Source organism: Gavia stellata, chromosome 11, assembly GCF_030936135.1.
Source record: "Gavia stellata isolate bGavSte3 chromosome 11, bGavSte3.hap2, whole genome shotgun sequence".
Taxonomy (NCBI): domain Eukaryota; kingdom Metazoa; phylum Chordata; class Aves; order Gaviiformes; family Gaviidae; genus Gavia; species Gavia stellata.
In genome coordinates, this window is record NC_082604.1 from 1,979,278 (window position 1) to 2,110,000 (window position 130,723).

At 49.7% G+C, this 130,723-nt stretch overlaps 7 protein-coding genes across 8 annotated transcripts; 4 read left to right on the top strand and 3 right to left on the bottom strand.

The window, feature by feature from the left end:
- Window positions 1–7,978: 7,978 nt before the first annotated feature.
- Window positions 7,979–28,475, bottom strand: TRA2B (transformer 2 beta homolog). The gene is made up of 8 exons (XM_059822414.1): window positions 28,403–28,475; window positions 21,182–21,315; window positions 16,877–17,039; window positions 15,817–16,005; window positions 14,372–14,487; window positions 13,110–13,193; window positions 8,793–8,855; window positions 7,979–8,060 (listed from the first exon to the last, which is right to left on the bottom strand). The coding sequence occupies exons 1-8, from the start codon at window positions 28,436–28,438 to the stop codon at window positions 7,979–7,981; spliced, it is 867 nt and encodes a 288-aa protein (XP_059678397.1). The 5' UTR covers window positions 28,439–28,475.
- Window positions 28,476–37,574: 9,099 nt separating this feature from the next.
- Window positions 37,575–45,067, top strand: CFAP410 (cilia and flagella associated protein 410). Its single transcript, XM_059822768.1, has 7 exons — window positions 37,575–37,651; window positions 39,383–39,401; window positions 40,126–40,172; window positions 40,981–41,210; window positions 41,848–42,019; window positions 42,825–42,918; window positions 44,010–45,067. The coding sequence occupies exons 1-7, from the start codon at window positions 37,575–37,577 to the stop codon at window positions 44,133–44,135; spliced, it is 765 nt and encodes a 254-aa protein (XP_059678751.1). The 3' UTR covers window positions 44,136–45,067.
- Window positions 45,068–48,362: 3,295 nt separating this feature from the next.
- Window positions 48,363–54,604, bottom strand: PFKL (phosphofructokinase, liver type). The gene is made up of 22 exons (XM_059822937.1): window positions 54,520–54,604; window positions 53,889–53,962; window positions 53,716–53,793; window positions 53,430–53,619; window positions 53,061–53,226; window positions 52,935–52,979; window positions 52,741–52,849; window positions 52,324–52,419; window positions 52,151–52,243; window positions 51,659–51,784; window positions 51,492–51,556; window positions 51,227–51,290; window positions 51,000–51,146; window positions 50,815–50,885; window positions 50,621–50,708; window positions 50,323–50,475; window positions 50,017–50,181; window positions 49,757–49,818; window positions 49,280–49,391; window positions 49,100–49,199; window positions 48,863–48,968; window positions 48,363–48,761 (listed from the first exon to the last, which is right to left on the bottom strand). The coding sequence occupies exons 1-22, from the start codon at window positions 54,602–54,604 to the stop codon at window positions 48,614–48,616; spliced, it is 2,343 nt and encodes a 780-aa protein (XP_059678920.1). The 3' UTR covers window positions 48,363–48,613.
- Window positions 54,605–55,249: 645 nt separating this feature from the next.
- Window positions 55,250–57,268, top strand: PROCR (protein C receptor). The gene is made up of 4 exons (XM_059822905.1): window positions 55,250–55,427; window positions 55,543–55,779; window positions 56,726–56,992; window positions 57,082–57,268. Exons 1-4 carry the CDS (start codon window positions 55,250–55,252, stop codon window positions 57,192–57,194), a joined length of 795 nt encoding a protein of 264 aa, XP_059678888.1. The 3' UTR covers window positions 57,195–57,268.
- Window positions 57,269–64,738: 7,470 nt separating this feature from the next.
- On the bottom strand, window positions 64,739–78,234 carry DNAJB11 (DnaJ heat shock protein family (Hsp40) member B11). Its single transcript, XM_059822679.1, has 10 exons — window positions 78,167–78,234; window positions 77,854–78,010; window positions 74,169–74,266; window positions 72,955–73,087; window positions 71,863–72,005; window positions 71,237–71,319; window positions 70,571–70,628; window positions 69,883–69,994; window positions 69,313–69,472; window positions 64,739–65,158 (listed from the first exon to the last, which is right to left on the bottom strand). Exons 1-10 carry the CDS (start codon window positions 78,232–78,234, stop codon window positions 65,094–65,096), a joined length of 1,077 nt encoding a protein of 358 aa, XP_059678662.1. The 3' UTR covers window positions 64,739–65,093.
- A 545-nt stretch (window positions 78,235–78,779) lies between these two features.
- On the top strand, window positions 78,780–87,571 carry TBCCD1 (TBCC domain containing 1). Its single transcript, XM_059822775.1, has 7 exons — window positions 78,780–79,127; window positions 79,209–79,358; window positions 81,127–81,493; window positions 82,442–82,628; window positions 82,779–83,276; window positions 86,357–86,520; window positions 87,122–87,571. Exons 1-6 carry the CDS (start codon window positions 78,780–78,782, stop codon window positions 86,484–86,486), a joined length of 1,680 nt encoding a protein of 559 aa, XP_059678758.1. The 3' UTR covers window positions 86,487–86,520; window positions 87,122–87,571.
- Window positions 87,572–89,477: 1,906 nt separating this feature from the next.
- On the top strand, window positions 89,478–95,200 carry CRYGS (crystallin gamma S). 2 transcript variants are annotated; one of them, XM_059822805.1, is made up of 3 exons: window positions 89,478–89,498; window positions 92,644–92,886; window positions 94,928–95,200. In XM_059822805.1, the coding sequence occupies exons 1-3, from the start codon at window positions 89,478–89,480 to the stop codon at window positions 95,198–95,200; spliced, it is 537 nt and encodes a 178-aa protein (XP_059678788.1). The 2 variants fall into 2 exon arrangements, with proteins under 2 accessions (XP_059678788.1, XP_059678789.1); XM_059822806.1 differs by lacking the exon at window positions 89,478–89,498 and having other exon boundaries at window positions 92,635–92,890; window positions 94,938–95,200.
- Window positions 95,201–130,723: the final 35,523 nt, after the last annotated feature.

Below are 130,723 nucleotides of genomic sequence, written 5' to 3' on the forward strand. Positions count from 1 at the left end.
CACCCTTCCCCTGTCATGCGGAGGTGCTGGATGGAGTAGGAATAGCAGTGACGGGTGCTTGATGCCACGCGTGTAGCAAAAATAGATGTGGTTGGACTGCGATGATGCAAAGCGAGAAGAATCCTTTCTCCTCCAATTTCTTCGTCTTTGCTTTCAGCGCGGCTCCTGCCGAGCTGCCGTTTAGCAGCGGGGCTGGGGGCTCCTCCACCCCCAGCACCTTTTTGGGGTGCTTTTAGGCTATAATGTGTTGATAATGTCCTTTTTAAAAAAGCTTACCCTCATTCAGGTCATTAATTCATCCTCGGTGACGAGCTATCAACAGTAACGGGGCAGGGAGCTGCCGTTTCATCGCATGAGCTCATTGCCACTGGGAAGCGGCCGGAGAAACCCAAGCGCCCACAGGTTGCCATACTCATTTTAGACTCGTCGCTCAAGTCTTCTGCGGGAGCTGGAGGTAACGTAGGAAGTCTCCTGCAATTACCTGCGTGATCTCATCCCTCCTGCCCTCGATTTTTGGCTTTGCCGAAGGAGCTCAACAACCTTCTTCAGATGTTTTCCCAACCCGACGGAGCTGGTACAGAGCTTTGGTGGACCGTTTGTGGCCCGGATGAGATGGTCAAGGGAAGGATGTGCTTTGGGGAGGAAGACTTAAGAGCACCGATACAAAATAGCTGGCGAGGCAGCAAGAACACAGGGCAAGCTCAGGGTAAACGGTCTCAAAGGTGGTGCAGGACCCAGCAGGAAAGGCAGGTCTTCTTCTAAGGGCAGCCCCGCAGGTGGGACGTACAGCGAGATCGTCCCTCTCTGAAAAGAGATGCTGACATGGAACGAGTCTGGGAGGCGGCGGCGAGACTGAGAAGAAGAGGAAAAAAACCGTGAGAGCGAGGGAAGGTTGAAGGAGGGTTTGTTTTGTCTGGAGGAGGACAAGATAACGGGCTCAAGTGTGTGAAGGGCTGCTTTGAAAAGGCAGGAGAAATTAGGAAAAAAAACTGAGTCTTGGGTGGATCAGACTCGGGAAGAGAAGGAGGTGGTGCCATTCCTTGGCTGGAGGTTTTGGGAGGAGGTAGGACAAACATCTGGGACCACCACATCCACCGCGGTGCTGGGGGCTGACCCGAGGGATTCCTGAGTCTCCTCCAAGCTCAGGATAAATGGATTGACCCACAACTCCTTTATCCGGAGCCTTTGGTATGCCTGTCTCACAGCAGGCAGGTTGAGATCCATCAGGTTTCATCGCCCTTTTCTGATGGACTGGACTTACTGGGACCTGCAGTCAGGGCACTGGTTGGGCTCCTGTTAACGGATGCTTTTGGGGGGGCCTGGCTGGGGCTGCGCTGGGGCATCCCTGTTGGGATCCCTCCTCGGATCCCGCAGCTGGAGCATCCATCCCCAGAGGGTGTTGGGAACGGGACAGAGAAAGGGACAGCGTGGGGATGGCGGGTCCTGCCTCGAGCCAGCGGGAAGGGTACGGTGAAGCCATCAGTAGAGCGGCTCCAGAAGTTGCGGTGTGCTTGGCAGGGCTGGCAGCAAGCTGGACTTGGGGAAGATCCCGTGGGAGACATCCTCCATGAGCCATCCCTTGTTGTGGCCAGGGATCAGAGAAGCGCAGGCATCTCCCGCGGCTGGGGGTGATGCGAACACAGCGATGGAAAAAAACATCTGGCTGTGGTCCGGCCAGATCTCTTGGTCAAACCCAGGCGGGTGAAGAGCGTGGCTTTTCTGCCAGCAGACGAGAAAATCACACGCCTGCTTCTCGCAGCCGAATACGGCAGGGTTATAGCTGCCGGCGCACGCCCCAGGGGTGGATAAATGGGCTGTGCAATGGGAGGAAAATTGGCCGGACCACCCACGTGCCGTGCTCCCCAGGGGCTGCATTAATCCAGCAGCTAAAGCCCAGCTACGCGGCTCAGGAGGAACCTGCCTCGTCTCTCTGACCTGCCCATTTTCCCTGAATCCTTAAGGATGTTTTTTGTCGTGCGGGAGAAACCTCGGCAGAGCTTTGCCCCATCCCTGCCAGTCCCAGCTGGGTTTTGGCAGCGAGATGGGATGCAGCCGCTCGTCACTGTGCAGGGATGCACCTCTGGTTGGGGACGAGACTTAGCGGGAGAGGCAGTACTAAAAAATAAAAGCCCCAAATAAACCCTCTCCTATAAAACAACTACAAATTAAATCTGTTTCCTTTACAAAAGGACTTATTTTTTTCCTTCTGACGAAGTCACAGATGTGACCTCGTGTGCCACCACGTGCTGCAAGAGGGATCGGCGTGCGCTGGCAGAGCGGCTCCCGCCTGCCGTCCATCCCTGCGTGCTAGGGACGAGGCACCGCGAGACTGCAGTAAACCCCAAATTTAACTCTCATATAGCGCCGAGGAACTTTCTTGCAAGTCTCTTTTGGCTTTTAGAAACCTCCTAGCAAGAAAACCGAGCAGCTGCTGCGGAGATGCGGGAAAAGCATCGCAGAACTGGCTGCAGGCAGCAGTGCTGAGCACTGAGGCAGCCCACCTCGGTAGGGTGAGATTATCCATCACCAACAGCGTAGTTGAGAAAATAATTCAGAATTTGGTTGACGAACGCTTCGGTACTTTTCAAGCCACGGGGCAATCGTTTTGCTCATCGTTTGCTAGGACACGAGTGAAAATCTACTAACTACTAACAGAATTTTGGAAGCTTTTCAGGTCGTCGGCCCTTAAAACTTGGGAACGGTGAGACGCAGGGCAACTAGCGTGGCCGGGTAGTTGAATTAATAACTGGGTCTCCATTAATTACACCTCTACAGGGGCTGAGCGCGACTGAAAAATAACTCTTCACGTTTTTAATGATGGGAACGATGGGCAGGGACTGTCAGTAGTGATGTACCAACAGCTCCTTCCCAACAGGCTGAACGTTTTGCTGACTCTCCTAAGGGAATCTTGAAGGTACGGATGTCCAGGACCAAGGTGATCGAGCAAAGGGCAGGTGCCAGAGGTGGACACCCGGGAGAGCCCTGCGGAGCCATACCCATCATATTGAAGCAGGAAAAAGAAAGGATCAGCTTCTCTCGGCTCTGAAAGCAGCTCCGCTGGGGCGGGAGTACCTGCCTTTCGTGTGATTGAATCGCTGGAACTGAAATGTGAACGACGAAAGAAATTATTTGAACTCAAATTAAGGAGTTACTACAGAAAAAAGGATTTTTAGGAACTCATGAGGGTCAGCAGCGAGCTGCAAGCTGCTGCACTACTTGTGCAAGGGGTGCCAGGAGTGTCACAGCTCTGTGCTCTCCCTTTGGTCTCCATTCCCCATGCTCAGCTGGACCCAGATGCACTTAAGACCCAGTTTCAAGTTAATTTGTGCTTGTAAACCACCTTACGAGTTGCTTTTAATAATGTTTTTCTGAATATACTAAACCCACGACTACCCTTGACGGTATCAACCCTTACGTGCCGATGCTCAGCAGCTCCCTCGAGCTACGTCACCCCCCCACGGGGACCCTCCTCGTGCCCAGGGGACCGGGGAGATGCTGCAGGGCTGCGCAGGGACTGGAGCATCTCTCACAGCGGGAGAGGCACAGACTGACCTGGAGGAAACCCCACCTGCGCACGATGCAAACATCGCCCGGTTTCCTTCCCCCCCGCCACACGCTTTTAAAGGTTTTTTTTTTTAATGTGTCCTGCACTTGATGGGAAAGCGGGTCGGCAAAGGGCACAGCATGTCACATGCACCCCAGCAGATGCGGCGTTCGCAGCAGCGGCGGCAGAGGACGCGTCCCTGCTGCTGGTGGGATTTCTGCCCAAGTTCAGGGTACGCTTTTCCCCCCTCCCCTGACGATGAATCTCCGCGTTACACGCTGGCAGAGCATCAGGACATCCAGCAGTGATTCAGACGCGGTTTTGAAGCGCGTCACATACCACAGCAATCTGTCATTCCCGTGTAACAGGGCAACATGACACACGCCGGGGAGCATCTGACCAGGGGCTCTTTCTGGACTGACCGGGAGTGATTCAGCGGCAGGAAACACCCGGACTAAAGGCTCTCCCCACTGCAAGGCTACGGCAGCGCCGGGGCCGAGGCTTTCCCAAACCCCAGGAACAGCTTTAAAATGGATTTTAGGGTGCACCTCAGCACGCCGCCTCCCACCGACACGACATCCCCGTTTCCTTTCGTACCCTCTGCGGGGGAAAAGCTTGCTTTCATCTGGCCCAGGACACGGCTCCGCTGCGGATCCCAGCCTTACCAGAAGAACCAGGTATCACCGTGCGGGGAAGGAGTGGGAGGATGCTCTTCCGGCAGCCACAAGCCATCGGATGAATTCAGCTGCCGGGAACTGCACCACGAATTGCGAAATCCTCATTTTACTACAACATAAAGACGCTTAACCGAAGGACACATGTTCTCCACTCCGCGTTTGTCAACCCCTGCCGAGTGATTCAAAGGAAGCGTAAGACCGTGACTAAGAAAAGGCGCTCAAAAGAACGAAGACACTGCCCGCTCTGCGGAGGAGAAAGGTCAGCTCTGGCGGGTGGGACTCCCACCTTCCCGGGAACACTCCCGCACATGTCCGTATGGCGAACATACGCACATGTCCGTATGGCGTATGGCCCCACAGCAGGCAGGGACCTGGTGCAGGGTTTGGGGTGCTCTCGGCACTGGAGCAGCACTACACGCTCTGGGGAACGTGTAAATGGGAGCACCAGCTGGGCCCTGGACGGGGTGTTACTGCTGATACAGTTAAAAATAATCACTGCTGAAATCCTGTTGTCCATTCCGGACAATAAAAACAGCTATGGATTTAAAAGCATATTTGTAAAAACCTTCCTAGGATGCCTGGTGTGCTGCCGTCAGCCTCTCCAGGCAGGTAGGGCTTATTTCTTCAGTCTCTCGCTTCATGCGACTGCGCATCATTTGCCAAACTGCGTCGGAGAGCAAAAGGGGAAAGCATTTTCTTCCCCACATCTGTACACAGCTTAAGTTTTTGAGTCAGGAAATGAGTATACTGCTATTTCTACACAAAAAAGACTCTCACTATAAAGGAAGGTGGAAAGCTCCATGCATCTCCTCCAACGCAAGATCAGAAAATAATTAGATCATAGATCTAACTGCACAGATTTACCATGCGGTATGACAGAAACACTATGTAGTGTTTGCTCACGATCTTTTAAATCTGATAGAGAACTCAATAGCTGAAAACCAAAATAAGTGATTCAGTGCTGGTTTTAAAAGTGAGAAATGGACTTCAGAAGTACTTAACGAAGAGCCTCAAATGCAGTTTATCCTTCACAGGACAGCAAAGGACTGGTTGTTCCTGAAAAAAATGGGACATCACTCAGACACCGTGCAAGTGTTTGCCCTGGGATTACCTCTGAGTTTTTTGTTAGGCAACAGGACTATTACAGTAGTTCCCACTGAGTAAAAATTTGGGGACTAAACAGGCTTCCCACTGAAATCCCAACCCGCAATGGCTTTGGTAGCACTTCTCTTTACAGCCAAGTGCCATCGCAGCAGCTCACGTGGCTGTGTTTTGAACTAACAGAAGGAAGACCGCAGGGGCAGGCTCCTGATCCCTTCCTCCTCCGGTGCAAGCCCCTGGAAGTTGCTGTAGGAAAGCCTTCAGCTCAGTAGTGCCTCAGAGAACCAACCCAGGACAAGTGCGAGATGGTGCTCAGAAAGAAATCAGCGTTTTGTTACCACATAAACCCATGGGTTCCTCAACCTGTGGAACACCATGTGCCATCCTGCTCCTTCCTTCCAACTCCCTCCAAAAGAACATAGAGCACAATCAGAAATGATTCAAGTTAAGAGTAAAGTTACTGAAAACTTCCACATAAAGATGTAACTAGATCTGAAAACGACAGTAAGACAAGAGGTGATGGAGGCCGGTGTTAGAAATGGCACAGAAATGCACACAGAGCGGCTCTCTGTTCTGTTCCCATGCAGGAACGGGGGAAATCGTCAAATAAAGGTCAAGAGGCTGCAGGTCCACAGGGTCCTGTAACTGCTCTTAGTCCATGAAAAAAGTGTGGAAATTGCTACACAGGAAAAAAAAAACAGTAGAGGAGCTTGTGTTCAAAAGCCGAGAGAAGAGTGGCAGACGTAGCCTAGTGTCTCACTGCTCTTGTTTTCTGGGTCCTCCATGCTGGGTCACCAGGGGAGCTGTGAGAGGAGGCTGAGGGAAGTTCTAGTCCGACAAAAATACTTTCAAATCTTGCACAGAATTTTCCTGTGTGTGGATTCATGTAAGTCCATGAATCCAAGTAGGCAAAACAGTACTATAGGGGCAGGAAAGCATTGTTTGAGAGTTACATTGCATTTTAGCCGCACATGTACTCTTGAAAAGCAGGACGATCATCAGCGAAAAAATAAGACAAATCAAAGTAGTCTAAATGTTATTTCATTGCCCTCTTGAAGTGTATGGTTATCTGCACCCACTGAAGCCCTCTCCTTATTTAAAGGTCTACATGTTAACAGGAGATGATCTGCTAACAGCTCCGCCAGCACAAAGCTCAACAGCATTACCCAGAGTTGATCTCAAGTCTTGCTCCACGTGTGCGGTGCTGCTGAATGACGTTTCCTGCTCCTGCTGCCGTAGTTTGGACACGGACTTCTCCGAGCACTGGGTTTACACACCTGAAGGTATTACCTTTAGAGAACAGCTACCCAGCAACACAAAATTAGGGTGAATTTTACTTCTGGGCTTTAAACGTTATTCCAGAATACATAGCGTAAGTGTTGTAGTCCCTTTTCAACCCATAACTCATACTCGGCAAAAAGTAAGTAGGAAAAGAAAAAACAAACTTCTTTTTATTTTATTTTTCACTTTTTGAAAGCATTTTACACAGGTTTTGATCTTCAGAATACCTTGGAATCAGTAGAAAAAACTAACTGAACAGTTTGTCTTTACAATAGAAACCTTTCAGGAGTCAAAATTGAGACTAAAAAAATACATGCAAAACATACTCCTTTCAAAACACAACTTGAAACAAAGCACCGAACTACACAAATATGCAGAATGAAACAGCATTGAACATCACAGAAGTAGTCTTCATAAAAGGTGTAAAAGTCACCTATTCACTAGGCACTGTTCACTTGTTTAAACAGAAGAGACAATAAAAATATTGTCCACAAACTTGCAATTTCAACTCAAAGGCTGTAGCTAGAAATTCCTCTACGTGTCATGCTTTAATAGCGACCTGAAAGAAAAAACAAGAGGCAGATGCTATTAGATCTCCAAGGATTGACAGATTTTTAAGAGTTCTGCCTAAATTCACTGCCACCCCTCAAATTCACAATGAGTTCGAGAGCCTTATGATCTGTCCCAGACCAGTCAGCACAGTTCCTTTGGGTAGAAACCCCCCGATCCCCATCCTCTGCCTGGGGCACGACGAGAATTCACACAGTAACTGTTTGGTGGCGGCTTCCCTGCCTATCGGTAAAAGCAGTTTTCATTTGGACGCAAAGGGTAAACATGAGAACACGACCTATTCATTCACTCTCTATCCACTACAGAGGGAGTATGCTAGGAATGCTATTGTGTTTTATTACATTTCTGCCATCAAAACGCAGCTTTATCTTCCATGCAAATAAGCAATTCAGAAAAAAAGCACCTCGGATGAAGTTAACCTCCTCTTCAACAAGTTATGTTGGGAAATTTAGTTTCAGTGTTAGAACGTGCAAGGCATGGGAGTTCGGCCTTGCTGTCCTAGAGGTAACCAAACCATCAGCGTACTACAAACTCCTGTTTTAACAGGGTTCCGGAGAAAGAAATGGTACCTCAGACATTTTAACAAGTGGTATTTCCCAGTTTGTTTTTTGTTTTTTTTTTTTTTTTTGCAAACTAAATATTTGCTCTGTCCTCAAGGTTGCCAGTTGCTCAATGAAACATTGAAGGGAACTGTGGTTCCAAGAAAATAACCACACTGAACTCGAATAATCTTTACGGATGCAAAACCTCAAAAGAAGTTGTTCAGGCAAAGCGGGAATTTGCTTTTGATATGGGAACTCTAAGACTACTTACGAGGTGAATAGGATCGAGATCTGGATCGAGATCTGTAGCCCCCTCGGCTGTAGTACGGGGATGGTGATCTCCTCCTGTGAAAGAGGGCAACAGAAACAATCCCTTCGTCAGAGCCTGTGGCAGCAGAGTTATGCGGATACCTCTAACCCAACCTGGTATCAAGAGCGTACTTGGGAAAGCTAGCGAGTGTATAAATAGCTGATCAACATTTCTACTGGATAACAAAGCAAAGATCTGAATTTTCTTAATACTCTTCTCATTACTGGGGCAGAGCAGTATTACTTTGGACTCATAAAAGAAACAGAAGCTCTCTGGCATTCACAATTTGACTACCTGCTCAAGGCAAGAGCATCCCAACAAGCAGTGTAAGCCAAATCACACCTTAACTTTGAATCAGAGTTATTTGTTCCGAGATGAAGAGTTGATTTGAGTAGCAGTCACTGCTACAACCACCCCACCTCCAAACCAGGCACTCCCAAGTTTTGCGCTTCCTTGTCTAGTTCCACTCATCTCCTAATCAAAAAAAATCCCCAAACATTCAGGACATTAACTTCTTGGCATAAATCACAAGTTTTTCCTGTGCAAAGCTGCACTAACCTGTCCCTGTGCTAACCTCGCCCCTGTACACACCGATGAGGGAACCTTTGAAATTAATTGCTCTACTCACTGAAGAGCTGCCAGTGCTCAGCATCCGCCCCGTTTCTTTTAATGTGTTTAAAAATATCCTAGACTTATTCATAGAATACTCAAAAAATACTATGTATATTTCCACTGTTGCCCAGATGCTGAAAGCTTTCCTCTCATACCTGTAAAACTGATCCCTGTCTTGAACAGCTCTCCATCCTCCTCCTCCGCCGCCACCACCCCCTCTGTGAATACAAAAGCAGAATGACTTTTGAAAATTTAAAAAATAGACAAAAAGTTCATTGTACAAGCAAAAAGCAACATCAAGCACAAGCAAATGATGCGAAGACAAGAACACGTTGGTTCCTACACTGGATAATGCTAAATTACCTCATTGAATTAATTTTCATGTATTCTTGGAATGAGTTGGCTAAACTCTGTGTCAAGGAGCAGTTAGAGGACTCATGTTCCAGCTAACCAATATTGTATTTTACGATGTCATACTCTCCAACGAGCAGCAAATTTAAGATTGGTACATAGCCTTTGCTTCTAAAGACCATTTCTGTTCTCTCATGCTTACCCACTCGAGGCAAGCAATTTTATTTATTTCTTTTGAAGTAGCAAAATCAATTCACTGTCCTGAGGGAAAAGTTGATTCCAAGGTTGGAGGCAGGGTAAAAACCCCACACCCTTACATTTTAACACTTCACAATCGTGTTTAAACACAGGCATTGAAGAACTGAGGTACAACTTCTACTGCCTAGAACTGAAACAATACATGGTAGTCTTTAACAACGTTAAGTGGTTGGGCTGGTACCTCCACAGGTTTAGATACAGTACAGCATTAACAGGAGGTGACTAAATCAAGTCTGGATTATGGAACAGTCACTGCCACCGAGTCTCATGGCAGCTCAAAAAGGCCGTAAATCATATGAAGGACAAAGAACCCCCAAACCACCACACCTTCAATCAGCAGGTCTCCCTTTTTTTTTTATTTTTTTTTTTTTAAAAGTCTTCTCCATTTGGTAGATAGCCAGTGTGCAAGTCGGGGGTTTTTTTAAGCTTATTCTTCAGTTTACAGATACTTTCCCAGCCAAGATGAAGCATCCCAAAACAATGAGGAAAAATTAAAGTTTTAACATGACAATTCCATCTGAAATCGTATTTCCCTTAAGGCTTCACTGCACAGAGGGCAAGGAAGGAAAAAAAGGCAAAGTAATTGTCACCAATTGATTTTCTAGGGTGGAGTACTAGTATGCAATGCTCTACTGCATCTCTAAGAATTCTAACCTTCCCTTCCTCAAGGAAGCGCTCAGGACATACACAACACTATTCTTCTCTCTCCTTCAAATGACCAATATCAGCAGGATGAGAAAGTACGTATCTAACCTAGGCAGACCACGCTATTTTTGAAGTAGCCACACACAAACCATTGTGGCTTTCACTCTTTCAGTATCTTCTGTGAAAAGACATTGTAAGGGCTCTGCAGTGAGCTTTAAAACATTAGCGTGGGGGGGTTGTGTGTTTGTTCCCCTCCCCCCTCCCTTTTTTTTAAGATAGGAAATGGAAATCACCATTGCTGGAATTGTCAATATTCTGAGTACTTCCACCCCAAAGCCCTAGTTCACAACAGACACAGGATGGGAGAGCATGTAGGAAGGTCAGAACATCGTCCAGCACATGACTGCCTCCAAGAGCTGGACCAAAGCATGGCCATGAATTCTGATATGCTACACACAGCCTAGCACACTAACTGAAGTAGTCCAGTCTTCTCACATTACTTCTTTCTAGTCTGCTCTTCCTCCTCTAATGCATGTACTCTTCGTTATGTTCAGTCACTATCACAGTTTGCAGCTATTCTCACTAGCATGCACCCAGAACTGACGTAATTACAACTTCTGATAACATTTTACAAATGTCTGAGAACAACTGTTCACTATCAGGAATGAAAAAGGTAACACTTTAAGCACTAAAGACTTAGGGTCATGCCATAACAGATTTCAAGGACAAGTAAACCCCGACTGACCCTTTATGAATGAAGAGGAACTTTGTACTATGAAGTACAAGAAGAAAGACTGATAGTGTAAAACTCTTTAACAAACACTGCACAGCTACACATCTTTTGCTGGTCCTTACACAACTTTGCCATTTTAATAGGTTTACATCAGAACCCCATACAAAAAAAAACCCGGAAAGTGGGAGAAGCAAGCTAGAAGCACCACTTAACAGACTGCTTAGCAGGTTATGTTGTAAGTCTTTTCTGTTCCCCAATGCTTTGGTGACCCACTTCAGTTAATTTACCTCCTAGATTTCAGTTCATGAAATGAGACTAGGCTACGTTAACTATACCAAGCAAGTTTTTGTACCTTGTGCTCTGAAACAAACTGGAAGTTTGGTCAAAGAGCTGCTTTTGGGTCACATCTACCTCCTATGAAAGCCTATATAGAAGTGCTGCCGAGATGAAACCCAACACGTCTTGGTTCTTGTATACCCAGTATCGACTTCAGATTTTAGCTGCTACGGTTCTCCAAAATGTTCAAACCACTGATGTTTCACGAAAATGAGTTGTTAGAGGCAGAGAAGTACCCTAACGACTGTTTCCCAGAAATGTGAGCAGAACACAGAGCCTCCTGTGTTCACTGTGATGATGAAGAGCACCTTGAGCCCCTCCCTATCCCCAGCAGCACTAAAGCACCATAGAAGCAAGGCACCTGATTTAAGTGACAACAACAAGGCAGGGAGGGAAGAAACAGACTGGAAGGAATGCCAACGGCATGGGAAGGAAAAACAGTGGCTGAAAGCAGTAGGAGGGGAAGGAGGAGATAGCTGCCCTCAGTCACTGACAATGACCACACAGCTATCAATAGAAGTATAAAGATAGTAATTTCTTCTACACGTAGAAAGCCACAGAAGAGTACACCGAAAGCTAAGATCACAGAATTTATTATTTCCTTTGTATTTGAGCTATAACGTGATAATGCAGTTTGAATTCACGTATTTCCATGAATACATGGGTGCCATCAGGAAACAATCATAAATCCACCCATTGCTGAGGCATTTAAGCTGGGCAAATCACTTAGAATCACAGAATCATAGAATTGGTTAGGTTGGAGAAGACCTTTAAGATTATCAAGTCCAACCGTAAACCTAACACTGCCCAGTCCACCACTAAACCATGTCCCTAAGTGCCTCATCCACACGTCTTTTAAAAACCTCCAGGGATGGTGACTCAACCACCTCCCTGGGCAGCCTCTTCCAATGTCCGACAACCCTTTCGGTGAAGAAGTTTTTCCTAATATCCAGTCTAAACTTCCCCTGACACAACTTGCAGCCATTTCCTCTTGTCCTATCACTTGTCACTTGGGAGAAGAGACCAGCATCCGCCCCTCTACAGCCTCCTTTCAGGTAGTTGCAGAAAGCAGTAATGTCTTCCCTGAGTCTCCTCTTCTCCAGGCTAAACAACCCCAGCTGTCTCAACTGCTCCTCATCAGACTTGTGCTCCAGACCCCTCACCAGCTTTGTCGCCCTTCTCTGGACACGCTACAGATCTTAGGAAGTACTACTATAGAATTCTGCCACTACAAGAATGTTTGGTAGTTGCAGACCAAAAAAATGAACTCTTATCTTTGTGTCCAATGTAGTGTCCCAGAAGTTGTGAGGATTTCACAGGGGACAAGTCTTGTTGACAGTCTTAATGGAAAATGCAGAAGACAATCTTGCTCTATCACCAAAATCAATTACATACTGACCATGTTTTCAACAGATTTTGTATCAACTTTACTAGCCCTCTGACAATGTATATTGCCACCTGAATATTCACCTCTTTCAGCTAACTACCATGCTGTCCAAGACAGAAGTCCAGCCTGAAGACAGACAGAAATAGGAGGTGTGAGTCCTTCAAGTAAAACACATACATCAAACCCAAGAGAGTATGTTAAAGAAAGTTTTTTTATGAAAACGTCCAATACAGAACAGGTAATGTTCCAATCCCCGATTCCTTATTTTTGGCAACATTTGAGGTGCCATAATTATTAGTAGGCATACTGGTGGCCACTGAAATTTCCCACTTTTTGCCTACTACACTACATTCAAAAATGTAAGCTGGCACTATAATGCCAACTCTAATGTTAGATCTGCGCCTGTATTTCCACCATTTCAGTGTAACAGATGAACCAACAAAAGATTCTTTTAAAATGAGAGTATAGAGAACATACTTTGTTTTTCAAAACTTAATGCGGATTAAAAAAACATAATGGACTAACTCATGTTAGACATCATGAAGTTAAACATCATGAAGTATTTCTCAGTCTGACCAGTCTGATTTGTACTGAGCAGTCATTTCGGTAAATGATTTCATAGTAAGAATCCAGAATAACAGTAAATGCAAAAATATTTTGGCATACATATGTAGGCTGAACTGCTTAACACTTATATAGGTAGAAATGTAGATGAGAAAGGACAGTCTAAAAAGCAGTCGAGTATTACAAATATTGCCTCACCTGTATGATCTGCTGTAATAGTCGCGGTCATCATACCCTCTATCATACCCTCTGTCATAGTAATCTCGTCGTCGTGAGCTGCCACTACAAGTAGTGAGAGAAATACATTTAATAAAATGTAAAACATTAATATTGTTTCCAGTGCTTTTCGGTAGGAATACAGTCAGTTAAGCATACACCATTTTAACTGGGTTATATTATTACCTTGTGTCCTCACAGCTGAAATGATTGTGAGCACTCCTACTTTCCCATCAGTGCAGATGGGAACAGAACTACTTAAATAATTGCTTTTTAAAATGCTTGAACTTTAAGACAGCTACTTTCCTCCTTGGTCTGAAACCTCTTAACCTTTTGATATCACAGGCACATGAGAAATTCCATTCTGTGACAACTCTTCATTCACTTTTAACTCTCAGAAAGCTCCTTTTGGAAGAACTTTCCCATTAAAAAAAATAACCTGCAGTCTCAACACAACATCAACTACATAACCACCAGTACCATAAGCTGAAAGTCTTGGGCAAAAAAGTGGGAAATTACTTGGGAAAACAATTTACATTCCTGGCAACTTTAAGTCAAAAGTGTGCTCTGTGCATAGGGCCACACAGCTGCTCAGTTAGTATTTGTTAATTCAAGCTTGGAAACTTGAGCTTGCAAAAGACATTAATATTTGAAGGTACACAGGACAACAACTTAAAATAATTTAGAAATTGTCAAAAAAATCTTACCGTAGACTTATTTAAATGTTTAGATAGCTCATGTCTGGGCTACATAACTAAGGAACACAGGTTTCTGCTCACTATAATGCAGGCTGAGCCTAGACCCCTCGCTGACAAGTGCTATATAAATTAACCCCTCCTATCTGAAGAGCTGGAAAGATATGCATTACTACTGATGGCTGTCCACATGTAATTTTTTTAAATTGTGAAGAGCCTCCTTTATCAGTTGAGATTTTTCGTTTTCGGAAGCTTTGCCAGTTAACCACATCAGTGTTAGCACAGCTCTTGTTAAGAAGACTTTTTCTTTAAAACCCTAATTAGGCATCAACAGTGATTTTTGTATTTTAGTTTCTAGTATTGAAACATCCACATACTGTACAGCACACAAGTCAGAAGCAAGGGAACAGCTTTCAGAACACTGCATTAATGCAAAAGCCTGATAAGCTAGGAAAAACACACAGAATCAGGTCTCTTAAGAGGGGATACAGAACACTTTTTAATCCCATCCCATACTGGTTTGGAAAAAAACCCACACAGGTAACTTACTAAGTGGGTCTTCCCATATAGATTCCAGGGGTAGGTGTGTGAGGTCTTTTTGTTATGGAGAAGTCCACCCGGATTCTTCTTCCATCCAGCTCCATTCCATTGGCACGTTCTTTTGCCTGGGCAGGGTGATCAAATACAATTAGCTCTAAGTATGAAGTTTATTACCAACGCAAGTTTCTAACCACTGCTTCAAGTATTAGGAGAAGTCCTAAAATTACTCAGTTAGGATGCACATCCAAGGCTCACTTAGGCCTTGTACTTAACACTGAACCTAAACTCTAAGACATTCTAGGTCAGCCGGATATAAGCTTCAGTAACCACTTAAAAATGTGACTTACGTTGCATAAAAAGCCTGAAAGGAAGATAATTCAACAATTGTTTCAGTACTTGTTTCTAACATGATTAAGAGGAACCTTTGAACATGCTTACGTAGGGAGACGTAACTACTCCAACACACAACATGAAGCAAAGCATTTAGAAGTTAACAGAAGAGCACTGTTACATTAAGGGTTTTTTCCCTCCAATACATCCTCAAAACCTACCATAACCTTGAATATAGTAATATCTGAGCTCTAAGTAAATCTGAAGTAAAAAACCAAAACCATTGTTTTTTTCTGCCAAGTAGCAGGACCTACATCCAAAGCTCAAACCTAACATGGAAGTCTTCCTGCCAAATTTGAAAAGACGACATTAGAGACTTTAAGTAGTGGAATTCATGGAGAATATAAGCCTAGTTACAGCTCATAAGCACACTGCTCTCCAAGGGCTGGCCCGAGTGTTGAATTCTATACCTGGCAAGTACAGAATTCCCTGTTCATTCTGTAGCACTTGTAAGCACAAATCCCGTAATTTGTTACACAGTATTGACACTGCTTCAATTTACTGAATCCCTCAGGGTTTCCCATGGACATCTGCAGGGTCAGGAAGCCAGTGTACATCTGCCAGGCCTTTTATTTTCAGAAAGGATTCCCCCTCGCACCACCTTTCAGACTGAAGCACTAGAAGTCAGCAGAACGCATGTTAGCGCTCCAACAGAGAACTCTGAAATGGCTGTCTGTTCCACTCTGCACATGCCTGTTATTAAATATAAGATCACATGTGGAATTAGGAAGGAACTCTCATCTCATAACTAAAACAGAGAGCCTGTGTTTCTATTTCCTTTTCCTTATTGGCATAGTTTGCACTATGGCTAGCCTGAAGTTTGCTTTTGTGAATCACACAGCAGCTCAGGGACCAGTATCCATGCCTCTCCACTCCCTCCTCTGGTACACAGTAGGTATCTTTTGAACTAAGACTCTGACATTTATTATGAGGTGCCAAGTATTTTTTAGGCCCTCGGTTTCCCCAGCCTATATCCTGATACACATATATATACACACCCAGAATATACATCCCAGCAACTGAGAACACAGCAAACATGCCATACATTCTGTATCCCAACCTACTTCCTTAGCATCCTCAACGTTTTCGAAGTACACAAATGCAAATCCTCTTGAACGCCGAGACTGCTGATCATACACAATGGAAACATCAGCAATTGGACCATACTTGGAGAAAACTTCTCTCAGATCTCTTTCTGTGGTGTACAGACTCAATCCAAACACACCAAGGCAACAATTTGGGTCAGGGTTTGCCTAAAGGAAGGGACAGATAGATAGGTATTAGAATAAAATTGCTTGTGAAATACCTTGTACTGCAAATACAAGTTGTGACTGTCAGAGCTTCAAGACAAAACAACAAAGATACTGCTGAGATTCAGGTTGGGTTAACTTGCTAATAGACACTATTACAATCAAACCTACAGATACACAAGCCTCCTTTCACAAAAATACTTTGCATTTCTCAGGCTACTGTATAAACTACAGTTACAGCACATAACAGGTACCATATTTAAAAAGTTTACCCTCCAAAACCAACCTGATGACTGTGGAAAGATATATACACGCACAGGGGCCTGGATGACATCTTCATTTGTGTTAGTTACCACTTTTTCCCCTCTACTTCAGCACAAACCACACTGTACTCAGCCACCTGAGCCTGTAAAGCAGCTAAAAAGCAAGCTGGTTTGCATGCTCATTTAATAAAGACACCATCAAAACAGCTTTTAATGAAATGCTTTAGTTTTCCAGGCTTTCTAATTAAAAAACCACACCAATGTTTCTCCCTTCTAATCCTACCCCCATCCTTCACTGCATACATTGCTGTATTTATTACAGCACATGTACCGACAACAGCCTGCACTGGTAGCACTTCCAAAGGCATCTGTTAAAAAAAACAAAACAGACAAACAAGACACCCCCCCCGCCCCCACCGAAAATCCTAAGCAAACTTATGGAGATTCATGGCTTACCAAAAGCCAAATGACAATTAACCTCAACAATATCTTTTAAATAGACCTGAGTGGGAAGCAGAATGTTCATCTGGAAAACCCCAATGAATTAATTCAGTGATTTCAGGATGTATTCAGAACTACGGACGAGTCATCTACTTCTGTAACAGACATACCCTGTTTCCAATATGACGTCTGCGAGTAGACATGGGTGAATGGCTGTGACTGTGTCGTCGCCGATAATCCCGACTGTAAGACCTACTTCTGGATCTCCTATGAGAGCGGGAACGAGAGCGTGATCTTGTGTAGTGTCTACGGGAACTCCTCCTTGATCTAGATCTGAGGAAGAAAAAAAAAAGAAGGTGGTACAGTGTTGGATTTGTTTGCGTTTTTTAACCCTTAAAAAATATGTCAAGATATTCACAAACAAAAAGCCCAAATAACCATTTTCTAAAAACCTGCAGTACCACACGACTCAGCTATAATGAATTTAGTCACTACTCTCAAGGACTGCGCGCTAAACCCTTACAATTAGATTACTATAGATGCTCTCAGAGCATTTCCACTGCAGAAGAGGAACCTCAACTTCCATTTTGGTCAGCTTTTAATTCCCCAATAGCTTTTAACTTTCTCTAATAAGGCTATCTTGGTTCGACACAGTATAGGCTTAGAATATTCACAGCATTTACAGTACTATTTAAGTAAAAATAGCTGGGGTGGCTCTCTTTTAAAGACTTAACAGAAAAAGGGAAGAGGAGTAAATAGCAAATATGACTTCACACAAAGCATGCATGATTGCAGAGGTGCACACTTCTGCTTATTCTAGCACTCTGAATAACACTGCTTTCAGTGACACTGAAAAGCAAATACAATTTTTACACAGTGCATAATTACAAGCACAGAAGTCTGGCAAACGCCCCTGAAACAGAGCTTAACACTGAGTGAAGAAATTACGCAGTATTAGGCTTATTTACCTTCTGGTATTTCAACAGTTGTTTAACATTAGCTGTTCATGAATGTTTACATGTTCACAATTCAAGTGTATTTAGGCAAAGGTGCAACTGCTCACTAATTTCAGCCCAGGCCTCCTCAGAACAGTTCCAGAAAATTTTTCTGACAGCACTAAGTCCATAGAGATGAGGTCCTGGAACACTTCAGTTCCTTCTACTAAGCCCTCAGCCCTCCCAACACAGACAATCTTAGCTGAAAAGCTGGGCAAGCACTTAAACCGGAATATTACGCCTGAGCTTGGCCTGCTGATGGCAGTCACCGAATAATCTGCATTCCACACAACTACAAAGAAAATCGCTGCAAGGCTAAGAAGTGCAATCAACAGCTTAATATTCAAAGGCTTTTAGCCATAAATTGTTACTCTTCAGACTCTTGTTTGTGTCTTAATTGTCCTTCCTCTAGTTTGTGGAAGCCAAGGCAGCAAGTACTGACTGAGGGACCGTAAGCTACCATTCATTGCACAGCCATGTTTCACAGTACCACCGCCATTATGCTAGCATGAATGAAGCTCTTAACCTGAACCCATTTTCACTCCTGAGCATTTAACAGCTTCTTCCACAGTCAGGATTTCTCACTAAGTGTCACAGACAGGCAAACTGCATGCTATACATTCTGTACATTACAGGCCTCCTTAAAAAATACCTTCAACCTCGTCAGAAGTGAGCCAGCTAAGTTCTGTCTTCCTCAACTTGAAATATATACACACATGCCCAGGAGAAATGACTTCAGCATGTCCCATTACAACATTTCTAACTAGGTATTTAGAAAGAATAAATTACTTTTGGCAACAGAAAGTAAAGAAAAAAAGAGGGCACTTCTCTGAGGTGGGGAAGACAGTAAAGAAAACCAGAAATAATAACAATAAGAAAAAAAAAGAAGTTCAACACATGCATACAGCCACATTTCAACTGCTGACACAGAAAAAAATAATGAAGGCAAACACAGAACTGTGTTAACAGTTATTCCAGGTAACAGAATGCACCCATCACACTGAACAAGAGCTGGACACTTCTAAACCAGGCAATCCATTATGTGAGAGAACAAGGCTTATTTTAAATAGGCACGGCTAATATTGCTGCCTTAGATGTCATACTGCCATTATTCTCCTTTGCTGCAAAGCCACCACAGCTGAAAATCCTATTCCTTTGTTAAGAATTGTTTAGACTTCACTGAGTCAGCCAAAGATAACAAGCTTGCTATGCTGCTGATGAAAACTTCAACAAAAGCAGATTTTTAAATCAAGTATATCCACACCCCAAATGATAAATACGCCAGGACACAGATTTGTTCCCAAATCAAAGTTTAATTTATAAAGTTGGTAACTCAAAAATACATTTGCAACAGAAACTACCAAGAAATATGAAAGTTCTCACAAGATTATTTCTCTGGTGAGAGCCAGAGTTAGATGACCTGCTCGTGATCACATCCAAACGTGTGACGGCACTGAAAAGAGATATAAGGATGTTGGTTCTAAATATGTGCCTTGACACAATTCTGCTGAAATCTGCTAATGAACACACTCTAACTCTGCAACACAATTCCAGTATTTCCAGCCATAGGCATTTTCAAGACAGCTGTTAAATGCTCAGGAAGCTGTGGTAGTCATAAGCGTCTAGTTTTTGTTCATCAAAAAGTAAAAAGTCAGTTGCCAGAGTATTATTCAGAGGGTGATTTCTTGTAAAAGTAAATGATATACCAGGTCTCTTGTAAAGTCTAGATCTTGTATTTGCTTCTTCCAGTATTTTATACAATTTGTGATTGCATTCCTACACAGTATTATGGTTATTCTGCAAGTGAGAAACATGGTGCTTGCTTTAAAGAGTACGGAATCCCTTGGGGTTATGGATTAAGGTGCTGAAGGACATGCTGGGCTGGGTCCTGACTTGCTTGTTATTTTAAAATTAAAAAGTTCCCCAAAGGTGTTCTGCAGTCTCCATCCTCTGAGGTTTTCAAAACCCAACTGGATAAAGCCCTGAGAAGATGGTCTGAGCCCAGAGCTGACTCTGCCTTGAGCAAGGTTTTGGACTGGACCCGTCCTGAGCTGTCCTATGAATCTCTCACTATTAGCAATTCCAGAGGTCACTCCAATTTTATACTCTATAAAGCAGTATTACTCTACCAAGTATTTATTCCTTTAATTTGACGTACTTGTTCTTGCACTACAGGGATTCCCAAGTGCATGATTTGACACTTGTGGCTGTGCCTGAAGTACACAAACAAGGCCATTCCTCTGCTGTCAAAATTTCCCAAGTATCTTCCTTCTCACAAAAACCTTTCCAACTGATCACTTTGATCTCACAAGGAGACCTGAACACAGCATCTGATAGTGTTTTCCATCATGGGTGATTGCTAATAGCACAATGTCTTCCAGAGTTGTCATCTTTCCTCCAGCCTGACACCCAAGCTTTGGCAAGCCTAATTCATTGCTTATATACATAAAAAGTATATTGTGAACAGCTCAACTGGAAAACCCACTGCTGAAACCCAGGTATTTTAACCTGAATGCTTACACTTGAGTAAAGGAACTATCAACACATTAATTTCCGTGGTCAGCACTCAAGTATCTAGGCTCTTAAGAAAATAACGTAATTCACCCATTCACAGGTTTTGTTGTCTCTCCATTAATTCTTTATTAAATATGTATCTCTTACATAACACACCTGGTAAAGCCAATGTAAAGTGGCTAGCAGTGATGTTTATAGTCCTATTTTTAGACTAGCAGCATATTTGATGTCTCAATTATGCCTGTTAACAGCTTCAAGAGGAATCCTGTCACTGCGTACAGCTTGTTTAGCAGATGAGTATAAGGATAGGTAATACAGCGCAAAAGGCATTTTCATAGTGTACATTTGCATTGCCACGTAACAAATACAGTAAGCAAGCTACTTGCTCCACAACTTCTTTTGGGAGCTTGGAAAGCCGTCTAATCTTTAAAGCTTTCCAGCCTGTTAATTTTCAAGTTAAATTAATATATATTTAAGTCAGTTGTCTGTTGAAATTCACATTTATCTCTACTGCTTCTTTTTCATGGACTATACCGTTAACTACTCCAGAAACATCATTGCTTCCAGTGAGAAAACGTAATACATTAATGTGACCTAAAATGGAAAATCTGCTGATGCACATATTTCTTTTATTTCACAGAAAAACTAAGATCTAGATTTCCTGACGCTTCATGCTCAGAAACTAGCTGTTAGAATTTCTAAGACTTAAAAGGCAGGCCACCTCCAAACTGTACCAGCAGAGACACAAGCCTAGGTAGCTGACTCCCTCTTAGAGAAAAGCTGCAAAAAGATCTAACTTGATAGTTTAGCTTTTCAAATCCTGAAACCACACATGCCCCTTTGTATTCAACATCCACAGATCACTTATCTCTGGAAACTGAACCGGGCTAAATTGGACTTCAGTTCACCTCTGACACAATCATCTGACTTGCGAAGAGGAGGAAGAGGTAAAAGAAGTAAACTCACCTGGATTCAGACCTGGATCTAGATTTTGACCTGGAACGCCTGGAATCCTCCTTAGATCGAGATCTTGCAGGGGTGTGTCTCCCCGACTTGCCAGACCCATGAGCACTTCCGCTTCTGGAAGCAGAACGGGATTCCTGCACGCAGATATTGAAAGCCTAATTTGTACACAATTTCTCGTTTACCTAAGGTCTGTAAACAAGCTCCAGTGAAATAAATGGCAAAAATTCGTATCTATGTGTCCGGGCAGTTGGCATTAGAACTGCCTAGATTTTTAAGAAGGTTTTTTTTTTTTTTCCCTGGTAGACACTTCTTTACCCTGCATATACTTTTGCTATTAAACAGATAATGCATGCATGTTTAGCAAAATATACAGGGACACATAAACAGACTAGTAATTACTTAGCGTAGTGCTTTCAGATTCCAGATTACTTCTTATCTTAACTTCATTTTTATTCCTTTTCTTCATTCTTCCGTTTCAAATTCTGACTTCTTTCATCTTCCCCACTTCACACAAATTGCTCAATATTCTACAAGTGGGACTTCTGGTCTGATAATTAGCATGCATTCACTTTCTTTTTTTTCAAATTTCAGCTTCACTTATTCCTGAGCTTCAAATAATTCTCATTTATAAAACTTGTCAAATGGCGACTTCCGCATTTTCCTTCTTCAACATTAACCTTAATAGAAAAAGAACAGGATGAAGAATATTTAAAAACTCCAGGATAAAATCTAGTGCCAAAACTGAAACTAGAAAAAAAATGTTTTGTGGACTTTTACTATATGCAGTTATATGCAGTTCAAGAATTGAATCTACCAAATGCCCTACTATTTTATAAACAGTCAATTCAGTTTAACTTAGTACTAAGAAACTGAATTCGCTATTTATGCCTATATTTAATAGCAAATGCACAGTGGATCAACTGAGTATCTACTAATGAATTCTAGCATTAGGAAACTCAAAATACTTTGCACTGTCAGCCACGTACTTAGACAAAATCAGCAAGAAGTGACTTAAGTAAGGTCCCTACTGCGGCCAGAGACGACTAACTGGTGTGCTTTTTGAATGCAGAAAGCACAATGTGGTTGGTCCTTCAATGACTTACGTTATTTTTTGGGACATTCTTGCAGTTTAGAAGGCCTAGTTTGAAGGGTTATGAGCACACTCACACCTACTCTGCCTGCACAAGTGTGATTACATATGCAGGCTTCATGCTTCCAAGTAAATCATAATTTTCCACCAACCAAAAATGCAATTCCATGCAAAACATTCAAACACTGTTCTGGAATAATACCCCAGCTACTCTATTATTTACTTGTAATCTTCTTTGGTAATGACAACCTAATTAGCATTTTCACCTTTTTGTATTTTTATCATCAGTATAATGCTTAACTTCAGTCACACGGCTTAAACCCTTGGTTTGAACACACTAGAAGGTATTATTTATTTCAAGGTATTAGAGAAAATTTAAAATTCAACAGCAGAATTCTATTTTTCCTAACACCAAACAATTCTAAATTTTGTGTCAATTCTGATCAAGAATGCTCACTAACACCACCGGAGTATCAGATTTTTCTCAAAAAATCACTTGTTTTATCTTTGTAACACCTCTTAAACCTGAACACTCTATTTAATGGGCATTCTATACTAAGCATTCAGAAATTCATTTGCTCACCCAAAACTTAATCATGCTTAAACCACTTCCATACAACTTAAACCAAAGTTTAGCTATTTACAATTGCCCACCATACAAAATGGGGGGGACGGGACACAACTTGCAGGGTAAAGCAGATTCTCAATTAATACCAAGAGCAACAGAAATAAAGCAAAGTTGATCAAGGCCATATTCTTCTCCGGCAAAATGTTTAAGGAGGTGTTCTAAACCATAGTCACCTCATATACTAACCCTGCAAAGGGCAGTGCAAATATTGAGAATTAATTTCAGTTACAAATAACAAATTTAACCTAAAGCCATGGCTACCTTGAAAAGAAAACAATCCAAGGAGATGAGTTCTGAGTTAATGTATTAATTTAGCTGTAAGAAGTCTTCAACCCTTTTAAAAAAGTTAGACAAAGCAAGATTGAAGAAGGGATAAAAACCAAAGCTAAGGCTGTTCTTCATTTAAGGAAAAACACTTCCATTCACAAAACATAACACTCTTGACGGATTCAGGCTAGACAGAAGGAGCCACGTCCAAATACAGGTGGTCTAATAGTGAAAAGGACACAAGAAACAAACAATGGGAGGGAAGCAGCAGGGACGATCTTGCCCATAAGCATACCCCATACCCTTTTTAGAGTTTTTAGAAGTCAACAAGCTTTGAAGAAATCAGTAGAGAAATGGTATTAGCACAAGCAAATGACTGAAGTCTAGCTATTTGATACATATTTTTTTTGGATGATCTTTCCTATGTTAGGTTAAGATTGATGTGGAAACTGGACACCAAGGATCCGAGAAGAAACTTAGGAAGAAAAAAAACTTAAAACAACTGTGTATCTGCATCAGAAAACTAAACAGCTGGCTTATTTTTTCCTCTAGCTCCTTTGGACTTTACAACATTTTCCAGTTTTTAAACATCCACATTTTGTTTCCAGATCATCCTTCTTCGAAACCTCTCTCTTCAATCCACCACATTTTACAAGATTATGTCACTTTATTACTTCCAGCCTCAAAGGAATTCACTGCATCTCACCTGCTCCAGATATTACTAGGACTGGTAATAACCCATAAAATTTCAAAGTTGTTACCCTCCCCACCCCAACCCCCAGGAAATCCTCCCTACCCAAAATTTCAAACACCAGGAGCCTACAGCACTCCAGACTCAGTTTAGGCCCCATTATACTGACGCTCATTAAGGGTTCACACAAGCCACCCCCACAGTTCACTTAAATCGGAGAGTTTCTGCTATCTGGTTTTGTTGTTCTTAATACATTCTGTTTTACTATTTTTTCATCTTTCACTTTGTGAATTTTAAGTTTTTTTTAAAAAAAGTAGGCTCCTGTCATGGCATGCAGAAAAAGAGAGAAGAGGAAACAACCTTCTTTATCCTACCTATATTCAAACGCTGCGGGTAAGCAGATCAAGACTGGTGTTCACTACCAAAGAACCATTTTTTTCTAACCTTGAATTAGTGAAGCGTAGATTTTAAACCACCAGATCCCTTGATCTTTAGCAACAGTTCCTCCCCTTCATCAGGCATTACTGGAATTCAGGTGGGAGCCCTGAAGTCCAGGCTTGTGGTTTCCAAATTATTCTTTCCATACTTTAAGCATATTAAAAACAATGTGTAATACTGTAGGGATGGTATTTTTAACACCTCTAAGCACATTCATAAAGATGCATTACAGCCATCTACTCTATAAGCAGGGAATGTCACAACAGCAGGATTATTTTGCAGGGAGTAAATAGAAAAGGTTTCCACAGACAGAAGCGGCTGTAAGGTATGCAGGTGAGAACCATGTGTTCTTTGCACTTCTCAGATCCAGTTTTTTCCTCACAGGAATACAAGTTACAGATTTCAGCTTCTTAATGTAAGATACAGGCAAATAAAATCAGTGGTTTTTTAAATCCTAAATCCCTATAAACTTACATATTTCCACTTGTTTTCCTGAAGAAGGGTGCAGCCTCACATTACCAAATCTGCAGTCAGATTTATTCAAGGTGTAATTGTGCTCACTTCATATTCCTTCAACCTCTCTACTACTGAATTTAGCAATTGATCCAACAGAAAAATAACAGCTTTTGCCTCTCTCTCCCCCTGAAGCACGCGATCACCAGATCAGATCACTGCTGGGAGGGGCTGGGAATCCACTCCGAGGGAAAGCAGAACAACCCCTTCTCACAACAGTTTCCAAACTCCACCAAAAAAAGACAAGAGTGTGTTTTGAAAAATCAAGCTAACAGACGATGAGCACGGAAGCCCAGCTTCCTCCCACCACCTCTGCCACTCACGCTGTCCCTGTGGGTTCATTCAGTGCACCGAGCTGGTGGGAAACTAATCCATCAGCAGAAAAACAAACCATTTTCTGAGAGCTTAGGGTACTGAATCAGCCCACCAAGAGGTCAGATCAAGTGCTAGCTGATGAAGGAGGAACACAGGGAATGACCTATCCTTTTGGTGGCATCAAGCTATCAGATGGTTTCTAAGCTTCTCAAACTGCTTCCTTAGACCTTCTTCCACAACTTAGTAATAAAATCAGCATTTTTGAAAATAGATATATTAAGTACCTTGCAAGTAGATCTATAAATTAAGCATTTATACCATTCAAATTACTCTGATTAAAAAACCAAAAAACCTGACTACCATATTAAACAGTTTCTGATCAGACACATACCAAGTAAACACTATCAGTATTAACTAATTCACAGGATGAGACTGTTTTTTCCTTTAACTAGCCTCCTTTCCAACCCTTCCATCCCTGAATCACATGCCCTTCAGTGAGCACAATTTCAATGAAAGAAAACAAAACAGAAGTGACTCAGAAAAACGTGGCAATTTTTACAGCACACTGACAGTATTTGAAGTATATTCCAGTATTTTAAGCATTGGTAGCATTTAATAATTTATAGTCTCCTCAGTCAAAAAAAGTTTCCAGGGTTTAATCCCACTATGGAGTATAAACTGTAAAAGAGAATTTGACTGGGCATTTTTCTTCTTTTCCTTTTTTTTTCTTTTAAAACTGTGACATAAGCCAGTTTAAGTTTGTGTTGCTGCTGAAATAGCAAGTCCCATTACTTGCAAAAGCACCTGGTATTTCTTCTTCATCCCCAATGCTGACATGAGGACTCATGGCTACACAATCAAGCCAAGCCTGGAAACCAATGCAGCTGGAAACGGAATCAGAAAAAAAAATTCAGCTGATTTAATTCGCAGATCTGACTGACTATACAAACACTAGTACAAGGGAGAAAGCAGGAACACATTTTCAGAAGCACAGTTCTTGTTGGCAGCATACACTTGGAACAGCTTAACAGACAATTGTAAAGTCATATCCTAGATTATTTATCCAAACACTGTTTCTACTCCGCAGAGACTTTAGCGCTTCCAGCTTGAAAAAGTAGAAAGCCATTGACTTGGTAAAATACAAGCCTTAAGTAAGCAAAAAATATCATAAATAACACTGGCAATAGCATTAGAAAAGCCACTCCCTGACCTAGTCTGAAATAGCAGGCTTGCAGCTCTATGGTTTTATCTTTTAGTTTTACAAACATGTACATTGCATACAACTTACCTATTTATGATTCACAAAAGTTCAGACATAACTTATTTTAAGCCTTGGTGAAGACTGCCTGCACATTATTTTTCTTTTTTTTTTAAATAAAAGTACAGAAAAGATAAAATAGAAAGGCAGCTGGGACAGCAACTGCTGTGCTATCATATCCTGCACAGTTATGTTTCAAAAAGACTTTGCTATAAAGGTTTTAATATTTCCACTCATTCTGATTGAAAATACAATGCGGGTTACCCTGGCAAACTTTACTGAAGTTGGCTACCATCTTAACTTGGTTTTCAGTCTGACTTGCACAACAGCAATTAAATCAAGTTTTTAAAAAGCTAACACACAGGAATCCTCCTTGAGCAAGTAAGAAGTAATACTCCCTCACTAAAAACATACCAGTTGTAAGAGTGACATGAAGACATCAATGAAAAGATAATACTGGGGGTGGTAGGAGTCTATTCTTTAATCCCTATCTTTCAGCATTCATTTATATCTAGCATTTTTAGCTTCCTGGAGACCAAATTTTTCTAAGCTAACCTACACCTCAGAGTACAAACACTCATACTATTAAAGCTTATTATAGTGAATCTGAGTAAGAAAAGGCCATATTCAAAGACAGACACTGCAAGGCACTGCAATTTTGTGCTCAGAATTATGACACTCTTTAATTTACTTTGCCACCTCCAGTGGAAGTTTAAAATTTAAATTACTTATCACCTCCACAACTCCCTCTGATGCTGCAGTAAGTTAAAAAGTTAGACTGATGCTGAAAAAAACCACAAGAACACAGTATTGATCCCTGCGCTGCACTTGTCTGTTGCAGTAAAAATTAAAGACCTCAAAGGAAAAAAAGACTGATTTGCTAAAGAAAAACCAACTACACATAATCTGTATTGCAGATGTACATCACAACTATGAAGCTGAGCAAGTCATCTACTGCGGTATTAGTAAAATTCCCTCCAGACAGTAACATCTTGCAGCAACTATGCAGTTTAAGAGAACAATCTAATGCAGGTTTCACAAAGCAAGGATACTGCCCTAGCACTGAGCGCGTTCAGTTTGAGGCTCAACCCTTCGACTATTGCAATCATATTTAAATCAAATTAGACACCCAGCCACCTGGATGCAAGGCTGCAACTACGTCAAGAAGCAGAGTTAATATTTTACAAGCAAGCGCCAGGAGCAGCAAATCGGAGCTCAATTTAGAAAGTAATTCACCAAAAGTGAATTACAATGCAGCTTTGCAGAGAGTATAACAAAGGCTCAGACTACTACCGGCTCGGGATCTTCCTTCCCTAACCAGACGTTACCTAACAGAGCTGGGGGATGCAGGACGAAGCACCACGGCACCAGCCGACACCGCCGCAGCCCGGCTGCGAGCTCGGCGGGGCCTGAAGGGCCGTGCAGCCCCAGCGCTGCTGCGGGAGGCACGGGGGAGCGGAGCCAGCCGCCCCCTGCCCGCCGGCGCCGCGGTGGGAACTGGCAGCGGCCGCCCGGCCCCGCCACAGTCCGTGCCCCGCCACAGTCCGTGCCCCGCACCCCCTCGGGCAGCCCCACCACGCTCGGGGCAGGGACAAGGCAGCCCCACCGGGGAGAGAGGCGCCGGCGGGGGCGCAGCGACAGGGCCCGGGACACGCAGCCCCGCCGCCCTCGGCCATTTTGTCCCTCTCCGGCGCGCCCGGTCACCAGCCCAAGATGGCGCCGGGCAGACTCACCATGGAGCGCGCCGGCGGGCGGGCAGCTAGAGCGTCCCCGCCGCGCGCCCCCACCGCCTTCCCGGCCGGGCCAGCCGCCATCTTCCCCCACCAAGCCCCGGCCTAGCCGGGACTCCCGCGCGGCCGCCGAGGCCTCCTCACCCGCCCCGCCACGGCGGCCCCTCCCGCGGCGGCTCCGCCACCCGCTCCGCCCAGGCCGCGGGACGGGGACACGGGGACGGCCGCGCCGCCCGGGAAGGGGCGGAGGGGGGGCCCGGCCGAGCAGCGCACTCAGGCTCCGTGTATTACCCGCTCGCCGTAGTTCTGCTCCCCGCTGTCGCTCATCGTCCCGCCGCACCGCTCCCCGCCACCGCCGCGCCGACCCGACCCGACCGTTCCCGGCGCCAGCGCTCTCCGCAGAGGAAGTGACGCGGCCCGCGCGCGCGCGCGCCGGGCCCCGCCCCCGCGCTGCCGGCCGTGAGGCGCCAAGCCCCGCCCCCTCCGCCCGGAGATGAAGCCCCGCCCCCCGCCGCCGGCCCTGAGGTGAAGCCCCGCCCTCCGCCGTGAGGTGGAGGCCGCGGCTTTTGGCGGCGGGAGGCGGCGGTCGTCCTCCCCCCTCCCCGGGCTCGGGAGCTGCTCGGTCCCGGGGGTCACAGCCTGGCGAGTGAGCCCTTCAGAGCAAGCTCCAGTGCCGGGTGGAGATGGTCCTGCCCGCCCGGCCGGGGGAGTCTGCGGCCAAGGCCGGGATCTCCTCTTTCCCCCCGGCCTCACCTTCCACAGGCCGCGGGTGCCGTGGAAACGGTTTAAAAAAAAAAATCACTGTGATTGCAAGGGTCTTTCCTGGGCGAGATGCCCAAGAGTTTTAAAGCATTAGTTTAGTGCAGGTCGGGATTGAAGACAAGGCTATTTCTAAAATACCCACGTGAGGGCAGCATAGCATCACGGAACAGCCATTTTTGCTCAGTCGTTGCATTGTTTCTTCATAAAACACGTACCACTGCGTCTGCGAGGAGCGGCACAAACACCTTTTTCTCCATCACAGGCACTCCGGCTGTCACTGACTATTGTCTCATTTGTTTTTATTTCACCCTGGCAAGACAAGCAGCACGAGGAAAGCACCATCATCCCCCGAAGGGCCAATGCGGCTCCGACTGTGCAGGTGTTAAACAAGGACATGCAAATGGAGTGGACGGCCATGACTTAAAATACACCCTTTCAGTTTAAGCAAAATACCGACTTATTCAGCGCTCTTGAAACCACAGCACTGTGCGAGGGCTGAAGTCTGGAGACAGAAGGAGTCATCGCACCCCGTCAGCACATCCCAGTGCACTGGTTAGCCCATGTGCTGCTGCTGAAGGTTGCGATGCCCCTCCACGACTGCTCCCATAACCCTCTGACACACCAGCAGCAATTATTTCTCTTAAACACTTTTTCTGTAGAGTGAGAGTTGGGATGATGCTCTGCACACCCCTGCGTTTGTGCTGTTAAACGAGCAGCAAGGCAGAGAGCTGAACAGCTCGGTACCTCTTTTAACTGGATTTTTTTGCTGCTGAGGTTATTCCCAGCGCCATTTGCCACACAGATTTAAGAGGTGGCAGCAACATGCTCGAGCAGTAAAACTGAAAAGGCCAAACAGCAGGCTGGCAGCAAACTAAAAAGTGAAGACAGCAATTTGACTGACAGCTTTAAATGTCGGCGAGTTCTGCTGTGTGGCAAGTAACTCCGGAGCTGCAGATTTCCAGGTGATGACTCCTGAAATGCCCAGGGGGAACTCCAGCTCCCTTTCTACTAGCTTTGATGCTCACGAGAAGAGACAAGCTGGAGGCTCCTTGGCTGCCTTCCTTCTCCCTCCCAGCCCCAGAACACAAAGATGAATTTATCAGCCAAAGAGGAAAGAGATCGGTATTTTTGCAGCTTTTGCTGATTTAAAGATACCGCAGCTTTTTTAATGCCACTTTTCAATGGTTTCATCTCAATGCTTTGCTGGCGTTATAGCACAGTTAGCGATACACTGCGCTGTACAAAGTCCTAAGCAAGGGTTGAAGGATGTAGTCACAGAAAGCACAGCCGTGTTTATTGAATCACCGAGAACTCAAGCTCAGAAAAATCAGTTTTCCCTATATGCTGCTTGTAACAGAAGGGGGAGAAGGAACATCCTGTACTGAAGGGGCAGAGACACATCTGACATGAGCTGTCCAAGCTGACTAATATCCAGGAGCATGACATCAAAGTTCTGGGTCATCTTTAGAAACCATAACACTCACCCAAAATGTTCAGTGCAGTTTTGACTGAAAGCACCTGAACTCTACAGGGAATCTCCTTTGCTTCACTTTTGTTGCCGAAATTTTGCCGGCCATTTGTTTTCCAGCCCTCGGTCTATATTTATAAAGCTAGGCAGTCCTTGACCCTCAGAGAGGGTCCTGTGGCTGTAAAAACCAAATCTCTGCCCACAACACCCGCTGCAGAACCAGACATTGACCCGCAGGGTCTGCCCACCCCTCCTCAAGCTCTTCCGCTTCACCAGCGGGACCGAGGAGACACCGTCGGGGATAAATCGGCTGGAGTTTGCCAGGGGCGAGGCCCGCTCGCAGCTCCCCTATCCCAATGGTGGCAGGCACCCCGAGGCTCCTGAAAATGCCCTGAGCAGGAGAACAGGGCACAAAGGAAAAGGGGCAGATGATCAGAGAGTGCTCTGATCCTTTCTATTCACATTTAAACTTGGTCAACCAAGAGCTACCGAAGCAAACCTACCTTTCGGCAAACATCTGAGCCTACTGTTCTCAGCCTCTGCAACAGTGACGCAGATGTGTGAGATGATCCCAAGGAGATTATCTCCCGGCTCCCTGAGGCAGCCAGAGATGCAGCCCTTCCTTTCTCTTTGCACAGGGAGTGCAATTGGATTTAAGAGATGTTTTCTGGTTTGCTTGGGCCATTTCCAGCTTGCATTTCTACGACGTGAATGTGCATTTGTGGGACTCCTGACTGTCTTCTCCACGGCTGTATTCCTGACAGATTTTATAAAAGCCAGTTGTGCAGTTAAAGTAGCAGTCTCACACATGCTACCTCATCTTCAGGTGCAACTCATTCCTCAGAAGACATCCCTCAAAACCTACAAACGGCTCAGGTCGTGCATTCTGGTTTCAGAGCGCGCTTAGACATGACTCTGGTTCAAGCAGTGACTGTCCTCTCTGTGCTCATTTCCATCTGCTCTTTCAGCAGCCGGCGCTCAGGGATAAAGGTTGTTATTCTTAGCAGGATCGGTTCACTGATCCCCTTCCAGTGAAGAGCCGCAGAAGTGCTTGGTCTGACACAGCTCTGGGCAGCGCAGAGCCGGGAAGAAGGGGTGCAGCAAGATGGTGGGGGGAGCTCACACCCGTGCTGCCACTGAAAAGCTGTTTGAGAAACTGGACCATCACCCTTGGCAGCAGAGCCGTTTAACACCAGTTCACTAATTATTTTTGAGCTGGCTTGCTCCCTAATGTGATTTCTGCGTGCTCTAGTGAGCATGTTGGCGTGCTATGCAGGGCAGTGCGGGGGCAAGAAGAGGCGGAGGGGGAGCAGGGAGCTGTCAGGGTGGCTCTGCAGCTGCAGACATGTTGGAATCGGAGTGCGTCGCTGAAAAAACCCATCTTTTCATAACTTTCAGAAGTGCGGATTTTTTCATAGGCTGCAATTCAGTAAGAAAATGCCAAAGATTTAGCAACCCCTGAGTGAGCATCGTTATTTGCCTTTTACATCATAAAGATCTCTTTGTCAAAATAATAATTTTTCCTCATCTTGCATTACTCATGGGAGTGGATTTTTCCTTTACTTGAATTACATATGATATCTGTTAGTCATTCGAAGCTGATCATAGGTGGTTCATGGTTCTGGCTCAGCAGCCTTAAACAGCACAGGATAAAAACCTTTCATTCTTGACATGCTGTTGCATTCGTACTGTGCTCAGCGTGTACAAATTCCATTGGCATGTAATTCACTGATTTGGTACGAGAGCTGATCAGGAACAGAAAAATACTGATAAAAAGATATCAAATATATCAGGTGACTTTCATTCCATCAAGCCTGAAAAGAAACTACGTTGGTGGATTTATTAAAAAATATACCAATGCACTTGAAATCAGGAATTTAAGGAACTTCCACCTTTGGTTTTTAATTTTTTTCCTTTGTCTATTATCTGTTGAAAAAAACCCTGAAAATACTAACACCAAGAACTCAAACTCGATTAGCACGGATATGGCTAATGCAAACAGCGTCTGTCCAAAGACCGCCAAGTCCACCTTACTGCAGCAGCAGGAGGACCTATGGATGGACTTCAGTACTTTGCCCAGCTGAGGAACAGCCAAAAGGTTACCACCACAAGATGATTTTGAAGCAGCAAGAGCAGCCCGGTCTGCTCCAGAGACCTGAGCAGTGTAGACGTGAGCTGCTCTGCTCCACTCGGGATCAGTTTTGGGGATTAGATATAACTCCTGCTGCTGGACAGAGGGAAAGTGCTGTTCTGGGAGATATTACAGCAGCTCCTTGCCATGAACGGGTGTTTCCTACTCAGGACTTTTCACTTACCCTTTGCTCCTAATCTTTAATCTTCACTTAGATGTTCTTAATCTTCACTTAATCTTTGTTCTTCCATGACACCGACCTCCTAATGGGGGATGTGAGGAAGAAGCAGGATTGACAGGTAAAACAACCAGGCTGCAAGGGACATTTCCCCAGCAAAGCGGCGTTATCCTTGGCAGATCTGGGTGGAGAAGACAGTGTTGGTTCAACTCCCTTTATCTCCTTGTACCTCCTTGTGCTCTTTTCAGATCCTTTTTCAAATGTAATTTGAAAAACTACCAGATTTGCCACTTGGTTGTGACTTCAAAATCTAGAGTATTATGTGGCTGTAGTGCTGGTGCTGTAACCCACCTGTGTCTGCAATGATCAATAAACCCTTCTGAAGGATTTCTCTGTTTTTTTTTCTTTTCTCTTTTCCACAATACCTGTTTTTTTATTCGCCACCCTTGCAGTAAGTTGACTGTGGTCGGTTCACTACAGCTGCTGCTGTGTTTTGGCTCCCTTTGCTCTGCTTCACTAATTCTGTGGGGATTTTTTTTCAGAAAGGAGGAAGGCGAGAGGAAGCTTTCTCACCCACCTCGAGTGTAATGTTCTGCCCTTTTTGCATGTTTTTTTGCTCCCTTCATAAGGGAGGGACATATCACCCTGATCCCTTTGGGCTCCTTCCTGTGAATCTCACAGCATCGCACGCTCTACAGAAAGAGGCGTAACATTTAACTTTGATTATACGCAAATCAGCAGGATCCCGATTCCCTTGTAAATGTATTCATATGATGTGTATTATTGACAAAAGGAACTGATAATAACGGTCTCTGCAGAGCACTGTGAGCAGTGGAAATTGCTCCTTGTTTTGGCATTTCAGCTGTAACCAGGGACTAGCTCTGTCGACACAGCAAAGCACTAAAATCCGGACTGCAACAGTACAGCAATGCTGCTGTGCCATTTCTGCCTTGGTATAATGACAGCTTATAAAACAAAGGAAAGAAATACTGACAGAGCTCCTGCACAGGAGCGAAGAAGAGTCTGAAGAAAGAAGTCTTCCACGTATCTGGTGCCCTTTGCCTCTTCACTCCTCATTTTTAGTCCACACAGTAAATCGAATATTTGTTCTACCCAATTCGGTATGAGGACAGCAAGCTGCTCCAATGAGATTAGCTTTTAATAACATAGCAATTTGCTATATAAATAACTTGCAAGTTCTTGAATTAATGCTTTCTATGTCTTAAATTGACATGATAGGGATGTAATTTTAAGCTATTGTTTATTGAAGTGGCCCGGTTTGATTTCCTTTCACTGTGTTGAGAATTCGTATTTGTTGGGTTAGACGGGTCTTGGCTGTCGTTAAATCCCTCATCCTGGTCAGGTCACTGGACATATGTGATGTCCCAAGGTGGCTTTGGGAGCGCTTGCTGTGGTGTCCATACAGGTCTCCAGTGAAACAGTGCTAGTGCTGGTGTGATCTTATGGGAAAATATCTGCAGGTAGGGATTGTAGGGAGCAGGAGCTTTCCAGAAAGTCCTCTCCAAAGCTCTTTTCCAGAATTTCTGCAGAAGCTCCTCTGTCAACTTGGCACAAACAGTGCCTCAGGACTGCCCATCTCCTTCACTGGCTCTGGTGGTGTCTTGTAGACAGCGGTGTTCCTTTTGGCTGGCTCTTCAGAGGGACTGAAGAGGATGCTTCCCAAAGAGAAGACCAAGCCTCTGACAGAGGTCTATGATGACATGCCTGTCTCCATGATGACAAGAGTTTTTTATTAGCTTCTACCAAACCACGGCATTTCCTGCCAACTTCTAAACAATGATCCCATCCAGTGTTGCTGAGCCCAGAGCGGTGACGGTTGCACAGAGGGAATGTCCTGTGGGTAGAAGAGCTGCTGGAGGGCTGCCATGAGTAGAGCATCCTCTGAACCACAACATGGTCAAGCTTGCCATGATGCTAAGTTACGTTGGAGCAGTTACAGGAACAGCTTGCCATCCAGAAACGATGGCTGAGACATTCTCAAACAAGTGGGGCTTTCCTGAGAACACCCCAGTGGCTGCCCTGAAAGCATGCTTGCCCTTCCCTGCCACACACTGGGCAGGAGGGAGCGGAGCCCATCTCCAGGAGTGCTGACCACCTCTCTGGTGATACCAGGAAGATAAAACAAGTTCTCTGAATACCTCCCCTAAATCCATCCTGCTCCTTCTACCTCATTTAACAGCTTTTCCTCACCAGGATGGTGCTTGGTAGGGATCGGCTTCTGGACTACATAAAACTGCTGTCAGCAGATACCACCGTTACAAGTGGGGTAGCACCAAGAGAGGTGGCTCTGGTCGCCCTCCCAGCTGCAGCAGTGATTGCCAAGACTCAAGAGGAGGGTGTCCGTATGGGCACTGCCATCTGCACAGGGATGTTAGTGAGTACTGCTGTGGCCAACGGAGGAAGTAACTGCTGATAACCATGACAGCAGACACCCCATAGGTGATGATGGTGACAAACGTGAAGGTGCTGGCAGCAATGACGATACTCAGGATTACTACCAGCAGCACTTCTTGTCATCATCATCAGTGGCATCTCCCACCTCCTTCAAACTCCCTTTGCCGTGACTCACACACCAACAGCAATCCCATAGCATGTCCAGGGAAGGGTTGGTTTAGTAGCCAGAACGCTCGGGGGTTCAGACACCTCTTTCTAAAGCTGCTGTGGGCATTACAAATAAGCCGTGAGACCCTGCATGGAGGAATCACGGGTCACAGCAAAGCTATTGATCAGAAAGAGAGCTGTGTCACAGAAATGAGAAAATACACGTAAGGACTATGTGATAAAAATGGCTTTCCTGGACTCCAAAATGCAGTTTAACAAGCGATAATAGGTTTGTTATTTAAAACACTGAGATAGAGCTGGGAAGAGAACATGTGGCTACCGCATAGTGCAGGCCAAACTGAAGACACTCTAGATATGAGCCCAAGTGTACGAAGAGCTTTTCGCTCTCTTGCTCACGCGGAGCCGTAAAACGAGCACAACCCGCCACCAGGAATTAACGGGCAAGTACGAGACAAGCTGAGAGCCTGGGGGGCTCACAGTGGGGAGTTTCAATCTCTGCACCAGAGCCTTGAAAGATCTGTTAGGTGACGCTGCAGGGCTGTGAGCAGGACGTGGACACGCCAGGGACTGTAGGTGATCCTATGCAGCCTTACGAGGCCGTGTGGTCCCAGACCTCAGTGGCTCTTTTGCTTTTCCCTCCAAGCTGTTACTTTACTGCACTTGACATGTCTATATGCATTATTTAAGCTCTCTCCTTTTTGAAAGACCGGGGAGGAGGTTTGCCTGAGACTACTATTGATACTACTTGCAATATTAAACCGGGAATTAAAATCGATTTGATTTAATTAACCTGAACGAAACAATCTTTTGTGCATGTTTCAGTTGCAGGAGAGCCGTCAGAGCAGACACGTATCTTTAAACTGACTGAACTGTACTTTTGTCAGCAAGATGAGTACGAAAATCTTTCTGTGGTACCTAGAGAAGAGTCCTTAATCTACTCAGCCTGTTTCAGGGGGGACTTTGCTGCCGGCAGCGCAGCAAAGCATGGCTGGAGCTGGGATTGTGCAGCCAGGCAGTTGGAAGCATACTTGGGTGTTTCCATATCCCACTGGAAGTGAAAGCAGCCCGGGATTTGGAGAACAAAAGTACATTGCTGTTCCTCCCACGACGCCGAGGATTCGGATCCTGCCGCTGCCTTCACCGACACATGGCCCGAGCGGCCAAATCCCGTGTGTCAGCAGCCACCTCACGTCAGCTGGCCTGCGACCAGCTCCACACAGAAAAGTCAAGAACTCCAAAAATCGCTTCAACTGCCTCCAGGTGCTTGTATATCCAACTCTAAAAACCTCTGTGCAACACCTGCGCTCCGGCCTCCCAGCCTGAGGTCCCGGCTAGCTGCCCATGGGCGTGACGGCAGCCCAGTGCTGAGAGACAGAAAGAAGAAAATGCAGAGGGATCATCTGCCTAACCTGCTTATCCCACATTTTTCCTGAAAAGCGCATGCCCATTGATCCCAACAAATGCATCTCTCGGCCCTTCGCTAGCCCAAAAAACACCAGCATAAACAACTAGTTATCCACCGGCCCCCATCCTGCGGTTGTTTCTGTTGCTGAATAAGGCAGAAACACGTAGGAAAACATCGGGAAGCTCCGCATTAACCCCTATTTTGGACTGTAAGTTTTTGCTAACCGCTCCACTTCTCCGGGCCTTGTCGTTTCAGCTATCGCCCTCCGACCACCGAAGCTGCGTGTTGAGCCCCCGAAGGTAAAAATTGAGATACATCAGAGCCATTTTACCCCAAAACGTGGAGGAGGAGGACTGGCCTTGGGGCTGATGGTGTCAGTGCAGTCAGCAGCGCTACCTGTACTTCTATATATTAATATAGAAGGCGGTGTAGGAATATGTATAGGCTTTTATTTACGCACTTCATATTGTATATATTGATATAGGGGTATATACGCTCACGTGTAAAGTTAGTTAGAAATACATATCCATAAAGATGTAGCTATACGTACGAAGCATTCTCTAATACGATGTCATGAAATGACTAATACAATTTACACGTAAATATGAAGTAATTAAATAAAACCGCACCCCGGGGAGCTTCAGGGCACCCAGCCCAGTGCAGGCAAGGCAGCTAAACTCAGAGCGGGCAGAGCCCGAGGAGCAGACCCGGGGGGGCGGATGGCGGGTCCCCGGCCCACGGCCTGCCCTCCCCGGGCGCCCTCCCGCCCGCCGGCCCGGCAGGCAGGGTGGGGAGGGGAAGGCTGGGCAATCCCCCGTAGAGCTCCGGTGCCAGGGCCCGGCCCGGCCCGCCCCGGCCGGGAGGAGCCTGCGCGGGCGGCGGGGCCCGCCCCTGGCGACGGCGGTGGCGGCGGCGGCGCCGGGGCCCGGCCCGGCCATGAGGCTGACGCGGGCGGCCGTGCTGGCGCGGGCCAAGGCCGCCGCGCTCGACGGCGTCCGCCGCCTCAACTGCTGGTGGGCGCCGGCGGGGAACGGCCCGGGGCCGGGCGGGCCCGGCGGGAGGCGGGGCGGGCGGCTGGGCCTGGGGGGACCGGCAGGCCGGGGGAACAGGCGGGGCTGGGGTTAGGGGACAGGCAGGGCTGGGTGGGGGGGACGGGGACAGGCAGGGCTGGGGACGGGGGACAGGGACAGGCAGGTCTGGGGACGGGGGACAGGCAGGGCTGGGGTTAGGGGGGACAAGCAGGGCTGGGGTTGGGGTGACAGGCAGGGCTGGGGTTGGGGCACAGGCAGGGCTGGGGTTAGGGGGCACAGGCAGGGCTGGGGTTGGGGTACAGGCAGGGCTGGGGTTAGGGGGGACAGGCAGGGCTGGGGTTAGGGGGCACAGGCAGGGCTGGGGTTAGGGGGGACGGGCAGGGCTGGGGTTAGGGGGCACAGGCAGGGCTGGGGTTAGGGGGCACAGGCAGGGCTGGGGTTAGGGGGGACGGGCAGGGCTGGGGTTGGGGTACAGGCAGGGCTGGGGTTAGGGGGGACAGGCAGGGCTGGGGTTAGGGGGCACAGGCAGGGCTGGGGTTAGGGGGGACGGGCAGGGCTGGGGTTGGGGTACAGGCAGGGCTGGGGTTAGGGGGGACAGGCAGGGCTGGGGTTGGGGTACAGGCAGGGCTGGGGTTAGGGGGCACAGGCAGGGTTGGGAGACACAGGCAGGGCTGGGGTTAGGGGGGATGGGCAGGGCTGGGGTTGGGGTACAGGCAGGGCTGGGGTTAGGGGGCACAGGCAGGGCTGGGGTTGGGGCACAGGCAGGGCTGGGGTTGGGGTACAGGCAGGGCTGGGGTTAGGGGGACAGGCAGGGCTGGGTGGGGCGGGATGAGGACGGGCAGGGCTGGGGTTAGGGGGTACAGGCAGGGCTGGGGTTAGGGGGCACAGGCAGGGTTGGGAGACACAGGCAGGGCTGGGGTTAGGGGGGATGGGCAGGGCTGGGGTTGGGGTACAGGCAGGGGTGGGGTTAGGGGGGACAGGCAGGGCTGGGGTTAGGGGGCACAGGCAGGGTTGGGAGACACAGGCAGGGCTGGGGTTAGGGGGGATGGGCAGGGCTGGGGTTGGGGTACAGGCAGGGGTGGGGTTAGGGGGGACAGGCAGGGCTGGGGTTGGGGTACAGGCAGGGCTGGGGTTAGGGGGCACAGGCAGGGTTGGGGGACACAGGCAGGGCTGGGGTTAGGGGGCACAGGCAGGGCTGGGGTTGGGGTACAGGCAGGGCTGGGGTTAGCGGGGGTGGGCAGGGCTGGGGAGGGGGGGACGGGTAGGGCTGGGGTTGGGGGGCACAGGCAGGGTTGGGGGGCACAGGCAGGGCTGGGGTTGGGGGGCACGGGCAGGGCTGGGGTTAGGGGGGACGGGCAGGGCTGGGGTTAGGGGGGACAGGCAGGGCTGGGGTTAGGGGGCACAGGCAGGGTTGGGGGACACAGGCAGGGCTGGGGTTAGGGGGCACAGGCGGGGCTGGGGTTGGGGTACAGGCAGGGCTGGGGTTAGCAGGGACGGGCAGGGCTGGGGTTAGGGGGGACGGGCAGGGCTGGGGTTAGGAGGGACAGGCAGGCCTGGGTGAGGGGACAGGCGGCCTGGATGGTGTCAAAACAACCAGGCCCACGGTGGGCAGTGTCAGAGCAGCTTTGGTGGGGACAGGATGGGGGCCCGGGGCGGTGGGTGGGTGGCTGGGCCCTGCCGTGCTCCCAGTGACCCCCCGCTCTCCTCCCGCAGGGGCAGCCACCTGACGGATGTAAGTACCCCGCAGCCCGCTCCCATCCTGCCAGGACGAGCCAGCGAGGAGGGGCCCCACAGCTCCCGGTTCCCATCGTCGAGCCCCAGCCTGTGGCCCGTGCGGTGCTGCCGGAGGGAAGCGTTGGCGTGGGCCGGCAGCCGGAGCTGGGAGGGGATGGGGTTGATGGGGCACTGAGGAGGACGCAGGTCTGGGTTTGGGCTGGCCCAGTGCCAGCGAGCTGCAGTGCTTTTCAGGATTGATTGGCATCTTATTAAAAAAAAAAAAAAGAGGTTGCTGTTGTTTCCAGTGAGCGCTTGGAAAATTCCTCTCCAAGGCTGTGCACGGACCCCTGGAGAGCAGGACCCTGAGTCCTACCTCGTCTGCTTGGGACTTTGGATGACGTACTCTCGTTAGGAGAGGGCTGTCTGGGGTAAGAGGGATCCTTTTTTGTGTGCGGTGGCTGGAAACCAGCACGGAGGCTGCAGAGTTGCTGGAGCAGAAGAGCGACATGATGCTGGCTGGTGTCTGCGCTGCCGCTCCTGGGCGGAGCAGGCAGAGAAGCTGCTGAGTCTGCACTGACTGTGGCAGCAAATCTCTCTGGTGGTATTAAGCTTGGGTTAAACTGAAGCAAACCTCAATTCCTGTTCTTGCTTTTATCTTGCTTGTTTGTGATGTAAATTGCTCTTATTTATATTTTTTTTCTGGGAGTGCCAACTTGCTGTTTCTGTCTTTTCCTGCCCAGATATCGATATGCCGGGATTTGCCCAACATCGAGGTGATCACGTTCAGGTGAATGTCAGGCTGCCAGCCTTGAAGAGGGCAGGGGAAATCGAATTGCCCTTCTTGTGGGGCTGTGGCTTGGCCCTTGATTTCTTACCGCCTTTCTGTGGTTGTGTGTCTGAGCTGCCTGGCTCTTCATGCCTGATTTCTCAAGCGGCAGAGATGCAGAAATGATTATTCTTCTGCTAGCTCCTCTGCACCTTTCCCTTTGCTACTCGAGAAAATAATCCCTGTTTCAAGAAGTGTTAAAACCTGTTGGGATTGTTGCTCCCTAAGTCCTATTCCGTAGTTCAGATGGGATCTTCTGGACCTCTGTATGGGGCCAGCTTGCACAATACTCGTTGAAGTGCTTCTTGGATCTCACAGAGCTTTTCATTTCCATAAGCCTCCCTCCAACACACCCATCCTTCACCTGTCCTGGGGATCCCACGGGGCCAATGCTATCTGCGAATTTGAGCTTTTTAGCTTGGAAATCTTCTACTGGCTCTCCTTCAGTGCGTCTGAGGAGCTGCCACAGAGAAGGGTGGAAATGTGATGGGTGTTTGGGGGAAGCAAAGGCTGTTTGTCATCTTCAGCAGAGAGGAGAGCCTGTTTTTTTAATTCTTTTCTCTGCTTAGAAAGATGAAACGCTATCTTTTCGTTCTGTGCAAAGCCATGGGCCCCTGAATGCCTCTTGCTGTGCTGTGCCATGCCGGGGTGAGGCTCCTCAGTGAAGCTGTTGCAGAAAAGGGGGCTGGAAAGCTGCTGTGCTACAGGGCTGTGCTCCCACCTGAACGGTACAGGCTTACCGGTCTCTGATCCTGTCATCTCTCTTCAGCGTGAATGGCATCTCGGACCTCGAGCCGCTGAATCAGTGCCAGAATCTGAGTGAACTCTATCTGAGGAAGAACAACATTGCAAGCCTAAATGAGCTCTTCTACCTCAAAAACCTACCCCGGCTGAGGGTCCTGTGGCTGTCTGAAAATCCCTGTTGTGGGTCGGACCCCCACCGCTACCGAATGACGGTGCTGCGTAACCTACCCAGCCTGCAGAAGCTTGATAACCAAGGTGGGTGTTTGCAGGTAACCAAACAGCCCCAGGGCCACAGACAGGGTGAACTGGAAACCAGTGACACGTTGGTTCCTCTCGTTAAGGCGTCCTTTGACTCTTCCTTGAGTCAGGATCTGTTAGAAGTTGAGTGTCCCCTCTGCAAGATCCACTGCTTCTAAGCTGTTTTCTCCCTTCCCTTCCCTGCAGTGCCAGAGTTAACACTAGCTGAGAGAGCCTCATTATAGCTCAGACAGTACCGCTAATTAGTGGTTTTTTAGAGCTCTCTCCTTTGCTGTGGCAAAAGAAAGATTCTGTAATAGGATCTGCTGTCGTGTAAAAAAATGAGAAGCTTTTCCATTCCAGCAGGAATTTGGTGGCTTTTGGAGCCTTCTCCAGAGAGAAGAAATAGCAAAGCATGTTTGCATCCCTCCCTAATATCTTTCCCACTTTGAGAGACTGGTGACGGCTGCCAGCGTTCTCCTGTGCGGGTTTTACCGCAGCAGGAGGATGAAAGCAAAAGGCCAGTACAAAGGACAATTTTTAGACCAAACCCCTGTGGTATAGCTCTTCAGCAGCAGTACATGCCTCGTTATAGATGCTGTCTTCCTGGGCTGCTGGAGTTCATTGCAGCAGGGTTTTGTTTTGGCTTTTGCAGCTGTGACAGAGGAAGAACTGTCCCAGGCCCTGGTTGATGGTGAGGAGATCACGGCCCCGCCAGCCAGGAGGAGCATGGAGAATGGCTGCTCCGAGTCCACTGAATCCAGCGCTGCTGAATCCACAACAGAGACTGCCAGTGAACTGCTGAACTTCAGTCTGGAGGAGACAAAGTGAGGGCTTGCTTGTGAGCTGTTAGGATTTCTGGGCTGAACTCGTGTGTAGCATGAAAGGACCCTGCCAGCCAACCATGTTATTCCACGGGCCAGGCCTGCAGCTGGTGCAGATTCCCGTTGTTCCGGTTACTGTGCTGGGGCTGTGCTGGTTTAAGAGCACTTGTGGGTCTGGTTCTGTATCTGCAAAACAGGCTCTTCTGTAGGTGGGTACTTATTCTCAAACGTGTCAGCTGCATGTGCAGACAGAGAAGGATCCTCTCTGAAGTGCGAGCTCCAGCCCGTTCCCGCTTAGCTCTGCTTCTGCGACACGCTTCGGCGCGCCTCAGCGCTGTGGCATGTGGTGTTCAAGTGCGGTGTTACATGGTCTGCAGTCCCAGCTAGCATCGGGCCTGGGAATCTGTCGTCGCAGGTGGGGCTGCAAGCAGATTCCTTGCGGCAGCGTGCTCGTTTACGTTCTATAGCTGTGAGGCTCTTGCTACACGTGGGAGTTTTGCTTGGGGTGTTGTAGTCTGTAGGCAGTGGTGGTATGTGAATAGATGTGCCTTGAGTCCTTCAGCTAGATATTTCTTGCATGGTTGCCCACGATTAGAAAGGATTGGCCTGGCAGAGGAGGGTTCTACCAGCTGGTGCGCGTTGGGGAATGCGGAGCGTTACAGCTCGCAATTAAAACCGCGATTAAAGTGCAGTACGTCTAAATTTGCAGGACCAGCTAATGTGCACCCAAGAGTATTGACGAGACTGGTTGAAGAACTCTCTAAATCATTCATCAATCATAACACTTGCTCTTCCTCCCCTTCTTTAGCAAAATTCGAGAGGAGCTTGGTATGAAGCCTGTTCCCAGGGATAAGTTTTCCTCCTTTTCACCTCGAGAGACGGACTGCAACCGAAAGAAGAGAGTGAGTATCTTGAAAGACCAAATTGCTTTTATCTTTAAGACATCATGCAATGTAAAGAAAGCCCGATGGGGTTTGTCCTCTTGATCTGTCTGCACACGAGCACATGTGCGTCCCTTCACTGGGGTTGTGCTAAGAGCTCGTGGTAGCTACGCAGCGGCTGAAATGCAGCCAGCAGGCTGTTGGCTTGGCGGACAAGAGACTGCTGGATTGAAAGCTCAGGTGGTTCCTCAGACCCCTCCATGGTGTAGCCTTGGGTGAGCCTCATGGATCTTGGCTGTTCAGCTGGGAATTGCTGTCTGCTGGGCTCAGTGCCGTCACTTCAGTCGGCAGGGTGAGATCTAGACCACATTCTGCCTCATTCTGATATTAGTTGCCTGCAATCTCTCTTTCGTTCGTGTTTTAAACATACTTGAGTGTATTGCTTTGCAGCACCGTGAGTAGTACTGCAGGCTCTGGCCTTTGGGAAAAGAAAATATTAAAGAAGGGGAGATTCAGGTTGGACATTAGGGAAAATATTTTCCCTAGAAGGGCAGTTATTTAGAGAGGCTGTGGAATCTCTCCCTGGAGTTTTTCAAGACGTGGTTTGACAGCGCCATGGTCTGGTGTAGTAGTCTTGTGTTGGTGGGAGGTTGGGCTGGGGACCTTCAAGGGTTCCTTCCAGCTCGTGCTTTCATGATTCTACCAGCTCTTCTTATTCGTCAGATCAGAGGGTTCCTGGCCTTTCCCATCCTCCATGCAGTCACGCTGGAGAGAGAGGGCGGCTGCTCTTGAATGCGCTTTTCCTTACAGAAGCCAGTTGGGAGGGTGGCCAGGAGGCAGAGGCATGTGGGCAGTCTGTGCGAGACCGAGACCGGGCGGACGGGTTTGTCCTGCGTTCCATTTAGCCTGTCACATGCAGTCTCTGCCCATGCTTGCCCTGAGGGCTTGGTTGATCTGTCCCTGTAGCTGCAGGTGGCTGTTGCAAACCACTGCCCGTGGTGGTGGTGTGGTGGTGGTGTTCCTAGAAAGAGCAGCTCTTTGAAAATCAAGTGTCCTTTTCTGGGCTGGCATTAACATGCTTGTATAAAGCAGTGTCTGTCTTCTCCCAACAGAACAATGTCCTGAATGCCATCCTGCTTCTCATGAAGGAACTGGATGCGGAGGGTTTGGAGATCATCCAGCAGACGGTGGGGAGGAGGCTCCAGGCCCTTCGGAAGAAGGAGCTGCAGGAGGAGTGACGGTGCCATTACAAACCTCCCTGGATCACCAGCCAGCCCCAGACCTGCAGCGCCGTTCTTCCCACACATACCTGGCTACAGCCAAAGCCTTGGCGTTTCCCGCTGCGCTTCCCCTGCGGAGGGGCTGGGACAGGGTGCTGCTGGCTGCCCCTGTAGCTCCTGACATCGCCTGTGGCTGTGCACATCACGCTGGGGTTGGCAGCGCCTGATCCGGCTCTCCGGAGCTTTCCTGCTTGCGTAGCAGGCTCCGTTAACATTCACATCTCGTGGCGCTGGGGCTGTTTGATGGGAGCTGCAGGGGAATCAGCAAAGCGAAAGCGAGCAGGGCTGCAGTGAGAAGTGCTGCTGAGCTGCGTGATCGAAGGGGGATGGCAAAGCCTGCTGACGGCTAGAAAGGTCACTGCTTGTCGGTGGCTCCCTGTCAGACTAACCCTCGGCCAGCCTCTGTTTGCGTGTAGCAGACTCTGAAGGCAGTTTGTACCACAAAGATTTGTTTTTGTGAAGTTTGTCGGGGAGATGCTGCTTGAAATATTCACCAAGAGCTGTCTGGTGCAGATTGTGAAGGTCAATGTCAAATTCTTAATTTATCTTCAACTCCTGACTTCTGGTCCTCATTAGCGCATGCAGCATCTGACTTGGCTGTCAGGCGGCCCGAAGAAAAGCTCAGTGCAGCCTAGGTGAAACACAAATTACTCGTCTCCCAGAGCCTGAACGCTCAGCTGTACTCTTACCCCCATGTGCCCCTGCAGGCATTAGAGCAGCTTAAGGAAACTTAACGTCAGAGTAAAAAGCCCCTGTGCGTTTTGCAGTTAGGATAAAACAAGTCAAGTGTTACTGTCCGGTTTGCACAGGCTGAAAAAGCTGCATTTACTAAGATTTTATAGAGCCGTTAAATACAAACTAAAACGTTGTGACATACCAAATAAAACCAGTTATCCCTCTAGGACGTGTAAGTTGTGGCTGGGGTTCAGCCAACAGAGCGAGAACAACTGACTCCGGGCATTGCTCCATTAGGTCTGGTTCAGGGCTTGCATTGTTAGCCCTGCGGAGCAGGAGGAGGGCTGTGGGCCCCCGCGCCCTCCCGCTTCACTGGACCAGTGAAATGGCTCACCCGCCTCCCGTGCTCTTTGATAACTGCACCGAGCTGCTGCAGGGGCTGCTTTTTAAGAGCACTCTGCTATTTGGGAACCTTCTTGCAGCCACAAGTCCACACCGAGCGCGGGAAGCAAAAGAGATGGTGAGCAAAGCTCACTTGCTCGTGCCAAGGTGCAAAGCCTGCCCAGGCAGGACGATGGCCCCTGAGATACAGGACATGAGCCCTCCACGCTGCTCGGCTGGGGATGCCGGCGCTGCGCAGGGCAGCGTGGCCTTTCCGTGTCCCTGCTCTCCCTGTTTGTACAGGTGTCCGAGCCCCTGTGTGCTGGGTCGTGCTGGGGAGGGAAGGAACGCTCCTCAGGGATGGTGACGGCCCTGTGTCCACAAACCTGTTTACTTGACTTTGGTGGGAGGGGGCACGGTTTGACCCTCGTCACTTGGGTGAAGATTGCTGATGCCTTTAACTCCTCAAATGACCTAGTTCTTGCCTTCTGCGTTAAAGCCAGCTGCATTTAAATGGCCAGTATGATGTATAATACATCAGACTTTCCTTGACAGCCAGGGCCCGAGAGACTTGCCCGTCATCTTGTTTGCATCTTGCCCTCGTGTTGAGGGCAAGTCCTCTCCCAGGCTGTCTCAACAGCCTGCTCAGTGGCAGAAGTCGCGTCTGTCCGTGTCAGGAAACGGCAGAGCTGCCGTTTGCGTGTGCCAGACCCCCCCAGCTTTGCTGGGAGGAGAGTGATCAAAGCAAGCGTTGTAGTTTGTCATCGGGGCTCGGTGGTGGTGAAGGTGGCTAATGGAGCAATTGCCATGGCATGAGGCTGCTTTGGCACAGTTCCTCCCCTCTCTGCTGGAGAAGTTGGGCTGTTAATCCCCAACGGCACGACTGTCCCCGAGCAGAGCTCACCGCCTACGTGCCGCGCTTGTCATACTTGGCTGGTGCGGGTGCTCCCGCTGCCAGGCAAGCTGCCCTTCGTGCTCCCGACCACTCCTTGCAGGGTGACCCTGCGGCATCCCGCTCGCTCTCGGCACAGCCCGGGGGGAGGCTGGCCCCTTCGGCTCACGCCTCTTCGCTCCGGGGACCTGGCTGCCTGCCTTTCGCTGCAAGATGCTTGTGGCTTTGCGCTCTGCCCTCTCTTTGGGGACAGGGGGAAGCCGGGGCTGGGCTGGATGTGCTGGGGAGCCTGGGTGCACAGTCACCACGTCCCCTCCTGCTCATCCTGGCAAGGCATGGGGCACTTGCCCCACCATGGGATGTGGGGCTGTGCCTGTCAGTCTGCCCCCAGGAATTTGTCACTCCAGGCTGCTTTTTTGGGTGGAAACGAGGTTTTAGAGCTGCAATGACCCCTGTCCCCAAGCGCATCCAAATGTGCAGCTGGTCTGAGGGCGAGGACATCCTCCCCTCCACAGTCACACCCTAAACCTGGGTGCTGGAGGGCTGTGGTGCTGGACCAGCCCCTCCAGTGCCCTGCCTGCTGCCCAGAGCACCAGGCTGGAGAAAATGCTGGAGAGGAGCCGAATGCCCGGGGCCTGCCAGCTGCACCCAGGCATGAGGCTCCACCTGCGCTACAGTACAACCGCGGAGCTTTTCGGCGTGACCTGATTTCGCCCTGACCTGCCTCAGCGAGGGATATCGAGCGGCGAGGGCAGACATTTCCCGGTCATGGAAAATGCCAGTGGCTGTCTGCCTGTGGGCGCAGATCCAGCACGACTTGCGTTCAAACCATCCGCGGGGACTCTCGGTGGCCGACGGTGAGTCAGGCGTGCGGGACCACCGCAACGCGGGGGGTCCGTGGCTGATGGGGGTCCCGCTTGGGAGCTCGTTGGGGATCCTTGAAAGCAGCACATGGGATAGTGGAAGAGCCCATTTGCCACCCGCTGGCGCTGGGACGAGCAGCCAGGTCTCTGCCTGGGGTCCCCAGAGCAGCTACTCACCTGGGAATAGCAGCGATGCTGCCTCCACCAGCGAAGTCTGCTATTTCTCTGCGTGTCCAGCTCTGGCAGGGAAGTTGGAATAATTATCATCTTCCTCCAGAGCCTAAAACAAGTAACGTGGCCAGCTAGCGGAAAAGCACCGAAATCAAGGGGGACTTGTCACTTGGGGACAACTCCACGGGGAGGAAAAAAATAACTGCACATTCAACCCAAAAGACCGTGATGCGTCCTGGTGCTGGTGATGTCCCAGAGGCTGGAGCCAGCAGCTGAAAGCCCCAGGAGGAAAGTGGCCTGGGAAAGGGGCTACGCGCAGCCGTCTGGCATCGGCCGAGCGTGGCGGAGCTCAGCCAAGCCCGAGCGCTGCACGGGGGAGCTGGGGCGCTTGGCAGCCGCCCTGAGAAACTGCCTTAACAAACAAACACATCGCCTTGATAAATCACTTCTGCGCTTTCTTTGAAGGTGGGAACCAAAACAAGGGAGAAGCAATTTTTCTCCGGGATTGCGAAGTCTGCCCGCAGAGGGATGCTGACCTTGCACCCGCCGCGGCCCGGCCAGGGAGAGGCCGCCTGCGGTCCCACTCTCCCAGGCTTTGAGGACATACGAAGCAGGGAAACATCCTGACCTGGCATTAATCTGGCTCTGGCAAACCGTCTGGATTTGCTCATCCCCATCCTAACCCCAGGTCTGCCCCCCCATTCCTCTCCGTGGGGACTCGGCGCACAGTGACCACTCTTCGGCAGGGCAGGTTTGGCTGCAGAGGGTTTTATCTCTAGAGGAGGAGAGCAGCGCCACGAACGGTACAAGATTTGAGGGGGTGTCACAGAGCAATGGTGAGATGACAGGCACGGCCCCGTTGGTGGCACCCGGGGCCGCGCGGTGATGGTCGCAGCCAAGCGTCATGCAAGGTGGCTGGGGAAGATGGGCTTGCCAGGACCGGTGCTCTGCGCTGAGCCCTCAAGACACCCCACCGGGCAAACGCCACGGGAGGATGGAGCTTAACCGGGGCTCACGGGGCAGCCGAAAGCCCCCGGGACCAGCCCCTACCCGCTCTGGGATGGCACCGCATCCTCCTCAGCATCTCTCCTGCACGCAGGGCAGGCGACTAAAAGCAGCAGTTGGCTCAGGCGGTCAAGCCGCTAAATAAGGAATCAAGGTACCCCATCATTAAATAATAGGAATAAACTATTAAGGGAAGATTAAGGGTTTGGGCTGTGCAGCTGGGCTCTACCAACACCTCTTTTCTACATTTGCACAGGGACCAGACCCTGGATCAGTGATTTGGGGCAGGATTGTGCTGTTTTGGGAGCCAGGACCAGGCTCTGCCTGCTTTAAGGGGTCGGTGGCAAAGCTAGAAGGCTACTGAGAACAGGGGGGACCCGGCGCTCCCCGAGCAGCACGTGGGGATGGAGAGGATGTGGAGGAGGGGGCTACGGCTCAGGCTGGCGGGACTAGAAGCCCTTCTCGATGCTGAGCGTGCGGCGGGTGACGTGCTCCATCTTCCCCGAGATGTACTCGGTCAGGCTGATCTGGTAGTTGGCGAGCATCTTCAGCATCAGCCGCAGGTTCAGCCACCACTGCTCCTGGGGCAGCCTGTGCCTGCGCAGGGGGGGACACGGCTCTTAAGCGACCCCAGAGACAAGCCAGGAAGGTCCCTCGGGGACCTGGTGAACCGCCGGGGCACGGGGACGGGGACTTACTCGAAATCAGTGACTTTCTTCAGCTCCGTCACGGGGCTGAAGGCCACCACCTTCTTCCTTAGCCCGATCACACAGGCAGAGTCGCCCGAGTTGGCAAACACGCGCCCTGGGAGGGGGACACAGCCGACTATGGCCACCTCGCCGGCGGCCGAGTGGCCAAGCCCGGAGCAGCAGGTGCTACCCAGTGCCACCATCCTCCCCCCACCCCACCATGGGCCCCCCCAGCCCTCGGCTCACCCTTGCGGTAGACCTCCTGCAGCTTCTCCGACATCCACAGCACCGCCTTCACTCCCAGCTTGGTCCCGTAGTTGCGGTCAAAGGGGGTCGGGGCTCCCCCCTGGGGACAAAGAAATGGCGATGTCAAGCCCACCCAGCTCTTGGGGACAGCGGTGGCCCGTGTGGCCCTGTCCCCTGTACCTGCTGGAGGTGGCCCAGGACGTTAATCCTGCAGTCAAAGATGCCTTTGCCCTCGGAGGAGTAGAGGTTGTAGAGGAACTCGGTGGTGTAGTGCTCATGGCACTTCTCGTTGCTGGGGGAACAGAAGGAAGAAGTGGGGGGGGCTGCTCCTTCATCTGGCATTCCCAGGGGGTCCCTCCATGCTCCCCTAAACACCTTGGGTTTTGCTGTTCTGTTCTCCCTGAGCCCAGAGCCCTAGCCCATCTCCCCAGCAAGACCCTGGGGCCGCGGTGGGGATGGCAGCGGAGGCATCCAGCGCAGGACTGTCCCCCTGGCCGAACGTGGCACTCCCGGGCAGGACACCGTGCGCCCATCGTGCCAAAGCCCGCTGCGCCGGGGGACCCTCTCCGGTCACGGGAAGGGCTCAGCTCCGGCCTCGCTCCCCGCCCGTGGGGCTGGGTTTTTCAGCCAGCGTCCCCGGGGGGGTCCCCAACTCACCGCAGCACCAGCCCTCTCTGGATATCCGTCTTCATTTTGTCGGTCAAGTGCTCCACGTTGGCCTGCAAGATGAATGCCAGGATTCTGGGTCCCTCGGGTCCCCTCGTTCGGACCCAAGTGCCACTAACGTCAACCCAGCAGCTTCATGGGGCTTGGCCACGCTCCTCCAAATCCTGCCCTGCCCCGGAGCCCTCCCTTTCCTGGTTTTCCTTCTTTTACCCAAACGGTGCTGCCAGAAAGCAGCCCCCTGCCCCGCTCACCTTCAGGTCGTGGATGGTGAAAGGATCTTCGTAGACGTAGGCAGCGTCAGCGCCCACCGCGATGCCGGTGACGGTCGACAGGTACCCGCAGTAGCCCCCCATCGTCTCCACGATGAAGACGCGGCGCTTGGTGCCCGAGGCCGACTGCTTGATGCGGTCACAACTCTGCACCGGGAGATGGGGGGGTGTCACACTGGGAAAATCCATCTTTGCTGGGATGGTTCATTCCCGTATGTCATCCCAAAACGTGATGGGACCTGGCAGAGCAGGACGGCCCCATGAGCTGCCCCCTGCCCTGTCCCTCACCTCCATGGCGGCGTTGACGGCCGTGTCCGAGCCCAGGCTGAAGTCGGTCCCGGGCACGTTGTTGCTGATGGTGGCGGGGATGACGCACATGATGATGCAGAGCTCCTCGTACTGCCCCCGGGCCTCCACCAGCTGCAGCACCCCCTCGTACGCCTGCAAGAAGCCGAGGGCTGGGGAGATGCCGGCCCCGGGGACGGATCTGCATCCCAAAAGGGATGGCCCGGGGTGCCTGCACCGCCTGGGATGCCGACAGCCCACCCCGGCCCCCACCGAAACAGGGCTGAGGATTTCCCCGCACCTCGAACCCCCCGATGACCAGCAGCCCCTGGATGTTGAATTTCCGCACGTTCTCCACGATCTTTTCCATGCAGGTCTTGGGCAGCGTCCTGCGGCGGGGAGGAGAGGGGAGACCGTGGGGTGAGGGCAGGGGGTCCCCGCAATCCAGGGGGACGGCGGTGTCCCCTCTGCTACATCCCCCGGGGCTGTGCTTACCGCTTGGTGCCCAACATGGACCCACCGCGTCCCAGCCAGCCCGCCACGTCGTGCCAGCCCACCTCACGGATCTGCAAGCAGCAGCGCTCAGTTTTGGGGTGGGGGAGCACCCCCGCCCCCCCTTTCCAAGCCCAAACCCGTCCCCCTGGGAAACCCGCAGCACCCAGGCTCACCGTTCCCCTTACCTGCCCCTTGGACAAGCCCTCGAAGCCGTCGCTCACCACGTAGACGGTGTGCCCCTGGCAGATGCCGATCCGCACGGCCGACCTGACGGCAGCGTTCATGCCGGCGGCGGGGGCACCCACGTTCAGGATGGCCAGGCTGAAGGGGCTCTGCGGGGACGGGGACGGCACATCGGTGCGTGTCCCCGAGGCGGGGATGGTGTCCCCTGCTGCTCCCCATCCCTCCTCACCTTCTCCTGCGCCGGCTTCTGGTGCGCCAGCAGCTTGTAGATGTTCCAGTTGTTCTCAAAGCTCCTGCAAGGACAAGGCGGCGTGGCCCCGAGGCACGCCTGGACCTCGGGGCGCAGAGGGGGGACCCTCCCCGGCTGCAGGAGCCGCTGGTTTCCCCCCAGGGAGAAGCCCCCATCCCATCCGGTCCCATCCCATCCCGTCCCATCCCATCCTTTTGGCTGCCCCATAGGGATGTCTCCCCCCATCCCGGTCCCCGCTCCTCACCTCCCGCGGAGCTGGATGGCCTCCTCAAACCTCTTCTCATCCATGGCCTTCTGCACATCCTTCGTCTTGGGCGGGGAGAGACGCAGCACCGTGACACCCGCGCTTGCGGGGAGGGGAGCGGGACCCCCACCCAGCGGGCTGGCGTGCCCCATATCCCCCGTACTCACCACCTGGACGCACTCCATGAGCGGCAGCCGCACCGACTGGTTCCCCGAGAGGCTCACCACGCAGGCGGGGGTGTCCGGCGTGGCCTCCAGCAGTGCCATCACCGCCTCCATCCCCATCTTGCTGCTCTGCAAAGGGAAAGGGGTACCCGCCGCCGCCTGACACCGGGGCCACCCGTGCCAACGGGGTGGGATGCTCCCCTGGGGATGCTCCCACAGGCTTGGAAACCGCGTGGCTGCTCGCACGCCCGATTTACAGCCAGAGAGCTGCTGGTTTCGGTTAAAAACCCGTGAGATTTGCAGCAAATGAGTGGAAACAGGCGCATCGCCCTGCCCGGCACAGCGCGACCGAGCCCGCAGGGACCGGCTGAGCCTCATCCCAGCCGGCAAGTCCTTTGCGACAGGCAGAGGGAAGGCAGGAGCGGGGTTCCCCAGCTGCCTGCTCCTTTCTGCAGGGTGATCCCCCCGCCGTGTCCCCCCCACCCCGGGACCTACCAGCACGCGGTCAAAGGCTGACGGCGTCCCTCCGCGCTGCACGTGGCCGAGGACGGTGACCCGCGTGTCGAAGCCCAAGCGTTGCACCACCAGCTGCGGAGCAGAGAGGATGTCACGCCGGGGTCCTGCCGGCCACCGTGGGTGCCGGAGCGGGTGCCGGAGCCGGCGCTTACATCCTTCACGTAGTTGGAGGAGATGGGTTTGCCGCTGCGGTCGATGGCACCCTCAGCGATGATGATGATGTTGAGCCGCGACCCTCTGCTGCGCGTCTGGTGCGAGGGGAGGAAAACAACCGCCGCGGCTTAGCCAAAATTCGCTGGCAGCCGAGCCCAAGCATCCTTTGCCCCCACCGGCCATAGCCCAGGGCGGGTGGCTCAGGTTCTGGGCGGCCGAGCTCCGGAGCCAGCGCTGCCCCTGGCACGCGAGGGCTGGATTTGCGCTCGGCTGAGTGCCCCATTTCACAGGGACAATGGCGGGAGCTCCTGAAGCTTCGCAGGGGCCGGGCACCGGCCGCGGGGCTCAGCCCGGGTCCCTGCGGGGACTTTCCAGGGAGAAAGGGGGGACGGGACCGTAGGAAGCCCCCCGCTCACCTCGCCGAGCCTCTCGCACATGAGGTCCTCCCAGCCGTCCTCCGGAGGGGACTCGGGGATGAAAAGCCAGTCGGCGCCCGAGGCCAAGCCGGACACCAGCGCCAGGTACCTGGGGGGACACGGCGGTGGCAGCACCGGCACCAAAACACGGCATCCCATCCCGCCAACGGGCTTCTCCACCCGCAGGGACTTACCCGCAGTGGCGGCCCATCACCTCCAGCACGAACGTCCGCTGGTGGCTGCAAGGACACGGGTGGGAGGAGAAGGAGGGTGGGTGCGATGCCCGGGGTGGTCCGGCAGCCGGCACCCAGCCCGCTCACCTCTGTGCCGTGGTGGTGATGGCGTCGATCACCTCCATGATGCGGTGCAGCGCCGAGTCGGTGCCGATGGTCATGTCGGTGCCGCAGAAGTCGTTGTCGATGGAGCCCACCAGCCCCACGATGTTCAGGCGGCAGTTCTCCCGCGCCACTTCCTCGCTGATGTGCCCTGCGGGGGGGACGGCCGCACCAGCGGTTATTTTAGGGTGCTACCATCCCCGCCCTGACATCGGGCCGGATCCTGCAGAGCAGCGGAGGAGCCCACTCCTCCCTGGGCGTCATAGTGATGGGGTGGACCTCTGGACCTCAACACCCCTTGAACACTTTCGGCTCTACCCACCCAGGGATTTTGGGGAGGGGGGGTTCACGCACCATCCCGGACCAGCTCCTCCAGCAACCCGCCCCACTCGGAGCGGAAGATGTCGGCGCCCGTCAGGCTGCCGTCCCCGCCGATGACGCAGAGGTTGGTGATGCCGTGCTCCACCAGGTTACGGGCGGCCCGCAGCCGGCCAGCGCGGGTGGTGAAGGCTTTGCAGCGGGCGCTGCCGATCACCGTCCCGCCCTGGAGAGATAAGGGGGGGGGACGGGACGCAGCTCGTCAGGCAGGTTTGGGGGGGGTGGGATTTGGGGGGGCCACGGCCCCGCCGATGAGCCTCACCAGCTGGATGATGTTGGAGACGCTGAGCCAGTTGGCTTGCTTGATGTTGTCTCCCCCCTCCACCAGCCCCTCGTAGCCCTGCGGAGAAGTGGGGGACGGAGGTGAGGGGTGCCCCGGCGTAGGTGGGGGTGGTTCCCCCCCACCCGTGGTGGGGAGCAGGGGGGTACCCCAACCTCATAGATGAGGAAGACCTTGGCTCCCACGTATATCCCCATGCGGGTGACGGCGCGGACGGCGGCGTTCATCCCTGGAAAGGTGAGACGTGAGCCGGGGCGGCCCCGAGGGACCCCGCGCAGGGTGGGTGCCCCATGGGGAACCGGGTCCTATAGGTGACCCTGAAGGGTCCCCTCGAGTGGGGGGGCACCCACGCAGGCAGAGACTGGGGGAACTCGGTGCACGGGTGGGAGCTGCAGATGAGCGACCGCCTGAGAGTGAGACGTGTTAGAAATAGCTGCTTATCCCCGGGTTGAAGGGGGGGGTCCCCACCGTGGGGGTCCCCCCGTGGGGCCCGTGACCTCCCACGGAGGCTGCTCCAGGGTGATGGGGACGGGGAAGCGCCGCGGGTGGGACACCCCGACCCCTCCCCCGTGGCGGTGGGGGGGAGAAACACAGGAGGGGGGTGTCCCCCCTCCCCTCTCCCCCCCCCCCCAGGAGCGTGCGCCGCGTCCCCGCTGCGCGCCCCGAGGCCCCACGGACTCTGGCCCCGCCGCACCCGTGGGGCCGGGCGACACGGACACGCAGCCCCCCCGGGGCGGGACCGGGGCCGAGCCCCCCCCCGCCCCGCGGCCCTTCCCCGGCCCCCACCTTGCGCGTCCCCGCCGCTGGTGAGGACGGCGATGGCCATGCCGGCCCCCGCCATCCGCAGCCGCTCCAGCTCCGCCGCCGCCATCGCTGCGCTGCCGGTACCGGCGCCGCCGGCCACGCCCCAGCGGAGCCACGCCCCGCCGCCTCCGACCACGCCCCCTTCCCGAGGAGGCCACGCCCCTCTCCCCGCAGCCGCCCCGCGCCGCGCCCGCGGGACTACCCGCGTGTTTTAATAGACAATTTATAGCTGCCCAGTGTTGCTCTGTCGTTGTTTTGAGGTGTAATCCAAAGCCAAACACCGCGAACGAGCCCGCCCGGGGGTTTCTCGGTGCCCCCCCCGGCCCTGCCCGCTGCGGGGATGCTGCATCCCGGGGGGGTCGCATCCCGCCGAGGACGGGGGGGTCCCGTCGCCCCAGCGCTTGCCGGCACCACCGGCGGGTGCAGCGTGGGGCTGCCAGGCTGCTCCCCTCCATCCCTCCCTTCTCCTCCCGGAGCGCTCCCCCGCTGCTCTGTCCCCGCATCCCCCGGGGGGAGCGGGGACGGGACCCCTGCCCGGCCAAGGGATGGGGAAACTGAGGCAGGCGCTGACCGCTCGCTCCCTGCGGGCCGGACGAGCCCCGGGGGGGCAGCTCGGAGCCCCAACCCGCATCCCCGCCCCCGGGTGCTGCAGGGCCGGGCACCCCCCCGCCTGTCCGGCAGGGAAGGGGTGCGGGTGGCTGGGGCTGAGGAAATGGGAGAGACCTGGCCGGACTCCCGCTCTCCTCCTCCCGCAGCCCCACCTCCCCGGTCCCGCTTAAGTCCCCGCCAGGCCAGCCACGGGGCCACCATTCCCGTCCCCATCCCTGTCCCCACGATGCTGCGGTTGCTGCTGCTGTGCGGGGCCCTGGGCTGCGGGGCAGACCGGGCGGGTAAGGCAAGGACACGGTGGCGATGAGGTCGGAGGGATTTGGGGGTGACATGGGGGTCACGCACAGCTTACGGGGAAGGGACGGGGCGGTGGGTGATGGCCGGCGTCTCTCGCAGCCCCGCTCGTCTTCACCATGTTGCAACGGACCCGCGTCTCCAAGGGCAGCTCTGACTTCTGGGGGAACGCCAGCCTGGACGGGCGGCTCAGCCATCTCCTGGAGGGGCAAAATGTCACCCAGGTGCTACCGCTGGAGCCCCCAGACGCCTGGGCCAGGCGGCAGCAGGACGTGGCCACTTACCTGCTCTACTTCAGTGAGCTGGTGAAGCTCTTCAGCAAGGAGAGGCCCATCAACTGTGAGTGGTACCCCAGGGGGGTCACAGGGATGGGGACGCACGGCCCAGTGGGGACCAGGTCCCACTGGGGAAGGGGAGCCCCCTCCCACACTGCCCAGCGGGCACGGGGACGGCTCGCCGGGGACAGCTGGGTGAAGGGATGGGGACACGGCCACGTGCAAAATATCGCTCTGGGCAAAAGGAGCCCTTCTGCGGAGCCGGGAATTTCTCATCCGGAGTCCACCCCGGGAACAGGGTGATGCTCAACCTCCTGCTGCCCCTCAGGGAGCAGGGGGGACGGTGAGGTGTAGGCACTCTGCCTGCACCCTGCCTGCACCCCACTTGCACCCCACCTGCATCCTGCCTGCACCCTGCCTGCACCTCCCTTGCACCCCGCCTGCATCCCACCTGCACCCCGCAGCCTTCGTGGGAGGCGTGGGATGCTGGCGGCGATGGTTTCATGTCCCTGCCTGCATTGCTCCACAGGTCCGCGTTACCTCCGATGTTCCTGCGCAGGGTGTGTTTTACCTTCGTTTTCTTTCTTACCCCCAAACCAGTTTTGCCCCAGCTCTGCATTTCGTTACCTGACCCTTGGGGAGCACTTTCTCACCTCGGGGTCTCCGGTGTGAACCCTGCACCTCCCCTCACCCCACGCTCCTCCCTGCACCGCATCCTTCTGCGAGAGCGATGGATAGCTCGCTCTGCGCTGCAAAACCTCCCGTCTCTATAACAGCGAAGCTGTGCTGGACGCAGATAAGGAAGGGAAAAATAAGCACGGCTGCCTGGCCATTGGAAAAGTCGCCGCTGCAGCTAAACCCAGCGAAAACAAAGCTGTGGGTGGGTCGGGGCGGGGGGAGCGCAAGGCTGAGGCCTTGCAAACTCAGTGCACAGCTCCATGCTGGTGACGGCAATGGGCTGCCGAGGGTGGGAACGTGCTGACCCTGAGCCCCTCCCTCTGTCCCTGCAGACACCCAGATCCTATGCTGCCGCTTGGGCTGCCGCCTCTTCCCCAACGGCACGGCCCACAGCTTCTACGAGGTGACCCTCAACGGGACGGCTTTCCTCAGCTTCCACGTCCCCAACGCCACCTGGCAGCGGCGCTGGCCCGGCAGGGATGCAGTGGCCGCCTTTGCCGAAAAGGAGCTGATGAAATACCCCACGACCACCCAGGACCTCCAGCATTTCCTCAACACCACCTGCGTCGGCATCCTACGGGCTCAGAGCTCCTGGACGGGTCTGTGCCGGGGCTGGGGGGGGGGGACACATGGTGGTGTGGTGGGGGTGACCCCAAGTCATCACCTCCATCCCTCTTGCCTCTTGCAGGAAAACAGAGCAGCCGGTCGCACGCCCCGCTGGTACTGGGCCTGATCCTGGGGACCTTCGCCTTGCTGGGCATGGCCATGGGGATCTTCTTGTGCACGGGAGGGAGCTGCTAGCAGAACCGGCAGCCGTCCCACCTCACCCCGCGGAGGCAGGGGACGGACCCGTCATCACGCCATGGAGGCAGGGACCGAGCCCGTGCCCCGCAAGGGATGCATCTCCCCAGCGCCGCAGGCTTTGCTCCCAAAGGGTGCCGGTGGCTTCCCTGCCCGGTCCCAGCTGGGTTGACCCCCCCCAGCAGCAGCACCCTGCCCCGGGGACGGTCCCCACGCGGGCTGGCGCGATGCACTGAGACTTAACGTGGAAATACGCTTGGCACAGATGGAAAAAATGGGGAAGAGGGGTGTTGGGGGGGGAAAGTGGCAGGAGAAACAGCCAAGAAAGGGTTAAAAGGATGGCGCTGAAACCCTCATTTATCCCTTTTCCAGTGGGGATAAATGCATGGGAAGGAGGATGTCACACCTTGGTGGCACTGCTTCCAAATGTCCTGTAATAAAACCACCCATCAGCTCTCAGGGTGCATTTGGTTGCTCTCATTTCCCCCCAGCAGCACCGATGTGGGGCTGCAGACCCATCCCGGGGTGCAGGCACGGGGCGGGGGGGCTGCGGTTGCCAGTGCTGGGTGGGCTCATCCGTCGGCGTTGCCAGCCCCGATGTCAGACCCTGGGCCTTGCACCGAGTTTGCAAGGCCTCTGGAGAGAGGCTGGTGGGGTTTGCGCCTCCTGAGCTCATTTCAATCTGCCCGCAGCTTTGGTCTGACTCAATTGAGTGATTTTTCCAAGGGCCAAGTGCCGACGCTTCATTTATTTTTCATTTCCTCCTCTTTGTATGAGACACCGAGGTTGAGCACAGAGACCTGTAACGGGGCGGTTTATCTGAGCAGATGAATCAGTTCACCGCCCTCCCGTAAGGATGCTGCCCAGAGGGATACGGGAGCGTGGGGACGCCGGGCGAGGGGCAGGGCAGGCGTGGGGCGATGCGTTGGGGACCCCAAGACGAGAAACGCCAAGGACCAGCTAAAGAAACACGGAGCTGCGTTGTACAATAGCGTTCATTGCTTTATTTTCCTTTCCTGCAATCTAGATCTGAGCTAAGAACTGCTCTTTGACTGTTTAGACTTTGGTTATATTAATAATAAATTCTTGGCTGCCTTTCCCTTTCGCCCACAGCAAGATTTTGAGCACGACACCCCCCTCCTGCTTGACACCCCCCTTCGTGGTCGTCTCTGCTGCCCCGAGGGCAGGGGATAAGCCGGGAGCTGGCTTGGGCCACCAAAAGAGGGGACAGCAGAGGAGCAAGGAGCTTTCCTGGATTAAATTCCAGCTCATTCCTTTCTAAATACCCTTCCCTGCGGCTCAGAGCAACAGAGAAAGGGTGGGCAGGGGGGAAGATGGGAAAAGAGATGCAGGACGGAAAGGGGATGGGAAGATGACATAGCGGTTGTCCTTAAGGAGGGATGGAGAAGGAGGTCTCCAAAATCCACATCTCATCATCCTGGCCACCAGCCATCCCCCCGGAGCAGCCCCGGCCTCCACCAAGCTCCCAGGGCAGGGGCCGGGGCGCTCCCCACCCTTCAGCGAGCTCCTTTGCAAAAGGGAAATGGCAGCCAAGAGGCCGGAGGATCCAAAACAACAAGGCTGAGGCACGTGAACGTCATCGCTCGGCCTCTGAAGAAGCGCTCTTGGAGGGAGCTCTGCTGCGGGCCGAGCACCGCGCGTCCCCGTCGCGGGCGTCAGGGGACGGGAGGCTGATGCCGAAGGTCAGACGCGGTAGGTTTGCTCCCCACGAAGGGATAAAACCACGCGTAGCCAGCTTCCAGCGGGGAGAAACCCCTGCGTTCACGGCTCTGCTCTGGTTTTCGGATTTGGGGCAACTCTGCTGCCTGCACACGGAGGCAGATGTTTGCAACATGGTCCCAAGATTCTCGTGCCGAGTCCCCCCCCTCCCCAGGCTGCAGCTCCTTGCTCCGGCTGGGAGGGCAGAGCACGGATCCTGCGGGAGAGCCTGATGGTGCCCTTGAACACGGGCCAGCACCCAGGAGAGACCCGGGCTGGAGAAACTGGGGAGGTCTGGAACAGCAGGGTTTGTTTTGCTTTTTGCTTCTGAAATGCGTCATCTTTTTGGACAGATGAGGAAGTCTCCACTTTAAACTGCTCTGGAAAAGCTTTTTTCCTGCCCTTGGGCCCCCCAAGGTCTCTTGAGTCTCCGCCAGTGATCACAAGGAGAGGGGGCAGTGCCCAGCGGTGGGGATCCCCCCCAAAACTGCAGGATCCTGGGAAAGAGCCTCATCCCAAACCCTGCCCCTGGGCAAGGCACCCAAAGCTGCCACCCACCCCATCCAGGGCCACCTCCCTGGTGGTGACCAGCACCCGATGCGGCCATGATGGCCAAGAGCAGAGGGGTTGTGGCAGTAGCATCCACCCCCAGCACATTGTAACCCCAAAATTTCTCTCCCTCCGCCCCAAACTGTCTCATCCTGGGGCCACTAATGCTTGTCCTGGAGCAGCACGCTGGGGACACGTGGCCCGAATGCCCCAGCCCGGGAGCCGGGCTCACTGCCCACCGCTGCTCCAACGTGTACCATTTCTCCAGCAGCTGGTAGCCACATCCATGGCCGATCCTCTCCCAAATTTGGCTATTCTTCCCCCCTTAAGCGCAGCTTGGGACAGGCGCCAACGCTTAACCGCGTATCCTGTCAACCAAGGGTTGTTTTTAATTTGCTCCTGGGGTTGGGTTTTTTTTTTTTGGGCTTTCTGCAAGAGGGTGAACCAACCCGCAGGCAGACCTTTGGAGGTTTTAACCAACCCCCCTACGCAGCATCTCCCCCCAAAGCAAACCATCCCGCCCGTCCACACCGATCGCCGCGTGAGGCTCTGCTTCCCATGCGCCGCATGGTTTCCATCACTGGTTCGGATAAGGGTTGAGATAAGACGCCCAGCTCTGAACTTTGTTCCAGTAAGACGATACCAATGTGCTAGGAACCGGCTTTCCCCTGCACCCACGTCCCAAGGGTGCTTCAGGTGGGGCGGGCACGTTCCCCTCCCACCTAGCAGGGGCATGTAGTCCCCCCCACTGCTTTTTGGTCATCAGCTCCCGCTGCAAGGTCGGCGTTCCGGGCCGCATCCTTTGGGAGCCTCTGGCCGCTCGCACAGCATCCTTGGCTCCGTGCCCCAGGCAGCAGCCGCCATGCCCTACCCGTCCCCAGGGGCAAAGGGCTGGACGGCTCCAGAAGCTGCCCGAAAACACAGCGATGGGCTCCAGCACCTTCTTGGGTGGGGAAGACAGCAGCTAGGAAAAAAACAGCTGGGCTGATAGTATCAGTGCTTATCACAAAAATGGGTAGCACGAGATTTAAGTCTCTAGGGACAGGAAGACGGGGGATTATCCTTATAAACACCCCTTACGCACTTGGGTGCCTACGCTGGTGTCATCATGGCTTTTCTGGACTAAACAAGCTCCCTTCTGAATTCCCCCAGAGGTCACATTGTCACAGCCCCAGATGTTGTAATTTCTGGCATCGCCAGTTTTCAAACATCCTTTTTAAGCCGGGGGCTGCACTGGGGCAAGGGGATTTGCAACACGTGCAGCCTCCGGCCAGCCCTCCCGGAGCAAGGGATGCTTTTTTTTTTTAGGCAACATAGTTTTGGGGGTGGAGGCTGTTTGGGCTGGTTCAGTATCCACATTCTAGTGGCCTTCCGTTTAAGAATGGGCACGTCCCTGGAAATATTTAACGGCAGAGGGAAGGGCTGTGCTAGTGAGTCCCTCCTCGTAGGGTGTATGGGTGCGCAGGACCCATCACTGCCCTCTTCCCTTTCCTCTCACCTCCCAAGGTCAGCGTGCCTAACTGAGCCAGAGGAAACAGGAGGAGAAAGCTGGCTGCTGGCCACAGTCAATACGGAGCAGGGCTACGTGGCAGTCAGGATGAAGGGAGGGGGATAGCACCAGTCCCATCACTCCTCCCGCCCTGCCCCAAGTGGGCTGTCCCCTCCCTGGGGACCGCCTGGGGCCGAGCAAGCCATGACTTGCAAGATGCTCCACCGCTGCTCCTGCAACACTGCTCGTCAGCCCGATGGCACGGGAGGAGGGATGGGGGCTGCTACCCAGGTATCACATTAAAGATTCCAGTGAGGAATCCTCGCTTCACCTTCCCTTCAGAGCCAGAGACCCCACGCTCCTCAGCCATTTGAGCAGAGGTATTCAGGAACATCACAAATCCATGTGTTCTCAGAGCAATTTTCTCCTGGCGCCAGTCACTTCTCCCCTCCTATCTCCACTGTTTCTCAGAAGCAGAAAAGTTTAGATATAAAGAAGTACTTTAAAACGACAAGCTCTTTGGAAGAGATACCAACCCCACCTGCACTGTACTTGCAGAGAAGTTTCCACGCAGAGGAAACTGCTGTTTGGGAACACTTTCACCCCCTGCCCTTGCTCTGTACAAGCAGTACCACTTGGCTGTGGCGAGAAATAAGACAGCAGTGGCCCTCTGCGTGGCTGAAGCCATCAGGAACAAACCACCCCCTTGGGTCAGAGTGCTCCCCAGGACCCACGTACCTAGTGTTGGAGCTTCCGTGCACCGTCCCGGAACTTCAGTATTTGGTCCAGGATGGGCAACGTGGCTTTAGATGCAGCAAGCCCAGACTGTGGAGGGATGGGAGAAGCGGACAAGGCTGCTAGGGCACGATGCTTTCTGGAAAAGGAGACCTGAAGCCTGTTTTCACCCCCATTATCTACCTGCTATGGAGTCCTCACCCCATCTGCTCCTTCACCTCTCCCGGGATGGGAAGGATCCAGCCAAAGGGTGGTAACACAGCGCTGACGGAGGTGATGGTATCTTAAAGCCAGCCTGCGGTGAGGCCCTGGGAGGAACACACGCAACTTCCATAGGTGATCAAAACCACCCACTTCAGGAATAAATCAGGATCCCATTTCCACAGCCAGGCATGGACCGTGTGCTTGTTTAAACCACCCCTTCTCAAAACAGCATGGACTTCTAGAAACGCGTTTCAAGGACAAGTGTTTTGCTAGAAGAATTGACCAGCACACCTAAACCCTCAACAATCCTCAACTTGTGCAAGGATTGAGGGTAAAAGGGGAATCAGGAAATTAAGTTTTTTTTATTTGATCCAATTTGGGAACAACAGCATTGCTTAGAAGGGGGCTGGAAATTAAGACTGTGCATTACAGGACTCCCAGCTCAGAGGTGCATTCCCTTCAGGATGCACGCTTGGTCCCAAACCAAGAAGAGGCAATGTGAACATCTAAGCCTCTTAAGTATTTATGTGCGATAAATGAGTCCATGCACAGCTATGACTCGCTCACACCAGCTAAATGTGACCGAAATAGGGGACACAGGACGTCACAGACACCGAAGAGCTTCCACACCCACCGGGGCCGGACACCCTGGGGTCCTTGGAGGACAAATACCTCCCCACAACTTTCCTCAGGCAAGCAGACCAAAACCAAACCAAGTGGAAACGTTTGAACCAGACCCTGGCAAGCGCTAGTGTCCGCTGCTGCCTGCGGAGAAAGCACGGAAACCCTGGAAGCTTTGTCTGAAGGTGGGAAAGGCGGAGAACCCCAGCTCTGCGCACACCCCACAGCAGGGGGAAGAGGAAGATGGAAGAAAGGAGGGTTGTTCGGTATGATTTGCGGCTTTCTTTTCTGTTTTTCTTCTCACCCTTGTAAAAACTGGGGCTTTGCAGCTATTGTTGCTGTTCTACATAGCACTGGCCTCTCAGAGGAGTACAGACCCACAATGAAAAGGAAAAAAAAACACCACCACAGGAAGGAAAAGAATTAGCAGGGAAAGGAAAAGCAGCAGCAGGAACAAGGATTCATGCCCAAAATAAATACACTGCCTGCTGCTCGGGGTGCAGGTAGGAAAGGTTACACCACAGTCAAACTCCCTCCTGGGCAGAACTCAAGACTTTGGTGTGAAGTCCTGGCTTTTTGGCTTTATTGCTACAGGAGAGCACGGGCAGCGTGGTCGTGCACCAGTGAAATAGGAAGGCAGAAAGGCAATCGTCAAACGGACCCTTGAGGGGCTGAGGTAACAGGAACCAGCCCCATGCACAGGGATAGCAGAAAGAAAGTTTCTTTGAGATTTGAGGTTTCTTAGAAATCTAAGCTAAGGGGGGAAGCAGGGGCAGAGCTGCCTACAGATGGCTGGAAAGAGCTGGTCATTAAATGGGCAGACACCAGAGGTAGCAGCTTCAGCTGGGATTAACAGCTTACGCTTCCAGATTTTGAGGAAGACGAGCACTGAGACCAAGGGTTTGGCATCCCGGGTTTGTCTCGCCCCCCTATCTCAGCGGTTCCCGAAGCCCCCGCTTTGCTCTGCCAAGGCAAACGTACAAAGGATCCAACAGGAAACCTTCCCAGTGCTGCTGCTTCCGCTGCGTCAGCTCACGCTGGAGTTTAAGGATTGGGTGGGACATTGCTAGACCAAGGGCAGTACACAAGGGTTGGGCCAGAGCTGCTCTCCACCTCTCCGAGCTCAGATCTGAGCTACTTAAAAGTTCACAACAAAGAAAACCAAACAAAAAAACAAAACCAAAAAAAATACCTTGAGTCTCCTGCTGCTGCTCCGCAGCAAACATTTCCCTGTAGAAAAAACAGATCCCATCCACTTCCCAGGAAGGGGATGATGTATAAGGCAGCAGCTATAAGGATCCCACTTTAGAGCCCGTAAGAGCCCAGGGAGAAGGAGCAGAACAGCGTCCTACACCAAAAACTGACTCATTTCTCTTGCTGCCTACATCCCTGTCACAGTGAAGCACAAGGCTGACTGACGCAGACACCTCTGAGAAATTGTTTAGCTACCACTCCTGCAGAACACGTGGAGATGAGAGTCTCCGATGAGGATGCTTAAAGCAGCAGGGTCGTCAATGACAGAGACCAGAGCAGCACAGGTACCTCCCTGCCAGGTTACCAGGCCCTTGCTTCAAATAAAGCAGCTACAGAGCTTTTGCTGGTATTAGCAGCTGTAGTTTCATCCTTTACAGCAGCTCACAGCTTAGACCACTGAAGGGACCATTCCCTGTTAGTCCAACGACTAACCCTTACTGTCGCAGGGTAAGGGCTGCTGAAATACATAACCAGGTAGTTTTTGCCATTCCAACTCAAACATCTTTATTTCTGTGCTCTTGGCTTCACCTGTCCTCACAGAGGACAGAGTGCAGGAGGTAAGTGAAATTTTCCAGACAAGCTGTTGGTTATATTTGGGGGCAACGAGGAGTCATTCCTGTTATTTTCCAAAATCCCATCGTGAAAGCCTAAGGAGTCTTTGCTAAGCTGTCATGACTTCAAATTTAAAACCAAGCATGAACTTTTGGGACAAGAGGACTACTTCATAGTTAACAGAGTCCACAGGATCCTTAAGAGACTCTTTTCCCCTGCTTTCCCAACCATATGTGGGGCCAAACGTAGCCCATAAAGGCTCTCCTGCCAGTCCACTCCCAACAGTACCTGTACTCCTGCCCCAGAAACACAGGCTCTGAAGCAATACCACACTCTGGACTAAGAGGAGAAGGGGAGGAAGGGCTGGGATTAAAAAAAAAAAACCAAACAAACTCAGAGACTGACACAAAGGACATAAAAAGCAGCAGAAGCTATGAAAATATGTTGAGATGGTCAAGAAAAGTCACATCAAAATATATTTAAAAACCAGAAATTCCAATCTGTGTGGAATTTAAAACTCCTTTCCCCACTTTTTTTTCCTGCTCAAGGAGTCTTTGTTGTTCCAGGACGTGGAACATGATAGGCAGCACCAGTTATGTCCTGAAAAGTGTAGTATTTCCCCCAACTCGTCTGAGCACTTCCACAATTTACAAAGAAAAAAAATTATATATACCTCAACAATTGCCCCACCCTCCCTCTTTTCCATTCTACAGTGGGGAGGAGAAAAGACTGCAAACAAATCTGACTTTTCATTTTAAGTCCAATTTTTCCACACATCAATATCCCTGCAATCCATTGTACACCTTCTGCACTGATCCTTGTTTTAACAGCTGTTTGAGACCTGCAAGAGAAAGGAAAGCGTTACTGCACAGCACAGGCAGGAGGAGGACTTCTGCATTTACACCACGGCATCAGCCTTTCAAGGCTGAGCCCACATATCTGAATAATGCGAACACTGGCACTCTAAGAGCATCGTTAAAGGAAAACAAAAAGGAAAAATCCCCCCAAACCCAGAGGTGGAACAGCTTTTTTCCTGCTCCTTCAGCATTCCTAAAAAGGAGAAATAGGACCAAGGTTAGTGATGCAGTACCAGTGCTTTCATGCACTCTCGGAACCACACAAGTAGATCCAGGGAGAAAGTCTCCTCTGCTACAAACTCACAGCCCAGAGCACCACCTCAAGATCCTCACAGCTCTATAAGGGATAAAGCTGACTCCCAGACCTGCTTTGCTATTGAAATTGAGAACAATTTTGTCATATTAATTAAAACTGCAACAACAAACAGCTTTCCTAGTATCTCCAGAGTCTAACTCATCAAGCTTGTCTTCCCAGGGTCCCTTTACAGCCCAAGAGAGTTCTGCTAGCAGCAAGCTCAGGAGGGCTACGTTTGAGTCCTTCTGGACTTGCCAGCTAGAGAAACCCACACGAGTGATTAGAAAACAGAGGTTTTCACACTGGTATGTGGTGCCTGGGGACACTACTGTCCACTAGAAGTAGTCCCTGAAGGCAAGCAAAGGAAACAAGATAAGTCTAGATGACTTTATAAATACCATCTTCCCCACCCCTGAAAGCCCATTCATAAAACATTTCAAAGAGCTGACTGCTCTGAGGTCCTGTCAGTATCAAATTCTCACCAGAGCAGGATAAGAGAAGAGTGAGTCAGCCCCTAAAACCATAATATCTCATCAACTGGGGTCAGCACGTTCTGGGAGACTGGCAGGTCTTCACTGCCACTTAAAGGGCAAGTCTGCACAAAACAGAGGAAGCAGACTGGCAAGAACGGATGTGTCACACTGATTATCTCTAGAAAAACAGAGGGGACTCCCTCTTTAGTCAGCCTGCTCACACACTGCCAGGACTCCCACTGCCCTGGCCATGGGGTCCCTAAGGGCATGGCAACACCTCTGCTCTGACCAGCACTAGAAACCATCAAGCCTGAGCAGGGGCTGTCAGGACCCAGAACAGAGAAGAAAACTCTCTGCACCATGGGTAACTTTCAAATAATAATACTAATAATAATAAAAAAAGCTAAACTGCTATAATTCTGCTGTTGGATGTCCCCAAAACAGCATCGGTCTTGCAACAAAGCACACCGGCAGCTGGCTTGCACTTCAACATAACAGAAGGCAGGATCACAGTCCTACCTCAGATCAGTTTGCTCTGCTGCTCCACCAAAGCCAGAATCATGGTTTCATACTGTACATGTTTGTACAACAGGTCAGACTAGGCTGCCTAGAAAAATACTGCAGTAGTTGTTAACTTTAAGTGAGGTACGTAGGCAGGGAGAGGGAGGCTCAGTAATTAAGTCAAGCAATTTACTTGTATAGAAAAAAACCCCCAAGTTTTCAGGCATGCAAGTCCTTTGTCAGGAAATCCAGCTAAAAGAGAGTATGTCTCCCTGCAAACCTTGCCCTGCTTGTCTACCCTTAAACCATTCTGGCTACAAATACTAGTGTCCTTTAAGACCAGCGATTCGACACATAAGGGTTACAGTAGCGTTGTTAAAATACTGGGAAACTGTCCTGGAAGTAATAACTGGAACCAAGATGGCTCTCTGCCAGGCAAGAACTATTCATGCCTCTTGCTTGCTGCCCAGAGAATCCTGGACTCTTTTCTACATTCAGAAACGTCCTCAACAGCAGGGCAAAGCGAGCCCCTGTACAGGAGCTCCCCAAGGGAGTGCAAGGCAAGTTTACTTCCCCTCCACAGCCAAAGAGGCTCAAAGCCACTTACTGGCTAATGGGTAAGAGGATGTGCCTCCTGGATGTGTAGTTCTCTGAAAGGAAGGACATAGCTGGAGAAAGGTGTGCTCCAGTAACCCTGAAAAAAGTGTGATTAGCACCATTCCTGTACCTCACTTGCAGTTAGCTGGCTCTAGGCAGCTGCCCGCTAGCCTGAAAGATACCCTCATTAGTGCACAGGATATTTCAAACACGTATCTGATGTTCAGTCAGGAATTCCAATCAGGAATCCTGATGTTTGGTGCTACTGCACCTCAGGCTTTTTTTACTAGAGCCAACTCTGAGATTTTTCTGACACTACCACCAGGTGACAGGTTACAACACAACCAGGGCACTTTGCTGCCTGCCGTTGCTCTCCGAGCACTCCGGAGTTAAAGCATGGGATCCAAAGCTCCAAAAAAGACAATAAACAAATGTCAGTAGAGACGGACAAGAGATATGTCAAAGAGAAAGTCACCTCTGATCAACAGGCAATAAATTCCCTGATGTCATACCGGCAGGAAAGAAAGCATATTATTTGTCTATTTGTTTAGATTGACCAGAGTGGTGCTCTTGGAGTCAGAGCATGTTCTCACTGCCCCAGGAGCTGTCCATATGGTTACGAGATAAGAAATTAGGACCACCGCCAACAATAAGAGAAAAGGGATGTTTTGAATTCTGAAGCCTACGGTCCTCCTTTGAATGTGTACACTGAACTGCTGCCACAGAACATGAATAGACCTACTCTGTCATAAAAACCTCCTTAAATCACTGGATGTTTGGAGATATTCTAGCACACAGAAATGCATCTGACTGCCTACCCAGTCACCTTCCCCTGGGAAGCGTGGAACTGGTATTAGGAGGGAGTGAAATACCCAAAGGCTCTGTGCCTGAACACACTCATGCCAGTAACATCACTTCTCTGTTCCCAGGATATCCATAAAGGCGTGCAAGCAATTTTGACAAACATGCAGCCTTCTGTCACTGCTCTTTGCCCAGGCTCTTCACAAACTGCCAAGAGCAACAGCTGGAAAAACCTCACGTCTGTTCAAGACGTGCTGTCACCTTACAAAGCTTAAGAAGGGCAGCAGAGCCTGGAATGAGGCTTCACAGTGGTGTGGTCACTGTGCACAACACACTTGTGACAAAGCAGGAAAGCAGAGGGGTCAAAACATAAAACAGGTTCACTCAAAGCACAGACCTCACAGCTCAAACGGCTGCAGAACAAGCCACAGAACAGCCAACCCTGGAGCTGCAGCTACCAACTGGGCTCCAAGTGGTAGCTAGCACGGCATTGTCAACACAGCAGTAAGTGCTGCAGGGCTGAGAAAAGCTCACCCAGGGCTTGGCCCCCCTCTACAAGCTTGAAGAGTCCAGGAAAGCTGCTAATTTGCCTCATTCTACCAGGACAGCTGTCAAAATCCACTAAAAGCACACCTTCAGAAGAAAGTATGATAGCCCTGACCAGCAGGAAGAAGTTCTGGGGATGGGAATTTTCTGAAGAGCTGCACTGGTACATGCCAGGAACTTCTTTGCCCGTAGCAGAGGATGGGGCCCTCGATACCTACTCTAATGCCTTGCGCAGAGCAGCAGAACCTACCGCAGAGGCTGCTGAAGCAAAGAGGAATTTCCAGCTAGGAATACAGTATCTAGCTTCCTGTCAATTTTAGGATTTCTACATCGTTCATCAAGTTCTCATCTGAGCACTGAAGCTGAGAAGCCGATCTCTCCTACGAAATAATCTGCACTGCACCCTTCTTCCTTATATGCCACAAAGCACTTAGGGTAGAAGGAGATGTACAGAAGAACAATCCTTCTCCTGATGCTGCCTCACACTCTTTACCCTTGACAGTAGAGGGATTTTTCACAAGTCTTGCCTCCAAGGAAGTGGAAGGAGGGGCTGGAAAACCATTTGCGATCCCGTTCCAGCAGAAGCAAAGCAGACAGAGGCTAAGCCCAGTAAAGTCTTTCAGTTCAGACGGCCAGCTACAAAACCAAACACCTGCAATCTTGCCAAGTGCTACATCCCAGTAGTGGCACATCCCAACCTAATCTGGTTCCTTATAACTGCAGCAGTCAAGCTTGCTTGCTTCAAAGGGAAATGGAAGTTAAGCACAAGGCATCGGCCAACTCTGTTACGTTGTACAAGAGGCACAGGGAAAGAAAAGCCCCTCCTGACCGCTATAGGCCACTGGTTCAGCTGTGCCAACTTCTTATCAGCTTTTGTGAGAGGTCTGTGCAGCCCACTGCTGGGACAGAGCTTTAAAACACGCACCTTCCCGCTGTTCATTTGTCAGTTGCTCTTTGGGGAACTCCACATCAAATGTTATTATTAGTGAGCCTTTGATATTATTGTTATCAAAATTTGGAAGACCTTCTCCTTTCTTCCACAGTTTGGCCCCGGGTTTTGTAATTTTATCCCGAGCAACATGAACCTAGAGACAAAAGAAATTTCAGAACGTTACCAGTGTTCTGTGTGTCTACCCCAATACTCCAATGCCCTTTCCAACCCACTGGAAAGCTTCAACTGGTATTGACTCCTTGCCAGAGTCAGTGATATTCAAGGGGTTCAGACAGTATTACTGTCAGGACACATGCCAAAACTAACACCACCCAAGAGAGCACATGCAGTTAACTGCTGTGACAACCTGGAACCTAGACTTATGCAGTGCACCCCTCCTACAGAGCCTGTTTTGGCTCTATGGGAAGTGGTCTGGGAGGCTGTAGCAGAAGGGATATGTGTACAACCAGCAGCTGCGCAGACCCCGAGCGAGCTACCCTCAGCACAGGAGAGCTGCAGTTAAATTTTGTTTACACACAGCAAGAAAACAAACCCTTGCCTCACCTTGTGCCCATCCAAGTGGGCAATATCCATTTCAAAGCCTGTAAGTGCCTCGACCAGCGAGATTGTCACGTTTGTATACAAGTCATCTCCTCTTCTTTCAAAGACTGGGTGCCTGTGGAAATAAAAAGCACTGGAACTTTTCTCCTTCCCCACAGGGGAAATAGGTCCTCTAGCTTCCTCCCCTCTGGTTTGTGAGTTTGGAGAATTCATAAATTGGAGAGGAAGTGAAGAATGAATGAAATTTAGCTTCATTTTCCTGTGTGAGGTATGAACTACCAACCAACCTTTCTATTTCTAGGGCAATGAGTGGTGAGGCGTGTCAAGAAGTTGTGACTCACGCCTCAATTTCCTTAGTACTGCATTTCCTTAAAATAGGGAGATAGTACATTTCTGGAAAAAGGATGTATTTCGTATTATTCACACAGGAGCTACTAATGCATGCCACAATTCAAGCCAAACGAAATAAAAGTGGAATTATCACAGCATCTGAACAGTGGTGAATCCAGCTATTCTAGCATCATCAGGGTTGAACACCCTGCACGGCCCTGAGTACCAGACCCCTGGCTGCACTAACTCTACGGAAGGGCAAGCTACATGCTAGCCAAGCAGGCAACATTGGCCAGAAATTTGCTTGCGAACTTCCTTTATAGTAACCAGAAAGAGTGGTTTAACTAGGCCAGTTACTTACTTAAGAACTTTTATTCGGAAGCGCAAATCACCTGGCTCCCCATCCACATGGGGTTCACCTGTGAAAAAGAAAGAAAAGCTCTTTTTAGAAGGAGCTAGTTAGTAACAACTGAAGAAACAAGCAGCATATTAAACACAATAGAGACTTGCAGCTCACATGTTAAAGGAAAAAACGAGCTAGTTGATCTTTACATGACTAAAACCCTGCTTATGCATATCTGTTATTAAAGAGCCTAGGACTTTCTGAGTGTTGCCTCAATGAGCTCATACCTCTCTGCTGTTCTTGAAAGATTTGCCCGCATGTTTATTATGTCCTTGTTGAAGGACTTCACCTCTCTGGGCAGAGGGGATTCCCTCACATGCTCAAGCCTGGATCAGATGCTCCTACTCAAAAGTTAACCGAAACATCAGATTTAGAGCGTTTTTTTCGTGTGTGTGCGCGCATGCGTCCCCAGTATCAGCAAAGGGAGTGGAACTCAGACTTAGCAAAGAGTATGCTCCTGGATTTCAGCAGCACACAGAGGATACAGCACTTAAAACCACATGTGCTGATCAGATACCCAAAGCAGCGCTTGGACAGTTTCACCGCCAGGAAGACCAGCCTTGTATCACAGAAAAGAAACAAGTCAATCAAAGCTGAGCAGCAGAGCAGTGCCCGTATACACACCTTCACCAATGAAGGGATACTCCATACCATCCCTCACGCCCGGTTCTATCTCCACTTCCAGTGTTCGCTCCTCATTCACAAGCCTGCAAAGGGGAAGAGCAAGCAAGCACTAAGTTTTCAACAGTAGGTGGTAGCACCTACTTATGTTACTGGGGTAATGAGAAGACCCCCACAAATTAACACATACTCTCTCCTTGCTCACATCTAAAACTGGAGGGCGAGCGCTGCCTCTCTTGTGTGCTGATACTCATCTAGTAGAGAGGCAAAGTTAAGCTCCTAAATGCACAGTCAGCATCTGGATGTGTGACTACACCACAGTATTCTATGTCCAGCTGTTCCCAGCTGGAAACTGTGGGCTTCCCCGACTTTGTTCACTCAGATTTAGTTGTAGAACTTCCACTGATTGTTCAAGGAATAAGAGGCTGAAAGAGCAAATTGGGGAGCTCTACATCTAATAGAGCTGACCATCTCTACTGTAAAAATAAAGACTGGCTCCTTGGAAATGAGAAACCTGTGTTAAGCTTTTCCAAATTCCCCAGGTCTTACTGGTAGTACAGGAATTTTCCTCCATCTAGTGGCAGGTTTTGAATAAACATCCATATGGCAGTAAAGCACATAAAACTCACTTGACATTTGGACATTCATCACAAACGACTTCTTGAGTCATCTGGAAACGTCCAGGACCCAACTGGGTGGTCCTCATCTCCTGCCGGCAATTGCATTTCCGTTTGCCAGGTGCCTGTCTTGCCACTGGCTTGTTCCTGACGACCTGTGTGAGAGAGGAAGAGGTTGACACCAGCACACGGGCCAGCACTCCTGGGTCTCCACAAGGGTCTGGATTTCTCAAACAGCCTGAATATAATTTGTTTTTGTGTGTTGCCTCCACAGTAGCTCCAAATAGCCTCAGCAAAACATTCTGACAAGTTTTCATCTTGCATCTTTTGCTGATCATGCATTAAAAACCAGAAAAACTCTCTCTGACACCACTATTACCATTTCCTTTCTTTTTCCTGTACAGCTTTCTAAATAGGAAAGGTAACACTAGGAGGAAACACCTCTCAATGGTTATGATAGCTTCCTTGTCCCACACAATGGGCAAAATTATTTGGAGTTCCCCATTTTCCCCATTTACCCAGACACTCACTACACAAACTCAATCACTGCAAATTCTAAACATGCAGAAGAGCAGGGATTGTCAGCACCAGAAATGTAGCTTGCTTAAAAATTAAAAGGCCACCATACATTTTCCAAGTATATAATCCAGAAATTTGCAGTGACATGTTTGGCCATATAAAGAGGCTATGAAAAATCCTCAACATGGTTTTGCAAGAATGGCAAAATCAATTTGAGGCTTATGAATGAGCCCTCAAATATCACTGAATTCTAGAGAGAGACCAGTTACGCCTTTTTCAACCGGGCTACTGCAATTAAAAGAGCCACAGCTAGTCACTGACAGTCAATAAATAAGCTATTATCACAAGAAACATCCCTTTATAGAGAAATTGCCAGATGGCAAAAATGAATAAATGCATTGTTTCTTCAGTTAACTACTAGCAAATAGCATCACAACATCTTCCATTGTCACTGCCAGATACTGAGAAAATGAACATCTATTTTAGTTCTATTCTTTAGGAGAAGATATAATTCTTGAGCAGCAGCCAGGCATCTCAAACCTGATAACACACCGGAGAGACCGACAGGCAAGCAGTCAGACTTACTTCTACGAAGTTTCCTGAATACACCTCCTCCAGCGTAACCTCCAGGTCCACGATGATGTCGCTTCCTCGGGGAATGTTCCTGTCTTGTTGGCGAGGGTTACCTCCAAACATGAATCCAAAGTCCCCAAAGAAGCTGGAGTAAAGCACATCAATTAGTTCAGGAAGGAATTCTGATCAAACGAGGCTTTGATGAAGAGAGCCACCCAAGGCAGCAGCAACGTGCTGCTTGGCAAACACTTCCAGGCCTGTAGAGAACAGCCTCCTCACAGTACAAAAGCACCATAGTAAATCTAGATACCTCTTTTCACTCCTTCAGGACACAAGCTAATGCCTTCAAACAAAGCAGTCACTTTGGAAGAGTTCCCTGTACTAAAGGAGAGAAACTTTGGAACAGGAGTTGAATGCGAACCCCTCAAAATCTGACCACTGCTTAAGGGAACTCCCCTCCATACTGCACTGCTGCTCAGCTACCGTCACCACAAGGTGCAAACTCTGAGTAGCGCTCCATCTCCGGCACTGCAAGTCAATGCTTAGCAGGTTGGTTTTCAGTAGTTTGAGGACAAGGGGGATGAGAAAAAACTTCCTCTGGTTCTCACCCAGAAGGATTACACGAGATGAGCAACTTCAGGAATTGTTTTAATAAATTTGTGCCTAGCAGAACCAAAGGGGCCTTAAACAAACAGAAAAATCAGGTTCTGCCTGAGCAATACGCAAGTGCCTTCAGATTTTAATGATCCAAATTCTACAGTTGCTCTGAAATGTAGTGTAAGTCACTACAGCGTTACTTTGCAAAAGGAAAAGTGACCCCTCCAAAGCACACACACAATCTATGACAACGGGTTAAAAATCAGTCACCTACCAGATAACACAAGGAAGTTCCTACATGTTTAATGCAGCTGCAGCACCTTACAAGTCACCCACCTTGGCGATGCAGCTTGCCAAGTGAGTAAGAGCTGCCCATGTGGGAAGACACCACTGGTTCCTACTCACTACTCTTGAAGCAAGGACTGATGCAAGACAGACAGCTGAAAACTGCACATGGGATATCCACTGTAAATGCGTTTCTTCAAATTCTCAACTGTCACTTCAGATCAGTACCTCCTGACTGGGTAAATGACCTTAACATAGAATTTGCCCATGTCGAACATGTGCATGAGCATCACAAAATTAGAGCATCTACTGTAGAATAGTCTAAAATGGCAAAATCTCCTTACTGTGAGAAGATGTCTCCATGGGAGCTCTGGTGCCCATCCTTCAATCCCTCCTCACCATACGCATCGTACTGCTTCCTCTTCTCCTCATCCGAGAGCACCTGGCAAAGGGATGCAAACAGACAAGACATTTACCCACAGCTGAGCTGAGTTACTTAAACAAGGCTCTGAGAGGAGTCTCACCCATACTCTTCACTGGGGGACAAGCAGCAATGCTTTACACTACAGAAGCACTAGCTAGAACTTGCTTGCTGCGCTGGACTAGAAAAGTTAAACATTTATCTATTAAACCCACAAGAAGTACGGTTAGTTTATGAAAATAGCAGAAGCAACACAGAAAATATAAACAACACTGAGTTTATCTTAAGGATTAAAAAAAGACTCAGAAAGAATAATTCAAATCAGTTCTTACAAAGCAGGACACCCTGGAAAAAAAATAAAATCACATCATACCACCTATTTCTCAGTTTGTTCTTCAAGCATGCATAACGTGTATTTCTCCAGCTACGTTTCATAACAATTAGCAAGGACGGCAAGTTTACCTACCAAGTTGAACCTCTCAAATACGGTAACTCCGCACCAGTTTGAATACTGGCCCTCATTCCTAAGGGCAGCAAAGTTAGAAGTAACTTCAATACTGAGGCAGAATAACACATCCCAACACACATGACTTTCAAGACTGTAAAGCTTCCATTTTAATTCCTAAGGATTGATCTTTGCTCTTTCCTCCCCTGGAGATCCAGAAGTTTCCGGTCACATTTAGTCTTCCTTCCCCTGTTGATCATATTTGGGAAGGTTAAAACTGCCAGGTTAGCTTTTGGAAGGCTAGAGAGGAGTGCAAACAGGTGGAGAAGCGACTAAACAGGTGGAGAAGCTGGCTAAACAATGAAAACCATCCTGAAATTTTAACCAATGATAAACACCAGCAACAGGGAAAAAAACCAACAGTGACTTTACTAGCTTTGTCTAGTAGGTAAGAGTTCAATTCTTCATTTGTCACTTCAGATTTTGCACTAAACACACATTTCCTAAAACTGGGACAAGCTTTCCATTCTGTGATCTGTTGGCGTCAGAACAAAATTCATCTGGTAGAGTACTGCACGGTACTGACGATACCACGAGCAATAAGAAAGGAATTACGAACACAAAATATTTGCCTTTCCATTCATTTTCCTTCTTTCTGCAGGCTGTTGGAGAACACAACTCCAAGAATGCAATTTCAAGTACCGTGAAGAGAGTTCTTGTTTGTTACAGGAGGTTGCCTTGAAAGCAAAGCAACTACAGTGGATAAGCTTAGAAAAAACCCCATGGAAACTCCACCTGCAAACCATCCTGAGACTAATGACTATACATAGAGGAGTCTCAGTTCCCTCACATGGGATCAGGCTCCTCTCTAACTGAAACAACTGTGTTCAGACCACACAGCTGCAGGGTGGAAATCACTTAGGCTGTTAAAATGAAGGAGACCAAGTAGTTTAATTAACCTACTTTCCCCACAATTTTTTTTTCTTTTTTTGAAGACTTTGCTATAGATAGTCAGCTAGCCAAACCCTGAGCAGTGGTACTACTAACAGAGGCTGTTGCTTTATGGCAAAAAGCATCCTGGTTTAGGTTATAAGGGAAACATAATTCTAGCTCCCTTTTGCCCAAAACAATAAAATCAACACACTGCATCTCGTAACTGGTTTAGCAGAAGGATTTGCAAGCTGTACTGGCTAAACAAAGAGACAAAGACCTTGCAGGACATCAAAATATTACTTCTTCCAAGTCTATCTTAAAAACCCATGTAGGTCAATACAGGATTTCAATATTCTGATGCATCTCTCTTCAGCAAGAAGCACGTGAATGAAGACTTTGAAGGGAGGTTTCCTAGTTTAATTTTCACCAGCACTCAGCGAGAGCACGTTGCATTATATTGTCTGTGTTAGCACTAGAACTCCACACTTCATGTTGAAGAACACTGCTGTGCTTCAACAAAACCCTAGTTAGGGGAAGGCAGACTCAGTCACTGCACATAAAAGTTAATATTCAGCTCCTCCAGCCACCACATCTCCTGCTAACTTGATTTTACAACCATTTTCTCCCCAATGTTTTTAGTAGAAAGAGTACTCTCAACTGTTACTATGGCAAAGACTTAAACAAACTGGCACTCAGGGAAGAGGTAGAGAAATACTTCCCATGCATAAAGTACTGTTGAACATGACAAGATCCCGACTCACAGAAATGACACCAAGCTCACAGCTTCAAAGTAAACCGCATGCACCGATCTTCAGATGCTGCAAGTGACAGGTAACAAATACTTTTTTCCACAAAAAAATTCTTTATGTTCACTGGTTTCCCTGTGATAGTTCAGCCAATCTATTTAAGAATAGATAAGTCTGAACGAAAAGGAGGTCCCAGCTCTGATACAAAAATAAAGTTAATGTCTTTTCTTTCTGACAGAAGAGGAATGCAGTCAAGCTGTTTCTTTCACTTCCTCATTCATTTTATATTTGCATATCTGAACAGCAGAGGAGCATCAGGGATGGAAGCAGGAGCCATGCTACAGCTGCGGGCTGAGCAGCACCACCAGACTGCAACAGGAATGCAAACCCTTTCCTGCTGAAGCTCTACTCCTCAAAGAGGACACAAGCCTCCCACCCAAACAGCCCACCAGTGCAGGCAAGCTCCAGGTGGAACCACGGCTACAAATTCCCGATGGTCAACACCATTTTCCTCGGGGGCCGTCTGCTCCACAGGGGATGGCAGGAGCAGATGGAAACCAACAGTGACAGAAGGGAGACAAAAAGGACAGAGAACGTGGAAGAAACAGATCCCATCACCCTGTCAAAATTACATGAACACGCATGTACGTGGTGGAGACAGTAGGCTTTGACTTAAAACATTTGGCTAATAAAATAATCTATATGCAATTTGTTTAATGCACTGTGCTATTAGTGTCAGCTATCATTTCTATGCTACTATATTATCATGGAAACAACAGGAATCCTCATCCATGTGTGACCTACAATTATTTTTCCCACCTTAACATCTTCTAAAAGGCAAGCCAACCACCTTTTCTCTGCTGTCAGCTCAGACTTACTCACAGCCAGGCCCTATACATACACACACTTGCTCTTGTGCCAATACTTACAGCCGACGCAACCCTATTTCTTCCTTAAAAGAACTATTAATAAATACCAACTGATTTTAACTTGCTGCCTTCACTTTCTCCTGGCTAAGTGAGATAAGGTCTTTTATCATCCTACAACAGGAGCTCTCTAAGCAATCTGGCAGCCTCTCTACCTTTGTTTTTTATTTCGTAGAGGGTCTGAAATTCAATATAGTGCTGGTGGAGGAAGAATTGCACCTGTGCCTTATAGAAGGGCCTTTACATTTCCTCAAAACCCTCCTTTCTCATTCCCCTGAATGTTACGGCTTCACGAAACTACTTGTTGGCCAAGCTCAGCTTCGTGCTCCCAGCATGATTTACCGTGAACCCTGTCCACCCTTCACAGCCTGGAGAGGGCTGGGAGGACTCGAGGCTCTCCAAGCTCCTTACACCAGGGTGCACAACTTCACCCCTCTCCCCTCCCCAGCAGCCACACCAGGCCTCGCTACACCCCACCCTACCCCACAGGTAGCGGTGCTGCTCAGCGGCACCCACAGATGGGTGCGGGGCAGGAGGGAACCCAACCCCCGGCCTCACCTCGTAGGCAGCCCCCAGGTCCTGGAACTTCTCCTGCGCCCGGGGATCGTCCGGGTTCCTGTCGGGATGGAGCTGCAGCGCCAGTTTCCGGTAGGCCTTCTTGATGTCCTTGATGGAGGCGCCGCGGGACACCCCCAGGATCTTGTAGAAGTCCCTCCTGCCGGGGAGGGGGGAGAAGAGAGAGAGGGAAAGGGAGCGAGGCCCCGTCAGCGCCGCGGCCGCCAAACCCGCGTGCGGGACGGGACGGGGACAGGCCCGGCGCTGAGGCGGGGGGGGCACGCACAGGCCCGGTGGCGCGACGGGGCGCACTTACCCGGCGGCGGCCTCCCCGCAGAGGCAGAGCAGCAGGAGACAGAGGCGGCCGAGCCAGCCGGGGGCCATGGCGCAGCGGCCGGGCCTGCCCGGGGGGGCGGCGGGGAGAGGAAGCGGCGCTCTCCGGGCGAGTCCGCAGCGCCGCAGCCGCCCGCCCCGGCCACCATTAGACGTGAAGCGGAGCCCGGCCGCCGGCCGCCAGCCAATGGGAGCGGGGCACAGCCCCGCGCGCCCTATGCCGCCGGCCTATCGGCTGCGCACACTTCACCACCGGCTCGACGCCGCCGCCCAATCGCCTGCCAGGTCGTCGGCTCTGAGCGCTCCAGTCCAATCACGGTTCAGGGCGTCACGCCGCGCCCTGCCCTATCGCCGCTTCAGGCCGCACGGAAGTATGGGATCTCCCCGAGGCAGCCAATCAAAGAGCGCGTCGTTTATTCCCGCCTCCGCACTGGCTTGAGCAGCCAATCAAAACCGAATTCTCGGGGAGGGGGCGGGCCTGCCCGGCCCAGGCGGAGTCCTCCACCGTGTGAGGGAAGGGCCATCTCGTTGGTCCGCGCAGCGGCCGCTCTGCGCGGCGCCTCGGCGGGCACCGGAAGCGGGGGGCGGCGGTCGTCATGGAGGCGGCAGCGGCCCCGGCCCCGGTCCGGCTGTGGGTGAAGACGGAGCCGTTTTTAGTGGGGGCCCTGCCCGTCCCGCCGCCCGCCCGCCTCGGTCCCCACTACCTGCGGAAGATGGCGGCCTACGCCCGGGCGCGGGCGGCCGAGGGCTGCTTCCCGCGGCTGTCGTGGCCCCGCTGGCGGCACATCGCCTGCGGGAAGCTGCAGCTGGACCGCGGCCTGGCCTGGCTCTACTTCGACCTCTTCTACAGCCTCCTCCGGCGGGACGCGCCGCGCCGCCTCGAGTGGGCCGAGGCCGAGGCGGCCTGCGCCAGTGCCGACGAGCTGGAGCGGGAGCGGAGCAAGGCAGGAGCCACATCCCGGGCCGGGCGGGCGTGGGGAGAGCCCAGCCCATCCTAACGCCTCTTTTTCTCCCCTCTTGGCTAGCTGTCGGTAGACACTCTGCAGTTCCTGTTGTTCCTGTACGTCCAGCAAGTGAACAAGGTCTCTCTGCGAAGGTCTCTGATCGGGGAGGAATGGCCCAGCCCCAGGACCAAGTCTCCCAGCCTGACTGGAAAATCCGCCAGCGAGAATAAGGTATTTGTGGCTGTAGGATTCTCCTTGCGCGGCTGTGTGGGAAACTGCAAAGTCCTGCCTTGAGGTGGGTTGAAAAGTGGCTGGTTTGTTCCTGGGAGGGTGTAACCCTGCTTGTGGTGAGGTCTAAGCTAGAGTCACAGTGGAGATGCTTCGCTCGATAGCACGTGAAATGAAGTTGTTATATTCTCTGTAGCTTTTCCAGCAAAAATCGTCCATGGGAATTTCCTAGAGTCTGAGAGCAACTGTGAAAGTTCTCTCAGAGTCTTGGCAATTCTCCTTTTAAGAAGCAACTGCGTCTTTGCTTTTTGTCTTAGTCAAACGGGAAGCTTCTCTTATGTGGGAGGCTGCTTTCCCATGATCCACTGTAGAGTATTAGGATCCCAGGATGTTCCCTAGCATTAAGTTATATTTCAGAGAGGGGAGTTGGTTGGTTGGCTGTAGGTCAACTGTGCGGAAACGCTAATGTTTCCTTTTAAAATACTATCAAGTATCTTGAAAGGAGAGAAGTGAGTTGGATGTATCATGTGCAGCTTGTGGGCAGCTCTGTATCTGAGAGTGAATTATAGATTGGCAACATCATTATAAAAGCCAGCTGCAAACTTCAGTGGATTTCTGTCACGATTATGATGTCGTGAGCTGTCTGAGCTGGTGAAATATAGCTTGGGACAAGCTGAAATAATTAAAAATAGGGACTGGGCAACTTTATACTGAAAGACTGAACAAATGAAAAAAGAAACAAGTGGAACTGACACAGGGCTGTCAGTTGGGTGGCCATGGAGCATCCAACGTTATTTAAAAGCTGATGTTTTCTTTTAACTGTAGCCATTACATAAAACTCTGGACAGGAAGGAGGTGTGTCTTGGCTGCCATTGTACCCCTCCCAGAGGTTTTGGTCCTGACGGGACTGGGGCTGTCTCCACTGGTGTTACTTTTCCCAGTGTGATCGGGTGAGATTCCCCCAGCTTCCGCAATGCCTGATGTGAACTGTGCCCCCTTTTGAAATGGTGTACGAGGCTTGGCTGGTGTGAGAGGGTCCCTGTCACAGGGCAGGGGTCTCCAGCCGCTGGACAAGATGCTCGCAGCTGCTCATTATACTCTTTTGGCTACAGCCCTCGGGGATGGTGAGGCCAAGGTGTAATCACAGCCGTGTGTTGCTTCTTCTGCAGTTCACAGGCCAGCAAAGGTTGTCATTATTAATGCCTGCCATAATTCCAGTCTTCCGCTTTTTTTTGGTATGCAGCCCTTCAGAATTTGAACTAACGATTCTTTCAGAGGTCATTTGGTTTATTGGTCCGCTCGCCTGTGAAGAAACGTCCCTCTGTTTTTTCCCCGCAGTGCCTCGGAAGGCGGCACTTAATCATATCTGAAGGTCTGGAACAGATGCAGCGATTTTCCAATAAAGCAGTTGCAAGACCTTGACTGTCAGTTATTGATTTGTTTCCTACCTTCAATTGCCAGCAGCAGCTGGCTGAATTTGTGTGGGAAGGATTGTAGGAGAGTCTGTTTCTGCTTTCTAGAGTGAAATATTTGGTACTTGGAGTTAGAATAAAATGGTGTTTTTGGGGGGAAGTTGCTGATGAGTTCAGTTTCCTTTCTGTTTTTTGGAAGAGCAGAGCAGCAGAAGCAGTGAGCAGGAGAGAGCACCGCGTTTGACTTGCTTTCCCTCTTTTAGAACAAGTGTGAGCAAGGATGCATTGTACATTGTCGGTGGAGCTTGTCAGCTCTGTGAGAACTCACCTTGTTCTTCTGTGTTTTTCTGCCCACCAAGAACTGGAACGATCAGGACCACCGTGCCTTCGTGCAGAGCCACCTCTCAGATATGCTGGAACTGCTGCTGGAGCCAGAGCAGCTCACTGCCTCCTCCCATTCCACCCACAGTAGCTCGGTGTCCTACGAAGCCGTCTGTGCCCTTAGCTTTCTTCTTGAAGGGACCGTGAACAAATCCAGGACGGTCCGTCCTCTGCATGAGCTTGCCCTCTGGCAGCCCTGTCAGGGGCAGAACGGCTACTCAAAGGTCTCCAAAGCCTTCTCTTTCGCCAAACTAGAGAACTGGCTGCGGTCTTGCCTGACGACAAACCCTTTTGGAATGACTGCCTGCCTCAAGTCCGGGAAGAAACTGGCGTGGGCACAGCAAGGTAGCTATAGGCCTTGCCTTTATTTTTAGAAATAACTTTTCAGTCTCGGCTTTTCTTGCTGACCGGGGATCTGGCAGTGGTGTGGGTGCTTGCCTGCTTTTTCTCCTGCTGTCAGTGGAGATGGGGAAAGTGACAGCTTAGAGGCGAGTCTGGGGGACTAGAGGGTGCTGTGTGACATCTGTGTGTATTTTTCCGGTCCTTGGATCACTTTTATGAACAAACATTAATGACTTTATTTTTAAAGACCCCTCTGAGTGAGGTCATTATCACTATCCTCATTATTCAAGTACAGCTGGACACAGAGAATAGATAAGTTGATGTGTTTGTGGCAAAGCTGAGAACTGATCTAGATCCCCCCTCGCCTGTGGGGGCATGGCAGTAGAGCCAAGGCACCCTCCACCTTAGGAGAAAAAAATTCGGATGAATGTTTTGTTTCCTGTGACTGCACAGTCGTAAGAGTGGCAGTGCGTTAGGCAGGACAGTGAGGTTGCTCAAGAATTGTACGGTTCCTGCTTTCAACATAAAACTAGTCCTAAGGATCTTCCTGCCAAGCTAAGTCTTGTGTTCAAGACTTCTGGAAATGGAGGTGCCAAGATCAGGGCTGTCTGTAGCTTGTGGGAGGCTTTGGCTGCCCCTGAATAATCTTAAAGTGGTTTTGATCTTTCATTGTGCCCTGACTTCTGGAGCTTCTGACTGCTACGTACTACCAGCCTGCCCAGTAGGCATCAGTGGATGGTGTGACTGATGCGTGAAGTGACGCAGTTTGATGGTACAGTCCCTGAAGTTTTGGGCTGATTATTTTCTTGAGGGATTGCTGAGTGATGTGGACAGTGAACCATCATGGCTGTGTCTCTGTGGGAATCAGGTATAGCCTTTTGGTGTCTTTTTATTTTGTTTTTGTTCTTTTTTTCTTTCGTTTTAAATGCATTGGTTAACTTTATTTTGCAGTTGAAGGAACAACCAGGAGAGCAAAGATTGCCTGCAATACTCGCGTGGTGCCTGAGGTGTTTCCCATGGTGATAATGAGCCAGGTGTACAAGCAGACGCTGGCCAAGAGCTCAGACACCCTGGTGGGGGCTCATGTAAGAATTCATCGCTGCAACGAGTCCTTCATTTATCTCCTCTCTCCTCTCCGGTGAGTTTTTGTTCTCCTGGGGCACAGCTAGATGTCTTTTCAGCGAGTTTGTTCAAGCGCTAAGTTCTTGTTAGCTGGACTAAACAGTGAAAAAGTCGTGGTTTTGCTTTTTTCTGCTCACTGTGTCCTCGTTTCCTTGTTCTTTTGCAGATCCGTGACCATTGAGAAGTGCCGGAATAGCACTTTTGTCCTTGGCCCTGTGCAGGCATCTGTTCATGTCCACAGCTGTGACAATGTCAGGGTCATTGTGGTTTGCCATCGTTTGTGCCTTTCTTCCACTGCTGGCTGTACTTTTTACATTCTCACGCCTACCCAGCCTCTCATCCTCTCAGGGAACCAAGCAGTCAGCTTTGCCCCTTTCCACACCCATTATCCGATGCTTGAAGACCACATGGCTCAGGTGGGCTTGGCCACTCTGCCAAACTACTGGGACAGCCCCATGCTGGTGTGCAAGGAGAGCAGCGACACGAGTGTCTTCCGCCTCATGCCACCCTCGGACTTCTACACCTTCGTTATTCCTTTTGAGATGGAAGGAGACACCACGGAGACGCCGGGTGGGCTTCCCCACGCGTATCAGAAGGCGCTGAGTCAGCGAGAGCAGAAGGTACAGATCTGGCAGAAAACTGTGAAGGAGGCAGGCCTGAACAAGTGAGTGCTGCATCCGAACAGGAATGTGTTCAGCTCACACGTACAAACAGAAGATTCATTTGATGTGGTTCAACAAAAATGCTTTAATAATGGGTTGGTTTGTGTGAGCCGTATCTTGCATGCTATTTCTAGAGTATTAGTAATTAGCAATCTTGGGATCCTGGCCTTTGCTATTAATATAGTGAGAAGAATAACGCTCACAATCGTAACTCTGAAGGAGGTGCTGTGTTGTGATTGCGTTTTCCTGGCTTGCGAGACTCAAGGAGAAGCATGCCTAGATACTGCTGAGGGCTGAGGTGAGGGATCCACCCTGGCAGTAAGAGTTTACAACTTACCTCACGCTGGGCGCTGTCTCTCTGCTGTCTCTGTTCTGCTTCCAGTGTCGCATGCTGCCGTGGGTGAGATCTGGGCGCGTACCCTGAACAACAGCTCGACTAATTATTGGCCTGCAGCTGATTGGTGTTCACTCTTAGCCCAACCTTTACATTGAGATTGAAGCTTTAAATTACTGTCCCATCTGTTGTTGAGGTGAGCTAAGAATATGCATGTGAACCATTCCAATAGATCACCTCATGGACAGTAGCTTTTAAAGTCCTCTTTATCAGATTGCATCGAAGCCTCTGCCCAGCTTTTACTGTGCTAGCTAGGTCTGTCCTAGCCCATCTCATGTATTGATGCATGTCTGTTTGCTTTCTCAGCACCTATTGCGGAGTTCTGAAAAAGTTCACCTTGCTTCGTTTGTCAACGTGCTTTCTTCTGCAGCCAGCCAGATCGGGCAAGGGTACAAATCTGCCAACTTCAGTTTAGCTGCTTTTATCTTTTTGTGAACCGTTTCGATGCAGCAACCTGAAAGACCTGGCTTCCTTTGCAAATACAGAATAGGAATAGAAATCCAGATATTCAATTGTAAAAGCTTGAAGAGATGAGAACAACTTTTGTTCCTAAGCTGCACTTGAGCTGTGTAGATTTTCTTTCTGTTCTGTGCTCAGTCGATGACTTGTAATGGGTGTGTAACTGGCTGCTGATAAGCAGTGATCTTGGAGGGGTTTGTCCTCTGGGGAACACAGAGTATGAAAACCTCCCCTTGGGTCAAACTGTCAATACTTCCCGTCATACCAAGCTGAGGAGTTCTAGTCCATTTGATCGTTCATTGTTTTGGAGGAGGTCCTTCTGCTTCCCTTGTTCCTTTCTGAAATCCAGGTGCCTCTGTGCTGAGTGTGGAGGAGCCTGCAGTTTGAAAGAGCTCTAGACTCTGAGAGGGATAGGATTCTGGGGCAGGGTTTTGCTGCAGGTGGAAGGTGGCTGAGCAGTAGTGACCCAGTAGTGGTGACAGAGATGAAAAAACCTTCAAAACTCTGAGCCCCGAGTCTTCAGGGGCAGCAGAGAAGAAAGTTATAACTTCAGCCCTTGTGCCAGAGTCATCCGTTGTGTCTATTAACCTCATCTGAGGTGCTTCTTCCCCCTCCAGCCATTGTGCTCCCACGGCTGCTGCTTCTCACCCCGGGGTTTTGTGAAGGTGTTTGGCTTGTCAAAATCCCGCTGTTAAAGAAATGTGAGGTAATACAGATGATGTGCTTAGATTTAACATCCTCTACAGCAGTCACAGGAGGCAAGAGCTCGGTACTGGAGTGGCTTATTTCATAAAAGGGGGAAAACTGTGCCAAGTTCAGAAGCTTGCTGAAAAGCAACTGGGCAGCCAACATTGTAAAATGTCTCCTGCAGGCAGGGAGACAACTAGGAAGCTTAGAGCAAACAGGATATCAGACTTATAGAAAGAAAAAAGCTGCCATGCTTGAACTGGGAGGTGAAAGAAACTGTTAGAAATAAGATGTCTTTCAAGAAGTTGAAGTTGTCTGAATGAGGAAAGTGGGGCAAAAGAAGAATGTAAATCCTGCCAGGCTGAAAGTAAAACCCCCGTAAGACAGGACCAGTAAGACAGCTTGAGGAACAACTTGCAAAAGCATAAAATCCTGTTTATTCATTTTCTGAGCATATCAGCCAAAGTCTTTCAGGGTCAGTAGCAGATCAAGGTATATAAAAAGCACTTGGAGGAGATAAAACCATAAGGGAAGAAAGAAGTGACTGCCTTTGTGTTCATGTTCACTGGGGCGGAGTTTAGGTTAGTTTCTGTCCTAGAACATTCTGGGGAATGTCTCAAATGGAACTGATAGTACAAAGAAGAGCCTTTAACTTGAATAAAGGGTCTGGGTATACTGAGCCTCTCTGAAACTGAGTGGCACAAAAATGAATGGGGCTGGTTTGCTGCTTTTCCCAGTACAGGATGGGATCAGCACATCAAATTGGGAATGCGTTCAAAGCAGAACCACATAAAATCTCCACAGGGTATTGAAAATGTTAATGTTTTACGTGGGTTCAGAAAGGAATTATGTAAGCTTGTAGAAAAAAAAAAAAGTCCAGCGGGAGCTACTCGACACCCCTGCCACATTTGGCTTAAGAAATTGTGAAGCTGATCTGATCCCAGATGACTGGGATGCTATTCTGGAGAAACACTGCTGTGAGTCTGCGCTGCTCTTGGACATCTGACCGGTGCCAGAGACAGAGAGCCTGAGCTAAGTGGTACACCCTGTTATTGCAGGTCTTACCAAAACCACCCCACAAGTTATTTAGCAGCAATGGGAATTATTTGAGGAGTGTTGCTTATATGCACATTTTTTTTCCTGATCTCCATCGTCTGTCTTTCAGATACTGTCAGAACAGAATTTTGTGTCTTCAGTGCTTGAACGCTGGTTACTAATCTTCTTTTTCTCCCTTTTCAGAGAGTTTTTAATCTGTGCTCTAAGAGTAAAGTGGAGGAAGCCCTGTGGACCAGGGTTGCTGTGCTAGTGGAGTGGGGAAGTTTGCACGATGAGTTCTGCTTTTGGGGTTCATTATTGTCATATTGTCATATTCACTTAGTAAAAACCTTCCCTTCCTGGGTACAGGCAGTTCATGAACCAAGCCCAGCTCTTAGCTGATATATATGGAGGCTTGTTTTGGTAGTGAAGGTGGGGTTGGAAGTATAATATTATAAATAGATGTGACCTTTACACATTTCCCTGCTGATCTTCTTTTGGTTTCAGGGATCAGAGGAAACAGTTCCAGATGCTGGTGGAAAACAAATTCTACGAATGGCTGGTTCAGACAGGGAACCGTCAGCAGCTGGATAGCCTGGTCCCTCCTGCAGTAGGCTCCAAGCAGGCAGCAGGATAGCATTGTGTTCCTGTACAGCAGAAGGAAAGGAAGGGTGAGTAGAGGGCCTTTTTCTCTTGATTCTTCTCTGTCTAGAAGAATTGCCCCACATTTGTACGCACAGCTTAGGCAGAGGTGGAAGAAGTAGGAGGCTGCTCAGTGGACATTCTCCCAAGAGCCTTGCATTTGGTTTTAGTTCTTATTTTGCAGTGAAAACCTCTTTTCAATTTGAATCTGTTCCCTGTGTACTCAGCACCTCCCTTGTTCTCTGGAGGTGTTCTGTTTGATTTGTCTGGGACATCTGTGTGTGTCCGTAAAGGCAGATAGGCATATTGTACATCATCTGATGTAAAAACGTATTTGAACAGCTGCTCTTTCCAAGAGGCTGTGCGTATTGATGTCTGTACTTACCTGTCTCACTTTTTGCTTAAGAGAATCGAGCAAGACTTCAAATAATTCTTACTTTGTAGCGTCTTTCCCTTCCCAAGTAGAAGTGGTTTAGGAGCCGGAGACAAGCCCTTATTGTGGTTTTCTGCCATTGCATGTTTCAAACCATTAGAAAGTTGATTTTTTTTTTTTTCCTTTTCTTTAGTCTTTGAGGTGCTTTTTCTTTGCTAGTGTTGGGAGTAAAATTTGCTCCTCTTATTTTGTTACAGAGTTCTGGGAACAGGCAGCGATATACTGAAAACAGTTCTCATTAGGACTTTGCGGCCATCCTGACTGAACACACTTGATGTGGACCTGACGCCCAGCCTGGGCATGGATCGGACTGTCTGTCTGCTTTAGGATTTCTAATCGCTGCTGCTTTCCCAGGAATATGCTGTAACTATTCTGTTGATAACTGGGAAAGAGCACATCACTAGAGAGTGATGAAGTATGCCTTGTTGCAGATCGTTTAGTGGGGAGGCTGTTATCATGGTTAGGGTCTGTGGTGTGCAAATATCCCGCAAAGGAGCCCTTCCCCTGCAGAGCTGGATGCAGGGCCCTGGCCATCACGTGCATCTTTATGGTACGAGCCAGCTGCACTGTTTTTTATAAATGTGAAAAAGAAATGTTTGATTTTTTTATGAATGAAATACGATGGATTTTTTTATATGAAGGTGGCACTTAAGCAATGTGATTTTATGGAATTAACTGTCTTATATGTTTGCATTGTTTTGACAAATGTCAATAAAACAGAGTTCTCGGATGATCCTGGCACATGTCCTCGGGAAAGGGTTTTAGCTGTACAGTGGGTGTCAGAGGGACACAGCATCTTTACTGCTTATAGAAATGTGCAGCTGAGAGAAAAGTACTGATTTGTTAGTAGCCATGGAGTTGAAGGTTTTGAAGGCTGCCCTAGTACAGCATTTTGATACAGACACTGTTTCCTACCTTTAATATTTCTTGTAAAGAGTATCAACTTCAATAAGTACCGTTCTCATGTGCTGGTGGAACCTGTCTTGGGGAGATGTGCTTGTAGCTGAGCACTTAAATTAGCTAGGCAAAATAGGCAAGGGCATTGCATGGATGACCAAACGCGGCAGCTGCGTGTGACCCGTGAAGAGCTATCCAAGCTGAGAGTGAGAGGAAGGCAGGGGCGTTTAGTCCTCTGGTGTACACGGCTGTTGTGTTGCCAGAATTTTTCTGAAGGTCTCTCTTGGCTCCTGGGGAGGCAGGTCATGCAATGCAAGGCGAGTTGGTTGTATTTAACCAACTTTTAAAGGAGGGGCGTTCAAAGTGATTGCAGTGGAGCTTTGAGATGTCCTAGTGAACCTGCTGAGTTACCTTTTGATAGGACCTGGATTGTGGTTGAACTCTGATCTTCATAAGACAGCATTTCAATTAAAAAAAAAATAATCTAAGTGGCCTCACAGCTTTCTAGCAGTAAGAGCTGTAAGCAACAGCATGAGGCAATTCAAGATACCTAAAATGGGAAGAGAACAAGATGCCGCTGAGCATGTCTGTCTCAGACTGTCATATCTGACCACATTTAGCAGAGCTGCGGCAGCATACATGGGGTGGCATGCAGAGCTGCTGTTGCGAGACTGCTTGTCTTGACAGATTTGCAATAGGGTCTGTGTGTTTCAGGCGCTGTTGTGCCGAATTCGTTTCCCTTTGTTTCACTAAGCCTTTGGGCTGGTGCAGTGAATAGCCGCAGAGGTGTTTTTTCATAATGCACTGGCGGGGGGGATGTGGGTGTACATAAGCCAGCAATTCTCACCCTCCCTGTTCAGGGGGCCAGAGGGTGGCTAAAACAAAGACTTGCTCAAACCGCAGACAGTGGTGTGAGAGTTTTGAGTTGAATTTGTGACACTGGCAGATTTTGTCAGAAATTTGGGCATTGTTCTTTACTATTTGACGTGTGAAATCACTCACTTCGGGGGTGTGCGGAGAGACATACTTCTTTTCCTCTATGTCAGGCACCATTTGGAGCACTACAGCTCAAGCTGAAGGTGTGCTATAAAAATACACAATCTCTTTGCCGCACGGATGTTTCCATTGTGAGGTTTTGAAGCAGAGCCTCTACGCAGAGGCTGTTCTTTGCAAGCCTGTGGTGTGTGCTCTGAGCACGTGTTGACCGTTTCCTAGCTGCATCCTTTGCTGGATGGGAACATTCTCTGATAAATACTGGGTCTCTTCCTTACAAACGGGCTTTTAGAGCTGTCGAGGATGCCTTCTTGTTTAACATGCTTGAAAGGGAGAGAGCAGCCAAATTGCCCCCCATCTTGCAGGACTTGGCAGGGGGCTGCATGTTTTCAGTGTGTTTGGCAGAATTTTGGTGTTCTGACTCAGCAAATGGCAACAAAGGGAGGGTGACAAAGCCTTCTTTTATTCCATAATCCTGTTTGCTTTTCTGGAAACCGGCTATAGCCTCAGAATCACTGACTCAATTTTTTGGATCCTATTCTCATGACAAAGCGGCTGTCTGGTTTAAAACAAGCCCATTATAAAAAGGGCGCTTCGGATCCTGGCTGTTTGTAACAGCTTCTGACGTTCCTCTAGCACTGGGGAGCTTGGCTGGAACAGAAAATGTCCAGAGCTGGAACCAAGGTAAGTTTTATTTGCAGCCTATTCATGATTGTGGCTAGGAGTACAGAATTTATCAGGGGTAGGTTGTGGAGAAACTTTGGTTTCTTTGTTCTGCTGACAGCTTCCCCCTCTGTCTGTCCGTCGGCAAGAGGAGATGCTTGAAATCCCTCCTCAAGTGGAGGGAAGCTGGAGCTGAGCCCTCCCTAGTCTTTTCCCAGATCTTGGCTGTTTCCTCTAGGTGTGGCTCTGCGAGAGGATGGACTTGAACGCAGGGACTGGCGAGGGGGTTTTTTAAAATGCACCAGGACCTGATGCCTTGTAAATTGACGGTGGAGGCTGCTGCATCAACAGCAAACGTGATGAGCTGCATTGGCAGACCAGAGTCTCGTGGAAGGCTTTCTTGGGAGGAGCTGAGTCCCAATGCCAGCAGCAGCTGCCACATCCCCCTTCCATGGTGAAGCAAAGGGTGTGCTGCGAAAGAAAGACGCCTGAATGAAGACCGTAGCACCGAAGGCAATAGCATTCCTCAAGAGATGTGAACCGGCCTTGTGATTTGGTGGAATCGGCAGAGGCGAATTTAAACTGGAGAAGGAGGTAGATCAGAAAGCTCAACTTCAGCCAGATGTGCATCAGACAGGGATCCAGCTCTAATGCTGTGTTCTTCAGTCTTGAAGTTAGCAGAGCTGAGCTGGTTGGTCACGCAGACCTTGTTGCAGGGTTGGGACTGGGCAGGGATAAAGACCTGGGAAAGGAGGGCGAGAACTTTGGGCTAGTGGCCAGTTTCCCCTGTGAAATCTTAAACAGCTGTTAAGAGGCTGTGGACAGACAAACGTCTTTCTGTTGTATGAGTTTTGCTTTTGATTTACATTCCTTTTAACCTGTGGAGGCTGTAAGACCCAAGGGGGCAGAGGGCTCAGAAGCAGAGTGGTTTTGTAGGCACTGGCCGGTGCTATGGAAGATCTGGATTCAGTCTTCCCTTCTCTGCACCTTTCGCCTGTGATCTTGCCTCAGAGTGATTTGGCTATTTCTGAGCAGTCTTTAGGAACTGAACACAGTACGCTGCTTCCTTCTAACCTGGTGGCTCTCAGATTGCAGTGGTACAGTCTTTATGTACCTGTGCCTAAAGAAGGTGCTGGGGAAATGTAACTGATTCATGCTTGAGCCTCCTGTCCGCTTGAAGAGACTTAAATGCATACTGCCTTTACCCTGCTGAAAGCCGTGTCCCCTGTGAGCATGCTACAGGGAATTTGTTGACTATGTGCTGCTGTGGTGCAGCAAAATGTCCAAGAGGAGTTAAGTCAGTGAAAGAGTGCGAATCTCATCTTTTTTCCGTGCCATGCTCTTGCCTAGCACATTCCAGGGAGAAGAAAAGGGCAAAGGAGAGGATTAAACACTATTTCCTGCAACCTAAGCAAGCGGTCTGCCCTGGAAAGGAATCACTGCCCCCATGCTGCTTTCTTAGAAGGCAGTGGGCACTACTGGCTATTTCTTCCAGTTCTTGTTTACAAGTTTCCTTCTAACAGAGCTGCTGTTGGGAAGAAATGTGATAACTGCTATGAGGTGGCCAAGGGGGTAAGAGTTTTACAGTCCCGTAAGGAAGATCTGCTATGGCAAATCTGTTATCTGCCAGGTAAGCCCCAAAACAAGCAAATTTTGGGCAGTGAGCGGTTAAGGGGTTGGTGCTGTAAGGAGAGCAGCTTGGCTCTCTGCAGGAAGGCTTTACTGAAGGAAGGCGATTTGCGTCAGAGTACGATGCGACTGAAACGAACCGACGAATCTGGAATTGAAATCTGTAATTCACCTGTCATTATGCTGCGGGTGAAGAACATCAGTCTGCTCTGTTTGTGCCTAAATCATGGGAGGAAAGCTAAGAAGCCCTGAGTGTGAAGGTCTGAAACGAATTGAGGGTGTGTGCAAAAGGTTGTGGTGGAGAATGGGTGGCCCTCTCCTTAAGTCTTCCTAAAAATCCTCTAAGAATAAAACAACGAACGAGAGTTTTGGTTGGTCATGTTCTGTGGGAATGGCCATACCCTTAACGTGCTCTCGGATTTCTTTGGCTTTGTGGTTTTATTAGAACAGGGAAAATATCCTCCTAGGAACACCAGGTAGCTTTGCCGAAGTTCAGTTGTGTTAGGCTGGGTGGGGAAGGAACATCAAATGAGCTTTTCTCTTCTGTTACAAAATTAACGGCCAACTTCAACTTCATGCACCGTTGCTGTGATAGGGCATCTCAAGAGGAGCTGGTTCTGCTGGATGCCAGCCACAAAATCAAAGCAGCTCACACAGAGCCAGGACCAGAGGTGGTGGAGTCCCGTTCCTTTCCCATTGCTGGTCGCCCTGCTGTGAGGCAGGAGGAGGCAATCCTCTGCCCAGGCAGGTTGCTGCCTGCATGGAGACCAGACCTGTGGCCTTACAGACGTTGGGCAGAGTTCATCATCGACCGTGCTGGACGCTCACTGCGTGGACAGGAGTAGGACTACAGATCAGAAGGCACTGCAGAGCTTTAGGAGTGAGATTGAAGAGGGGGAGAGCTCATCAGCTGTCCCAGTGGAGGGTAATGGCTGAGCCGCGGAGAGATACATCCCTGTGCATCGCCCTGCGGAGGGTGTTACAGGGATGCTGTGGCTTCCTTGACCACTGGCGTCAGGAGGAGGATTACTGGTGGTGAGTGACGGCCAAACCTCAGGTAGCAGGGCTTTCAGTGTTGCCTCTGGGCTCATGCTGGCAGATTTTTCACGTGATACCTCTAGGGAGAAAGATCTAGAAGCAGGATCTGTCAGACAGCAGCAGGCTTGTGGCTGGCAAGGACTGACCAGCGTGGTTAACTACCCAATAGTAGCAGTGTGGGAAAAAGAGGAATTGGACATTTTAGTGCAAACCTTTTACAACCTTTATTCACTTGCTGGAAAAATGGTAGTGGATTCACTTGCTGGAAAAAGGAGTTGGTGGCAGCTGGAGGTGTCGGGGCCAGACTGGTGAATCGGCTGCCAGGGTTATTTGGGATGCAGTTGATTCTGCTCAATGGTTGGGCTTGACTTTTTGACATCTCGAGGGCTCTGTTTTCAGATATTCCACACCGTGTTGTGGCTAGAATATGGATGCAGGTGTGTGCATGTGCTCGTTGATGAGGAACCTCCCTGCTTTCCTTCCTCTGCTTATGTTTCAGGTCACCTTCTATGAAGACAAGAATTTCCAAGGCCGTTACTACGAGTGCGACAGCGACTGCCTTGACTTTCACACCCACCTGAGCCGCTGCAACTCCATTCGTGTGCATGGAGGCACCTGGGTGGCCTATGAGAGGCCCAACTTTTCCGGGAACATGTATGTTCTGAGGCAGGGGGAGTATCCTGACTACCACCACTGGATGGGCCTCAACGACCGCCTTGGCTCCTGCAAAGTCGTCCAGATAGTAAGTGTGACCTCTTCCCAAGGGATGTTTTAATTTACACACCTATATTAAAAGGTTTCAGCATGCTTGTGGGTGGCTCCCACCTTCCTGGGGACCCATGGGAGCTCCCTTGGAGAGGACAGCTATAGGGGGTTTGCTCCTGCAGTCCTGCTCCGGGAATGGCAAGGTGTTTGGTGAGTGGAGAAGATAAATCTCTTCCACTAGTGATTGCAGTGGGGAAAAAGCAGCTCCCTTTGACTGCTTTGCAGGTGAGTTTCCAGTTTCCATAGGAACAGCAGTGTAGTTTTATCTGCCTGTTCCTCCAGGGACCTCAGGCTTCAGGCAGGTCGCTCCGAGGTTTGCCTCTCACCTTCCCCCCTGGTGTCCTGCCAACTGATCCAAATCTGATGGTGGGCACAAGGCTTGTAAGAGTGGGATGCAGATTTTGCAGGAGTACTCAGAACGAGGGGCAGTTTGTTTGCCTCTCTACCAAGCCACAACTCCCTTCTTACACAGGGAACCGAATCTCAGTATCACCAAGCCCCTCTGGGCATGGGGAGAACATCCCCAGGAGCAGACCTGGAGTGACCAGGAATGGGGGGGATGCCTGAAGCCCTCCTTGGTCATGACTGGAGCAGAGCAGCATATCCTGGTACTAGGAGAGCACAGGGCAATGCGTGTCTCCCTGCTGCAGCCCAGAACTGTGCTCATCCCCTCCTAACTGATGGCGGGGAGATGCTTCTGCAGCCTCCGGCAGCACCCATCCTTTCGCCAGCAGGAGACGGGATGAATGAAGGGTGACAGTGAGCAGCGTTTACATCCTATGGAAGCGCTGGGGGGGGAAAGGAACAGAGGGAACAATCCCTTTGGGAAGCCTACGGCGAGAAGCACCCTTCAAAACTGTTGGGGATGGGAGTGTGGATAGAGCGTGGATTGGGGTTGAGATGCTGAGTGCTGCTGTGTTTTTGCCAGCAGTGGGGCAGAGATTGGTGATCTGTGCATCGCTGACTTGAGTAGCACAGCCATGGTTTCCTATTGCATGGAGCAGGTCTTAGAGCTGAGAAGGGGTTTTGCTTTTATGCCTGGAGATCTAATGCTACTTTGAGCCTGTTCTGGGTTTGAGCTAGGTCTAAATCCCTTTGCATAGGGTAGGGAGAGTTTCCAGCCAGTTCAGAGCTCTGATCTGGCATAAGGGATGGGGCCAAAATATGTGGGAGATATAACAGCAACACAGCTTCCTCCATCAGGATGAAATGCGGAGGCCTTATCCTGCAGGTCCACCTGGTGCCTGGCTTCCCCTCCTGTGCTTGGGGAGGTTGCACGGGGACCTGCTGCTTGCAGGCGTTAGGTCGGAGCGCCCCGGAGAAGCCTCAACGGCAGCGCACGGATCCGAGAGACCCCGCAGAGCTTGGCTGGGGCTGGCGACGCGAGCGGGCTTGGGCGGACGGGGGAGGCAGGGGAAGATGGTGTCCAGGCAGCTGCAGATTAAAACTGCCGCAGTGCCTTCAGGCAACGCAGCACTTCAAATCAGAGTGGAAAATACCCACGCTGCGTTTCCCTGTAATACAACCCAGCTGGGGTCACCAATTCATTAAACTCCTCTTTGCCCAGCGGAGCAGGGAGTGGAGGGGGTCCATCTCTCCTTCTGACGCTCAACCGGAGTGGCTGAAGGGTTCAAGCCAGCAGTGGGACAGGCAGGCTGCCTGGGATAGAGAGCCCAGCACTTCCTGATGTGGCCTCATCCCTCCCTGCACCCTTCCTCCCTGCGAAACTGGGGCTGCGGTGGGGATTTGAGCTGAAACTGCTCTGCTCCGGCTCAGTGCTTTTATGCCCTCTTTGCACGTGATGCTTGGTCAAGAGTTACCCCGGCTGCCTCCCCGCTGCGCTTTTGGGTGCTGACGTGAGCTGTTCAGGCCTGTCCTGGTGTGCTGGGGGGTGGTTTGTACTTGGTCTGGGTCTGACCATGCTTCAGCTCTGCTCGCATCTGCTGACAACGGTCAGAACCGGGGACATGCTGATGCCTCCCTCCAGTGCTCTGCCATTTTCTCTCCCCTTTTTCTAGCCAAGTGGAGGTCGGAGCCACATCCAGATATTTGAGAAAGGAGATTTTGGTGGGCGGATGTTTGAAGCCACCGAAGACTGCCCTTCCATCATGGAGGAGTGGCACATGCGCGAGGTCCATGCTTGCAGAGTCCTGGAAGGCGTCTGGGTTTTCTACGAGCATCCCAACTACCGGGGCAGGCAGTACCTGCTGCCCAAGGGGGAGTACCGCAAACCTGTGGAGTGGGGAGCGGCGAGCCCCGCCGTCCAGTCCTTCCGCAGCATCACTGAGTGAGGCAGCCCATTGACTGGGATGCCAGAGGCTGTCAATAAAAGCAACTGAATCGCTCAGCTCAGCCTGTCCTGCTTATTCCCGGGGTCTGCGTGCGAGTTATCCTGCCCTGGCAGAGCTGGTGTGGAGCTGAGCCTCCTCCAAGCAAAACACCCTCTGCCAGCCCTGATTGCCTCCGTCTCCGCTGTCATCTCCTTCCTCCTGGCTGGCCCCATCCCACTGCTCCTTTGCAGGGAAAAGCCATCCCGAAGCCAGAGCTTGTGCTCCAGCATTTGGCCAGTCCAGTGGAGCAGTGGGACCACCCGTCCCCGGGACTCCGCTTTTTGGTGCTGGCTGTGGGCAGCTCAGTCTGTCGTGACCCTGGGGAGTCCCTGCTTGTTGTGTTGCTGCTCCGTGGCGGCTCGGGAGAAGGGGCTGCTGGTGGCTGGGGAGAAGGGATGAGCTTTGCATCCATGCCACGTGCAGCGAGACCCCCCCGGTGAGCCCCAACAGGCAGCAGACATCCTGTTGCTGGAGGAGCATGTCCCTCTTGTGATGCATGGGGCAACGGGGCCGGGGAGGGGGGGAAGTGGAAGTGAGAGGCAGGGATCCCAGAGCCGGCAGGAGGGAGACGGCCGCAGTCTCCTTGGGGGATGCTGGGGACTCCGGCAGCCCAGCGTGTCAGCTGCAGGATGCGCCTTGTAGGTGTGAGACAAGGGGTCCGGCTGCTTAAAATGGGGCTAAGCACCGCATCAAGCTGGGCAGCTGGAAGGGGAAGAAGCAGCTGGATGTGGACAGAGACGGTGAGTGCCTCTGAAAGCTTCCCCAGGGTTGGGAGGTTGCTGCCGAGCGATATCGAAGGGCAGGAAGAGATCCCTGGGTACCTGAGACATGCAGGGAGTAGAGGGGGCTGTTGGGCTCCCCAGGCTTCCCAGTCAGCCCAGTTTGCCCCCAGCTGGAGCACCCCATTTTGCCCAGTGCCGCTAGATGTCAGGCTGGGCTCGTGCCGCGGCTGCGCAGGAATAACTGATGTCTGCTGCGCAGCGCACTTTACTCCAGGGCACCCCGGGGACCCGCAGTCCGTTTGCATATCGAGCAAAGGGGCCTTGGGATAATGACGCTGGATGTAGAAGCAGAGCCCTTCTAGCCACGCTCCGTGATCTCTTCCCGGTTGATGTATGAGGTTATTACGGAGCAGGGAGGCAGGTTAAGTGATGCTCGTCAAGCCACGGTGCTGCGACCCCCCTGGGAACGCAGCCGCCAGCGGGGATAGGGAAGGGGCTGCTGAGAGGGGCAGCTCCGGGCCCCGCGGGCTTCCCCCGGCAAAAAGGCGGGCTGAAGAGAGTTGCCTTCCTTCTCCTCCTCCTCCTTCTGCTGGGACCCTGCTGTTCAACCCCCCCAACCGTAGCCCCCCACCCCATTCCAGCCCTTTGCTGCGAAGGGTGATGCATCTCCTTGACCAACCTCTGTCCCCCCTTGCCTCTCTCCTCCATCGCATCTCCATCACGGGGGGGCGGGATGCTGACGATTTGGCATTACAGTGGAGTCTCGGTGCGTTTTTTCCCCCAAAAATACTTCTCCAGGACCAACCAGCCCTACCAGAACCCAGCTCCAGCTTCCCTTTTCCCCCTGGCTCCTGGCAAAGCTCTCCAAGCATCTCCGAGGGCTGCCGGCTCCTGCCTGTGCAAGACACTGGCTCAGCATGGCCTGGCTGCCGTTCTTTGCAGGGAGCCTGTTGCCATCCCTGTTTTTGAAGGAAAATCTCCTGCAGGTAGGCCTACTCCGGCCAATGCATTTCCAACCATCTCCCACCTGGATTTTGGGGAATGTCTGCCTGGGCAGCTTGCTTTCCTGTCCTACGTCCTCCGTGGTGGGATTTGTCCCACCCTGCAGTGGGCGCTGGAGCTGCAGCGGACAAATTCGGGGTGCTACAACCCCGTGGCTGCTGGTGCATGTCCAGCCCGGAGCATTGGAGGAACCAGAGCTGGCTCTGGTTTGCCCTTACGGCAACGTTTCCTCGCCACGTCCTTCCCTTACATCGCTTGATCTACCCATTGCGAAAACGCAATTATCCCAACTCTCTTCCCCATTCCTCCTCCAGCTGGCTCTTGCCCTCTGGTGAATTTTGCATTGTGCCCCGAACGTTGGCCACCAACGTGAATAACAATAAAATATGCTAGTTGGGTGGGGGTTTTTTTTATTATTTTTTATTTTATTATTCTTCTAAATTACTTTTTCCATCGGGGGCTCCCTTGTCACGGCTGCACGCCGAGCAGAGTGCGTATGGATATGAGCGGCGGCGAGAGCGAGCGGGGAGCGCAGGCAATCCAAACCCAGCCCGCTGATGCCGTTTTTTGCTTGACAGCTAATTTCCATTTTTCAGTATCAGGGGGTCCGCTCCGGTAATTGGCATGCAGATTGTGTCTGATGGGCCTGTTAGACAGGAGAAAAGACTCTGCTAGTTAGAATAAGCCAACCCCAGGCTGATGGATGGGGCGTAAGGAGGTCATTGCGAGAGAGAATATACAGTTGCCCGCACGCGCACACCTACGAAATGTCACATTCCCTGCCCTCCCCCCACTCCTACTTTCTTTATCCGGCAAACTCTAATCTATCATATTTCATTGAGACAAATCCTGCTCCATTTCTCTCTCTTCCCTTTTTCCCTTTAAGGGAAATGTGATGGAACCTACTCCTGGATTTAATAAGAAGATGGTGCGGCATAGCAGGAATTAAAGCGGTACCATGCTTCATTAGCAGCTGGGGATCACACGGAGCTGGCCCAGATGTTAATTACACTTTGGGAATTAATTGGTATAAGGCGTTCCTCCCCTCCGTCATCTGTAATCCGGCGGGCGCGCAAGGGCTTCTGGAAGCAGAGACCGCTGAGTGGGTGGCTGTGTCCCCTCCTCAGCCCGTCCGGTGCTGGCCATGAAATCTTGAAGCCACCTTCGTGTCCATCCCCTTGGTGCCCAAAGACCAGCTGCTGTTTTTTTCCCCTCTTTTCCTCCCTGTGCCACTCCAAACTTTTCCTCCAGCTGTTGGGGAGAAGCGGGGACTGGGGAACGGTGGGAGGTGGCACCGCTTTGAAGGAGGGAAGACTGTCCCCTTCAAAGCTGGCTGTCCCCAGGGGACCCCAGGGGACCCTTTACGAGCGCTGGTGGGATGGTGACTTCCCTTTCTCCTGCTCCCCCACCCATTCTTGGTGGCCCATCCCTTCCCTCCATCTCTGGGTGCAGACCCACACCGTTCCCTGTGCTGCATGGGAGAGCCTCAATCTGCACCTCTCTGCTGCCGAAATCTCCCCCCAGTTCTTGAAGGAAACTGGTCTCCAGTTTCTTCCCTCCCCTTTTCCACCCTGGATTCAGCCCAATGAAATGCAAAAGCTGCTAAAAAGCTGGGGGGGGGGGGAGGGCTTTTTGCCAGAGGACAGAAACGATATGATTGGAAATGAAGAATATTCCTCTGAATGCTGCCAATTTGTTCCTTTTCTGAGCTGGCTGGTGGCGGCCCAGCGTGGGGCACGGTTATCTCTGCAACGGAGCATCACATCTTTGGGTTTCTGCCTGGGCTCGGAGAGATTGCTGCACGGACCCAGTGGGACACTTGCGCTCAGCTTTACCCCCCCCCAAAATTGCTCCCAGGCCCTAATAGTGTGAGCTCGCTGGCACCGCAGCCACAGCAGGGGCTTGGCCGCAGCTCTGCCCGTGGCGCGTGTGACAAGATGAGCCCATGCTCCGTGGTTTTCCCCCCCTCTTCCAGGCTTTCCAGCGGCGATGCTCCCACGTTGCAGCAGAAATCCTCCTTGCTGCTTGCTGCTGGCACGGTCGGAGCTTTTGTGCTGCCCAAGGTGGTCCTCAGGTTTTTGTGGGTCTTCTCTTGGCGTTGCTGACGCTCTTCGGTCTTGAGGCATCAGCCAACTTGATGCAGGCCCCTTTCCCCCACCAGCAAAGGTCATTAATGTCACTTCAGTGCAACTTTTCATGCCCATTTGGTTCCCTTGGAGCCCTTCTCGCTGAAACCAAAGGCCCTTTAGGTTCAGCCATTTCCTTGGCCCATACCTGGGCAGTCTCCGAAGGGCCTCACTGGTGATTATGACACCTGATTTGGTTTTGCCAGTGCGGCCCTTCCAAACAACCTCTTTTCCTCTGTTTTATGTGTGAACCGCCCTACGCATCCCCTGTTGACGTCGGCCAAAAGGCAAAGGTTGCACGGAGCAAAGAGTTTCAGGAAGAGATGGTCAAGACTGTCTCTGTCCATCCCGTTTTGAGCTCGTGGGTAAAGTCCGTCCCAGTTCAGGGCACATAGAGCTTTCGAGCTGTGCACAAGTAGGTACGATAACAGAGCAGAGCTGCTTCGTATCTCACACGCATCTATGTCCCCATATGTACACCCTGCAGACCCCTCCGGTGTCTGCTCACTGTCACACGTGTCCCCTCGGCCAGACGCGCCGGCCGTGCGCCGGCTTGGCCGTGCCCAGGAGCGGGCGCGCAGTGCCGCGGGCGAGAGCTGCCTCTCCGGGCCACGCGAGGGGTGGCAGGGGATTGCTGCCGCGGGGAGCTGCTGGCACCCCAACCTGGGGCTCCGTGGCTCCCCAAAATTTACAGAGGGAGATGGAGAGAAGGCACAGCCCAGGGGAACAGCCTTCCCTTTGACAGTCCCCAGCAGAGGGCAATAGAAGCAAGTGGAAGAGACGAGACCTTGCAAGCGATGAGCGAGAGAAGTGGTTTTCAAGTCGGAGCGACTTGCGAGCAAAGCGATGTGCAAGAGGGGGCAATGTGCAGACAGAGCGATGTGCAGTGTTTGGGGGGGGGGCTTGAGAAGGAGGTCAAAGCAAAACAGAGCAATTCAAGGATATTTTGGTAAGAGTTAAAGCAAAACAATGCTTTCAGAAATCCAAAACTAATGGCATTGGGTTTGGATGGAGAAGGAAGGGGAGATATTTAACCCTTTTCTTTAAACTTTCTTGATTTTAGGTCAGTTTTTAAGTGAAAGGTGCTGCCGTGACGGGCATGGCTGAAGACCTCCAGTGAAGGGTGCTGGAAGGAAAGGCTCTGCTAGTCCCCAGCACCGATTATATTCCACCTGGTCAATTTGTGCGACTGTCGAGCTCAGTTTCTGGCCCGCTGCGTTACTGCTCCCTGCACGCACGCTCCTGCCTGGCTTGGCAGGTATTCACATCCCACTTGCAGGTTTCCTGTATATGGTTTTCAGTTTTTTTTGTCCCAAACTGCTTGGAATTATATACGGATGTTTTAGCAAGGAAAGCTTTCCACGGCAGGAGCGTGATCCTACAGCTGCCCTCCCAGCCAGGAGAAGACATCTCCACAGACACCACAGGGAAGTCTTTCCTGGCAGTATTCCCACCTGGCTGCAGAGCTGAGACCTGGTCTTTTTTTGGGAAAAAAATGCAATTATTTGAAAAGGAAGGCAAAAAGCCATGTGGCAGGGAGCTGTGAGTGCTGGGGAGCAGCACCCTACCTGGATGCAGGGTGCCCAGGAGGGGCGGATACCCCAGCAAGCAGCTGGGGAGGTTATTTGGGCAGAGACCCACGCCATGGTGCGGCTCCTGTGGTGCGGGGCCGGGGGCAAAGCCTTGGGGAAAAGGACGGTTTTTGGGAGGCTGGGATAGGCCTTTTGTTGAGATGCTGCTGCTTGGAGAGGGCACAACTGGACTCCAGCCCTAAAGGAGAAGAATGAAGGGGCTCCACCACCTTTGCTCCGCGGAGCCCCCTGACCCACCTCATTAAACCTCTCCTTGCTGAGACGAGCAAAGCGCAATCTCCCCATCTCGGCGTTATCTCCCCATCTGCCTCCTCTCCTGCCACGCTTCCAGATGCTCCTTATCTCCTCTCACCTTCCCCAGAAACCCAGCATCCTTCTCCCGCTCCCCCAGCTGCAGGCAGAGACGGCTGCCCGCGCCGAGACTCTCTACCTGTGATCTCCCCGGCTCTTATCTGCCGCCGGGAGTTTTGATTCAGCCCCTGTCTCAAAGTCAAACGGATTTCTGGCAGGGCGAGCGCAGCGGTCGGAGTGAAGGTCGGCGGCGGGGAGGCAGGCAGGGACCGTGCTCTCCCCCTCCGCCCCGCTCGAGCCAATTCTCCAGGTAGCGCCTATCCCCATTTATTCTCCAACATTATCAATTACATTTGGATTATTATTACTCATTCAAGCCAAAGTGAGTCGCAGACAGCTATTTCCTAATGGGGAAATGTTACAGGCGACTTATTAACGAACAATGCATCATTAAGGGGGGAGAGCTTCAAAGGCTCATAAATGCATTTCAAAGGACACAATGCGAGCGGAGCCTGCAATCGCATATCTGGGGGACATGGGCAAAATTTGTAACAAGGAATATACTGGGCCCAATGTAATTAACTAATTCTTGATCAAAGGGGTTTTAGAACTGAATGGTCAGGGAATTCAATTATGGGTTTCCTAATGAACCACCGTGTGCCAAGGCAGGGGGATGTTTTCTCCTGGAAAAGCAGGGCTGAGGATCAGGACTGGGATTTCCAGGGAGGTTTGGGGAGAGAAGCACCAGAAAAGCTCATCCCGGGTGGATTTGGTGCGGGGGGACAGAGCGATGCACCGCAGAGAGAGGCACCGTCCAGGTCCCCCGCGACAACTGTCTGTCCCGGAGGTGGTCCACGTGGTGGGACATGTTCACCCTCTGTCTGGTTTTTGGCAGACCGACTGCTCTTTTGAAGCCAAGGCTGGTGGAAGGGGCTGGGGGATGCAGCTCCCTGGCCCCCGGCCGGGCAGGACGGCTGCCCTGGGACTGGCATCGCCTCATCCCCTCCCTGGAAAACCTGGGCAAGGGAGATTTCCTCCTCTGCCGTCTGAATCCAGCCTCTGGGAAAAAAACCATCCTTCTCCATTTATGAAAGGAGTGTCTTCTAGTCCTCCACTAGTTTCTCTTATTATAGAAAGTTGGTTTGCTCACTTTACAAAGGGAAATGTATTATGAATTTTCCCTTCATTCCCTTCCTTTTTTTTTTCCACGTTTAACAACCGATTTGTGTGTTGCATGAAAGTTACACAGTTCTTTAGATGCATTTGCTATTTTATTTTCTTTCATTCAAAAATATGTCAGTAATCTTTTTGTTAACATGAAAGATAAAGGATTAGTAATGCAAGATGCAGTTTTCTTGTAACCTTCTTGAAAGCAGACTATAGTTTCTTATCTGGCTTTAACATTCATTTTCCTGAAATGAAAAAAAAAAAAAAAAGACTTCTTAAAATGAAATAAACTGTATTCGATTCAGACGAGCAGCGCTAGCAAAGAAATTTATTGCAGCTGGCAGAATGGAGCAGCCGCACAGAACTCCCTCAGTCGCAGCAGTGAGTACTTGTCCAAGAAAACAGCACACACACGCGTACATGCGCGTGCACATGCACGCAGTCTGCACGGAAAAATGCTGCTGCGAAGAGAAAGCACCATGACCAAACCTGGCACCGATATCACCAAATATCCCAATATTTTGCCCGTCTGCTTGACTCCAGCAGCTGCGACGCTTGCCTCGGGGACATCCAGGAGCAGGACCCTGCTACCACGTCCCAACCTGGAGATGGGCCACCCGTTTCCTGGGCTTGATGCTTACTGCGGATGTGCCGCAGTAGGCTGCTTGCCCGCAACTCGCCGCGTGCACCACCGCATCCCGTCTGGGTTTGGCCCAGAAGTGCTTATCAACCGGCGTGTCTTTTGGGGCTACAACGGCACTGGGCGTCCTACAAGCCCTGGGGATTACAGAGACCAAGAAGGAGGGAAGTGGTGGGGTTTTTTCATGCTGGTGGTCCCTTGAGAAAGGTTTCTAATGGAGCCATACGTTTGAAGGAAGGTTTTCTCCGCCACCCGTTCACGAGTCCGGCAGGTCACTGTGGTGGACACAAGCACAGCCCCAAACCATCTGATGGGCTGTGGAGCATGGCAGGGTGCGATGTGTGCGGGCAGTGCCCACCGCCCACCTCCCGCTGCCGATGCGAGGCACAGCGCTCTAGCTAGTGCTTGCAAGCAGAGCTACGATATAAAGTTGCTTTTTGGCCTCTTCTGGGATGTTTCTGCCATCCCCTTTAGATTCCAGCAATTTCCATCTCGGCGTCTTCTGCTCACGGCTCCCGAGCAAACAGGGTTTGGCAGCACTGCCAGCTCCTGATTACTTATTTGAGCGATGCTGGGTCTCCAGGAGGTCCCACCTTGCAATACCCCACCGGTCTTGGCTGAGAGGTTCCTCTCCTCCCCGTCAGCCGGGGACAGGAGCTCCTGCTTTGGGCTGTGCAAGCTGGTGATGGCAGGCAGGGAGGGAAAGATGCTAAAAAACACCAGGAAGGGGAAAAGAGAGATGGGGACAAGAGGAGGTGTGGGAGCAGCAGGGGACAGTGCGAAGGGCTAGCAGGGACCAGCAGGTCTTCGAGCATCACCTGCTGAAGCAAACAACGTGAAGTTGATGGAGTTGATTTCACAGAATCACAGAATCATTAAGGTTGGAAAAGACCTGTAAGACCAACCAACCATCAACCCAACCCCACCATGCCCATTAAACCATGTCCCGCAGTGCTACGTCCACACGTTTTTTGAGTGAAAGCAAACAGAGGGTGAGGAGGGGCTGGTTTTCACAGCGCTGAACTCCTCTGGTCAAAAAAAACCAGTGCCCTCTTCCACCAACCTGACAGCTTTGCAAGGGTTAAACCATTATAGAAAATGACGGATTTCTATGGCAATTAGCTAATGGGTCCTCAGCATGTAAAACAAAGTACTGTTCCCCCATCAGGTGGATTTGGCTAATATTGAGTTAGCATAATAAGGAGCAGGTGTTTACAACTTTGTTTATAACCTCATTTGCAGGGAATACTTTGTTTTGCTCCAGAGAAACTTGATATTTTCCATTGCTGAGGCAAAGAATGATTTCTGTCGCATGCAACACGGATTGCATTCTGCTCCCTTTGCAGGGCTGAACAATTAAAAAAAAAACGCGTCATCTTTTGGGCTGAAATCTTCGCCTTTAGAGTTTAATGGGTCTCTTGTCCTGTGCTAACAGATCCGTGGTTTCATTTGAGGAAAAGTGTGTTTTCATATCAAAGGAGCCCCTCCTCACTGACCCAGCCTTCCCTTCCTCCCCCCCTGCCCCAGCACACACGCTATTTTAATATTTCATATATTTCATAAGCTTTTATGCCTCTAAAAGAGAAGTGAATTTGTGGAGAGTTGAGCTCTCCAGAGCTGTACTTCAGAGCTGGGAAGTAATTCAGGGTGAAGCCTGTATTAATCTCAGGTGAGAGAGATATTTAAATTCAGGCTACCAGTGTGAATATAAAATGGGGATCTCTTTACAAAAATTTCAAATTGTAATATGCAAAGCTTAAAGAAAAGAAACCCCAGGGGAACAGCTTTCTTCTAGAACATTTTGTTCCAACCATCATCTCTTTACCTTTATTTTTTTATTTAAAAACCCTCCCTTTGCCATTTTGTATTTTTAAATTAAATCTTTCAGTTTTTAAAATGAAATTCTTTATTGCTGGGAGATAGTGGCAGCAGGGGGTGGGGAATGTAAGTGCCTGGCTGTGAAAAACGATGCGTGGGCCCAAATTTTAGCTGGAGCGGGAGGAATAGTGACCAGCAGGGAAATAAAGCCCTGCCTGGTTGGTCCCATGTGTCCCCGAGAACGTGGGGCCACCCGCCACCTCCCCACTTGGGGGATGCTGCCTGCACCCCGCTTTTGGGGCAGCTGCCAGGCAGGAGAGGAGCCGAAATCTCTGCTTGGAGGGAGGGGAGAGGCAGCGCCGTGATGTCCATGCCGTCCTCCTCCAAAAACCCCGGGGCAGCGCTGGGCTGAGCTGGTCCTTCACCACCAGCGCCTGGCGCACGTTCAGCCTTCTCCTTCTAAGTAGATAAAATTTTAATATTGATTTGTGATCCTAGGCAGCGGACAATTTATTTGCCTGCGTTTTGGTAGGGGCGGGGATCAGCTTGCAGATGTCTGTGCCCGGCGTATTGAGCAGCACAACCCAAACCCCGGAGTACCACTCCTGGGAGAGCTTCGTATTTGCATCCATGGCAAAATCTTCAGGCTGCAACCAGCTCCCAGGTCAGGAGAAATGGTGACAGATGACATGCTATTATCAGCTCTGTCAATTAATTAAATTATACATTATGCTTATGAGGGTGATATACTGAGCCACTCTAGATTAAGTGTCTCAATTAAGTCTTTAATTTAGATTTAATAAGTAAGTTATTATATGTTAATAAAAGATCAATTAGTTCTTAAAAGAGCATTGATCCAGGTACAATAAGTGTGTCAGGGAGACATCAAGCTGACATTGAAGAGACTGGGAGATCGCGTGCACGACACGTGTACAATTAGGTTTTTAATAAAGTCAAGCTGGAGTGGACATGGAGGGATCTAGCTGGCACTCAACTGTGGGTCTGGGATATCGCGCCAGGCTGTGAAACCTGGCTCTCCCTGGGCTGCAAGGGCTGGGACAGCCAGGTCAGACCCAATCCTTTGGTCTCAGTGAGAGCAAGCGTTCCTCCTCTGTGGGCTGACCCCAAGGAAGGACCTTCCATCAACATCGGAAAAGAGGTCTCTCCAAAACAGCTGTTTTTACTGCTTGCTCCTATATAAACTATGCATCGCGGTGCCTTTCCACGCGCCCGATGCACCTCCCGCCAGGACCCCCTTCCTCCGTGATCCCCGGCTGAGCCCGCTCATTCCCCCGGGGAAATTTTGGGTGAGCGCTGGCCGGTCGGGAGCCTGCGGCTGGGCTTCCAGGGGGAGGGGAGGGAAGCGCTGGGCTCCAGCGGAGCCGAGATTTCAGCTGAATATGGATGACATCATTATACGGGTGATCCTTTCAGCAACAGCGAGCCGGGTTTTAAAGTACCGACCTACAGCATACAAATGATGGGTTTAAAGGAAATAAAAAAAGAGATGATTTGAATAGCATACATTTATAGAAGAAAAGCCTTCCCCCCCCTTCCATTTCTAATATCTTTCTACGGGGCAGGCGCTGTGCATTCAGAAAGAAATTAAAACACTCCTCCTAAATACACTCCAGGCAGTAACAATGGCAAAGTTAAGAAGGTTACGAGACTTAGTTGTCCCAGCAACATGTCATCAAGTTGAAATGAGCAGGAAACACAGATAACGTATGAAAGAGGAGGGGGGAGGAGAAGAATAAAACCACAGGAGGAAAAATGCCAAGAGATTGAGAAAGAAAAGGGAAACCCCTTTTTATTTGCTGTTTCGTTAGGATGAATCTGATTTTATAGTCTCTAAAAGAGGCTAAAATATAATCTCCTTTTGTGTAATGCGTGTGTTAGGAAAATGTGTCATCAGCAATTCTTCTGTACACTACAGCAGTATTCAAAAAATTAGCAGGGATATTCAAGTCGAGCTACAAAGAAAAACAAACAGAAGACTCACATTTCAAGCCCGAGCTGTCATTTAAGAACGTTTTCAACTTTTTATTAACCTTTTTGATTGTCCCTTATGGTTTCTCTCCGTCGCAGCAGAAGAGCTCTGAGTTTCAAAAGGAAGACAAAGCACGTGAGAGAAAGAGGTTTGAAAGGCAGCTCTATCTGCCTAGCAAGCCCAGGGCTCTCTCGACTCTTCCAGCACAGCAGTTTTTTGTGCTTGGTGCTGTACGTGGGCACAGGGAGAAAGCACGCTTGCCGTGTGCGGTGCAGGGCCTGGCAGAGGACAGAGAAGGGGTTAAACAAAGAGAAATGAGAGGCTCATCCGAACCATAAACCCAAATCTGCCCAGTCCAACGTAGACTAGTTATCTTTATTCAAGGCACCAACCCAGTATGGCACGTCAACACCAGTTTCCTTCCATTTTACAGGGGCAAACCCAAGCGTCACGGGAGTCTGCAGCTTTTGGTGGACATCTCTCCAAAGCCTTGGGGGTTTGTATGGTGCTCATCAGTGCCCACCACTCCCATGTCCTTCACATGTATGTTGGTTTTGGGGTGCCCCAGAAGGACACGTGTCCGGTCGTTGACTTCACGTTGGCATCTCCCCCCCGATGTTGAGGTTTGATCCCTGGCTAGAGTGACTAGGCAAAACTTTAATTAAAATAGTAAATAATCAAGCAATCAAGCACTCAGCCCCCTCTGCGGTTGCTGCAGGAGACTTGGGGCTGCCGAGAAGCAGGCTGCTTACTTTACTCCCGAGACAGAGGGCACTGGAGTGGTTGGCAGCTAGTTCAGTTACAAAGGGATATTGTCACTGGAAGAAATGGGGCTGAACTGGGAGAAACTTAAGCTGACTGCCAGTAACCAGTTTCCGATCACAGAGTGAGGAGGCTGTGGAGAAGCCCCTCTACCAGTGCACCGAGCACAGCATCCCCCAGACCGAACCCTGCCTGGAGAGGAGCTAGTTTTATGCTGAGATTGGTGGTTGATGAGGAGGATTAAACACCAGCATTGTCCATGCTGCGGGGGAATGGACTTCATGGTCCCAGAGAGCTTTTCTAGTTATATGTCCCTGAATGTGGACTGAGGAACCCAATTTTATGCACTACTTTTAAAAATCTCGATTCAGGCATTTTTTTTGTGTGCACCTCCAAACTCATGACACCCCTTAAGTCCCTCAGCTCCATTTAAAAACCTCAGCGGTATGTCTTAGCTTGCTCCTTGCTGAGATATTTTTGGTGCTTGCGCGTTACATGCAACCACCCAAAATTATTCTCCTCTCTGATAAAAATCTCTCCTCTCTCCTTCCCACCCTTTTCTTCCACAAAAATATTTATTTGTGGTGCTTTTTTTTTAATTGTCTCTTGCTGTGGCTTCTTGTTGTGGATTATATTTTAAAGCAAGGATTGATTTAGTTAATTGATGGAGAGCTTTGCCTGTAAGGATTTCATAATCCTTGCTATTTTATCTTTGCAATAATTGCTATGTTTGTGGTTATTTCAAAGGACTAAGAAAAAGCAGATGACAAGAAAACAAGCTCATCCACTCCTATTTTGCAGCTTCTCCATGCACCTGGTTGGGCTCCTCCTCTGCAAGATGTTCTCTGTGCAGAAGACAACCAGGCAATGCATGGGGTGAGATGCTGGGGAAGGGTGAGGACCTGGGGACCCGGGGCAGGCAAAGCTCTGTCCCGAAGACCACTTAGGGCCCCGGTGGCATGGTGACACTGAGGACTGAAGGCCATCCTTCTGGGGGAGAACGGGGAATAGCCACCAAGGAGACCTCAGGATCCTGCGGCCGTATGTATAGCCCGACTTGGCCAAGGACGGTGCCATTGTATAACTGCACCATGGTGAAGGGCGTTGAAAGAGATGGACTCCGTTGCACCGCCTTGCTGCTGGGATGACGTTGTCACAACATCACATGTCCACGCAACAAGGGCAAGGGCCTGTCACATGTGTCCGTACTGCTTCTGGACAAAGAGGGAAAAGGCTTGTTCCTGCCAGTGCAAGGGCTGGTGTGATGCTGCCATTGAAAAGCTGCCTTTTTGGTAAAAAGGATATAATTTATGTCCTTCTGGCTTTGAGCCAATGGTGAATCCCTGTGGGCTTAGATCTGGTGGAGGGGATGATGGTGACATGCCACATGAGGACTCTGGATTCAAAGCCATGTTTGTGTTTGTTGTGGGACATTGGATGCGAGGCCATGTTGGTGTTTGCCGTGGGACATTAGGTGTGAGGCCACACTGGCGTTCGCCATGGGAGGTTGGATGTGAGGCCACGTTGATGTTTGCCATGGGATGTTGGATGTGAGACCATGCTGGACTTCACCGTGGGACGTCAAACATGAGACCGCACCGGTGTTTGCAGTGGGACGTTGGACATCAGACCACACTGGTGTTTGTTGTGGGACGCTGGACACGAGGCCACAGTGGCGTGTGCCGTAGGACGCCGAACGCACAGCCATGCTGGTGTTGTTTGCCAGATGGCCGCTGGAGGCTGCTGCTGTCTTTGCAGTCACCGGCAGCTGCCTGCAATCCCCGAGCACCCACCGGGAGCTCTGCCCAGCAAGCAGAGCGTAGACGCGAGGTTCGGTGGAGGCCACCTGGGCTTCCTCCAGCAGCCCAAGGGGGAGCGGGGCCGGGAAGCATCCTCCCTTGTCTTTCCTTCCTGAGAAAGAAGGCAACAGGCTGGGAAAGGATCTTGATGATCTTACAGGTCTTTTCCAACCTTAGTGATTCTGTGATCCCAGGATGGAAGAGGGGTCTCGGCACCACAGTTTGAAGAAACAGGATGGTCTTCAGATTTATCAGTGCCCAGGTGTGTCTTTATAAGAAATAGAGACTTTTCAATGTTCTCTGTATATTTCCTTACAGTTAGAAGCTGCTAAAAAAGGGTCACAGCCCTGGTATAGTAGACATAGAATGCCAGGGCCCTGAGTGCACTAATAGGCATTAATTGCCCTGAGCAGGCTCACCTGGGACCCCTGCCCATGCACCCTGCTGCCCATAGGCTCAGGAGCTCCATTTAAGCCCAGACCTGGGCACTTGCTCCTAGCCTGAGCTATGCTGTAGGTGTGTTTGTCTCTAGTCTTGCCTCTGGCCCCTCTCTCCTGGGTAGGTCTTGAACATATATTGTGTGTGGTTTGTTTCTGCCTCATCTCCTGATGGGACCTCATGGATCAGACCTTGGATCTGGTCCATCCCCTCATTGTGTTAGGGACTAGCTAGGGCATGCTCTGAGAGCTACCAGACTTAAAGCTTGGGTGTGAAGCAAGCTCCAAGTTGGGCATCCAACATGGAGAGACATGACTTCTCCTGTGGATGTGGATTCACTCACGTTTCCGTGTTCCAGCTGCTTTTTTTGCACGCATCATGCAAAAGCTGATGCTTCTGGTGACATCCCACTAGCCTCCTGCCTTAAACCTGCTCTGTTTGTGAGAGGTCAAAGCATGTTCTAAGCTGTTCTCCTAAAAATTTGACAGTGGCCAAAGGTGTGCTGAGACTTGTTCGATGTTGTGGCTAACAGTCATTCCAGTCATTCCAATAGTCAGAAAAAGGTGGTGCCTATGGGAAACCCAACTCATCTGAGTTCCCTCCTGTTGTCTGGAGAAGTAAGAAGGGAATGATGTACTGTTTTTCAAGATTCCACAGACACAGTGGTTGCAGAGCAGGCTTTTTTGCCTGTTATAATTTGATCAAGCCCTTGGAATACATGGGAAGACTCCTTAAATTACACAGGTCTCATGCCTTACAACAAAATGTCTTCAGTGCATGGAGTTGGAGTCTGCCAAGCTTTCAGCAATTGCTGGTAATGTTTCTCTTCTCCTAAGTATCCTGATAGTCCTCTTGATCTCAGCCTCTCTGCATCATCTTGGTCCGGTTTGTACCCAGCTCCTTCAGGTGTGCCTCGTCACTTTGTCTGCACCTGGTGTGGTGGGTATATGGTTGCTGGGTGTATGCTCAGTGGCAACGAGCAGGAGGGGGGCAGTGGGATTTGGGGTATCTCCCAGCCCCTCTGTGAGGCAGAACCATGCAGGGATTGAGAGCTCAGGGCACAGGAGGGGGCCTTCATCAGTCTGAGGAGACTGGATTAACTCTTAGCAATACTTACTGGGTCAGCCCTCTCCTGCTGCTGCTTTGTGTACATGTTCCTGGTGCTAAATCCAGGGAAGCAAAGTCTGGTGATGTGATTGCAGGAATGGAGCTGAGCTTGATCAGCTCCTAAGCCCAGTTGCTGAAGTCCTGTGTTTTTCCTAAACCTGTAAGGGCTGGAATTGCTCAAGACACTCCTGAGTTTAAGACCTGCCTAACACCTGGGCAGTTGTGCATTAAAATCAGCTGTTGTACCTGGAAGAAAGCAGTATCAGGCTTAACTTTGGGCCCTAATCCTCAGGATCACCTCCCTCGATGAAAGTCATGTTAACACCAGGGAAAGGAGGTGAGTCAACTGTTGGGCATTGATCCTACAGCTCTGCTTGAGACAGGTCTAACAAACATGGCTCTAGCCAGGAAAACTGGGCTTTGCTTGATGTACTAGGATGCCTCACTCCAGAGTTTTGTCAACATGCTTTAGGAATCAACCTCAAAAAAGCAGACTTTTTGGGTATTGAAGGGTGGAAATGGGTGCTGCGGTGCTGCAATGTAGAGGCTGAATTTGGGAGAAAAGGAGATGTTTTTTCTAATTAAGAGGGATGGTATTTAAAGAGAAAGGGGTGCCTTCAGTGTAAATCCCCAGGGCAAGTGGGAGAACAGCTGGTAACAAACCTGAGGGTCTGAGGCCATGCTCTTGGCACAGGTTACAGCTAGAGATGGTTGGGTGTTTCCTCTTCAGCTACTCTACTAGTAGGTCCCACTCAATGGATGGAGGTCTCCAAGGTTGTTGATTCCAGTCCCTCCCACTCAATTGCAGAGAGATCCCCGAGGTGTTTAGTCCACCATGGCCTCTCTCATGTCTCCTAGATGCACACTTGTTTCCAATACCTGTAGCAAATAAATCATGTCCTCAGGTCTCTGTGCACTGATGGTGATCTCCTGAACTTCTGGCTTTGCTCCCAGAGCTGATCCTGACTTGGAGGGGACCAGGGAGGGATTTTTATGAATAAAAATAAAATAGACTGCTGGAATCTGTGCTGAGAAAGACTAATCATGACAGAGAGGTGGTGGAGGCTCATGCGGTAGCTCTGCCAACGTCATGAGAGGCTCACTCCTTCCAGCATCTCTCTGGCAATGTACCACAACAAACCACTCCCAGCAAGAAAAACCTGGCATTTGAGGCAGCTTCTTTTCTGGCAGAGCAGAGGTTTTTTTTCCTCAGTGGGAGAAATTTATATGCAAAATGATGGCTACAATTGACTCCCTGCCTTTAGGCATCTAGGTTAATAGCTAAAAGAGGTGGAGAACACAGAAGGCAGCAAGCGTGGAGAGCTGTGGTTGGCTCAGGTGAGACGTATCACTGCAGAAGCAGATTTACAACTTTATTCCCAGAGGTTGAGAAGTCTGGGGTCTCTACGAGGGGCATCGGCTGACTCTAGTAAGGAAACAGATTCACAATGGGCAGAAGGAGGTGTTTCTTTGCTCAGTGTATATTTAAGCTGCTGGCTTTATTCATGCTGGATGATCATCCAATGGGTGTGCTGGGTCTTCTGGATAAATTCCTGGGCTACCTTTGTAGGCTACTGTCCTGTTTGACCCAAATGCTAAGCAGGCATGGCATGGGATGGGTGGATGGTCCTGACTTGGTCCCAGTAGGATTTTGAGTGTCCAAGAGCTGTAAATACCTTTTGTCTTGGAACATAAAGGGGAAAAAAAGCAATGCATTCCCCGGAAGTGCCTTGCTATGCTAACCCTGTCTCTGACTCCGCTCTTCGTATGCAGAGCTTGCTGCTGGGAGTCCTTAATGTTTGTGCTGCTTCATCTTCCTGGGGTTTGCATCTGGCGCTTATGGTGTGAGCCATTTCCTGAAAGCCTCAAGCATTTGGGCAGCTGGTTACAGCACGTTTCCATCCACTGCCTGCCAGTATATTCCTCCTTCATGGGTAAGTGGTAGGGGCACCCTACAAAGGATGGAGAGAAGAACGCTATGGTTTGGAAGCGGTAGCACTGGGGAAGAAACTGTCCTTCCTTTCATCCAGAGAGGCAGCCCCTCTGATCACAATCTGTTTTTATAAGCTGGGGAAGGAGGGGAGCAGGGAGGGAAATCTCATTAAAGACCTGGCTATTGGGAATGGCTGGACGTCTCATTAGAGTGGGCAAAATGACTTGTTTCCTCTCTGCAGGTTTTTTCCCAGGAACTCCATGGAGGGAAGGAGTTCATTTAAAAACAAATATACATGCCAGCGTGCCTGCAGGGCACACTGTTTCAGCACGGGGCTTCTATCCCAGCGCCCAGGGAAGAGCTCAGCGGTCGTTTCCGAAAGGGAAACGTAGTTGTAGGTATTGGGCTTTGGATTTGGCTGTTGCTTCATTTGCCCTGTTTCAAATCACGTAAGCGCTGAATGGGAATGGATGGGTCTCCTTTGCTGGAAATCATGCGCTACGGAAAGAAAGAGGGGAGGAAGAGCTAAAGTGGGGGGGCTGAAACTCCCTTCCCACCACTCTACCTGCGCGCACGCTGTGCACGCTTGCACACGCAGTCACTGCGGTAGCACTGTACTCCTGCCAACAGAAACTTAGAGAGGGGGGAGAGACAGCGAGAGACAGCAAGCATACTTATCAAGTGGCTTGGACCGTAGCCGATTTGAAATATTACTAACCTTGCATTTTCAAATTTGATGCACAACAACCAAGATGCTAATACTTTCCTTAGTTTAGAAAAAAAAATCCTTTCACCCATCTCTTCTAGCCGAAGATTAGGAGAGAAGCTTTAAGAAGATTTAAAAAAAAAAAAATCAACTTCTGAGCAGCGGAAAAAATGGTTTGTGATTCAGGGGCTCCGGGCAATTCATCATGGAAATTGGGTTTCTTAGCCGACATCATGTGAATCCTTTCGGCCCTGTCAACTTTTTAATACATTACATTGAGAATGTAAATCGTGTTGGTGAGGGGGAAAGAAGAGGGGAAAAAAAAAGAGAAAAAAGAGAGCTTCTTCATTTTGGGTTTAGAGGAGAGGCAGCTTGAGGCCTGTAATTCATATTAACTAAATAATAATACTAAAAAAAACCCCTCTCTAAATATACAGATATGTATATACACCTAGGGAGGGAGGGGGGAAGGAAGTGAAGGAGACAAACCAAAATTGAAATCATTTTATCCTTTTGAAGGGTGAGTATTTGAAAGGGGTTTGTTATGGATTTATTTTTATTTTCTTTTTTTTTCTTTTATTTGGGTTTATTTTATCCCTTTCTCTGCCTGAGCTAGTTCTTTCATCAAAGAGAAGAGCAAAATGAATGTTTTGGAGGTGGAGGAAGATGGAGGAAAGAGAAAAGGGAGAAACCGCAGTAACAGTCTGGGATCTTTTCCGAGTTGGGCTGTTTTCTTTGCTCGTGTGCTAGATTCTGGTGATCTTGATTAACTCTTTAGTGGACAGTGAAAGCACATGCTAATTTATTGACATATTACCGGGCGTGAAAGTAAAGCCCTGGATGGAGAGCCTGCAGGTAGTGCTGTGAGATCTGAGACTGGGCTGCGTGCACTTTGAAGCATGAACCTTGCAGCGCATTTACTCTCTGAAGACGTCCTTCTGGAGGTTCAATACGAGCTATATGCAGCACAAAGGCTCCGCATAAACCCCTGGGTAGGGCTTAGCCGCTGTACGGGCTCACAGCTAGCTGGGTGGTGGGGAATCTTCACGCAATATGTTCTTGTTATAGCTGGTTGCTTCCCCTGTGCCTTGGAATACTCTCAGCATTAAGAAAGTGGGATTGAACATCATCTAGAAGAGGCAGGGAAAACACAGAGTATGTGACCTTGCGGGGGGGGCGAGGGGGGGAGGGTCTTTATTTTTTTCTTATTGGATGATGCAACATGGTGATTGAGAGACATATTTTATACCAGTCATAAAATAATTCAGGTTGGAAGGGCCTCCTGCAGGTCTCTACAATGATGTCCTGCTCAGAGCTCGGTGGGCTTCTGCATCCAAAACCTCTCCGCGCAAGGGCAACTCTGGAAGAAGGCGGTGACACAAAGGTGTGAAAGCAGTTGTGTCAAGAAGGATAACAGCAAATAGGGCAAAGAATTGATTGTTTTCCCCACAAGTTATGAGAATCTAGAAGGCTCCTTCAGTACCCTCAGAGAGGGGAAAATGGCTGGAAGCGGGAATTGTAGCTGGAGCACATCTAGAAAGCTCAGGAAAACGAGCTTATTTGCTCTGCTATAGACTTCTTGGAAAGCATCTGAAAAGATTAAACCACTCTTAGAAAAGGCACACTGATGCTCTGACTCTGAAACGCAGTTGTCAGTTTGGCTGCCTGCCACAGGCAGAAGATGGTGGGAAATAAAAAGTGCAGAGACAGCCCGTAAAAACCGTTGCAGAGGTTGGGGAAGACAAATGCAGCTGGACAGAGTGTCTGGGTCTGCTTTCCTTTAAGAGGAGGGAAATAAGAAAGGTGTCCAAAATGTCAGGTGGTACAGATAAAGGAGAACTGGAGCACCAGGGACAAAGGCAGATCCAGCATCCAAGTAATACATAACCGAACTGCTGTCCGGGGAGGCGGCTCCTCTAAAAAGGGCTGTTAGTCACTAGTTAGGACAGGGGTGTGTTTTAACCAGCTAAATTCAACTTTTTCCAGCTAACCACATCTATCAGTTCATCTCTCTCCCTTTGCATTTCAGCTGTAAGAGGAACGAGAGCGCTTTCCACCTCTCCCGTGGGAGAACTGGTTTCTCACCGGTGCCTTCCTTGCTCAGCATCCGCGTAAGTCCTGAAATACTGGTGTAAAGCTGAACGTGTTCCCTTTACTGAGAAATGTGATATATTAAATGCAATTTAACTCTATTTAACTAGTGCCCTAAAACCAAATATAAATTCTGAACCCTTCTATTAGGGTTAAGATTCCTCAGTTTTATTCCTCTTTTGCGCTGCTAGAATCAGGTGCTGCTCCTCGCTCCACGCTTGTAGCTCAGATTTGCAACATAACTGATAGCAAACAGTGATCCTTCCATTTTCCTAGAGACATTTGCAGGTAGATTTGTGGATACACACATGTAGACTATGCTGTTATGTAGATCTGCGGGGTTGATATTAATAATGCACAAGGGAGAGGTTGGGTGAAGGTGCTTCACACAGTTGTTATTTTTATGCGTAACAATATTCCTGCATGTGATTTTACTGAATACTAGACTACAGCCAAGAGCTGATATCATCAAGGTGTTGTTTAGCTGGTGTCTGGAGTTGAGTGTAGCATTTCCAGAGGGGTTTTCAGGGCCTGGTGTCCTTCAGAAATCATTTCTCTTTTTTTCTGCTCCCAGACTTCTCCACGGCTGCAGTTCCGCTCTTGGAAAACAGCCCTTCTCCTGTCTCCCTCCCATCTGGGCATTGCACCCAGGTCCAGAACCTAATCCTGGATGTCTCTATCTCCTGCCAAGAACCTGCTCTTGCCCCACCTTTAAAGGGCTCCAGAAGGCTGAAACCAACACTCTGTAGGAGTAGGCTTAAGAATATTGGAATAGATGGAAACTTCATTGATGGGGTCGCCTCTGAGAGTCTGGAGAAATGATTTGCAGCCTCTCGCTGTGTGGGTCAGAAGGGACAAATCTCAGCAAACGAGAAGCTCTTTGGCAGATTCGGGTTTGACCTGCAAGGGGTGAAGGTTGTGTGCAACTCCCCACTCAACCTTGGACACACCTTCACCTCGTTCTGCTGAGCCTGGCTGCCTAAACACCCCTATGCAGTGATCTTACAAGGATCTCCCTTTAAAGTAGCTTCCAGACCTTTCGCATCCTCACAGATGAAGGCACTCATTCCCAGGTCACTTCTAGGAAAGCTTTAGGCAGGTTGCTTGGTTTTTTTTCTGCCCGGTGTTTCAATCCTTAATCGCCACCTGCTCGGATCTTGGAAATGAGTTGTTGAGGCTGTCAGGACCGTACAGCACATAATAAAGTGCCCACACGTACAGATATACATATATCCGTGGGCCGGCTTATGTTGTGATGCTGTAACGCAGCTTAATTAGGACATCATTCAGACATCTGGGCCTATGCCTAAGCTGGAGATTTTTCTTTTCCTTTTTTTTGTTTTCCCATTTAGGTTTTAGTCAGATTCCCAAGTGAAATAAACAAAAGGCTAATTGCTTTTGGATTTTAATTACCACTGCAATACCTGGGTTTATTGTATGAATTGTGTTTTGTAGGTGGCTAAAGGACGCCACTAGCACATGACAGATTCTCAGCTGACAACAGCAGTGTTTAAACCGAAGTAATTCTTTGCAGTGGGATCCAAAGGACAGCACACATATTCATTTGCTAAACTCCTAATTTTTTGTTGTAGAATGTAACTTCAAGACCTGGCTGACTTTTAAACATGCTATAATTAAGCATGCCTGAAAATGTGTTTAAAACAAGACAAAAGTAGAAGTATTTTATAATCCAGAGTGTTCATTCCTTGTATATTTACATTTCTGCTTTAGTTCAGGGGTGGCACAGCATACTCCTAATATGTAATCCCCAAGTGACTCTTCACACACAGTGACTCACTCAGTTACTACAGCTGTTTGGTTCACATCTAGTTATCTTTGATGCCTTGAACCATACATGCTCCTGTATCCCTCCTACTTTGCCAGGTGGGTTATTCCACTGATTTTTTAAGAGTATAAAATGCTAGGCAAATCCTCATTCTACATCCACTTATTAATCCCAAAAATATTTGACATGCTTTTTCTGTTCATCTGTATTTTCTTGTTTGTGATGTCCTGATTGAACAGTTGCAGGAGAAAAATTCCTTTCTTAAAATGTTTCTAAACTTTCTTTTTGACAAGTTAGAAACTCTAGATTTCTGTTTCCGTTGGTGGTCAGAGGACATCGGAGCAGACAGGTATTTCTGAGAAAGGCAGATGATGTATTTCAAGTGTATTTATTACAAATTTCTCAATTTGGGAGTAATGTTGAGTCTTAAATAACTTTTCATATAGTGAGCCTTGCAAACCTGTAAAGTGAGGAAAACAAGGAACCTCAGCTGAAGGACTTTGAGGTTTGTACTTCAGATTGAGAAGAAATGAGAGGTGAAGAAGTGAACTCAGCTACGTGAGCCATCAAATCCTGACAGCCCTTGGGCAGAAGTAGAGTGTGGATTTGATCGGATTTCTGATGTTTCGAACATATAGGCTTTGTGGAAAAAAACCATATAGGTTTGTGGAAGGACAAAGCATCTTCTGGGTTGAGGCCTTCTTGGAGGTAAGGTAAGATAGTTAGGATTTTTAAAGGGTTTAAGGTTCATCTGTAGGGAATTCAGAAAAAGGGTGATACAAATTTGAAGCATGGTGGTTGCTTTCAGCAGAAATCTAAAAGAAAGTCTTGCAGATGACTTTTCCTTAGAAATCGCAGTATATAGTACTCAAAATTAAACTATATGTCTCTTTGGAGATCCCGTGGTGAGAGTGTGTGCCTGGAACAAGCTAAATGAGTTTTATTTCAAGACTGGCAATGAGCATACACTCTAGGCACGTTCAAATAACTGCGTTTGTTCGCACTGTTGTGCAGCTCCATGATTTATGTCCAGCTGGTGCTGTGCACCTTCAGCCAATGACTTTGACTCTTCGAAGGAGTCCGTAGAAATCTTCCTCCTCTTTGTTGTCTTTCCTGTGGTTGTCCCAGAAAAGGGGACAAACTTTTGGTTGTCCCAGTCTTCTGGTTTTGGGCCAGAAGGACCATGCCTGACACCAGCCTCTCTAACTCAAGCAATATATGCATTTAAGGACAGAAAAGATGACGTGTGGGATGGCTTTCAGCCTTTCTCCTCCACTGGAGCCAGCGTGGTTGCTCCTGGAGCCATCTCCATAGTAGCCAGGCAGCAATGGCCTCCTCCATGGCATCAGGTTGGCCGGGGGCCTGCAGGCACCATGGGCCTCCCCTCAGCTGTGGGCTGGCCGTCACATTCTCTCACCCATGGGGCCAAGATGTCTGCTGGTGACCTGCGACTGTTGCCAGCTCCTTGCGTCCCACCATGGGGAGAGGGTGCTGCAGTGGGTCTGGCTGCCATCAAGCAGACATGGCGGGGAACCTACCCTGCAAAGTTGGACAGTTGTGTCGTGCTGGTTTTATTTTTCTGCTGAAACTCGCCATATGCCAGCCCCCACGATGATACCGTTGGTTCTGAGGGAGGGGAGGTTTTGCATTTTCCAGGATTATTAAGGTTGGGTGGGATTTATTATTGTTGCTTCACTTTTATTCTGTGGGAACGTGTGGACGAGGCGTTGTGGGACATGGTTTAATGGGCATGGTGGTGTTTGTTGGTTGATGGTTGGACTTGATGATCTTACAGGTCTTTTCCAACCTTAGTGATTCTGTGAGATGACCCAAAGGCTGTGGTCGGGCTCGGTTCTGCCGTGACAGGGAGTGCGTGAGGGAAATGGCGGCATTGCCTGTGGTGTTCATGGCCTAAACTGGGGATGAGGCAGAACAGCAGGCCAGGCACGGGGTGCTGCAGTCAGGCTGCCCTGTGCCTCGTGAGTGCCTTGGGGGAAGGACAAGAGTCCTATAAGACACCAGGGCCTTTCATTTGACTTTTGGCTTTTAGCTTGCACTGGATCACTTTTCCTCCTGGTGCATTTTAGCAAAAAGAAGAGAGTCTTGCCTCTAAAATGTCTCTCTCCATCTCTTCTCCCCCCGCAGCTGTCCCTGAGAGCCTCCCTCATCTCTCCTAGTGCCCATCAGCAATGATGGTGTGACCCACCACACCCCGTCACGAAGCCCGACATGGGATGGCGTAATTCACAGATTACTACGTGATGGCGTAATTAACACGTGGTGGGGTTTATTCCTTTGGGAAAATGGCTTATTTTATAACCTCAGTTGCTGGATTCTTTCTGACCAAGGGAAATGTGAGAGCTTGGCCCAATTTGTGTCGAGTGGATGAACTTGGAGACTAAAACGCATGATGACCCTTGAAATGAAGAGTCTTAGATAAGCAGATATGATTGAGTGGGCTGTTCTGGAGCTATGCACTAAACCAAGAAAGAAAACCACTGAGCTTTCTGGTGATGGAAAAATTACGTGACTGTATTAGCGCTTCTCAATTAAATTGTGTGAAAACAGAGAGCAGAATTTCAAGGTGTAAGGACAAAATGAAATGTCAACTATGTTTAATATATTAGGAAAAAATGTTGAGAAATTGTTTTTCTTTGAGGATTTAACTTGTTCTGAGGCAGAATTAGAACAAATTTTGTTTCAGTGAAGTTTTCAACATTTCAAGTTTTTCAGCTTTCAGCAGAGCTTGAGTGGAGCTCAAGTATAGTCTGGTAGGAGCCAGTGAGATCTTTTGCTTGTACAGCCATCTCAGTTGGTCTAATAAAAATTATGTCTCAAAGCTTTTCTTATAGAATAGTAGGAATTTTTAACAAAAAGGAAACATTGCTGTGGGAAAAAGTCTCCCCTAAAAACTGTTCAGTGAAATCATAACTTTCAGTTAAGAAAAAGAAAAAAAATCTTTGAATAGGAATGCTGGGACCTACTCAGTTACTACTGCAGACCATTCCAATTGGAGAGAAAAAATGGTTTTACAAAATTAATCTAGGCCATATCAACTGATAAAATGCACTGATATTTCCAAAATGGTAAGTAGCAAGGTTTTGTAACCTGTGGCTAGGTATTGTATCAGTGTGGTATGTTTGGATCGTGGTCTTTGAATTTATTTTTTTTAATTCATAACATGGAAAAAAAATTAGATTTTGTAGACAATCAGGATTGATGGTATGACAAGTAGAGGTGCAGAGAGATCCCTGATCCAGCTAACTGGATCTGGTAAGCTGACACAAATCAAACATATGTTTCAATGCCACCGAATGCAAGGTCAAATATTTAGAAACAAAAGATGTATGAAGCACGGATGGGCTATAGGAGGTTATAATCTAGGTATACTTGGAAGCAGCGAATTTGAAGAGATTTTTGTGTTCTTGTAAATAAGCAGCTGAATGTGTCCTTCCTTTTGTTGTCCTGAGGCATGAAGGGGTTTGTGACACCTGGCATACTGATTTAGAGCAAATAAATGGTATTACCTCCACTAATGGAGCTGGGAAGCCCATTATTGAAAGGCAGCATTCAGTTTTGGTCTTCACATTCTAAGCGGGGGGCATAAGTGCATCAAAAAGCTGGGGGTTCAGCAAATACCTACGCACTGAGACATAGTAATCCGTGTATTCAGGATACCAAAAGAAAGCTTTAGAGGGTGATGTGGCTGTGGTATCTCTATGTCAGCACCTGCATCTGGTACTAAAGGGATCTTTGCTCTAATAGACCCATCACTTCTCACCAAACTCTTACAGCGGAGTGCTCATAAGATGAGCACTTGATTGGACTTAAGTGTGATAAATTCCAAAGGAAAATAAGATGCTGACAGTGAGAGCAATTAACTGCTGGAACAGCCTCTCATGAAGAGCAGTGAATCCGTCATGACTGCTTGTTTCTTAATTCACAACTAAATGGCTTTCCAAAAGGTTCGCTCCAGTTCAACCACTGCTATGGAACAGGCTCTGGCTGTCTTAAGAAGGTGGAACTCCTACTGCCGTACCTGGGAGGTGAACCCCTGTGACCCTCATGGCCAGCGCAGCCTTCTCCAGCCTCGGCTCCCACTCATTTCGGTGTAATCTATTCAGGCTCAAACCTGTGCTTCTCTTCAGACACCTTTGGCACAGCCGCTTCCCTGAAACCTGTAAGGCTAATCTCATGAAGACACTGATTAATGGAAAATTATTTACCACATCCTAGGCCCACCAGAATTCCTGAGTGAAAGATGCCTCCATTGCATTTTAAAATGTATATGACACAAGTGGGCTGTAATCCTTGACTGGCCCTAGGAGTGTGAACACCAAGCACCCTGCGTTCCTTATCTGGTTTTAAAACTTGGTCTCCAGCCAGGGGAAGATAATACATTCAGCCACGGGAAGTCATACTCTTCCAATGATAGTTTTATTGTGCCTCATCCTGACGTGCTGGCTTTGAGACAAGTGTTTTAAGTTCTTTTTATAAAATTGGAGGGGTTTCCTGCATTTGGGATGAATCCTGCTTATGATATAAAAGCAGATTTCACTTTCTGAAGTTAATCAATAGGTCTCTTCCTGGCAGCCAGAGCAAACTGTATCCACAATCTGGTGTAAGGAACTCTCAGCTGTGACAAGATAACTACCAGCGCAGCAGCGCACGGAAGGTGGTAAGACTGAGGCATCTGTATACAATAACAACTTGTTAGTACTTTGTCTACAGTTCTCTCATTCCCATTTCCCCCTCACTTCTTTACATTAATTTCCCTTTTCTTCTTCCTACTTCTCTGTTCCATTCTTGTCTTCCCCTCTATCTGTTCTGTCTTCCATGTATCAACCTTTCTTGCCGCAAATCAAACCTATTAGGAGCTCCAAAGGGATTCTTGCCAATGGCCTCCCTTTGTGAACTCTCTGGCTTTTTTTATTTTAATCGGCAGTGTTCTGCATTATATTGCCATTGATTTAATAGCCCCAGCTCTGGGGCTTCCAACATAAGAAGGACATGGACCTGTTGGAGCGAGTCCAGAGGAGGGCCATGAAGAAGATCAGAGGGCTGGAGCATCTCTCCTATAAGGACAGGCTGAGAGGGTTGGGGTTGTTCAGCCTGGAGAAGAGAAGGCTCCGGGGAGACCTTAAAGCAGCCTTCCAGTACCTGAAGGGGCCTACAAGAAAGCTGGAGAGGGACTTTTTCCAAGGGCATGTAGTGTTAGAACAAGGGGGAATGGCTTTAAGCTGAAAAAGGGTAGATTTAGATTACATATAAGGAAGAAATTCTTCACCATGAGGGTGGTGAGGCACTGGAACAGGTTGCCCAGGGAAGCTGTGGATGTCCAATCCCTGGAATTGTTCAAGGCCAGGCTGGACAGGGCTTTGAGCAACCTGGTCTAGTGGAAGGTGTCCCTGCCCATGACTCGGGGGTTGGAACTAGATGATCTTTAAGGTCCCTTCCAACCCAAACCATTCTATGAGTCTATGGATGTTACTACCTGTCAAAAACCCGCGTGATTATTTTGAATTCTATTGTGGCAGAGCTTGACACCCAGCTCTGTATCACTTTACACTTTTCACCCTTGCTAGAGTGCACTTGACAATTCAGGATAATATTATGTGTGATTGTAGGATGGCATTTTGTGTCATTGTTTTAATTTGGCATTTTAGGAATTGAATGAAATGGCAGTTGATGGATAAAAAGACTCCCACCTACTTGAAACTGGAAATGACATGTGGAATGTGGAAGCTATTACAGGGTGTTAAACACCCAGACCAATTCCCTTCTTCCCCCTTGCTGCTCCCAGCTCTGAAAAAATAAGATGGGAAGAACACTCATCTTTACTGTCGGTTCATTGTTCATGGGCTGAAAGTTTCCAGGCAGGATGCTGAGAGCCCTCTCTTGCTGGGCTTTAATGGGGTGCTCCGTACCGACCAGCAAAGAGGCTAGATGCATGTGCCTGGAGACATGCTCCCCATGGACAGGTAAAAATTATAATGTACTTTGAGAGCCGAGGTTGGCACTCACCAGTGTGCAGCAGATTTCTTACATGGAACAATGAGTGGATTACATCTGCATTAAAATAAAGAAAAGATTGGTTAATTCAGGATGAATCAGTCCTTTGTATCCCTTTTTAAGGAGCTCTTTCTATCATCTTGCATGACCAGGATAAATTGTTTTTCAGATGACAGGAATAACAGATTGAGTCTGCATTGTTCTAGGGGCTGTACACATGCAGAAAAAGACTCCAACAACTCATATGCACTCCATGAATATATTTCAAGATAGCAACAGGTTCCTTGGTGGAAAGTGTGGACAAAGAATTAAATTACTTGCCCAAGATCACAGAGTGAGTATGTGTTGCGCCTGGGACCTGTTCTCCACTGTCTTAAAGTTTTATTCCAAGCGTTTTCCTCAAGGGGTTTTTCTTCCCCTGCTGAACGTGGTCCTTCCCCACAATGAAATGTTCTCCGCGGGGTCTGAAGCAGATGGGTTTGGATTGTGAATGAGTACAGAAAGCTATTTTGGTAACCATGACTGGTTATGGGAATAGTAACAGCGTGGCTTTTCCTCTTATGCAGCTTCCTGTCTTCCAAGAGAGCCCCTGGTTGAGTTAAAGGTGTAGTGTCAAAGTGCGAGGATGCTCACCCTTCCCCATCTCTGAGTTAGGGCTTTGGGAGAGGTTTGTTCCATCTGTCCTCTGCAGAGTGAAGTGAGACCCACTACGCACAGGTGTAATTCACCCATAAAAGAGCTGCTGGCCCCAGGGCATGAGTTGAGAGCCCACGGAGAGCAAGTGGCCATGCTGGGCTCCTCAAGCCTTCCACGTTCAAGCCAACCTACTCTTGCTTTGGGCTGAGAGAGAAGGCTAACCCCCTGTGACAAGTGATATAATGATCCATACAGATTAGAGAGGAGAGTGAATATGCTTCTAGATCTCCTTGGCCTTGCAGTAGAGAAGGTTTATTGTGCCCTTTCAGGAAGCTGGTGGGATGGTACAGACATCTCACTGGGCTCCATCACACGTGGGGCACAAATTTGTCCTGTTGGGCGAGCTTTTTGGCTCAGGGTGGGAAATTTATGGACTGCATAAATCTCCCAGGGAAGTTAGATGCAGGACGTGGTGGCTCTGCAGTGTATATGCTGAGGCCCTGGCAGACCAGGTAGGTCTGTGCTTTATAGCATGAGCAGAAGCGAGATTGGGCCCAGGTCCCTTGCAAACACAGAGCTATGATAAAGTTTAAAAAGGCCAGGGTCCTCCTCCCCCAGCATTGTGACAAATAGGCATTGTGTTCTGTTTTGGAGATCCCAGTCAGACAGAATAATTAGGTGGCAACACAATTTATTGTCTGCAGCCCTATAAAGCTCAGGAAGCACTCCTTCAGCTGGTATCTAATCAACATATCATAACTTCTATTAAGCCTGAATGCAATGCTTCTGAGATACTAAATTTAAAGTGTGCCTGGAAACCAGGGCCATTTTTTGTTTGATTTACACATCACAGCATCATACAAAATTGGGAGTAGGACGACGAGGAGCCCGGATTACAGTCTTCTCCCTGGGGATGCTTCAGAGACTTTTGTCCTGCCATGAGACCTCTGATACATCACCAGGTACCAGGACGGCGCCCGGTGGCTTGGACCCTTTGAGGCCCCAGCTACTGCTACGGATTACGAAAGGGTGGGTGAGTCACGGTGCCTGAGATAGGTTCAGTGCAAGCGCTGTGCGTTGTGGCAGTGGTTTCAGCTGCATATCAAGGAGCACTTCTGAGTCCTTGCAGAGATGTCTTCTGCAGCACAGGTCCACAGCCAGGGAAAAAATGCTTACACCTTTCCCAGGAAGTAAATTCCTGCCTCTGAAATGCTGTATCGATACACTGAGCTCTCCTGGGCATCCCATGACACCTCTCTAGGGGTATTTGGGCACCTTCTTTGCTCTCCTCCATGCTGGTCCTGTCTCCCCAGTGCTTCTAAAAGAGGACTCGTCCCCTAAAGTCCTTTGCATCTACCAATGGGCAGGCAAGCCCTGTTCGCATCCCTTTTATCCCCTTGCTGAACCTTCTTTGCCAGCTGCTGAGGTGGGCAATTCCAGTGGCATCCAGGTGCCAAATACCCAAAAGAAGTGGTTGTAGCCCTGCTTAGCCAATTTGTGCCCAAACCACACCAATTTCTGCGTTGGCCAAACAAAGCTCTGTAACCAGCGTCACTGCCTGCCATAGGGTCCCCTGAGCTGAGCGATGGGACACCCATTTCCAGTTGGGATGGATGGGGTAGAGCGAGAGAGTGAGAATCACGCTCTGGTTTCTGAGATCTACAAGACTCCCAGGCCAGCCTGCCAGCGCCGCATTGGATTTGACAGGAACTCAAAAACTTTGCCAAATGTTGGAGACTGGCTTAAAATGCTAAAGACAGTATTTAAAACCCATGCAAATTCTAAAACAAGGATGTTATTAAAGTGGAATTAAGGACAAAAGAGTTGCTAATATCTTGCAGAAAAGGGAGAATAAGAACATTTGGGTTTTAAATAGTATTAGAATATTAGCTGGAATCTAGAAATAAGGTTTATCTGTAAAACATTGTATCTGAGAAGGTTTCAACTCGTGGATGAGATGATAACTTGATTTCGGGCGTCTCATAACCCATTCTCTTGTGCTGGGGCTGTCCCAGAGCCAGGGGGGCAGGGAGGTGTGTGTGCAACATCGGCTGTCACAGCGGATCAGCTTGTCACTTGCTCTCAACCTTTGGCATGTGTGACCAGGTACTTGCAAAATGTGCTTTGCTCCATCACCCCAATACCGGAGCGATTATTTGGGAATACATAACCCGTTGCCTCTTGTCTGAAATCCCATCCCCTCTGTCGTCTGCTGCTGCTGAGACAATAGTGCGTATCAATCAGTCAGGGATTGTCCGTTAGTATAAGTAATAAGAACCACTGAAACTGCAAGAGCCAGGTTTAAAATACAACATAAATAACTTTTGGAAAGAGTATGAATCCTCGTGCTTCAAGGGAAAGATTGGTTTTTGAATATTAGGGGTTGGGAGGATATTGCCTTCTGGACAAGCGTGGATTTCTATGGGAAACACTAACCTGCCTGACATGTTTGGTTTGATGTTGTCATTTCTCTCCTCCACAGTGGTCCTGGGTTGATGGTTTTAGAGCTGGTTAAAACTCTGGAACCAACAAAATATCCTGAGAAAGAAGGGTTTTTGCCAAAACTAATTTCTCCTTTTTTCACGGAAAATGCTTTTTGCAGGGACATCTTCCTGGGGTGGTGTCATTGCACTGAGCTGGGGCTGGAGGTATGGAGGGTGGAAAAGAGGTGGAAGAAAGGAGAAAAGGTGAAGAAAGAGACTCATTGAAAGTTTGAAAAAGTATTTTCCCCCAAATCCAAGTGAAGACCGGAAACTTTCAAAAACACAAATTCCCCATTTTGAATAGTGAGTTGCTAACCAGGGTTAAATTTCATTGTTGTCCAGCTGGTTTCTAAACCATAGGTATGGAAGGCTTAAAGAAACTATTTTTTTCTCTTAAATTATGGCCATTTTTAAAACACCGGTTTTCCTACTTCTCACTACCTTCTGAAGGTAAGTTAGTTATGAATGTTTCTGCAGTTACCAAAGACTTTCCTTCTCTTTTTTTTTTTAAAAAACTCATGTCGTGATAAAATTAGGAACTTTAGCAGGATAAAGTTGCCTTCTAGGCTTGCATAGGGGCTGGTTGCCTGACATACAGGTCTGGTCCTTGGTCATAATTGTGTCTATAAAGCACAGCGGAGAGTGGCTGTTGGTCCCAGCGTATTGCCATGGCCAGCAGGTCAAGAGAAGGGGATGTCCCTTCAGCCCTTGTGATGGTGTGTCTGCACTACCGTCTGCAGTTTGGGACCCCCAGTACAAAAGATGCTGACAAACTGGAGCAAGTCCAGCAGAGGTTCATGAGGTGGTTGTGGGGCTGGAGCCCACGACTAATGGGGAGAGAATGAGGGTGCTGGGACAGGGACCAGAGAGCTGGGAGGATTTTAATCTTTGGAGATATTCATCACTTGGCGTTTTCCTCTTTGAGGTTCTTACAGAAGGTTAGAGCTCCAGCGTGTCTTCACTGGTTTACACAGCTGTGTGCACCGGGGCCTCGGGGCTGCAGGTCGTGGAATGGCGTGGCTAGCAAAGACTCAGCTCAAGCTTGGACCAGAGCCATTGAACTCAATGGAGTTACCTTCCAACGTTTGGTGCTCCACACTTGAATCTGGAGACACCTGGCAGCTGAAAAAGCTGTGAAGATCCAGACAGAAACTGTTTCAGCACTGGGTAGAGCTCTCTGCCAGAGCCTTGCAGAGGGAGAATAGTCATCATGTGCAGATAGTAGCAAAGTTTTGGTGGGGGCTGTTGAAATTTGTGTGTGTGCGTGGACAATTTTTTGCATCTGAAGCATTGCGATGGCACTGAAGCACCCTTGTTGTAAAGCTGCCTGGCCACCGGGGAACTGTGGAGCAGACGGAGACTGTCTTGTTTATCCTTTCTGTACTCATTGCAGACTACTTGAAGATGCAGGAGTCTCACTGGCTGGTGGTCGCAGGGGACTAAGGTATCATCTCATATGTAAGACTAAGATCTAGTTCTCCCTCTGCCTGGGGGAGGCTAGAGATGGAAGGAAACCAAAGCAGCCCTGAAGCTCAGCTAAAATGCTCGGTGGAGGGGCTCACCTCTAGCTTAGGCAGAAGATCCGTGCCTGGAGGCAAACAGGCAATGTAAGGTCATGTCTGCATCTCATGGCTCTGTCTTCTAGTCAGTTGGAAGTCTTTCCTGGTGAATATCACTGGCAAATGCTCTTGTCATTAAATATATTTGTTAGCACATGGATGATTCTGAAACTAAGCTATAATTATTGGTGGAGCTGGCAGTGGTGCCTATAATTAAGGTTGCCAGACATTTCCCATTAAAAGATTCTGTTTTCCAATGCTATATCCTTGCCAACATGTAACTGTTCAGGCTGAAATTTTCAGTTGCAGGCCGTTGGCTCGGCCTGGTCTTTGTATATATGTGAATACGTGTGTGTGTGAGAAAGCAGGAGTAAAATATAGTTTAACCAGATCCAAGAGTGTGGTACAGGGAAAAGGCATTGTTTCATAGTTATTTAAGGGGAAAAAAACCCTGACAACCGCATTGTTGAGAAGGTCTGGCACTTTCGTGCTTAATTTTAATTTTTGCAGGGACTTGAAATTTGGCTTTGTGACAGATCTGGGCTTTTTTTCTCCTTCGGACTCCCCTTCCTGGTTTCGGCCAAGTTGGATGGCTCTGCACATCTGCTGTCAACATCGGCAGAAGAGAAGGTTTGCCCTGCAGTTTGCCTGGAGCTTGCGCAGCCCGGGGCTTCAGGAAGGGAAGCAGGGTTTCCTCCTTCCCAGAGCAGGTTAGCAGCCTGTTATGTGGTTTGTCCCTGGAATAATGAGAATGCAGCTTGGCTTTCCTATACCCTACGTGTTTCTCCAGCTGGCTCACCCTGTAGGAAGGCAATCACACATGCACTGATTGCGTGGGGATAAGGGCTTTCTGCTGTGGCGGGCAGAGGTAGAAGTGGAATACAGAATAGATCATACAAGGAGATGGGTGGGGAAAGGGTGAGTGTCTGCACAGCGAGATGGGTAAATCCTTGGCAGGTGTTACGGCTTTTATTCTGCTCATCCAGCCTGGAGGGTTTGCAGGACCGGGCCAACTGCAGGGTTTCCTCCTTCCCAAAGCAGGTTAGCAGCCTGTGTGCCCACATCTCCTTCTCGCCTGAGATCAGAAGTGGGTTGATGCAAGAGTCCTGAGAGCAGGAACTACTTTGGGGAACCATCATTAGAAGCATCGTTTTTACCCTGGCTACAAGGCTTCCAGTTAAAGCTGGGGAAATCTTTTATTTCCCAAAGCACATTGTCATGTCAAAATTGCTGAGTTGTTTTGACTGTAATGTCAAAAATTGTTTCCCACTCCAATACTTTGTTTAGGTGTTTTGGTTTTTGTTTAGCTCTGCAAACACCTCACTGGATATAAATGTCTTTGTAGTCAGTGCAGGGCTTGAAAGCTGTGCAGGCAGAGAGGCCTGGGGCCGCCTGTTACGCAGCTAAAACTGAGAAGAATATCAAAGAGCTGCTGCTTGAAGGACCACTGTTGAGTGCACCAGGTGAGGCAAGGATCCTCTGGAAAAAACAATTTGGATCTAAGTCAGGAGCGTCACATATATGAAGAGGGGAGATGAAATAAAGTTTTATGAGCATCTCTAATTCTTTAGAGCATTAATTTATCTATTCTTCATGTTGTTTATATGTGTAATCCTACCTACACCACTATCTATCCGTATGGAGATTTATGCTGGTAGGTCGTTGCAGGATGGTTGAAAGTTTCCTGATCACTGGAATGGTAGAGTATGGGGAAAACCTTCAAAGCGTGTAGGCTTGTAGCTTTTTTGACTTCAGTGAAGTTACTCTAATTTATATCAACGTAAGATCTGGCTATGTTTGCTTGTTTCAAACAGCACTGTTTAAAGTTCCTGTCCCCAGTTCCTATCTGAGCTATTTCAGAGAGAAGTTAATGAATGAAAATGGTGGTGTACATTTGATGACAATAGACTACCCATTCCAGACACAGTACTGTTGGAAAAAAAAAAAAACATAATCAAATTTTGAAAAGGGCAGTCTATGCAATGCTTGGCCTGGAAAGGTACAGCCTTTCTTAGAAAAGATGCAGAGGAAAAAGCAATTTGCCTTTAAAGAGTCAGGATACCAATCTCAGTGAAGATACAATAAAACAGGCAATTTGAAGCTGACTAAAGAAAAAAATTGCAAAGTGGCTTTATAACTGAATTTGCTAGCCATGTTTCCGTAATTATTTACAAGTATAACATCTGATATTGCAAAGCATTTGTCTCACTTGTCCTAATTGCACTGAGGTCTGCAGTTATTCCTAGCTGTTGGAACCCTGCAAGGAGCCAGTGAGCAGGAATTTCTCCCATTCTCCTCCATTTGAAGTATGTTCCCTCCTTCACCTTGAAAAGCAACTTTACTTTCATGCAGGAACCTGTAGAAGTGAGCTGGATAATGTGCCTGATAAACTGGTGCCTGATTTCTTTTAACAGCGTGGCAAGTTACTGAGCTTGCTGAGGTGATGGGGAAGGAACGGCAGAAGCCAGATCTTATTTCTTGATGACCTCAGTTATTTAAATAATTTTTTAAAATTGATTTTAATACTTTGTTTCAAGTTTCAGCTAGCCAAATTTAAGAATGTATGAACATCAAATTTAGATACTTTCACAGAAATTTCTGGATCACAAATCTGAGGAATTCCTTGTTTGCTAGAAGTTAAGTTGGGTAAAAATAGCAGAAATCCACTTTCGGGATGGTAGTAGTTCTATGAGGGCCAGACGCTCAGCTGGCATAAATTGTGGCAGCTCTGTTGACTTCACGGGCACGATGACGCTTTACATCAGCTGAGGATTTGGACTTGTATTTTGATCTTGCTGATCATGAGATCCGGGGAACTACACTA

Excerpts from the sequence above, each read along its gene's own strand:
- TBCCD1 (XM_059822775.1), top strand. The coding sequence starts at position 78,780 with ATGGAGGCGGCAGCGGCCCCGGCCCCGGTCCGGCTGTGGGTGAAGACG. Across the intron at positions 79,128-79,208 it reads TGGAGCGGGAGCGGAGCAAG|CTGTCGGTAGACACTCTGCA; the intron begins GCAGGAGCCACA and ends CCTCTTGGCTAG. Across the intron at positions 82,629-82,778 it reads TATCTCCTCTCTCCTCTCCG|ATCCGTGACCATTGAGAAGT; the intron begins GTGAGTTTTTGT and ends GTTCTTTTGCAG.
- CFAP410 (XM_059822768.1), top strand. The coding sequence starts at position 37,575 with ATGAGGCTGACGCGGGCGGCCGTGCTGGCGCGGGCCAAGGCCGCCGCG. Across the intron at positions 41,211-41,847 it reads GCAGAAGCTTGATAACCAAG|CTGTGACAGAGGAAGAACTG; the intron begins GTGGGTGTTTGC and ends TGGCTTTTGCAG. Across the intron at positions 42,020-42,824 it reads TTCAGTCTGGAGGAGACAAA|CAAAATTCGAGAGGAGCTTG; the intron begins GTGAGGGCTTGC and ends CCCCTTCTTTAG.
- CRYGS (XM_059822805.1), top strand. The coding sequence starts at position 89,478 with ATGTCCAGAGCTGGAACCAAG. Across the intron at positions 89,499-92,643 it reads TGTCCAGAGCTGGAACCAAG|GTCACCTTCTATGAAGACAA; the intron begins GTAAGTTTTATT and ends CTTATGTTTCAG. Across the intron at positions 92,887-94,927 it reads CCTGCAAAGTCGTCCAGATA|CCAAGTGGAGGTCGGAGCCA; the intron begins GTAAGTGTGACC and ends CCCTTTTTCTAG.
- PROCR (XM_059822905.1), top strand. The coding sequence starts at position 55,250 with ATGGGAGAGACCTGGCCGGACTCCCGCTCTCCTCCTCCCGCAGCCCCA. Across the intron at positions 55,428-55,542 it reads CTGCGGGGCAGACCGGGCGG|CCCCGCTCGTCTTCACCATG; the intron begins GTAAGGCAAGGA and ends CGTCTCTCGCAG. Across the intron at positions 56,993-57,081 it reads GGCTCAGAGCTCCTGGACGG|GAAAACAGAGCAGCCGGTCG; the intron begins GTCTGTGCCGGG and ends TGCCTCTTGCAG.
- TRA2B (XM_059822414.1), bottom strand. The coding sequence starts at position 28,438 with ATGAGCGACAGCGGGGAGCAGAACTACGGCGAGCGG. Across the intron at positions 21,316-28,402 it reads AGCAGAACTACGGCGAGCGG|GAATCCCGTTCTGCTTCCAG; the intron begins GTAATACACGGA and ends ATCTGCGTGCAG. Across the intron at positions 8,061-8,792 it reads GACAGGGATCAGTTTTACAG|GAGGAGATCACCATCCCCGT; the intron begins GTATGAGAGGAA and ends CCTCTTTCACAG.
- DNAJB11 (XM_059822679.1), bottom strand. The coding sequence starts at position 78,234 with ATGGCCCCCGGCTGGCTCGGCCGCCTCTGTCTCCTGCTGCTCTGCCTC. Across the intron at positions 78,011-78,166 it reads TGCGGGGAGGCCGCCGCCGG|GAGGGACTTCTACAAGATCC; the intron begins GTAAGTGCGCCC and ends CCTCCCCGGCAG. Across the intron at positions 70,629-71,236 it reads GTATCCCTTCATTGGTGAAG|GTGAACCCCATGTGGATGGG; the intron begins GTGTGTATACGG and ends TCTTTTTCACAG.
- PFKL (XM_059822937.1), bottom strand. The coding sequence starts at position 54,604 with ATGGCGGCGGCGGAGCTGGAGCGGCTGCGGATGGCGGGGGCCGGCATG. Across the intron at positions 52,980-53,060 it reads ATCACCACCACGGCACAGAG|CCACCAGCGGACGTTCGTGC; the intron begins GTGAGCGGGCTG and ends GTGTCCTTGCAG. Across the intron at positions 50,886-50,999 it reads AGGGCTTGTCCAAGGGGCAG|ATCCGTGAGGTGGGCTGGCA; the intron begins GTAAGGGGAACG and ends TGCTGCTTGCAG.